General features: G+C 36.5%; 8 protein-coding genes across 14 annotated transcripts in view; 6 read left to right on the top strand and 2 right to left on the bottom strand.

The window, feature by feature from the left end:
• LOC136217096 (C-terminal binding protein AN) overlaps nt 1-14,543 on the top strand; it is a 17,603-nt gene extending 3,060 nt beyond the window's left edge. The window contains exons 3-9 of the mRNA XM_066003679.1: nt 8,781-9,375; nt 10,048-10,216; nt 10,306-10,436; nt 11,513-12,310; nt 12,429-12,476; nt 13,005-13,118; nt 14,176-14,543. Coding sequence (XP_065859751.1) covers nt 8,781-9,375; nt 10,048-10,216; nt 10,306-10,436; nt 11,513-12,310; nt 12,429-12,476; nt 13,005-13,118; nt 14,176-14,250 — 1,930 coding nt within the window. The 3' untranslated portion in view covers nt 14,251-14,543. The remainder of the gene's footprint in view (nt 1-8,780; nt 9,376-10,047; nt 10,217-10,305; nt 10,437-11,512; nt 12,311-12,428; nt 12,477-13,004; nt 13,119-14,175) is intronic.
• Nucleotides 14,544-27,735: 13,192 nt separating this feature from the next.
• LOC136217093 (protein REVEILLE 3) lies at nt 27,736-32,219 on the top strand. 4 transcript variants are annotated; one of them, XM_066003676.1, is made up of 8 exons: nt 27,736-28,195; nt 28,924-28,981; nt 29,118-29,250; nt 29,370-29,546; nt 29,636-29,764; nt 30,471-30,580; nt 30,711-30,774; nt 31,658-32,219. In XM_066003676.1, coding segments are annotated over exons 1-8 (954 nt in total). In that variant the 5' UTR covers nt 27,736-27,914; the 3' UTR covers nt 31,660-32,219. The 4 variants fall into 4 exon arrangements, with proteins under 4 accessions (XP_065859748.1, XP_065859747.1, XP_065859746.1 ...); XM_066003675.1 differs by having other exon boundaries at nt 30,711-30,794; XM_066003674.1 differs by having other exon boundaries at nt 27,737-28,195; nt 29,118-29,241; nt 30,711-30,770.
• Nucleotides 32,220-76,503: 44,284 nt separating this feature from the next.
• LOC136217091 (uncharacterized) lies at nt 76,504-84,872 on the bottom strand. 3 transcript variants are annotated; one of them, XM_066003670.1, is made up of 10 exons: nt 83,831-84,872; nt 83,625-83,723; nt 83,304-83,497; nt 82,023-82,213; nt 81,708-81,816; nt 81,303-81,604; nt 80,577-80,987; nt 79,228-79,309; nt 77,319-79,127; nt 76,504-76,815 (listed from the first exon to the last, which is right to left on the bottom strand). In XM_066003670.1, exons 1-10 carry the CDS (start codon nt 83,896-83,898, stop codon nt 76,652-76,654), a joined length of 3,429 nt encoding a protein of 1,142 aa, XP_065859742.1. In that variant the 5' UTR covers nt 83,899-84,872; the 3' UTR covers nt 76,504-76,651. The 3 variants fall into 3 exon arrangements, with proteins under 3 accessions (XP_065859742.1, XP_065859743.1, XP_065859744.1); XM_066003671.1 differs by having other exon boundaries at nt 83,625-83,720; nt 83,831-84,871; XM_066003672.1 differs by lacking the exon at nt 80,577-80,987 and having other exon boundaries at nt 83,831-84,871.
• A 10,317-nt stretch (nt 84,873-95,189) lies between these two features.
• Nucleotides 95,190-97,626, top strand: LOC136217090 (large ribosomal subunit protein uL5c-like). Its single transcript, XM_066003669.1, has 3 exons — nt 95,190-95,503; nt 96,119-96,319; nt 97,143-97,626. The coding sequence occupies exons 1-3, from the start codon at nt 95,243-95,245 to the stop codon at nt 97,479-97,481; spliced, it is 801 nt and encodes a 266-aa protein (XP_065859741.1). The 5' UTR covers nt 95,190-95,242; the 3' UTR covers nt 97,482-97,626.
• A 1,320-nt stretch (nt 97,627-98,946) lies between these two features.
• Nucleotides 98,947-102,299, top strand: LOC136217089 (large ribosomal subunit protein uL5c-like). The gene is made up of 3 exons (XM_066003668.1): nt 98,947-99,172; nt 99,907-100,128; nt 101,733-102,299. The coding sequence occupies exons 1-3, from the start codon at nt 99,089-99,091 to the stop codon at nt 102,027-102,029; spliced, it is 603 nt and encodes a 200-aa protein (XP_065859740.1). The 5' UTR covers nt 98,947-99,088; the 3' UTR covers nt 102,030-102,299.
• Nucleotides 102,300-109,167: 6,868 nt separating this feature from the next.
• LOC136217088 (sphingoid long-chain bases kinase 2, mitochondrial) lies at nt 109,168-113,706 on the top strand. Of its 2 annotated transcripts, XM_066003667.1 has the most exons (13): nt 109,423-109,452; nt 109,582-109,658; nt 109,841-109,986; nt 110,604-110,657; nt 110,757-110,816; nt 111,055-111,132; nt 111,292-111,338; nt 111,445-111,485; nt 111,638-111,725; nt 111,821-111,935; nt 112,267-112,389; nt 112,473-112,573; nt 113,166-113,706. In XM_066003667.1, exons 3-13 carry the CDS (start codon nt 109,936-109,938, stop codon nt 113,293-113,295), a joined length of 888 nt encoding a protein of 295 aa, XP_065859739.1. In that variant the 5' UTR covers nt 109,423-109,452; nt 109,582-109,658; nt 109,841-109,935; the 3' UTR covers nt 113,296-113,706. The 2 variants fall into 2 exon arrangements, with proteins under 2 accessions (XP_065859738.1, XP_065859739.1); XM_066003666.1 differs by lacking the exon at nt 109,841-109,986 and having other exon boundaries at nt 109,168-109,452.
• A 465-nt stretch (nt 113,707-114,171) lies between these two features.
• On the top strand, nt 114,172-116,370 carry LOC136217086 (uncharacterized). The gene is made up of 5 exons (XM_066003665.1): nt 114,172-114,580; nt 114,747-114,901; nt 115,134-115,200; nt 115,919-115,970; nt 116,072-116,370. Exons 1-5 carry the CDS (start codon nt 114,223-114,225, stop codon nt 116,169-116,171), a joined length of 732 nt encoding a protein of 243 aa, XP_065859737.1. The 5' UTR covers nt 114,172-114,222; the 3' UTR covers nt 116,172-116,370.
• A 550-nt stretch (nt 116,371-116,920) lies between these two features.
• Nucleotides 116,921-119,471, bottom strand: LOC136217085 (probable WRKY transcription factor 46). The gene is made up of 3 exons (XM_066003664.1): nt 118,933-119,471; nt 118,711-118,839; nt 116,921-117,721 (listed from the first exon to the last, which is right to left on the bottom strand). Exons 1-3 carry the CDS (start codon nt 119,199-119,201, stop codon nt 117,139-117,141), a joined length of 981 nt encoding a protein of 326 aa, XP_065859736.1. The 5' UTR covers nt 119,202-119,471; the 3' UTR covers nt 116,921-117,138.
• Between the last annotated feature and the right edge of the window lie 24,708 nt (nt 119,472-144,179).

The following is a 144,179-nucleotide window of genomic DNA, read 5'->3' as shown; positions in this document are numbered from 1 at the left end:
ATATGAGAACGGATGCGGCGGGATACAACAAATTGTGAAGGAAGAACGTGAAGGAATCAGCTGGAGTCGATCGCAGTTGAAGAGTAGATGAAGGAATCGAATCGATAGCAGATTAAAAACAGACCGTGGAATTGATCGCACAAAGAAAAGAAGAAGGAAAGAAGAGAAACCAGAAAAATAATCGCGCGGGAAAGCAAAGAAGAGAGAATCTTTTATTTTATTTTTTTTAAAAACCCTAAATTTACCTAATTATATCAATAAGGCGTGTCCCGTCGTGTCCAACTTTGTAAAAAAAAAAAAAAACCCCGCAAAGGACACGTTTTTGCCGTATCGAGTGCGAATCTGGTTATGTCCTCGCGAGTCCGACGCGACCCCAAAAGAGTCGGTGTGACCCCAAAAGAGTCGGTGTTTCATAGGAAGGAGCAATTACACACTCATGCACATCTCTATCTCCACCCATGGTTAACCTTTTTCTTTTCTTCTTAAACTAGTTTCTCCTTCTTCAACTATATATCGGGGGTGCAAATTGCATTACATCACATGAAATTGTTGGACTGAGACAAGACGGAACCACCTTTCTCATGGATTGGTTCTAATGGCATGGAAGTGCGATGATACATTTGCATCAAGCTCTGAACTTACATCCAGCTCTCCTTCCATCTTCTGATATATTTATGCTTCCGATGTGATATTGCCTCTGATACCTGTGCACTTAATTTTTAAGTTTTGAACAAATTTTTGCTATTGAACTATTTAACTTCTCTGGTTGTTTTCTATCTTAAAAAAATTAGTAGCTCAACCCATATGGGAGAGTATTCAGAAGTAGAGTAAGTTCACGAATTTTGGGAGAATAAGTTAAATTTATTCATTCTCTGATTTTTTTTGTCACATCCAAAAATGGGGAGATTGCTGAAACACAATTTCCATAGAGTTTTTGCTCTGACAAAAATAATTATTAGGAATTAGATCCCCAAAATATTTAATTTCAAGAATTAAATTAAGTTGTTTTATGCTAATGGGTTTGTTAAATATTGATTATAACTTAAGCATAAATCAACGACAACTTAAAAGGGCTTTAGAATGATTAAAGGCCCAAGCCTTAATTCTGGCCCATAATTCAGAATCCCGGAAGCTAGAACCAGAACCAAGAGAGCGTTGACATTGCATCAAATCAAGTCGTTCCCAAATAGGCAACAAGGACAAATGATAGAAGTCTTGTCCCTCCAACATCTCTCTTTATTATCCAAAAATGGAAAGAATGCAAACTACAAGTCTGCAACACTAGAAGTCAGAAGAACGCATGACTCAAGAGCTAGAAGCCTGACTTTGATAATGGTAACCTTTTGGATAACTGGCACAAAAGTTAGAAGCAGACGGTGATAGAAGCTGTTTCCCTCCAAACGACTAGTTTGAATTTCAAACAAATCCTTTCCCAAAACTTCTACTATAAAAGTCAAGTCCAAGCTCATTTCACAACTGATTATTAACGCGAAAAAGAGATAAAATCTTCAAGTGAAATCTAGAGCAAAATTGTAATATACATTCATTTTCATACTTGTGCAAATCCAATAGAGAGAGTAGTTCAACTAAATTCTATATCAGAACCAATTTTATATTGTAATTTAGAAGCTTTGTTATTGTTTCGGTTATAAGTGAATAATTGGAGAGATAGATAGCTGAGTATGAGTGTAAAGGAATGTACTTTACAGAAGCTTTGTCTATTGTATAAAGATTTGCGCTCTACCTGTTAAAGAGTGCTTTAATTGATTAAAGCTCAAAAGAAGAAATTCTGAAGACTAGATGTAGGCGAGAGGCCGAACCAGTATAAATCTGCTGAGTAACTTATTTCTAACTCTGCCTTTATTTCTTCTGATTATATTTCTTGCTCTAATTTAATTATCTCACATAAGTTTTAATTGTTGCACATCAATTAAACTGTTATCAATCTTGAGAATAGTTAGAAGCTCTACTGAACGAGCTATCCTATGAGCGTATACGTTAAAAGCAGAATCAAGCTCAGTAGATTGATTAACTTAGTAAACTAAACTTGCCTATGATTCTGAATCTTGCCTCTGTTCTAGCCATTGAATGAGAAGTGAAAAAATTATAAAAAGTTAAAATTAACCAATAGTTCTATCCACCCCCCTCCCTTTGGAACTAATCTAACCTCACAAGAGACCAATAATGGATTTTCACTTATGGCTTCATCGAGCAATTTGAAATTTTCCTATATGAATTTGAGCCATGATGAGGAGGATGGTGTTACTATAGAGAACACACATTTTAATGCTAATCATTTGGATTTGCACTGGTGTTTATTTGGACGATCTTAACAGATAAGTTAGTGGATTTTAGGAGGCTACTGGTGAGAAGAATAAAGTTAAAAAGACCATCTAGAGAATGGTTTTAGGTCGAGTTCAAATATGAGAGAATTAAACCTTCTGTTTTATTTGTGGGTTGCTTGATCATACATAAATTACTTATTCTAAAGTGTATGAATCATAGAATAAGGAAGTTGCTAAATCATGTGGGGTTGGAATGATAGCACAGGTTAGTCGGAAGCAGGCAGCCGCAGGTGTAATGTGGCTGGTGAGTGATGTTGGTGTTAGGAGCGACGGTGGATTTCAGTAAATGTTGACTGACGGTTCATCGGGGTTGAATCATAACTCCTAATTTGGTAATGGCGTAATTAGTTGAGATCTTACTTTTGAATCAAGGAGAATAGTGGAGGTTACTCAAATGGTAGTTGATGAAATAAATGGGGGAATATTAAAAACAATAAGACAATTAACACTGTTTTAAATTAAGATGTTGTCACTTGACCCAAAATAGGGGAATCATTACAGGAAGAGATAGTTTTAGAAATTAAAAAAGAATTAGAAGTGGGCTAAACAAAGGTCAACGGCGAGCTTTACTAGACATGCCCGAATATCATCATGACTATCCTTGCTTGGAACTATCACAGGTTGGGCAACCCAACTATGTGAAATGCAATTATTTGCCTCGTGTTGGAGTAGCTCTGAGATCTAGAAAACACTTAGTTGATTAAAGAACAAGAGAGTTGATGAGTGTATTGTTGAGACAAATGTTAAAGTTGTGGTAACCGGTCTTGCTCAACTTTCTTTTCGATCTCCTTATGGTCTAGTTATGGTCTAGTGTTAGATGATTGTAGAAGATTTTTAGGTTATTTTAATGACGTTTATGTCAATTATATTAATCGTTCTATGAATAGAGTCGCTCATGATCTTGTTAAAGCTTCCTATTTTAAGTCAGAACTTACTGAGTGGTCTTCTAGACCTCCAAATTTTATTGTTCAAGTTTTATATTTTAATTCCGTTTAATATATGTTTTCCTTAAAAACAATAGCTAAATATATTCAATAGCATTTGTTTAATGTTTTTTCATATTCAATATGATTTATGTCACTAAAGAGAAGTTAGCATTTTTTTTTCAAAATTTCAAAGTTTTTTATGGTGGGTCCAGTAGTTGACCAACATATCTGCTAATCTCTGCCGCATGACGAAGGTGATATTCAATAGCATTTCTTTATTTTTTTATATTCAATATGATTTATTTTATTAAAAAGAAGTTACCATTTTTTTCAAATTTGAAAGCTGCTTATAGTGGATCCAGGAGTTGACTAATATACCTACTAATCTCTGCTTTCACACGCCACATGACAAAGGTGATAGTCACGCTCCATTCAAATGACACCGCGTAGAGTTTCCTTCCCTCCCTTCCAACTTGGTAGAATAAAAAAATTGCCAAAGTTAAAAAAAATCCTCCAAATATGATAGTATCATGAATGATGTCTTTTTTTTTTTTAGCAATTCTAGTGATTGTTGCATGTTTTAGGAGATAGTAAAAATGCTAATTGATCCTTAAAGGTTTGAAGTTGTAACAATATCAAGTTGTTGGTTGGAAAAGTGGTTGGGAATTTCTTCTCTTGAAAGTGTAACTTTAAGACAGAGGCTATGCTTACTTTGTTTTTGATAAAGTAAGCTTTACTTTGTGTGTTTATACCATTGATATTCGAAAATTATATAATAGACAAAAGTTGGGATACAAGTGGAAATACACAAAATAAAAAGGACAACTTGTAAAAAAGATGTTAAGAGAACAAGAAAGAAGGAAGATCCGGGTCGGGGCATTTCAACTTCTCCTACGGCTGTGGAGCCATTTGGCCAAAGAGGAAAATGAAAAAAAAGTTGAGCCATCTCGAATCAAACTTTGACGAGTCGACCCCGAACCTATATATTAACAAGCCGAGTCCGAACGAGGTTTAACTAAATTCACCAAAAATGTGTAGAATAAGTAGTGTAGGAGATAAGAAAAAATTCTTATAGCATACTCCACATGAGTTTAAAATATTAAAAAAAACAATCATATGTTATGTCTAAGATTCAAGAATAGTAGATATATATTATTCATGGTTAGACAGTTCAAACTCACATAAAACATTTAAAAATATGAAATATTAAAGTTTATAATGTATTTTGTTTTTTCAAAATCTAATTTTCTAGCTAAAGGTACAAACATCAAAAACCTTTTTTTATATCATTTTTTTGTATATAAATTTGCGCAATGCGCTTACATTAAAGAAAAAAGAAAAATCTCCACCAGACCCGGATGTGATTCGAACCCATGACCTCCCAAGACATAGGTAAGCTCCCAACCATTAGTTATGTGAATTGTGATAAAAAAACTAATACTAATTAATTAATAAAAGAAAAATTTTAAATAATAAAATATATATTACATATATATAATAAAAAATCAATGAAATATATTTAGTCATTAAAATATAATTGAGCCTGTTCACGAGCTTTCGAGTCGACTCTAAAAAAGCTCAGATTCGTTAGTGCTCGAACCGATTTCAAATTCAAGTCGAGCGGAGCTCGAATAGTTTATGAACTACCAAAGCTTATTTACACCCCCTAGACATATTGGACCCAAAATGAAATGTTTTAAAAACTTGTCCGGAAATCGAACCAAATTGACAATTGGATCGGGGATCAATGAGTTCAACTGGTTGATTCAGATTGGTTAAACTGAATGCATCATGAATACTATATATATATATATATATTAGTTTAATTTAAATTATAAAATTTACTAGACTTTTAAATTTTATTTTGTGCATATTTAAACTTTAAAATACTAAATATTTACATTGTAAAGATAAAATTAAATTTTAACAATATTTATCAATATATAAAAAATAAATACTAAATAATATATTAAATAAAAAAAAGAAAAAAATATATTAAATTTTAATATTTAAATATTTGTATAATATATAAATATATATTGTTGCTATTAGTCACAATTAGAAAACTAGCTCAGTGGTAAGGTGTGGGTAGTAATATTTGGTGTCCCAAGCTCGAATCTTATTTTCTATATATATATATATATATATATAAAATAAAATATGGTTGAAAACTAATCGGATCGAACCGTTCAACTAGAATGATTTGCGGTTAAACCGGCTGATTCAAGCGGTTCAATCTTGGAAGTGAGCTCAAAAAACGGGTAAAGATGGACCCTTTTGGGGGTTTATGAGTGTATTATCGATGCATATGTTGAAGTTGTGGATCTCCTTATGGGATGTAGGAGGTTTTTAGGTTAATTTAACGACGTTTATGTCAATTATGTTAATCGTTATACGAGTAGAATCGGTCATAATGTTGCTAGAGTTTCCTATTATAGGTCAGAGTTTATGGAGTGATTTTCTAGACCTCTAAATTTTATTGTTTAAGTTTTATATTCTAATTCCGTTTAGTACATAGTTTTTTTTTTTTAAAAAAAACAACTAGTAAACATATTCAATAGCATTTATTTAATGTTTTTTTTATATTCAATATGATTTATGTTATTAAAGAGAAGTAACCGTTTCCTTTTCAAAATTTAAAGTTGTTTATGGTGGGTCTAAGAGTTGACCAATATATCTGCTAATCTTTGCTTTTACACGCCACATGACGAAAGTGATAGTCACGTTTAAACCAAATGAAACCGTGTAGCTACACGAGTTTTCTTCCCTCCCTTCCAACTTGGTAGAATAAAAAGTTGCCAAAATTAAAAAAAAAATCCTCCAAATATAGTATCATGATTGATGTATTTTTTTTTGTGGATTGCTATTCGTCACCCCTATTTTCCTTACCGTCGCCTCCTGTTTGACATTTTTGCCCTTTTCATTTTTCATTCAAAAAAATGAAATTCTCTCAACCCCGAAGAACAAAACGAAGAAAAATCATGCCTCCAAAACAATGAAAAATACTTGAACATCTAAGTTTCGTATTAACCAATAATCTGAAATTTAACGAATTTAACTTGAAACGAACTTTTTTTTTGGTTGAATTTACTCTAAACGGGTAGCCTATACGGTCCGGCCCATGGACCGACCGTATGAACTACCAGTTTTGCCTAGGCAAAATCGGGTAGCCTACCCCGTTTTACCCAGGCAAAACGGGTAGGCTACCCGGTTTTTTTTTAATTATAATAAATATTAAAAATAGATAAATTATGTATTGATTTGATAGAAAAAACGTATAGATAAATTATTGATCGGAAATAAAAAATACGGTATTGAAGTGTCCAATTAATTTTTATTTGGTAAATTATATTTATTTACCTTTTAGAACGTAAATTCAATTATTGATAAATTATGTATTGATTGGATAAAAAACGTATAGATAAGTTGGAAATAAAAAATACGTATTGAGGCGTCCAATTAATTTTTAATATTTATTATAATTAAAAAAAAATAAATCCGTTTTTCCTAGGTAAAACGGGTAGCCTACCAGTTTTGCCTAGGCAAAATCGGGTAGCCTACCCCGTTTTACCTAGGCAAAACGGGTAGGCTAATCGGGTAGCCTACCCGTTTTGCCTAGGTAAAACGGGGTAGGCTACCCGATTTTGCCTAGGCAAAACTGGTAGTTCATACGGTCGGTCCATGGACCGGACCGTATGGGCTACCCGTTTAGAGTAAATTCAACCAAAAAAAATTTCGTTTTAAGTTAAATTCGTTAAATTTCAGATTATTGGTTAATACGAAACTTAGATGTTCAAGTATTTTTCATTGTTTTGGAGGCATGATTTTTCTTCGTTTTGTTCTTCGGGTTGAGAGAATTTCATTTTTTTGAATGATAAATGAAAAGGGCAAAAATGTCAAACAGGAGGCGACGGTAAGGAAAATAGGGGCGACGAATAGCATTACCTTTTTTTTTAAGCATTTCTAATGATTGTTGCATGTTTTTGAAGATAGCAAAAATGCTAATTGCTCCTTAAAGGCTTGATGTTATAACAATACCAAGTTGTTGTGGTTAGGAGTTTCTTCTCTTTAAAAAAGTGTAACTTTAATAACGGGTAAATTGACCATTGAACTTTACACATTTTAATATTATGATCAATAAATTTTAATTGGATAAATTACACCCATGGCCACTAAATTATATCTATTTTAACATTGTGTCCACTAAATTTCAATTCTTCTCCGTATAACCATAATTCAAATATATTAACTGAAAATATTTTTCAAGAGAAAAAAATACCAAAGTAATTAATTAATCAATTAAACTCTAACCTGGATTAAACGAGGAAGAGGGCATTGAGGTCCTTTAGCGGCATGAGTACCAAGCCAAGGTGTATGCCGCCACACGGTCTTCCCATCACTACCGGCGACGAGTTCAAGAGACTGGTTTGAGAGAGAGACCAATTTTAGAAAGAGAAGGGTAAAATGAGTATTTTAGGTTTTAGAAGGAAGGAAGGAAAGAGAAAACAAGTGAAAACGAGAGTCATAGGTAAAAAAAAGGTCAACGGTCACAGTGGACACCGGTGTAACAAAGTGTAAAATTCAATGGCCATATCAGAAAAAATTTGAAGTTCAATGACCACAATGTTAAAATGGGTATAATTCAGTGGGCATGAGTGTAATTTACCCAATTTTAATTCTTAACGGTAGGTCATTAAACTTTACAATTTTTAACACCAATGACCACTCAACTTTAACTAACTCCTTAAAATAACCGTTAACGATCTCAAAATGAAAATATTCAAGAATTAAAATTGTTCAGAACGATATTTACCATAAATCTAAATTTTTATTTTCCCAAATCACATTTTTTTAGAATTTTCTCTCACTAAAAATTCACTATCTCTCCTAACCAAACAACACATAAATGACCTTAAAACGAAATTTTTGAAGAATTAAAATTCTGTAGAATATCATTAATTCTTCGAATTGTTTATTTTGAGACTGTTAATGGTAATTTTGAGGCATTGAGTGGTCATAAATGTTAAAATGTGTAAAGTTCAGTGATCACAATATTAAAATAGATAAAGTTAACTGGCCATGTGTATAATTTACCCCTTTAATAAGTTCAAATATTGTATATTGCGAAAATAGTTTATACCGTTGATATTCGAATATTGTACAGTAGACAGAAGTTGGGACACAAGTGGAAATAGACAAAATGAAAAGGGCAACTTGTGGAAAAGATGTTAAGAGAGAGAACAAGAAAGAAGGAAGACCCGGGTCGGGGCATTTCAACTTCTCCTACAGCTGTGGAGCCATTTGGCCAAAGAGGAAAAAAGGAAAAAAAGCGATCATGTCACGAACGAAAGCCTGTGAAACTTCAGATGCGCTCTTTTATTCATTTCGTAGGTTACACTAAAACCCCGGTAGAAAATGCCCAATTTTACAACAGTAAACCCTAACCACCACAACCACCGGCGTCACCTCTGCACTAACTCTATTCACAGAAGAAGAGGAAGGTTATGAGCATCGGTCATATCAGATCATCTGCCGCAATGTCCAACCGTAGCACTCCTGTACAAGTACAACCTCTTCCTACAATTGTCACTCTCAACTGTATCGAAGATTGCGCCATCGAGCAAGACTCTCTTACCGGCGTCGCTACCGTTGAGCACGTTCCTCTCAGCCGCTTAGCTGATGGCAAGATTGAATCAGCTGCCGCTGTACTTGTTCACTCTCTCGCTTACCTCCCTCGTGCCGCCCAACGACGCCTCCGTCCCTATCAGCTCATCCTATGCCTTGGCTCTGCTGACCGTGCTGTCGACTCAGCTCTCGCTGCCGATCTGGGACTCCGGTTAGTTCATGTTGATACTTCGCGGGCTGAAGAGATCGCGGACACTGTGATGGCTCTGTTTCTTGGTTTGCTTCGCCGGACTCACTTACTTTCCCGCCATGCGCTTTCGGCTTCGGGATGGCTTGGCTCTGTTCAACCGTTATGCCGAGGAATGAGAAGGTGTAGAGGGCTGGTTTTGGGGATTGTTGGTAGATCTGCATCAGCCAAGTCTCTGGCGAATAGGAGCTTGGCGTTCAAGATGAGCGTGTTGTATTTTGATGTCCACGAGGTATGCGATTGAGTTTTACAATGCAGAGTGATTTCTATGAATAGTTTAGTTGCTGAACAACTTGTACTTAAAGCCAAAAACTGCGATCTTGTATGTGCTTTGCTTTGTATAGGATTGGGGAAACTTTGATTTTTTTTAAATTAGCTGAGAAGAAAGTTTGTCTAAAGCTGAGAATGTTGACAATGTCCTACTGTATAGTACAAGAACCACTCGCATTTTGAGAAATTTTGATAGCTGAAAAATGTTTGAGGCTCAAGATATATTTGATAAAGAATACGTGATTTTTGTCCACCATGGTGTGCAGATCAGCAATTCAGTGTCAAAATACATTGATACGAATTTGTTTTGAGGTTGTCCAAAATGTACTGATGTCTATTAGATTATGCTAGGGCATCATCTTAAGTCTTTTGTGGGTAAGGAGCCTGGTTGTTTTGTTAAAAAAAATTGATAAGCTACTTGGATATGATGTGCATTATTGCTTTATTTTACTTGATATTTCGTGAGCTTGATATGTGATTGTCATTGTGTAGAAAACATGTAGAATCTTAAATTTCAATCTGGCACAATTGTTGTTCTCTTGAGTTTCCAATTATTTAGTATGGGTATACTTATTTTCTCATCCATTCTGGACTTGCTTGTGATACCTTTGGGCCCAAACTGTGTTTTACTCAGGAAGATGGGAAAGTAAGCAGGCCATCCCTAAGATTTCCACCTGCAGCCCGAAGAATGGATACTCTTAATGATTTACTTGCTGCAAGTGACCTTATATCACTTCATTGTGCCCTTACTAATGAAACGGTTCAGATTCTCAGTGCTGAAAGTTTGCAGAATATAAAGCCAGGTATAATTCTTTTGTCATAGTTTGTGAACTTGATAGAAAATCTTAGAATCCTGTTTTCAATTAAATTGGAGGCCTTTATGTCTATGTAGGGGCGTTTCTTGTGAATACGGGCAGCAGTCAGCTTCTGGATGACTGTGCGTTGAAGCAGCTTCTGATTGATGGTACCTTGGCTGGCTGTGCTTTGGATGGTGCTGAAGGGCCACAGTGGATGGAAGCATGGGTATGTTTTGACTTTTGGTCTTGGAATCATTTTCATCTGGAATTTTGATTATCCTTTTTTAATGTGTAATGATTAATACCTTTGTGTCTATGTGCATGCAGTATCTTCTTTTATGTGTACCAGATTCCTTTCAATCTAATCGTCCATTTATGCTGCTTCTTCTGCCAACCTTTTTTTTTTTCCATAAAGAAGCATAAAAAATTGGCGCAACGGTAAAAACGTTGTTGTCGTGTGACCAGAGGTCACGGGTTCGAGTCTTAGGGGCAGCCTCTTGTCAATTAAATTGGCAAGGGAAGGCTTGCCCCCAATACACCCTTGTGGTGGGACCCCTCCCCGGACCCTCGCTCAGCGGGGACGCGTAATGCGACCGGGCCGCCCTTTAAAGAAGCATAAAAAATGCGGATATGATTAAAATGCTCATGTTTCATTGCCTTCTTGAACTGGAATTGAGTATCACATTTAGCAATAAGTCAATCAACACATCTCTCTATTTGAAATCCATTTGCTAATTTAAGCACCAAATATCTAGCCTTCTTTTTGTCTATAAAGGTACTAAAAAAATCTCTTTTTATATTCCATTAAAGCAAAAGCAATGATAACAAAATGTATTTAGCAGGTATGGAGTTTTATCTTCACATAATAAAACTACTAGTTATAATAAGTATTTGTTTATTTTTTCAAGGCTTTTTTGGAAAACATGCCTTGTGTTATCTATCTAAAATATGTTTCTTCCATCAAGATAGCCAGAAGGGGATACAGAAGGTGTTTTCAGCAGCAACCAATACGATCCTTTCTTATTTTGATTTATAAGTTTGAAAATTGATTATGAACTAAAACAATAATAAATTTATTTCAATTCTAGAGGGGACAAGCTCCTAGCACCTGATGTTCTTTCATAGAAGCCACATGGTGCCTGGATGACCTGTTTAGGCTTTACAAGCAAATGTCTTGATTTATTTATGCAAAGAATGATTGTGCTTTAGTTGAGATTTTGATGTAAGTGCTATGTACCTGAGTGTACAGTCTTTTATGGTCTTACTAGTTACTAATTGGTGATTAATTTATCTTTGCTTCAGGTGAAAGAGATGCCAAATGTCTTGATACTTCCACGAAGTGCAGATTATAGTGAAGAAGTGTGGATGGAGATAAGAGAGAAAGCTCTCTCTTTATTGCAGTCTTTCTTCTTTGATGGGATCATTCCAAAGGATTTCATATCTGATGAGGAGGAAAGTGAAGTAGGGGATGAAAACGAACAATTCCACAAACAAGACAAAAAGAGTTCTCAGCTGGCTTCTGTTGATGAGCAGTTGACAGATGATATTCAGGTAACTCCTGAAACCTCCCATAGAAGAAGTATTAATAAATCAACAGAAACTACTTCAAGCCAGGCTCAGGGTACTGGCTTAACTCAAAATTCAACTATAAGGTCTGAAGGAAGACGCAGTAGATCAGGTAAGAAGGCCAAAAAAAGACATGGCCGGCAAAAACCTCCACAGAAATCAGACGATCCTTCTTTAGTGGAAAAAGAAAGCACTTCACATCGAGAGGATGACACTGCTATGAGTGGCACTGATCAAGTGCTAAGTTCTGGTTCTCGATTTGCTTCCCCTGAAGACTCAAGAAATAGGAAAATGCCAATAGAACCAATGCTAGAGTCAACTTCTGACCAACTTTCAAGATTAAACAAGAAGCTCATTGGAAAATCTGGTGAACTGTTGAAAGATGGATATGTAATTGCACTGTATGCTAGAGACCGTCCTGCACTCCATGTCTCAAGACAGAGAGTTAAAGGTGGTGGTTGGTTCCTGGATGCTATGTCTAATGTCAGAAAAAGAGACCCTGCAGCTCAGTTCCTTGTCGTTTTCAGAAGCAAGGTTTTTCTTTTCTCTTTTTTTTTTTCCTTCTCTTCTGTAGTTTGTTTCTTGTCTGTGGCAAAATTCCAATAGGTTGCTTAATTTAATTAATGTGTTTATGTGGACTTGTTTTCTGTAGGACACGATTGGATTGCGCTCTTTTGCTGCTGGTGGAAAGTTATTGCAGGTACTTAATATTCTCAAAGGATCAAATTTTTAGAGCTTGCACTTCCAGTGCTACTCTTACCTTCTCTCTACTAGTCACTTTTATTTTTTTTATTTTATAATAGGTATTTAGGTAACTAGCTTGCAAGATACTGTTTTATGGTCACCCTTCTTTACCTTGGTAATATTCAAATTTTTAAATATCCAAGGCATGCTGTAATCTCCTAGTGGTAAACACGAGACCTATTTATATTACTGGTTTAGTTTACGATAGTATGAACTGCAGAGAATGTGACTTTGGCTAGGTATTGCCTGTGGGGCATTTTCAAGGCAAAAGCTGCATGCTTCTAATCGTTATATCTGGTTAAGACATCTTTGTGGAATTCATTGAGTTGTAACTTGGGCTAAAGAGCATATGCATTGAGACTGTTAATGGATCAATTGAAATACCAAGCATACATTAGTCCAATATATTGGTACCTGCTATATCGTAATTAAGACGAAGTTTCGCAGTGTTGGATTAAGGTGAACTTCTATCTTGAAATTGCAGATCAACAGAAGAATGGAATTTGTATTTGCTAGTCACAGCTTTGATGTCTGGGAAAGTTGGATGCTGGAAGGTTCATTGGAGGATTGTAGGCTGGTCAACTGTAGAAATCCTCTGGTAAGTAGTTATCCTGTTCAGAAACCTGGAATTATATTTGTCATTTATATTTCAGTTGTCTGTTATTTATGCATTATAAAGGAACTCTGTGGGTAAATTACATTAATAGCCCTAGAACTATAGGCTACTAACAGTATGGCACCCGAAACTTCAACTTTTGACAAAAAAAATCCTTGAACTTTACATGCCTAGCACTAATGTCCAAATCAGCAAAAGTTCATGAAAGAATTAATGAAATGATGAGGGTAAAATGTTGCACGGAAACGGATACGGATACGGAAACTGAAACGGAAACGATACTGGGAAACGTAATTTCTGAAAAACATAGGAAACGGAAACGTGTAAATATTAAAAATATAGGGCCATATTTATAAATATTAAAAATATAATAATACATTAAATAAAAACAAGATTGAAGAACAAGATGAAAAAAGTCCAAACTCAATCAAGATTCAAGAGACAATGATTATAGGAGAAAGAAATATGGATGAGTTCTTTAAATTGAAGTATACAAGGAAGTAATTATCTCTCAAATACAAGTTTCAATTTTCCTAATCTTAGATTAAACAAGAACTGCAAAATAGAAAGTTTGAATTTCCAGAATTTTAATCGAAATAGGTGGGGAAACCGTTTAAAAACTGAGAGACGCGTTTCATATTTTTGGTAATTACGGAAACGTTTCATATCAGTTTCCGAGAGTTTCCGTTTCCCACATCTGCCGGAAACGGGGAAACGCTTGTCATGAAGAGTTTCTGTGCATTATAAAATAGATATTTGACCTTAATTTTCGGTAACGTGGATAAAAAAAGTCAATTATGAAGTCAAACTTATTCAGCTCATCATTTTGTTAATTTTTTTTTATGTCAAGAAATGAGTTTAGGGGTTATTAATGTTAGTAGCTCTATAGTTCAAGAGTCATAAATTGATTTTACCCGGAACTCTGATTTTAATGACTCTAAATCTAAACTACACATGACCCTGTTCTCTTGAAATCTCCCCTTGTCCTCGCTTGTTCTCTCTGTTTAATTGCTTTTGTAATTGCGGTGGTAAAATGCAGGCTATATTGGATGTACGCATTGAGATTGTGGCGACAGTAGGCGAAGATGATGGAATTACCCGTTGGCTAGATTAGGTTGTGAAGATAACCTAAGTTTCTTGCTACCATATATTGTCATTCTTCCGAGGCTTATAATTCCTCGAAACAATTTGTAAATCATTCTTTTCCTCATCTTTTCATTTTCCTGCTAGTCATTTTTTTTAACTAGTTAGTATTTATTTTTCATTTTTCTCTTCTTTTTTGGGGACAAGAAAGCAGTTTTTTTTAGGTGTTCAGTGTTGCGCGTTATTTAGCCTCTTGATAAATCGATGTACTTTGTAATGTATGAAAAAAATTTCCCTTACTGATTTCCGAGTGGATTTCCATCAGTTTTGAAGCTAAAGTTGTACTATTGTTTATCACAAATTTAAAATTGGTCGAAAATGCTTTTGTTGCTGATTTTCTCAAGTGCCTGTGCAATTAGATCATTATTACTATCATTGCTAGTCGAACACCATATAATATCACTTAATTAGACATTTAAATTATATAATATGGTATGTTATGTTATAAAAATAATTGTAGTATTTTAATTTTGAAACTTGTTCTTTCATAAAAAAAATATATATATATATTTTTAAGGTAAATTCTTCCTCTAATCTAAAACTTTTGAAACTTGTTTTAAAGCTGCTAAGAATGAGCCAACCAATCAATTGTAAGAAATGTACCTGAGTTCATTCTCAGTTATTCATTTTCTTACTTGATATGAATTACTTTACGTTTTTCTCAGTAAACTGATTATGAATTAACCAAACAGTTGTTCATTTTCTTACTTGATATGAGTTACTTTACGTTTTTCTCAATTATGAGGGTAAATTACATACGTGGTGTACAATCTTTACCCTAAATCGCACTTTGGTGTACAACCAAAATTTTGTCACACTAAACTGTACGAGTTTCAGGTGACTTCCTACTAAAGTGTACATCCGATTTTTATGACTGGTCAACGTTGTCATGTCATCAATTTGACTATTCTAAAAGTCAAAAATTGACATACCTATTGTGAAATTAATTACTAAATGTCCCCATCCCCGTCCCCTTCCTCTCTCCCTCACTCTTCTCTCTCTACCATTTCTCTCCAACTCCCCTCTCTACCATTAATGAGCACAATCAAAATAACTCAAATCAACAGGCACAATCAAAACTTTTATACCAATTCCACACCATCGTAATCAATCACATTCGACAAGCACAAGAAGAACAACTTCAATTTAACTTAAATTACAAAACTTACAAAATTGATAAAGCGGAAATCGACAACTTCAAAACTTACAATTGTAAAACTTCATTGTTCCTTCTCTTCAATCCGAAGAAATCGACAGGCTTGAACAAGAGCTTAATGATCGGAAACATTCTGAACTCGAAATGGGTAGAATGAAGGAAGATCTTGATCGTAGAATCCACGACCAGAAAGTCACGCGCGAAATTTTGAGAATATGAGCCAAAACGCAGCAGAGCTAAGGCATTAATTGAAGGACTTAATGCTGCTCTTGCGCTGGAAATTAAGATTTTGATCGGAAACATTATAAAAGTTTTGATTGTGCCTTAGCTCTGCTGCGTTTTGGCTCATATTCTCAAAATTTCGCGCGTGACTTCCTGGTCGTGGATTCTACAATTAAGATCTTCCTTCATTCTACCCATTTCGAGTTCAGAATGTTTCCGATCATTAAGCTCTTGTTCAAGCCTGTCGATTTCTTCGGATTGAAGAGAAGGAACAATGAAGCTTTGCAATTGTAAGTTTTGAAGTTGTCAATTTCCGCTTTATCAATTTGTAAGTTTTGTAATTTAAGTTAAATTGAAGTTGTTCTTCTTGTGCTTGTCGAATGTGATTGATTACGATGGCGTGGAGTTGGTATAAAAGTTTTGATTGTGCCTGTTGATTTGAGTTATTTTGATTGTACTCATTAATGGTAGAGAGAGGAGTTAGAGAGAAATGGTAGAGAGAGAGGAGTGAGAGAGAGAGGAAAGGGGATGAGGACATTTTAGTAATTTCACAATAGGTATGTCAATTTTTGACTTTTAGAATAGTCAAATTGATGACGTGGCAACGTTGACTGGTCATAAAAACCGGCCGTACACTTTAATGGAAGGTCACATGAAGCTCGTACGATTTAGTGTGATAAAATTTTGGTTGTACAAAGTGTGATTGAGGGTAAATGTTGTGTAATTTACCCCTAATTATGAATTAACCAAACAGTAAGAGCAAAATATACTATCCATTCATAGAGTAATTAAGAACCCAAAGTGTTGCACATCGAAAATTCATGAACAGGGAGAGAAGAGATATGAAAAAATTAGGCATAAGCTTTCAATTAAACACATTTAAAGATGATTAACTAACTAAAAGAATAAGCAGTGAGTAGTGACCTCATACCTAATCTCCATCATTAAACATTTCAGCCTTCCAGTTTGTTGGAATATCTCCCCAGTGGAAAAATTTGGGATTTTCAAGGGGTGTTTTCTTATAAATAGACTTTAGACATTTTAGCTAAATTGGAGTAGCAATTTCAAGGCTAGTTACTAGAGGGAGTTTAACTTGGATTTTGAATTTGTTAGCATGAGAAGATTTTTTACAGTTTTGTCCGTTTAAAAATTCATGAACACAAACAGAAAATATATTTTTTTTTCCAAGAAGAAGACGTCTAACAAGAAAAAGCCCTAAATTTGGATTTTCGGTTTTTAAACTTTTGTAAGTCTCACATTCTCTCTTGTATTGCATAATGAATCATATTCAACAATAAATATATATATATATATATATATATGGGAAGGATCAAGTGAGAACCTCCTCTTAGGTGAGGACACTTTCTTAGGTGAGAACCACTAAAACTACGTAGTTTTGAGTCTAAAAATTAAACAAAAAACGCTGTATATATATATATGGGAAGGATCAAGTGAGAACCTCCTCTTAGGTGAGGACACTTTCTTAGGTGAGAACCACTAAAACTACGTAGTTTTGAGTCTAAAAATTAAACAAAAAACGCTGCTGCCATAAGGGTTCAAACCTTGGACCATTTGTTTACACTCCAAATTATTTACCACTGAGCTAATTACTTTCCTTGTGAAATATGTGCCGCGCTGATTAATATACCATCGCACTGTAGCTTTCATTGTTTAATATTTGACGCATGCACTTATTAATATTGATTAAATATGCATAATAATGAATTATTAATAGAAAAAAAAAGAAATGTGCATAATAATGAATTATTAATAGAAAAAAATGTGCATAATAATGAATTATTAATAGAAAAAATTCAAGAACATGCTCCAATTTCTTATTTATTTAATTCCTTTATATTTTGTAATTTATGTTATATAAGAAAATATATTTTTTTAAACATACGTTATAACATATAATTTAACTTTTTTTTTGAAACAACATATATTTTAACTTTTAAAACGCGAACTATGAAGTTTAGAACGTATGACATATTTTTTAGAACATACGTTATGTTTTTTAGAACATGTGTTATGTTTTTTCGAACATGAGTTATAAATTATATTTTTGGAAAAAATGAAAAAACGATCCAAATATCTACTGATTTTTTTAGAACATTATACTTAATTTTTGGAACACAAACTACAAACTTTAGAACATACGTTATGTTTTTTAGAACATGTGTTATGTTTTTTCGAACATGAGTTATAAATTATATTTTTGGAACAAATGAAAAAACAATCCAGATATCTACTGATTTTTTTAGAACATTATATTTAATTTTTGGAGCACAAACTATAAACTTTAGAACATACGTTATGTTATTTAGAATATGAGTTATAAATTATATTATAGAACAAATGCAAAAATGGTCCATATATTTACTGTTTTTTTAAACAATAATTGTTTTCCTTATCTATTATGGAGCGCGCTGATTAATATATCATTATCCATGTAGCTTCTATTGTATAATATTAGACATATGCACTTATTAAATATCGATTAAATGTGCATAATAATAAATTATTAATAGAAAAAAAAAGAAATGTGCATAATAACGAATTATTAATAGAACAAAAAAAATCCAAAAACATGCTCTAATTATTTATTTATTTAATTCCTCTATATTTTTTGTAATTTATGTTTTTAAATGTTAAGGACGATGTTCTAAATAATGTTACATAATTCTAAACTTTATAATTTATGTTCTCCAAATTAAGTATAATGTTTAAAAAAATCAGTAAATATCTCGATCATTTTTGCATTTGTTCTATAATATAATTTATAACTCATGTTCGAAAAAACGTAACGCATGTTCTAAAAAACATAACACAAAAGTTTATAGTTTATGTTCCAAAAATTAAGTATAATGTTTTTAAAAAATCAGTAGATATCTGGATCGTTTTTTCATTTGTTTTATAATATAATTTATAACTCATGTTCGAAAAAACATAACACATGTTCTAAAAAAACATGACGTATGTTCTAAAAAATATATCGTACGTTCTAAACTTTATAGTTCGTGTTTGTTCTATAATATAATTTATAACTCATGTTCGAAAAAACATAACGTATATTTTCTTATATAACATAAATTACAAAAATATAGAGGAATTAAATAAAAAATTAGAGCATGTTCTTGTATTTTTTTCTATTAATAATTCATTATTATGCATATTTCTTTTTTTTTTCTATTAATAATTCATTATTATGCATATTTAATCGATACTAATAAGTGCAAGTTGTTGGACTATTTGTTGTAAGTTGCAAACAAAATTGGTATGTTGGTGCAAAGAAGATGAAAGTTGTATAAGCTCTACTCCAAAGTTAGATTAGGAGGGGTTTGGTTGTTTCTTTTTATATTCATTTTTACGTCTTTATTTCAGAACGGAGAGTTTTAGCTGTTTGTTTAAGACATCCTTGTTTGATAAGCCACTTAATGACTTAAATTAAAATATTAAACATTTATTTAATTTAAGTGCGTTTGATAAAAATTATTTTTCCACCACTTAAATTAATAAATTAAGTTGAAAAATATTTATTTTGACAAGTCAAAATATTTAACTTAACATTTTAAGTTAAACATTATCGACTAATATTTTTATAATAATTATATCATTCAATATTTTCAGCATTTATAATATTCAGCACTTAATTTTCGGTATTTATTTTTTCAGCACTTAATTTTCAGTTTTATCAAACAACACCTAACTATTTACTAAAGTAAAGAATCTCTGCTTTTCCAAAAAAAAATATTAGTTTTTTTCCAAAAGCAAACAGCAATTGCGTAGATAAAATAAACAACCCTTAAAATTCACATTCTTTATGACTTCACAAATGCTGCACTAAAAGCCCCACTTCTTCCTTCATGTGAGAGGAATGCCACACGTTAGTGTAAAAACCTTTTTCACGTTTATCATTTCTCTAATTCTCCATATATTCTCATTATTGATGGATGTTGAATTATGATCTACGATTCGCTAATTTGTGTTTGTGACTTATTTGTGTTAAATTAATATTTTTTAGATGTTTTTAAAAAAATAGATAAACTAAAAAAAAATTATGTATTTTCACTTTTGTTAAACAAGTGTTTCTGTTTTTTTTTTTTGTCCAAACAGGGATTAATGTTTTTTTTTTTTTTGCGATCATAAAATGATTGGAGTTTTTTTGCTTGGTTAAAAACAAGGACCTCAAAAATAAAATGAACATTAACGATCTCAAAATTGAAAATTTTAAATATTTCATGATATTCTAAACAACTTTAACTTTTCAACTTTTCCATTTTGAGATCATTTGGTTGTTGTTCGATGATGAGAGAGAAAGTGAATGTTTTAGAGAAAGAAAGCTCCACAAAAATGATGATTTTGGAAAATAAAAAATATACTTCCATAATAAATGTGATACTAAACAAGTTTAATTCTTAGAGTTTTCCATTTTAAGGCCATTAACGGTCATTTTTACAATGTCAAACTAAACAGTCCTCGTTTTAGCTAAACGAAAACCTCAGTCTCTGTTAAGACAATTTTTTCCAGATAACCAGTTTCATAAAAAGTGAAAACACAAGAGTAATTTTTGGACTTTAACCAAAAAATTAAAGCTCCACACACACTTTCTATTGAATTTTTTTTTACGTTTTTTGACGACCAATGAGTGCTCAAACCCCCTAAACTCTCCGGTGTATCTGTCCCTAACATTTGGATGGTTTATTGAAAATTTTAAGTGTTTCCTCTTTATTACTTGTGGACCTAGTATACTTTCTAGTGTCACCCTTATGGAGCAAGCAACACATAGTATATCGGATTGGGGATGCGTACACATAGAGACGTGGTGACCCAAAGTTTGAGCAAACAACGGAATGGGTGATAATGCCTTTATAGTTTACGAGGCAGATTTCGAGACTAGCTTCGGAGTTCCCTTATTGCCCTTTCTTTGAGAAGTCTTGTAGACTTCAGTTAGAAACAAGCCAAATTGGGCCTATTGCATTGAGCAAATGGTAGCATTTTATCAATTCCATCGTTGAAAAGGACGTAGACAGTAATTTTTTGCAAAAATTCTTAACACCAGCTGTAGAAAGCTATGCCGCATTGAAATTTCATCAATGGGTGAAGAGGACCGATGACAACCCGACTGTTTTAGGTGTAGAGTCAATTCTCAGAATTTACTACCATAAAAGAAATTGAATTAGAAAAAAAAAAATTAAATTGGTTAAAATAAATAGGGCTGGGCACAGTTCGGTCCAAGTCGGGGATTCATGAATCTCCAGTATTGGATTGAAATTCGGAGATTAATAAAATGAAATCTCCAGAATTGGATTGAAAGAATAAATCTCCAGAATTGAATTGCCCCAAAATTTCAGTCCAGTCCAGTTCGGGGATTCGGAGATTCGGTTCCGGTCCAATCCAATATAATTTTTCGGTGATTCGGATAAATATCTAATAGTTTAAGTCCTAAAAAATAAATTAAAAATTTAATTTACAAAATAATAAAATATAAAATTTTATTATCTTACATAACTTGAAATAAATGATATTTTTTTAGGAAGTAAACAACATTCATTAAAAGTTACAGTAGACAACAAGGCTAAAAAAACCGACAAAATCAAAGTATTAAAAGTTACGGTAGACAACAAGGCTAAAAAAACCCACAAAATCAAAGTTACAAAATAACAAATCCATAAAAACAAACAACCTTTAATTCAAAAAAGACAACACTTCATTAGCAAAATCTCCATAATCATCATCCCAATTTGTAATTGAATCTTCTTAACGCAACAAATTCCTTGTTTTCCAAAGCAAATGCAGTAAAAGTCAAACATCAACCTAAACATATAAAATTTACCATATTAGTGAATCAACAAATGTTAAATTAATTAGCTTTCACTTCAATAAAATTAATCAACACACTAGCAAAAAGTAAAAGGAAAAAAATATGCTTACCAAAATGCATTTGATTCGGTTAAAAAAACCTTAGATATCCAATTGAAATATGGATAAAAGAGATGATGCAATTTCAGGATCAGAACTAATTTCTACAAATTAAATAACATTTATATAGTTAGTATTCATAAACATTTAATTAAAATAAAACTATGAAATATAATTGCTAAGTAAATATTACATTCTTCAATTGCTTCAAGATCTTCAACTTCTTCTTCATGCTTGAAAGCTTGAGTTGAAGTTTTCAACCAATCTTGACAACAAATTAAAACCGCAGTTGTAGCAGGAGTTAAAAAACTCCTAAATTGATCTAAAGTTTTACCACTTGTGCTAAACATAGATTCAGAAGCCACAGTTGAGCATTGAATTGCAAAAACATCTTTTACAACTTTGGATAAAGCAGGATATCGCATAACATTAACCTTCCACCACAATAGATATGATAAAAGAGAAGCATAAGACGACAAGATTCACTTAAAGAATCATATACAGAATAAACACAAAATTAATTCGGCAAACACAAAATTACAATGCGATTCAAGGTCAATCATGATTCACCAAACAATTAACATGATTTGAGACCATAATATGCAAATTTTTCCCAAGAGAATAAACAGGCGTTCCAAATTAAGACAGTTCATACTGCGAAATGGACTAAAAAAAGTAAATAACACAAAACATGTTCAATTGTTCATATGAATTTCCACTATAAATTATTGGAGATTTATGAAGAAATAGTCCGAAGAGTGATTCTGTATTCACGAGCCAAACATTCTTCAAGTGACTGATATCTCCCTTCTCTTATATGCATAATTTCACGAAGATTTCCTCCATTTTTTTGTAGCTTTATAGGTCCCTTATATTGATGTTTATATTAGAAAGTGTAGGTAATATTTGAAGTTTATTGCTTAGCTATAAGACCCCATAATACCCGATTGAACAAGAGGTGATGAGATGGGAAAGGTGGGAGTGGCCGTTTAGAAAATTTTCCATGGCTGAAAAACCAGGTGAAGAAAATTTTCCTAATTGATTTTCCGTGAGAGGAAGCTTCTGTGAATTAATTAAGAACTATATCTAATACCCTAACATATAAAACTTCAAATATAACGCAGAACATATAAAACTTCAAATCTACACAATGTACGCAACACAGAGTTTAGAAATTGAAATATAAAAGTTCAGAGTTTAGAAAACTTACCAGACTTTAGATCGGTAAAAGGTGGAGGTGGCGGTGTGCAAGGTGGAGGTGACGGCATGTGAGGTGGTAGCAGCGATGGAGTGCAATGGAGGAGATAGAACCATAGAAAAAAATCGAAGCAGAGAGAATGGGGTAAAGAAGCACGAGATTCTATTTTATAAAATGTTTACAAATTTTAATATTTAAAACTTCTAATATTTGTTACTTAATTAAATGGTTAATAAGAAGTAGAATTGGTTTAGATGGTTAAGGCGATTAACAATAATAATGTTATACCTTATTAATAAATTATAAATTTATATTATTGTAATTAGTTTACCAAACCTTACAAAAATATATAACTATATATTATATAATATTTCTCTTTATATAAAGTTAATGTATGAAATATAAATTTATTATTGCTAAACTTTCGGTTATTTCAGTTCGGTCCAATCCAATCCAATCCAATCCAATCCGGTTATCGGTCCGGTCCTGGATAAATTTCGGTCCAGTTCGGTCCAGTTCTTTGACGAAAAGTCAACGGTCCAATCCAGTTCGGTTCTTCAAAAAAAGTTAACGGTCCGGTCCAATTCTGGAGTTTTTTCCTCGGATATTCGGTCCGGTCCAGTATCTCCGGGATCCGTGCCCAGCCCTAATAAATAGTTCAGTTTTCCCGACCGATTTCCGTTTAGGCCTGCAAAGGTAAGTTCCGAACCCTTAGAAGCCACAGGACTCGCCCGGAGCAAACAAATCCAAGTTCCCAAAATTTAGTTCTGGACCATGCTAGACGTCTAGAAACTACGAGCACAATCGTTTTCGGTGTATCTTAAGAAGGGTAAAGAAGTAAATTCATGTTCAATGTACACGTAGCATCATCTGAACAGTCTTCCAGTGCTGATTTTTCTCTTCCCTCGTTCCCACAAATATTTATTTCCCTCATTCCCACAAATATTTATTAACAGACCTTGTTGATTGAAATACTAGGCTTAATACACACCTAGTCCTCTAAACTTGTAACTTTTTTCACCTGGCCCCCTTAACTTAGGGGACAACCTCTCAATCCCCTTAACTCTCCAAAAACATCACATACAACCCTTTAAACTTGTAACTTTTTTTCACATGGCCCCCTCAACTTAGGGGACAACCTCTCAACCCCCTTAACTCTTCAAAAACATCACATACAGCCCTTTACACCCCTATATCCGTTCAAAATATTGACCCGTGTAGAAAACGCGCTCGACTGTTGACCATACCAATGCCACGTGTCATTTTTTTCTTAAATTTTTCCACGTAAATCCAGTAAATTACCCCATAATTTGGGCATCCGTAGATTCTTCTTCCTTGATTTGCACGTTTCCACGAAACCTTAAGTACAACATATTCATCCCAAAAACATGATTCATGACTACCCACCATGAAATCGATTTCAAGAACAATACAAGCCCTAACCTAATTGACAAAAAAAAAAGAATTATCTCAAAAGAAGAAAGAGGCAAACCAGAAGAAGAAGAAGGAGAAGAATAAAAAGAAGAAGGTAGAGGAGGAATGAAGGAGATGAATACTTACTGTTGAACTTGAATCGGAGACCGATCGGAGACAGAAAAGAGGTGAATCGAAGGAATCGGAAAAGAGGAAGGAAGGATTTCTGAGGAGAAGAACGTTAGGGATTTAAGAAGAAAAGAGATTTTTTTACCGTTTAAGTTTCTAAAGCCAACCTTCACGCGCTTTCTAATGAGTGCAATCCCAACTTATTCCATGTCAGAGCCACGTAGGCGTTAAGGGGCTATATGTGATGTTTTTAGAGAGTTGAAGAGGTTGAGAGGTTGTCCTCTAAGTTGAGGGGGTCAGGTGAAAAAAAGTTGCAAGTTTAAGAGGTTGTATGTGATGTTTTGGGAGAGTTAAGGGGGTTGAGAGGTTGTCCCCTAAGTTGAAGGGGCCAGGTGAAAAAAAATTACAAGTTTAAGGGGCTGGATGCCTATTAAGCCGAAATACTAAAATATTAGTTCTAGTATTTGCCGTCCCAATAATTAATGAAAAATACAATAGACCGTAAAACTCCCAATTGAGTTAAATAATTTTAGAAAGATAAGGGATGTTTGGTTGTTCATTTTCATGTTTTGGGTTGTCTTTAGACTTTCAAATAAAAAGTTTTTGGTTGATCATTTTCATAGATAAAGGCTATGCTTACTTTGTTTTTAACAAAGTAAGTCTTACTTTATGTGTTTTCACCATTGGATTAATTTTATACTCTATCATCCAATGGTGAAAACACATCAAGTAATGATACTTTGTCAAAAACAAAGTAACCATAGAAGGCACCCATTTTTATATCACTGTTTGCGTTTTACTTCAAAATGGAGTTCTACATGTTTAGTTAATGACCTCCTATTTGCCTTTTACACCTGAAAAGTAGCATTTTGCAAAAGTAGAAAATCCTACTTTTTGAAAAATCAGTTTTTTCAATAATAAACCATGACAGTAAACAATAGGTAATACAAATGGGCTCTTAAGTGTTTGGTTAGTGACTTATTGTTTACCTTTTACATTTGAAAAGTAGTATTTTATGAAAACAGTGAATCCATGCTTTTTGAAAAAAAATTCCAACAGCAAATAGTAAACCATAACAACAAAGAGCAACAACAAATAATAGATAAAACAAATGGACTCTAAGAAATAACACACCAGAGTATGTCGCAAATTCAAAGCTTGAATCACTTTATTGTTAAAAGTACTTGTTAATAACTCATCCGAACTACTAATATAAATCCGTTGGATTTATGGATAGCAGTTCTTAATCCACTGCAATCTTCGGATCCGTTTGTTTTACGTACTGTTTGCTGTTACAGTTTATTATTTGCTGTTACTGTGTTTGTTGTTGTTGTTTGCTGTTGCTGTTACAGTTTGCTGCTGGAAAAAAGGCTGCTTTTCCAAAAAGCAAAAATTATTTGTTTTTATAAAAGGCTGCTTTTCGGGTGTATACGATAAACAGAAGGTCACTAAAAGGCAAATAGAAAGTCACTAGCCAAATACCTAAAGTATCCATTTTCATGAGCAACCAAGCACCTCTTTCTGATTAAACATTTTCTGATTAAACATAACACCGTACATATTACACTTTAAAAATGCATATTCAAGGTTAATTATATGAATATATTTAATTATAAAAAGTGACAAGTAGTATAAGTAGCTTTCTACTTTTAAAGTATAAAGATGTAAAATAAGTGGGTACAAAAATAGTTCTTTTTGAATAACACACTTATATTTTTAATGCGTGAATTAATTAACTAATCATATATTTAATTATAAAAAAGTGCCAAGTAGTAAAAGTTATTTTTAAACCTAATGATAATACAAAATAACTGTGGATCAGGTTAGTACTTTCTTATTTTTTAACTATATTTTTGGAAAAAAAGTTAATGCGTGAATTAACTAATCATAGTGTTACTAAAATATTTTCATAAATATATCTTCAATGTAAAATACTTTATTAATTTTATTACTATAATCAATAATTAGATAGTGCAAATGACAAAAAGGTGAATATTTTTATTTGTGGAAGGACAATGAAGCATTAAAATTCGGCTGTAAATACATGGATGATTAAAATTTTAAGATAAAATAAGTAATAAGGTGTAAAAATATTTAATAATTTTATTTTTAAAATCTAAAATAATATAAATTTATTTCTAATGTTGGCAATCAAGAGTAATTTTACCTATAACATTGTGAAAATAGGTTAATTTGAGAAATAATCTATCAAGCTATCTTTTCGGTCATGAATCTTGTCATCTACACTTCACATATGAGTCATTTTATCACTCATTAGTAACATATTGTAAACATATGATTACACGTGAAAAAAATTTAAAAATTATACCGTGTAATGGAGATGTGGGGCAGCGGTAGGTCTTCGCGATCAGACGTCGTCTTTGTGCAGGGAACGGTCCTCGAAAACACTCTGACGCTTAAGTTAGTCTCTGAATAGATAGAGAGATAAAGTAGTAATAATAGAGAGAAAGTGAGCAGACCTCATTTAATAGTTAGTGAGCTCCTTTTATAGATGAGGTGCAACCTCTTGGTGGGCCTTATGCTTCTAGTTTGGTTGATTTGGATTGGGCTTGTCCCATATCTATTATCACTATGTAATGTACAAGGCGGATAAAAAAAGGGATAAGATAGTAAAGTAGGTCTATGGTTTTTGGAAAAGTATCAATTTAGGCTTCACATATAAAATAACACAAATATATGTTTAACGTTTAAAAAATAATACAAATTTAGGTCTCGATAACAGAACGAGACACGTCATTGATATTATTCCGTTAAGTTATGTCAATTGTACATGGAGGGAGAAATCAAAACTTAACGGAGCAATACGAATGACGTGTCCAATCCGTTATCGATGTCTAAATTGATACCATTTTTTAAACGTTAAGTCTATATTGATGCTATTTTGTACGTAGAGTCTAAATTGATACTTTTCTAAAAAATCATTGACCTATTTTGATACCTTATTAATATGAAATCATAGGAAATATGAACTTTATTTTTTAACAAACTAATATGTAATTGATGCAGAATAAAAAAAACAAAACATATATGTTTTATAATAATATCTAAAAGTGACCAAATTTATTAATATTAGAGGTAAAATTACTCCTCACTGTTAATTTTAAAAATAAAATTGTAAAATTTTAAACGTTAAAAATAAAATGATTTTTCACGTATTTTTTTTTTTTTTTTTTTTTTTTGACCTTATCCTGTAAAATAATAAAAAATACTATGGATTTGTTAATAAATACCCAAAAATTTCTCCTGAAAAGTTGACTTAACCATGAAACTAAAGATTGGCAGTTTCACAACAGAACATTGCCACGTGTAAACACTAGTAAGGTCAGTTTCGTCCCAACCCTCACCACCACCAATTCAGCCACTAATCTCCTTTCTCTCTATAAATGTAATAAAATAATTCTCTACTCATTTGAGCCACAATCCTTTCTTCACAGTTACTTGTCAGACTTAACCGATAACCACCGATACATCGTCGCCGGCGCGATACGATACGATAATTAAACGCTCAATTAGATATACCGGAGCCGCCAATTTCAACGGTATCATCTTTAACCAGTAGCTATTAGCTAAGCTTATGGTGTCTTTGAACCCCAACCCATCTCCGGGGTTTTACTTCTTCGATCCCATGTCTATGGGACTTCCTGGTCTCAATTCTCTGCCGATGCAGCAGATGACTTCTTCTACTACTACTCCTGTTAATTCTACCGGCGGTAATTCTGCGAGTAGTTCTGGTGCTAATGCGACGGCGTTTTCCGATGACCCGAATAAGAAGATTCGGAAGCCTTATACTATTACTAAGTCTAGAGAGAGCTGGACGGAACAGGAACACGATAAGTTTCTTGAGGCTCTTCAACTGTAAGTTGAGTAGGTTTTAATTTTTGTTTTTACGATTGATTCTGTGTTTGTTGAAATTGTGGCTTGAGTTTGTTCTTTGGTTTGTGAGAAATTTGGGGACGAAAATTGAAATGACGGAGAGCCAAGAGATTTTTGTATTGATGTTATCGGATTGGGAGAATTTGAGTTTTTATTTTTTGGTTAGCTACCAAATGGGGGATTAGGGTTTATAATTAGGAATTGGTAATTAGCATGACTAATCGGGTTGTTGAGTTTGTGATTGCTCATTCGTACATAGTGTTTCAGATTGGGAAATGTTTAGAAAGTTAATTTAGATATTTGCAGTAGTTCATCATTTTGTACAAAGATAACATCAGCTTAGTTAATTGAACTTCATTTTGTGTGTCGTCAAGTACCAATTAAGGGTCCAGTCATTAATTACTGTCGAACTTACCATATTTAGTGTATTATTGGTTAATTCCTTAGCCATAAAATATTGAATTACTGAGGCGTTCTTGCATACACCCCAAGTATGGAATTAAGGTTGACACTGAGATGACATCTTTTCTTTTCTTTTTTAAAAAAAAAAAAAATATGGTGGGTACACTAAGTAAGCTGCATTTCATCTGCACTACTGTGATATTGTTAGGACATCCAAAAGCATGCTAACTAGTTTCTGTTCATTCTGTTTTTAATAGTTCACTAGATACTAATTTGAATAGCTTTTTTTATTTTGTGCCTGATTACAGGTTTGACCGTGATTGGAAGAAAATTGAAGCATTTGTTGGATCAAAGACAGTCATCCAGGTATTTTATGAATGATGAAACCATTAAATGATTAGTAAAACGTGTTTTGACCACTTCTACTATTATTTCATTACCTTCACCAAAAGGCGCCCATGGGAAATAAAGATACAGAACTCAAACATTATGTTTTTGGCAGATACGTAGCCATGCACAGAAGTATTTTCTTAAGGTTCAGAAGAATGGAACCAGTGAACATGTACCTCCTCCTCGGCCAAAGAGAAAAGCAGCTCATCCATACCCTCAGAAGGCACCTAAAAATAGTCAGTGTGGTTGGCCTTTGCTCTGTTCTTTACTTCGTATCTTTTCTTTCTTTTCTCTTTACAGCCTTGTTAGGTGCTACTTGTCAAATAATGCTGATTTTCAACTGACCCTTTTGCGTATTTTTCAGCTCCACTTGTACCTCAAGTGACTGCTCCATTTCAAGCTCCATCTGCTTCACTTGATCCGGCGCAGGTTTATAGATCAGATTCATCATCGGTTATTGGGAACCCATTGACTGGTGGAACTTTGACATCATGGAGTTATAACTCCATGGCACCAGTTACTGTGTCTCAAGCGACAAAAGGTATAGTGTTTTTCTCAACTTTTTCTTTTCTTGTCCCTTCTTGTTTCTGGACTTCTGTTAAACTAATGTTGTTTTGATCTCTTTTTTAGAGGATGTGGGATTGGCGGTCTCTAAAGTTGGAAATAATTGTTGCTATAGTAGCAGCAATGAAAGCACCCCAAAGACTAGGCAAACTTGTGAAATAACCGACCTCGATGAACAGGGCAAACCAATGAGAGGTTAGCATCATTTATCTGATTTCAACTTCCATACATGTACCTTAAAATGAAATGAACTATAATTACATGATGCCTTCATGTAATTAAAAAAGCTATTTTCTAATATATACAATCAATATAGAAATTAAGGCTTAGTTGGGTACTTCCTCTGCGGCCTTCCTCTCTTGCTTTCTTCTCAAACAAAATTATTTGATCCAAGAAGATATTAGCCGAGTTGATACTATCAATGCCTCCTTGGCCGTTATACTAAGTTAGTTTGGTGTTATCTTATGAATTATCTGGTCTTTGAATACAGTGTTGCCAGTGTTCCACAGATTTGTCTCGGAGGAGCTTAGGCATGCAACTAGAGATGTAAAACTTGAAACAAAAAACAATCTCTTTTCACTTTCTCATCTTATCCTTAACTACTTATATTATGTTTTAAATTCTGCCTTACTTTTTCCACTCATCAAAGTACTCATGGAGATGGTCATGCTTTATGTTGTCGATGAGCACTTGGACATATTGTTCTCAATGTGAAATTTCAAGTGCTTCTTGCATGCATTGTACAGCTTTCTGGGCATTTAACTTCATCTTCGTTTTCTGCATTCCCTTCTGATTGTAGTAGATGTTAGTTATCATATGAGCAGACACTTGCATTAAACTTCAAATCTTCCTTTATTCCTAATTTTCTACACTTGACTATTTCATGCTTTCCAAAATGCAGTTATGCCAGATTTTGCTCAGGTGTACAGCTTCATTGGGAGCGTCTTTGACCCGCATTCTGGTGACCATTTGCAGAGGTTAAAGCAGATGGACCCAATAAATTTGGAAACTGTAAGCTTCCTTAAATTTTTCTTGCAACTTATTGTTACTAGGGCCATATCATTTTAAGATTTTGTGGTTTTGTTTCAACCATTCAGAAGATATTCTGTCACTCAACGGAACTTTATTGGCTGTTTCACAGGTATTGTTGTTGATGAGAAACCTCTCGGTTAATTTGACAAGTCCCAAGTTTGAAGACCACGTATGTGCGAATGCTTCATCATGAGTTTGATTTCCTTCTTCTCTTCCTCTGTTAATTTGTGTTTGGCTTTCTTTGATTCACTGCAATTATAATCTGCTCAAGCAAAATTATATTCATCTGCTTGATGCGCCGGTTAGGAGAACCGAAGAGTGGCAAAGGGATGTAGTGGTGAGGGGTAGGGGAAGACCTAAGCAAACTTGGAGGAGGGTGATCGAGAGTGATATGAGTTTATTGGGAATTGAGGAAAATATGGTAGTGGATAGGACGGAGTGGAGGGAGCGAATCTGTGTCGCTGACACGACTTGATTTTCACGGTTTTATATGATGGTTCATGTTAGCCGACCCCGAAACATTTCGGGACTAAGGCTTTGTTGTTGTTGTTTGCTGATCACCCATCTCTTTCTCTCTCCCGCTATCTATCCGTGTGTATATATATATTTATGTGTCTCTGTTTGCATGTATAGAAGTGTTCTTTCATGGACGCTCGATTTCAGAAACCTTAATATTTATGGTTAAACTATTTGGAGACTTTTGAAGCACCAACCTTTTGCTCTTTGAACAACACTTAAACCTTTAGTCAGCCACTGGCGTATGTGTATGTTTTTCATTTTTAAATGATTAAAAAAAAAATCCGGATTATTCATTCTTTTTGTGATATGGCAATTAATTAACAACTTTACTGCATATGTCCTAAGCTTATAGCATTATACTTAACGAATTTGCAATGTAGCAACCACCCATAGCAGAATGTAATCTGTAATTACTTATTGAACTGTTCATATAAATATATAACTCTCATTGATATACTCTTTCCATAACACCTAAATGGTGTGGTAGTAGATATGAATTCACACTTCTTTGCTCAACTTTGTCTAAAACTTATGCAGAGACAGTTGCTAGCGTCTTATGATGTGGAGACTGAGAAGCCGAAATCTGATTGCCATACCAGTGCTGCTGAAACCCGACTTTCTCTCCAGCTCCAACTGAAGTGAGGGGTTGAAAAATTCATTCCGATTCCCTTATGACAGGCAGACTAAAATCTCGATAGCTGTCTTACAATGGATCCACGCCTCCACGTAGTAAGTAATTCAATGGGTGAAGGAAAATGCCAGCAAGACCAAGTTTTAAAAGAGGACTCTGCTGTATATGGATTGTGTAATATAGAATAGTATGTTCTCCTATTTGAGTTATTTTGTAGTATGTATATGTATACAAGGTTGAAGGTAGTAGCATAGCTCTTTTTCTTTTTCTTTTTTCGGTCGATGTTGTGACCTGGAGGCTATCTTGTATAGTGTTGAGTGAGGTTTGTTACTGTAAATTGCTGTAAAATGTGATTTTGGGGGGTTCTGGAGTAGGAATAAGAATAATCGATCTAGGAGTTGAATAATATGTGTTGTGTATGATGTTAGAGATTTGGTGCAATAAAACACTATCAGAAACTTTTGTTTCCGTATTGGTTAAAGAGATCTTATTATGTGCAAAAACATAGGGTAAATTATATATATGACTGTTGAATTTTATCTATTTTAATATTGTGGCCATTGAAATTTACACTTTTTAACACTGATGGCCTACTAACTCCTAAAAAATGATCGTTTTTTTAGACAAAACATAAGTTTTTCAATTAATAATCAGAATGTTGCAGTACATCAGATAAAACCAATGATTGAATACAGGGAGGTAAAATCCAAGAATGAGGGGCTTGGAAGTGCAAAGGAGAGTTTTGCAAGCGCATAAGCGACTCTGTTAGCAGACCACGGGATGTACCAAAGCCGGAAATAGATGTAGTTTGCTGCAAGAAGTCGACAATCCGATAGAATTCGTCCAAATTTTGAAATGTCCCGACCTTTGGCGAAAAAGCCGTCGACCACCCTTTTCGTGTCTGTTTCGACAGCAATGCTGGAAATGCCCGTAGAACTGATCCATCGTAATGCCTCTTTCAGTCCAATTGCTTCAGCCAGTAGCGAAGACCAGTTCCCACAAAACACAAGAGACCGACAGATCACAGTTCTTCCCAGAGAATCTCGGCCGATATGATCCAAGCCCACCCTGCAGTCCGCTCTGTCAACAGCTACTCAATATTGAATTTTACCCAACCCACTGCCGGGAGAGTCCATCTGCCAGAAACCCGCTGTCGAAGATCAGAAATACGCGACTGGCGAAGTGCAGCAGCAGAGTTGCAAGGTCTGATCCATGTTGATGGGGGCCGGTATAATCTTGTTATTCCAAACCAAATTATTTCGTTGCGCCTAGATCGCCCATAAGGCCAAACATAGTCTCTCCCGAGGCACTACAGAACCTGCATTGGAAATAAATAGGGATAACCAGTTAGGGAAACTTGGTTCCTGTAGATTGTCCAAGCCGATACTCAGATGGTCCCAGCAAGCAATCGCATATGGGCATTCCAGGAAGAGGTGAACAATGTGTTCCCCAGTGACTCCACAGACAGCACAAGTGTTAGGCCACATTAACTCCGTGCAGGAAAAGCTTCTCCCGTGTTGGTAAGAAATCATTGCATGCTCGCCAGATAAAGATTTTCACTTTCGGGGGGATATTTAATTTCCACATAATGGTCCAGTCCCCCGCCCTTTCCAAAACACTATCACCAAAGAGTTTGCTTGAAGGCTATTTGATACCCTGACCGTACGGAATAGAGATCACATTTCTCAAAGCGCCACACAAGAAGGCCCGTATTAAAGTGAATGAGGTAAGAAATATTAAATTCTTGTATTTCTCATTAAAAGAAAGATAATGCTAACTATTACATTTATACTCTAATGTAGGTGTGCTATTCAAGTAAACTTAATGAGCAAGGAATTAGGACAAGTGGCTTAATCATAGCCATTCATCGTGATCATTGTGATGAATGATGGTGATGATTTAAAGGAATGCTTAAGTGTGGTTGATCCTATGATGGGCAGGTGGAGCTCTTCTAGAATCTACTATTGTTGTGATAAGACGAAATTGCTCTTGAGTCTTTGTGCAAAGACTAAAATAACCCTTGGACAATTATTAAGTGTTGGGAGCTGTTTGTACTTTGATTGATCTCTTACTTATTCGAGAAGCTCTCAAGGAAAGCCAAAGGTCTCCTCTTCTTCTCCTCCATTTCGTCTTCCATCAACATGCAAACACTGGAACTTCATCTTCTCATCTCTGTCAAGAACTTCTCTCTGTTTTCATTACTGTAATAGCCCGTGTCATCTACATTACACATGGGGAGAGTTAAAATACTGCTCACGTCCCGCTCGTCAAATATTGCGGTCAGAAGGTCAACATCCCACGAATATGTATCTGCAAGCCTCAAGTCACTAACCCGCATATGCTTCCAGCCGGCAAGAGGATGGTTAAGGGGTTTAAACTTCGCCAAATTCGGAATCCAAGGGCTATCCCAGATCCGTATCAATTCGCCCGAACCGATCCTCCACCTACAGCCTTAAACAAGCATTGATTTAGACTTAAGAATACTCCTCCAAACTAGGCTTGGGTGACTACCCAAATCAGCCGACCAGAATGATCAACCTCAAAATAAAAATATTCAAAAATTAAAGTTGGTTAGAACGATATTTATTATGAAACTACATTTTTTATTTTTCAAAATCATTTTTTCTGGAGTTTTCTCTCTTTAAAAATTAAATTTCTCCTAACCAAACACCTAAATGATCTAAAAACGAAAATTTTCAAGAATTAAAGTTCCTTAGTATATCATTAACTTTTCGAATTTTTTATTTTGAGGCGTTGAGTTTCCACCGGTATTAAAAAAGTGTAAAATTCAGTAGCCATAAGAATTGAAGTTTAGTGGCCACAATGTTAAAATAGATAAAGTTCAGTGGCTATGCTGTAATTTACGCCAAAAACATACGTTTATGTCATCACATGTCACACTTAAATGTATTTCACTAAGTTTATGTCGCGTGTTATAATTATATATTTTTCATTCAACTTATACATGTCATACTAATCTTATTAATTTTAATTGCGCCCAGTACATCATCAGCTCCATGAACTCGTCCATAAAAATAGATTGGCTTTCTAAACTTTATTAGTATCTCACCAGCTTTCTAAATTTGCTTATCTTATATCATAAGTTCCCTAAACTTGTTCATAAAAGTAGATTAGCTCCCTAGACTTTGCAAGTGTCTCACAAGCTTCATAAACTTGCTTATTCCATAACAACTAAATACAAAAACTTATTAAACTTAAATTCTAAAAATACATCATCTATTCGAGATGTAATTTTTTCTCATCTCTTACCTTTCAACCTATTATAAGAATTAGTGTTGCAGGTTTGAGAGATTAAATATACGAGGATCGAGAATTAGTATTATGCTTTTTGTATTTAGTTGTTACAGAATAAGCAAGTTAAGAAAGCTAGTGAGACACTTGCAAAGTTCATAGAGCTAATCTACTTTTATGGACAAGTTTAGTGAGCTGGTGATACAAAATAAGCAAGTTTAGAGAGTTGGTGAGACACTAACAAAGTTCAGGGAGTCGATCTACTTCTATGGACAAGTTCAAGAAGTTGGTGAAGTATTAGGCCTTTTAGTTATTTTTATTAAGTTTGTGATAATTATATATTTCATTCCATTATATAAGTCATTTTAGGTTATTTCATACAAATTAAGAAATGCAATTAAAATAGTGTTAAATTAATGAATTTATATTGGTTAATTAAAAAAAAATCTCTCATGTAATGGTTGGAGAATAAGTCTTGAAATGTTAGAAAAAAACACATGAATCAAAACAAAAATTTAATGTTTTGACTAAAAAAACTAAATTAAAAGGTTTTTGAAAAACTAGAATAACTTATATATAGTAAAAAACATAACTTTAAGAATGACTTGTAAAAAAGAAGCGGAAGAAAAGAATGGAGGGAATATCTTCTATTCAATTTATAACATGTGTGATACTAATCTTATTAATTTTAGTTATTTTTAACTTTAACTTTTATTAAGTTCTATTAAAGTAGGATAAATGTGCAGTACTCATATGGACCTTAATGACCAAATAAAATTGACCATATTCACAGTTAGATCTAAGCTGATTAAATTTAAGTCTAAGAATGTTTTGAATTTTTTCCATAGAATTCTAATAAACCTACATCTAACAATGAATAACCAAATATTACAATGGTCATTAAAATCTATGTGATCAAAACCAGATAAATGTGATACGCATCATAAATTTAGAGACACATATGAATAGAGAATTGCGGAGAAGAGTTTTTTAGTTGATTTGTATGTTATTTACCGCTCGCTTTATACCACGAAATGCCATTAAGATTATATAAATTACTATGAGGTAACACTAAAGTTATATTTAATTTATTAATATAAGTGGAAATAATATAAAGGAGTGAAAATATTTTTATAGCACAAAAAACACATTATTATGAAAATCTTTCAATTTTGAGTTTTAAAACCTTTACATAAAAAAAACAATTAAAATATTATCTGTAATGAGTTTATAAGAAAAAAAATATTTTGATTTAAGTGGCTTCAATCTGTTGGTAATGATTTTAGCAATGATTTTATATAAAACATTGCAAAAAGAACTTAGACGGAAATCCATCATTGTTACGGGATATTCCTTCTTAGAAATGAGAACAATATTTGTAGTATTTAAATCTTGAGACAAAATGCCAGTAACAAAAAAAAACTCTATAAACGTGCTGCCTCGATAAAAGGCCAAAAAGTCTGATAAAAAAATGGGATTCGTCCCATTCGGTCCCGGAACTTTATCAAAATGCATATTGAAAATAGCAACCGAAAAGGAAGAATCATAACATTAATGGTACTGCTTCCCTCAAGATTTATATGAGCAAGGCTTATGATCGTTTGGAGTGGGGTATGTGCGAGATATGCTTTCTAAATTTGGTTTCACTTCTCATTCAGTTAATTTGAGAGTCATGAAATTAGTCAATTATGCCTTAGAGAGGAGTGAGGCAATGTGATCCATTATCTTCTTACCTTTTTATTATTTGTGCGGAAGATTTGAGTACTCTTACCAAGCAAAAAGAGAGTCAAAACCTTTGGAAAGGTTATAGAGTAGCGGTCGGAGTTTCTTATGTTAGTCACTTATTTTTCGACGATGATTGTTATTTGTTTTTCCAAACTTCGGCAGTTGCAACATATATTGTTTAGGAGGTTCTTAATGAGTATGAATTGGCATCCGGACAAATTGTAAATTTTAATAAATATGCTATTATGTTTAGTAGAAATGTGCCTACCGCAGTTCGAGACGATGCTTGCAGTATTCTGAGAGTTATTGAAATGAATAATTAGGGAAAGTATTTAGGCCTTCCTTTACTTGTGGGTGTTGGTCCCGTGTGATTAGTTCCAAGGGAGGGGGGGTTAGGAACTAATATAACTTTTTCAATTTAATTAAGCTGACTTAATATATTTTCTTGAGTTTGTTAACTCAGCTTTGGTCACCACGACCGATTATAGTGTAAGACAGCTTTAGTCAGATGTTGATTAGAACTATTTTACGTATGAGTTGGGAATTGACACTATTGTGGTCAGCTTCCAACTCAGCACTCTTATTTACTCAGTGTCAGTTTAAACAATTTATATGCTGAGTAAATATGACAAACAACACATACAGATATATATATATATATATATATATATATATATATATATATTGAGAGAGAGTTAGAGATTACTCAGTACGACTTATCCTGGTTCGGCCTCTCTGCCTACGTCCAGTCCCCAGAGTCCCTCCGGGCTTTTTAAATCCAGTACTGAGCTCTTTAAAGGTAGAGCACAAACTATTTACAAGGCAGTTGAATATGCAAGAGTACCTTCCTCTATTCGTCTACTCAACTCCTACTAAGTGCTATAACCAAACACCTAGATTTCTCTACCACTAAGCACTCAACACTGAGTACTCAGCACAACACTCTCAATTTTACAATTGATACAAATTGTTCTTTTCGAATGAAGAACACTTTAGATGATTACAGAAAATCAATCTAGCTTTTACACAATAATAGAAATTTGGTGTAAGATCTCTTTTGGCTTTTGTGTGCTTTGTATGTATACTCTTTTTGTTCTTGTTGTGATCGGCATATGATTCAAGAATGATCATGTCCTTATATAGTTGAGGTCTGAAGCAGAAATGGTTTGAACTTTGGATTTGTCCATTGATCCAAACGGCTCCTTTTTGAGACAAGTTCTGGTCAGCTTCAGTCTTGCAGGCCAATCCTGTCGTCTGAATTTCCAGTCGTCAGATTTGTCTTCTTCTCGCAGATTTCGTCTTCTTGTGCCAGTTTGTCTTTTAGCAAAAGAACAGTTGACCCATACATCTCGAAATTGGCTTTTGCGTATTTCCAAGGTTCTGGATTGGTGCAGACAGTTGTCAGATCTTGTCTTTTAGCAAATGGATCATTCATGCTGTCCTAAAGATCACTCAACTTGACTTTAATGGTCGTTATCTTTGATTGTTGCCAATTCAGATACTGAGTTTTCTTTTACTCAGCTTCCATGGTCAGCTTCGTTCTGCAAGACATAGTTCTCAAGAAGACTTTTCTACTTTTGATACTTAGTTCCGTTCCACTCAGCTTCTTGATCTTTAAGCTTCTGTTCTGAAGATGACTTATCTTCTGTCATGCTGAGTTCCACTTTACTCAGCTTGTGCTGTGATCTTATGCTGACTTCGTCCTGTCTTACTTTTTATTTCTATTTGTATTTATATTTACACTCAACATTGAACAAACATATTAGTACAATTAAATCAAAGCACTTAAATTTAATTGTCCCTTAATCATGGATTAACTTTTGTCAAATCAAAATCATGTAAAAAGGTGTTTCAACAAACTCCCCCATTTTGATGTTGGCAAAATATTTAATTGATGGAACTCAGCATTGAGATTCCCCATGATTGAAATTCTTTTTAAGCTTCTGAAATTACTCCCCAGTAAGGGTTGCATCTATTTACTTGACTTAACTCTAAACCTTCTAAGATTTAATTGAGTAAAGTTAAGGCATGCTTATGCTGACTTAGTTTAGTTCTAGACCGTCCAAGATCTAATTCAGATGAGCCTAGGTCAGCTTTCAGAAAAGGTCAATATGTGAAATATGTTTTGACTCAGTTTTGATACATGGTTAGTTTGATATTAGAGTTATGTGAAACCTTTTTCAGAGCAAATGTATCAAGTCTAATGTAAACTGAGTATATTCCTTTTTCTTTTGTTTGTTTGTTCAATTAAGACAGATCAGCATAAAGCACAATACGTAAGTAAGCATCACATAAAATCAATCAATTTGGAATAAAAGATGCATGATTTTATAGATAGTCAGCAAGACAAAATACACAAAACAGATACAAGTCAAGAATGAAAGCTAGCAAACTAGCCAAACTATTTCTTCCTATTGACTTGGACATGGGCAGTATTGATTTTGCCTTTTCCTTTTTGTTGCTGCTGACTACCAGATGCTTCTCCTGCGTGCTGAGTTCTATCAGCATGTTCTTTCTCCCCTGTTTTGCCACCATCGGGCGGAGGAGGAATGAAAGTGTCGTTGAGAGCAGCACGAGTTAATCTGACTGAATACGCCGTGAGTCTTTTCGTGCTTTCCCTTAGACCATCAAAAACTGGAATACCATCGTCCAAGGTATCACGGGGAATTCGGATGGAGGCACTAAACATACTCAATATATATTCTTGAGATTTTCCTACCCATGTGATAGTGTCAGTCAGCATAGCATAAGCTTGATGATACATTTTAAGCAAAGCCGAATCATAAAAATGACGTTGAGCATTGATGTGGCGCACATGTTTGTAGGTGGCTTGAGAGTATTGCAACAGTTCGTTCGTTTTGAGTTGGTCAGTTTCCATTTCCTCCTTACTCAAGTTTAGTAGACGGACAGCTTCGCTAATTTGTTCGACCGAACATTGAGAAGTTGAGGAGATTAGCTCGCGAGTGCTGGTCAGCTCAGAGTTCAACTTGGTAAAGGGTTGATTCAACTCAGCAGAGGTAGCATAGCCCGTGTTGACTGCAGAAAGAGCATTAATTTGGCCTTGAAGGGAATCCATGTGATTCACCATCATTAACTGCAGTTCGGCCAGCTTGACGATGGATTCTTGCTTGGTTTGCTGTGTTTGGACCGTTGCCATTACACTTACCAGATCTTTGAGACCCTTGATCTCATTGAGGAGCTGAGTGATAGATGAGATTTGTGGTGACTCAACATTTGCAGACCCAGCAGCATCGGTGTGAGAAGTATTCAAATCCTGAAGAATAGTTTGAGCAGAGTCAATAATGCGACGCACGGACTCAGTAGCATGAAGATAGCCATATGTTGCCTCAGGAATTGGCTCTGCTGCCGGAATTCGAGTGGAACCAGAGGGGCTAGCATGGTCAACAGCTGGGCTTTTATTTAGGTCAGCTGCAGGAACTAACTTCTCAACATTCTGCGATATTGGAGTGGAAGGAGGTGGATCAGCAGAAATATTGGCCTGCTCAGTGTTAGTTTGAGTTGGTGCAGGAGGAGTCTTGGCTTGTTCCTCAGGATGAGTAACAGAGGCTTGATTTTTCTGAAGTTCTACTGGAGTAGGCTCAGTAGGATTGGAGAAGAATTGGAACTGCATGTCCGATAGATCAGTAATGGGATCCCGCAGAGGAGAATCACCCAAAAGATCAATAACTGACGACTTTTGAGCCTTTTTCTTAAGTCTTCTCAATTTCTTAGCCTTTGGAGGAGAGGGGTCAGCTCGAATAGAATCAAGAGATTCAGAAGGTGAATTTACCCCTAGGTCAGCATGTTCCTTTGCTGTTGGCTCAGCTTGTTCTTCAGCCAGCTCAGTGTTAACTGCCTCAACATTTGTTGTCTCCTCAGCATCAAACTGACCTCCGAGATGACCCAATTCTTCTTCATCTTGGTCAGCAGGGATTTTCTCAAGATCAATTTCTTGACTTTTGGCGAAATGCGAATCATCGGAGATCACGAAATCAAGAGGAGCAGCATTTATAGGACTTAACTTCGAAGATTTCTTTTTTTTTCTGCAATGGTTGCTCTGGAGTTTCCTCACTCTCTTCTTCAGGCTCAACTTGCCTTTTTCTTTTCTCTGCTGACTTAGGTGTGTCCTGAGTTTGTCCAGCATCAACTTTCTTCCCCTTTGATACAACCCGGATTTTCTTTGGGGCAGCATTAACATCTTTTGAACAGGTTTGAATGGCTTTCCTCTTCTTCTCTTGCTTAGCTTGGTCAGCAGGTTCAGTCACGGCGTTCTTCCCTTCATTGGGTTGCACATCCTGTACATCATCAACTTCTTCCTCATTTTCCCCGATGACCTCTTTTCCCTTCTTAGACTTGAGGGGTTGATCGTATACTAACCCGAACAGCAGAGCCGCTGTGATTTCAATTCCGCAAGACTCAGTCTCATTAATCAAGTCTATTTGATGATCTTCAAGGATTCTGGTAATGAGGGACCCCAACCTGAGTTTTCCAGTACTTCGTTGAAGTGCACCAATAAGAAATACGGGCATGTTGAGTGGTTGATAGGCCAGCATGTGCTAGATGAAGCACTACTCGAAGTTTGAAGCTGATGATGCTGAGTTAATTTTTGGGAAGATAAAGTTAGTTAGGAGGTAGTGAGCCATCTTTTGATTCTGACCCATGCATGTACTCGCTATTTCCCCTTTGTGGTCCGCCGACTTACAAAACGTCACTGTGTGGTCAAGTTTCTCTTTAGTAGTCCTGAATTCTTTCCCTTTGGCTGACAAGTTTAGCAAGGTTGCTAGATAAGATGGGGTAATCGTTATTTTCTGGCTTTTGACATAGGTTACCAGATGGTCAGCATCTTCTTCGTCAACACAGAGGTTGGAGTAGAATTCCCTCACTAACCTAGGGTAGGCTTTACCAGGAAGGGAGAAGAGTCCAGCCCATTCGTTTTTTGAGATCCACTCACAGAACGGTTGCTCAGCCGTTACGAAGCTCGGAGAGAACCACCTAGAGCGAAGTACCTCATGGTTCTTAACACTTTTATAAACTTTAAGGAATACCTTTTCCTTGGGCTGCTTGTCCTTCTTTTTCTTCTTCTTTTTCAAAGAGGTTGCGAGGTCAGCTTGATGGCTCGTGCTTGGAGTTTGGTCAAGCTGACCTTGTCCTTTGGTGGGTGTCTCGCTAAACTCCTACTGAGGAAGAGACTTAGGGTTTTCATCGGAGTGATTCTTGTCGTAATCACCACCGGAGAGATTTTGTGAATCCGACATGATTAGAGATTCTTTGAGAGGTTTTGGGATTTGGAGAGTGAGAGAGATGACAATCTATTTGCCAAGGGTTTTGAGTGTAAAGAGTGATAAGTGGGAATTCTTCCACTATTTATAGACGTTCGAATGATCCAAAATGTTTGAACTAGCCGTTTTACCTCGAAATAATCAATCGACAAAGATCCTGGCATTTATGACATGTTCGGCGCGTTCTTTTTCTTCATTATTATGATTACGTCACCCTAGGTGGCTATTTATGGCACGTGTGCTAGCATTAATTGGGCAAGTGAGTTTTACTCAGTTTGTTAGAATACTGAACGTTTTTGAGGTACTGAGTGCACAGTTTTACGTAGAGGGTTTTCATACCATTTTAGTAACTCATCTTAAGATAATCACTCAGCATGTATGTCTTACTTAGCATAGGGTGATTTTCTATAACACATATTAAGCTTAGCATGTAGAAGTTACTAATTTAGCACAAGTTACTCAACATGGTAATCACTCAACATTCAATTAAGCACATAGTATTATTGAAGAGGATTAGACATACCGATAGCTTCCCTTAATATGCTGAATTGCTCACGAGCCAGGGGCTTAGTGAAGATATCCGCAAGCTGTTCATCTGTTGGTACATAGGTCAACTTGATCTTACCCTTGAGTACATGATCTCGAATGAAGTGATGCCTTATGCTAACATGCTTCATCCTACTGTGTTGGATTAGATTTTTGGATAGGTCAATAGCGCTTTTGTTATCGCATTTGACTTGAATTGTTTCTGTTTTGACTCCATAATCCTCAAGCTGTTGCTTAATCCATAGGACTTGAGCCACACAGCCTCCAGCAGCAATGTACTCAGCTTTAGTTGTAGACAGGGCAACTGATGACTGCTTCTTGCTGAACCAAGATACTAGACAGCTTCCAAGGAAGTGACTGTTGAAACACCTTTCCACAAGATTTTGATTTGACAAAATCATTTAAGTTTAATCCATAATTAAGAAACAATTAAATTTAAGTGCTTTGATTTAATTGTACTAATCCGTTTGTTCAATATTGAGTATAAATATAAATGCAAAAGGAAATAAAATTAAGACAGGACAAAGTCAACATGAAGAAAACACAAGCTGAGCACAAGAGAAGATAAGTCATCTTCAAAACAACAGCTGATCAAATAAGCTGAGTGGAATGAAGCTCAGCATAAAAGAAGTCTGCTTCAGAACTAGATCTTGCAGAACGAAGCTGACCATGGAAGCTGAGTAAAAAAGAACTCAGTATGAGATTTGGTGATAATCAAAGACAATGACTATCGAAGTAAAGCTGAGTGATCTTCAGGACAGCATGAATGATCCGTTAGCTAAAAGACAAATCCAACAACTGTCTGCACCAATAATTGAAGCCTTAGAATTACGCAAAAGCCAAATTCCGAGATACATGGGTCAACTGTTCGTTGCTATAAGACAAACTGCCGTAAGAAGACAAAGCCTGTAGGAAGAAGACAAGCCTGACATCTGAAGAAATCAGAAAACATGATTGGCCTGCACATCTGAAGCTGACCAGAAGTTTGTCCCCCAAAAGAGCCGTTTTGGATTCAACGGACAAATCAAGTTCAAATCATTTGATCCTCAAAATACAACTATAAAAGGACAAGCAATCCTCTTGGATCATTGCCGAATCACAGAGTATACAAGAGAGAAAAATATAAGTTCAAAGCACTCAAAAACAAGAAAGAAATCTTACACCAACTTTCTATTCCTGTGTAAATGCTAGATTGATTATTTTGTAATCATCTAAAGTGTTCTTTAGCTGAAAAAGAGCAAATTGTATCAATTAAGAATTGAGAGTGTTGTGCTGAGTATTTGGTTGTAAATACTCAGTGGTAGAGAAATATAGGTGCTGGATTGTAGCACTTAGTAGGAGTTGAGTAGACGAATAGAGGAAGGTACTCTTGCATATTCAACTGCCTTGTAACCGGTTTGTGCTCTACCTTTAAAGAGCTCAGTATTGGATTCTAAAATCCCGGAGGAGTCTGGGGATTGGACGTAAGCGGAGAGGCCGAACCAGGATAAGTGATACTGAGTAATTTCTAACTCTCTCAAAAAATATATATATGTGCGTGTGTTGCTTGTAATATTTACTCAGCATATAAACTGTTTAAAGCTGACACTGAGTAAATTAGAGTGCTGAGTTGGAAGCTGACCACAAAAGTGTCAATTCCCAACTCACAAGTGAAACAGTCTTAGTCAACATCTGACTAAAGCTGTCTTACATTAAGATCGGCCAAGCTGACCAAAGCTAAGTCAATAAACTCATCAAAATTATCAAGTCAGCAAGATTAATTAGCAAAAAGTTACATTAGTTCCTAACCCCCCCCCCCCTTGGAACTAATCACACGGGACCAACAAGTGGTATCAGAGCCTAAGCTCATTACTCAAAGATATAACTATCTTGAGCTGATCCCGATAAATGGCTGAGAACAACACTCGTTTCCTTCCCGGGAACCAAACAACACAGATGCTCCCTGAGGGATTATCAATTAGTCGGCCTCCCCTATTCTTTGGATCTAATTATACATTCTGGAAGAATAGGATGAAGAACTTTATTCAAGCCACAAACATGAGTGCATGGCTTGCAATAGTTCAAGGCCCATACGTGCCATATAAAACTGTTAACAATGAGAAAGTTGTTAAAAGTGAAACTGAGTGGTCAGAAGATGACCTTAGAAAACTTCAAAACAATGTTTCGGCTATCAATATGCTTCACTGTGCTTTAGATGCTGCAGAATACAATAAGATTTCAGGTTGCGAGTCGGCACAGGAGATTTGGAAAAAGCTTGAAGTAACCTACGAAGGCACAAGCAAGGTCAAGGAATCAAAAGTAAATCAGCATATGAGCTTATACGAGTTATTTGAGATGAATGATAATGAGGACATCTCGGGAATGAACGCTAGATTTACCAACATTATAAATGAGCTAAAAAGACTTGGAAAGAACTTCACCGAGGAAGAACAGGTGAAGAAGATCTTGAGAAGTCTTCCCAAAAGCTGGCAGGCCAAAAAGACTGCAGTGGAGGAAGCTCAGGACCTGACTACGTATAAGTACGATGAGCTGATCGGATCGTTGCTGACTCATGAGATATCAATGAAAAACTTTGAAGAAAAAGAGAAGTCAGAAGACAAGAAACAAAAATCACTTGTCATGAAAGCTGACTCCACCGAAGCTGACTCATCTGATGATAAGGAAATGGCAATGTTCACCAGGAAAATGAAGAAGCTGTTTAGGAAGAATGATAGGAACAGCAAAAGGTCATTCAGAAGAAATGACAAATACAAAGCTGAGCCCATCGACAACAAATATAAGAAGGACAGCTCAAAGCCTGTCACATGTTTCGAGTGCCACCAAACTGAGCACATCAAGTCAAGCTGTCCCATGCTGAAGAAAGACAAGAAGCGCAGCAGAAAGGCTATGGTAGCCATATGGAGTGATAGTGATAAGTCAACCTCATCAGAAGCTGACGTAAATGAAACAGCAAATATATGCTTCATGGCCGATGATGCTGACCACACTTATTCTGAGCAAGCTGACCTCTCTGATGAAACTGACCATGAGGAACACAATAATGAGGTAACATCCTTACTTTTGCTTAGAAATGAGATGATAAACGCCCTGAGTGATTTATATGCGCTAACTAAAAAGTGCAATAAGAAAGTAAATGCACTCAGCAGGCGGTGTGATGAGATTGAAGAGGTCAAGCTGAGTGACCTCTGATATCTTCTCCAAGACAACTCAACTTTGCACAGTAACATAGAACTTATGCATAAGTTTGTCTCGGAGGTCCAATCAGATTCAAAGAAACAGAAAAATGATGTCACTACCCTACAGAGCCAAATAAGAGGCTCAAATAAAAATAAATCCCATGTTGAGTACTCAAGTACTAGTCAGCATAAACAGTTCACACAGTGTGACTGTTGCAGGAAAAAAAGGCACACAAGAGAAGTTGTTGGTCCCGTGTGATTAGTTCCAAGGGGGGGGGGGGGGGTTAGGAACTTGATGCGCCTTCCGTAAAGAAGACTCACTAAGGGATAAGTGTACCCCGTCGTTATCAAGTAATAAAATTCTGGAAAGTCCAGGTATCGTCCACAGGATTTATTTCTGCAAGTATCGAGTTACTTGGTTTCAGGTGTTATCTAGGCTTAGAGGATTTTGAGTTGGTTTTTCTTAAGTTAATCTACTCCTAGGTTGGATTATACTACTCCTAGCTAAGTTATCTGATTCTAACTAAGTTATTCTACGCCTAATTAAGTTACTCTACCCCTAATTAAGTTAAACTACTCCTAAGTGATCTTTTACCAATGCAATTATCCGAAGGAACATGAAGGGATACGATGATAATGAAAATAGATTGTTTAAGAAATTGAATTAAAACCTAAGTCACTTGTGTCCGAGGCGATTAACCCGACCTATCCTCCTAAAGTCCCTAGTTCGTGATTCCCTTGTAAGGCCGAAACTAGCTCTAAGGCTCAGCAATTTGGGCTTAATCTTCTATAGGGTCGTCAATCCTATAGGCACTGACTAGGTCAGATTCAGCTCGCAATATGTGCCAACTTAATTTTGGGATTATCGAATGAGTTAAACCAATCAGACAAAGCGTAAGACAAAGATTGAAGCAATAAAACAATTGAAGAAACAAAACTATAATATATATCAAAGATGAAAAGTATTGTCACGAAGTTACAATGAGCCTAGGATTCATAACATGTATCAGAGGCTAGACAAAATGTAAAAGAAGAAAAATCCCTTTCAGGGAACCTGTCTACCAATGCAGGCGTCTTCCTAGGACTTAAGGATGGAGCTTGAGCAATCCTCGGTGAGCGAAGCTTCGGAGGTGTCTTCAATGGAGGTTTGAAGGATATGGAGGAGGTGGAGAGGATTTCTCAAGATGAAAAGCTAAGAAAATTACAAAGATAAAAGATATCTAATTACATTGGAAAAATCCTATTTATAGGCGTGGCTCGGGCCCTTTTATTGACCTATTTTCGTGTCCTTATGCAGGTAGGAAATCGTGGGGTCCATCGTGGCGTCGTGGGGCGGAATTGGTCTTTTTGACCAATTCCCGCAGGTCTGCTCGCCGAGCAGGGCGAGCTGCTGGGCGAGCAGGCACTGCTCGTCACGAGCAGGCACAGCTTGCTCAGCGAGCAGCCTCTGAGGGCCTGATCGGTGACCAGGACTCTGAGGGCCTGCTCGGCGAGCAGGCATTGCCTGCTCGCGACGAGCAGGCCCCTGAGGGCCAGCTCGGCGAGCTGGCCGCGCCAGCCTGCTCGGCGAGCTGGCCTAAAATAGGCCAGTTCGTCGAGCAATCTAGCCCGATGCGCCCCCGCGTGGTCGCCGAATGCCAATAACGTGTTTTTCGCCCGAACTTATCCCTACGCATGCACAAAAACTCCAGATAACATTAGTCCAAAGGCTAAATTGACCCGCCAATCGCTTATTTGAGCAAGCGCTTCGTTTGGTGCGACTTTTGACGGATCAATTAGCTTCAAAAGATAACGGAATTATAATATGCATGCCGTTTTGGCCGTATTTGCCTAAATTGATCATAAAACGAGCCTAAATAACGAAAAGTAAATGCGAGAATTGCTCGCTTATTAACTAAATAACGCTAAAACCCGTCCTAAAACCGTACCCAAAGATAGGGTTTTTTGACCCCTATCAAACCTCCTCGCACTTAAAACTTTACTTGTCCCCAAGTAAACTAAAAAACTAAACCCGCAATCACAAGCAAGCTAGAAAACCTCCCGGTTTGACTAGGTGCTTGACACAATTTCGAGCATCTGTAATTACATGCATTCGGAAATACAAAGTAGAGACACGATATCCAAAAGCCGCATTTCAATTATCATAGGTCATATGTTTTAAGACAAAGGACACATGTTCAATTAAACGAGCTTGAGGGGATCGCTAAGTAAAACACCTCACCATAGGTAGTTCACTCATTTCACACAATTTTGGTGGCTAAAGTGTTTACTCTCGGCTTATGTTCTTGTTTAGGATTACGTTGATTTTGCATGTTCATCCGAGTTCAACAGACAACACATGCACATATATATATATATATATATATATATATATATATATATATATATATATATATATATATATATATATATATATATATATATATATTGAGAGGGTTAGAAATTACTCAGTATGACTTATCCGGGTTCGGCCTCTCCGCCTACGTCCAGTCCCCAGAGTCCTCCGGGCTTTTAGAATCCAATACTGAGCTCTTTAAAGGTAGAGCACAAACCGTTTACAAGGCAGTTGAATATGCAAGAGTACCGTCCTCTATTCTTCTACTCAACTCCTACTAAGCACCACAACCCAGTACTTAGATTTCTCTACCACTGAATGTTTACAACCAAACACTCAGCACAACACTCTCAATATCACGATTGATACAAGTTGTTCTTTTTCAAATGAAGAACACTTTAGATGATTACAAACAATCAGTCTAGCATTTACACAGGAATATAAAATGGGTGTAAGATCTCTTTCTTGTTTTTGAGTGCTTTTAACTTGTATTTTCTCTCTTGTATTTTTCTTTCTGTACTTCGGCAATGATCCAAGGAGTTTGATTGTCTTTATGTAGATGAAGACCTGGAGGAGGATCATTTGAAATGATTTAGCCGTTAAGTGCAAAACGGCTCTTTTAGGAGACAACGTCTGGTCAGCTTCAGGTTTTGCAGGCCAATCCTATCCTCTGTTTTCTTCAGACGTCAGGCTTGTCTTCTTCCTGCAGTCGTTGTCTTTTTGTGGCAGTTGTCTTTTAGCAATAATCTGTTGGCCCATGTATCTCGGAATGTGTCTTCTGCGTAATTCCGAGGATTCAATTATTGGTGCAGAAGGTTTGCAAAACTTGTCTTCTAGTGAACGGATCTCTCATGTTGTCCTGAAGATTTGCTCAGCTTCTACTTTATTCGTTGTCTTTGTTTGTTGTCAACTTCTATGCTGAGTTCTCTTTTAGTCAGTTTTGTTTTGCACGACAACTAGTGAGAGGACTTCGGATGCTGAGTTCCATTCCTACTTAGCTTGGTTGAACTTCAGGCTTCTATTCTTTGATACTGAGTTCAATTCTACTCATTTTGTTCTTTGATTTCATGCTGGCCTCGTCCTATCTTACTTTCTGTATCTTTTGTATTTAAGTTTATACTCAACATTGAACAAACGGATTAGTACAATTAAATCAAAGCACTTAAATTTAATTCTCTCTTAATCATGGATGATTTTGTCAAATCAAAATCTTGTGGAAAGGTGTTTCAACATAAGTGTGTTGGTACAATAAGCGGATTGTCCAATGTGACTTCTGCGGAAAGAAAGGACATATCACTAAGCTATGTTGGCATGCTCAGCACAATAATGCTGACCACACTCAACATCACCCTCAAAGGGAAATTCACTGTGACTTCTGTGGCAAAAATGGCCACACTATAAAAGTATGTCGTCATAAATTAAAATATGACTTTGCACCTGTTTATGCTAACAAACGAGGACCCAAAAAGAATTGGGCACCTAAAGATGAATAGTCTAAAATGCAGGTGAGCCTGAGATGCGTGGAGAAATCAAAACTGTGGTATATAGACAGCGCATGCTCGAGGCACATAACTGGTGATGAAACTCAGTTCATCACACTAGAGCTTAAACGAGGTGGAAGTGTAAGCTTTGGAGACAATAAGAAGGGTAAGATAGTCGGCTCAGGTACTATTGGAGGTAACCCTACTATTGAGTCAGTCTCCTTAGTTAAAGGTCTCAAATACAATCTGCTGAGTGTAGCTTAGCTTTGCAAGAGCAGCAGAAAGGTCGTATTTGATGATACTCAGTGTCAAATACTCGAGGGAAAAACAAACGAATTGATTTTAACTGCCCCTCGTGTAGACAATGTATACATGTTGAGTTTAGAAAAACAGTTTTCTAAAAATATATGCTTAGTGTCTAAAGAGGATAACTCCTGGCTATGGCATAGAAGACTTAGTCATGTAAGCATGGACCTTCTTGCCAAATTAGCTAGAAAGCAACTAGTTGAGGGATTGCCCAAACTTAAATTTGAAAAAGATCAATTGTGTAATGCTTGTCAGCAAGGTAAACAAACTAAGAAGTCATTTCAAAGTAAAAATATTGTCTCAACCAAGAGACCATTGGAATTACTACACTTGGATCTTTTCGGACCTGTCCAACCACTCAGCTTGGGAGGTAAGAAATTTTCCTTAGTCATTGTAGATGATTTCTCTCGGTACACTTGGATCATCTTGCTGAGTAGCAAGGATGAAACATTTGAGATGTTCACAATATTGATTAAGAAACTTGAAAATGACAAAGACCTAAGAGTAGCTCATATTAGAAGCGACAATGGTGGAGAATTAAAAAACCAACAGTTTGATGAATTCTGTGAAACTAGTGGTATTGACCACAATTTCTCTGCTCCTAGAACACCTCAATAAAATGGGGTTGTTGAAAGGAAGAACAGAACAATTATCGAAATAGCTAGGACGATGCTGAGTGAAAATAGGCTTCCAAAGTATTTCTGGGGTAAAGCTGTCCACACAGCATGCTACATTCTCAATAGGGCTTTAGTTAGACCTATTCTTAAGAAAACCCCATATGAACTTTGGAAAGGACGAAAGCCCAACATTTGCTACTTTCGTGCCTTTGGTTGTAAATGTTTTATACTCAACACAAAAGATAATCTTGCAAAATTTGATGCTAAATCTGACGAAGCGATCTTTTTAGGGTACTCAACTAACAGTAAAGCATATAGGGTGTATAATAAACAAACTCAGGTTGTAGAAGAGTCTGTCCATATTGAGTTCGATGAAGCTGACCCTGCAGGAAAGTCAACTCAGCTCGATGAAGATGAACCAAGCTCAGCTTCCGCTGATCAAAATGGAGCCTCTGAGTCATCAATACAAGGGCTGACCAAAGGTAAGCAAGAAATTGAAATAACCTTTGCTGACCAATCTATTCCTGCAGAGATTGTAGAAACACCTGTTCCAAACAACTCAACATTGCCCAAAGAAATAAAAATTCCAAGAGGACATTCGGAGAAGTCCATTCTTGATGCTGCTGACAACAAGATGATGACAAGAGATCAGCTTAGGAAGTACCTCAGCAATGTTGCCTTCGTCTCAATACATGAGCCAAAGAATTTCGTTGATGCTGAGCACGATGAATATTGGATCAACGCTATGCAAGAAGAGCTTGATCAATTCACAAGAAACGAGGTATGGGATTTAGTACCTAAACCTAGGAATAAAAAGACCATAGGAACTAAGTGGGTCTTTAGAAATAAATTAGATGAGCAAGGCAACGTAGTCAGAAATAAAGCCCGACTTGTAGCCCAAGGCTATAGTCAGCAAGAGGGCATTGACTACGGTGAAACCTTTGCACCCGTTGCTAGGTTAGAGGCTATACGTATACTGTTTGCATATGCTAGCTATATGAATTTTAAATTATATCAAATGGATGTTAAGAGTGCATTTCTTAATGGCTTTATAAACGAAGAGGTATATGTTAGTCAGGGTTTGAAGATCCAAAATTTCCAAACCACGTTTATAAACTCAAAAAGGCCCTATATGGCCTAAAGCAAGCTCCAAGAGCTTGGTATGAGAGGTTGACCAACTTCCTACTGACCAGGAATTATGTCAGAGGCAAAGCTGAGACACAACCTTGTTCATTAAGAAAAAGGGTAAAAATACCCTACTTGCACAAATTTACGTAGATGACATAATTTTTGGTGCTACTGACGATTCTATGTGCAAAGAGTTTAGTAAACAGATGCAAACTGAGTTCGAAATGTCTATGATGGGCGAACTCAACTTCTTTCTTGGACTTCAGATCAAGCAAGGTAAGAATGGCATCTTCATTAGTCAGTCTAAGTACGCCAAAGAAATGCTAAAGAAGTTTGATATGGAAGAATGTAAACCCATATCAACCCCAATGGGTACTGATACTGTCCTCTGTGCTGACGAGAAAGGTAAGTCAGTAGACAGCAGGTTATATCAAGGTATGATAGGCTCTTTACTCTATCTTACTGCCAGTAGACCTGATATTCAGTACTCAGTATGTTATTGCGCTAGGTATCAAGCTGACCCCAGGGAATCTCACTTAATAACTGTAAAAAGAATTTTCAGATATTTGCAGAGCTCAATTAATGCAGGTTTATGGTATCCAAATACAAGTGACTTCACACTGATTGGATATATTGATGCTGACTATGGACAAGATAAGCTAGAACGAAAAAGCATTTCAAGAGGATGTCAATTCCTAGGAAGCTGTCTAGTTTCGTGGTTTAGTAAGAAGCAGTCATCAGTAGCCTTGTCTACAACTAAAGCTGAGTATGTTGCTGCTGGAAGTTGTGTGGCCCAAGTCCTATGGATTAAGCAACAACTTGAGTATTATGGTGTCAAAATCGAAACAATAGAGGTCAAATGTGACAACAAGAGTGCCATAGACTTATCTAAGAATCCAATCCAACACAACAGGATGAAGCATGTCAGCATAAGGCATCACTTCATCAGAGACCATGTACTCAAGGGTGAGATCAAGCTGACCTACGTATCAACAAATGAATAGCTTGCGGATATCTTTACGAAGCCCTTGGCTCATGAGCAATTTAACATATTAAGGGAAGCTATCGGTATGTCTAATCCTCTTCAATAATTCTATGTGCTTAATTGAAAATTGAGCGATTACCATGCTATGTGATTTGTGATAAATTAGTAACTGTTGCATGCTGAGTTAAAAAAAATGACATGAAATCACCCTATGCTGAGTCGATATACATGCTGAGTGATTATCCTAAGCTAGGTTACTAGTCCCACAAACAACTATCCTACGTAAAACCGACTACTCAGAATCTCAAATGTTTGATATTCTTAATGCTGAGTAAAACCCATTTAAGACATTAAATGCTAGCACACGTATCAAAAGCTACCTAGGATAACGTAAGCAATAATTAGAAAAACCCATGCGCCGAACGTGTCATAAATGCCAGAATCTCTGTCGGTTGATCATCTCGAGGTAAAACGGCTAGTTCAACGGATAAGATCAATCCGAACCTCTATAAATAGTGAAAGAGTTCCCATTTCATACTCTTTATGCTCAAAAATCTCTAGCATTCTATTTTCAACTGTTAAAAATCCCAGATCCTTCAAAAACTCTTAAGAAAATGTCTGACTCCCAAAACCTCTCCGGAGCTAAGTACGATCAAAATCACTCCGATGAAAACCCTTCATATTCTACTCAGGAGGAGTATGAAGAAACATCCACAGAATCCCAAGAGGGTGGTCAGCCTGACCAAACTTAGGTCAGCACCGTCGCCAAAAACCCCAAAGCTGACCAAGCTGGTTCATCGAAAAAGATTCAGAAGGAGAAAGGCAAGAAACCTAGAACCTACTCACTAGTATACAACCACGTTAAGGGGGATAATATCGATCATTCATGTTGGTTCTCAAAAGGGTTTGTGGAAGCAGAGAAACCCTTCTGCGAATGGATATCTAAGAACGGCTGGGAAGGGCTCTTCTCCATTCGTGAGACTACCTATCCTGAACTGGTGAAGGAGTTCTACACCAACCTGAAAGTAGCCAACGATAATAGGGATTACTTGGTCACTGAGTTCCAGGGAAAGGAGATCTTCATCAATCCCCCCTATCTGGCTAAGTTGTTGAAGCTGAAGAACAAAGGGACAGAACTTCGAACCACAAACGACCATGGTAAGATTAAATTCCCAGTTGAATTCTGTAGACCTCCCGGTTACGTAGGAGAAGTATCTAGTACTTGCATGGGTCGAGACCAAAAGATGGCCCATTACATCCTAACCAATTTTATCTTTCCAAAATTCAACTGCGCCTCCTCAACGACAAATTTCGAGCAGTGCTTCATCTAGCACATGCTGACCTACCAGCCTCTGAACATGCCCATCTTTCTCATTGGTGGATTTCTGCGAAGTTCTGGTACGCTAAGGTTAGGATCCCTCATCACCAAAATTCTCAAGGATTATCAAGTCAGCTTGGTTGAAAAGATCAAAGTTTGGGGAACTGAGATCACTGCTGGTATCCTGTTTGGTTTGGCTTTTGACCAACCAACAAAGTCGAAAAAGGGAAAGAAGGTAGCAGGTGAAGCTGAGGAAAACAAGGGTATGCTGACTAGGAAGGGAAAGCAAGTGAAAAAGGCTGATGCTGACCGAAAAAGGAAAGCTCTCCAAACCAGCTCAAAAGATGTTGATGCTGTTCCGAAGAAAATCCGGATCGTCTCAAAAGGGAAGAAAGTTGATGCTGAGCAGGATAAGTCAGCAGAGAAAAGAAAGAGGCAAGATGAGCCTGAGGAACCAGAAAGTGAGGAAAACCCCTCTGAAGAAGAAGAAGAGAACTTCTGATCTGAATCCAGTTGATGTTGTCCCTCTTGGCTTTGCAGTTCCTGATGATTCCCACTTCATAAGAAGCCAAAAGATTGACCTTGAGCAAATTCCTGTTGATCAAGAAGCAGAAGAACTCAGCAACAATGAAGGTCAACATGATAATGATGAGGATGTTGAGCAACATCAAGAAGCTCATGCTGAGCAAGAACAAACAGGGAATATTGAGCAAGTTGAAAGTCCAGTTGAGCTCACAGAGTAAGAAATGGTGATGGAAGGCCTCAACACTGATCTCGGGGTAGAATCATCTCTTGATTCCATTCCTACTGACCCTTCTCCTCCAAAGACCAAAAAGTTGAAAAGGCTTAAGAAGAAAGCCTACAAATCTCCAGTCATTGACCTCCTAGATGATTCGCCTCTGAGGGATCAAATCACTGACCTCACAGATACTCAATTTAAGTTCTTTTCAACGCATCCTGAGCCCTCTACACAGGAAAAACAAGCCTCTGTTACTCATACTGAGCAACACGCCAAGACTCCAGAAAATCCAAACCAAGCCGAGCAAGAACTCGAAGTCCTAGCTGCTCAAGGAGACATGCAAGCTAAGGAAAATCCTGCTCAATCTGACGTGCCTCTTCCTGCCTCTTATGCTGACATGCTTCATCCTACTGTGTTGGATTGGATTTTTGGATAGGTCAATAGCGCTTTTGTTATCGCATTTGACTTCAATTGTTTCTGTTTTGACTCCATAATCCTCAAACTGTTGCTTAATCCATAGGACTTGAGCCACACAGCTTCCAGCAGCAATGTACTCAGCTTTAGTTGTAGACAGGGCAACTGATGACTGCTTCTTGCTGAACCAAGATACTAGACAGCTTCCAAGGAAGTGACTGTTGAAACACATTTCCACAAGATTTTGATTTAACAAAATCATTTAAGTTTAATCCATGATTAAGAAACAATTAAATTTAACTGCTTTGATTTAATTGTACTAATCCGTTTGTTCAATATTGAGTATAAATATAAATGCAAAAGGAAATAAAATTAAGACAGGAAAAAGTCAGCATGAAGAAAACACAAGTTGAGCACAAGAGAAGATAAGTCATCTTCAAAACAACAGCTGATCAAATAAGCTGAGTGGAACGAAGCTCAACATAAAAGAAGTCTGCTTCAGAACTAGATCTTGCAGAACGAAGCCGACCATGGAAGCTGAGTGAAAAAGAACTCAGTATGAGATTTAGTGACAATCAAAGACAATGACTATCGAAGTAAAGCTGAGTGATCTTCAGGACAGCATGAATGATCCGTTAGCTAAAAGACAAATCCAACAACTGTCTGCACCAATAATTGAAGCCTTGGAATTACGCAAAAGCCAAATTCCGAGATACATGGGTCAACTGTTCGTTGCTATAAGATAAAATTCCATAAGAAGACAAAGCCTGTAGGAAGAAGACAAGCCTGACATCTGAAGAAATCAGAAAACATGATTGGCCTGCACATCTGAAGCTGACCTGAAGTTTGTCCCCCAAAAGAGCCGTTTTGGATTCAACGGACAAATCAAATTCAAATCATTTGATCCTCAAAATACAACTATAAAAGGACAAGCAATCCTCTTGGATCATTGCCGAATCACAGAGTATACAAGAGAGAAAAATACAAGTTCAAAGCACTAAAAAATAAGAAAGAAATCTTACACCAACTTTCTATTCCTGTGTAAATGCTAGATTGATTGTTTTGTAATCATCTAAAGTGTTCTTTAGCTGAAAAAGAGCAAATTGTATCAATTAAGAATTGAGAGTGTTGTGCTGAGTATTTGGTTGTAAATACTCAGTGGTAGAGAAATCTAGGTGCTGGATTGTAGCACTTAGTAGGAGTTGAGTAGACGAATAGAGGAAGGTACTCTTGCATATTCAACTGCCTTGTAACCGGTTTGTGCTCTACCTTTAAAGAGCTCAGTATTGGATTCTAAAAGCCCGGATGAGTCTGGGGACTGGACGTAGGCGGAGAGGCCGAACCAGGATAAGTGATACTGAGTAATTTCTAACTCTCTCAAAATATATATATGTGCGTGTGTTGCTTGTAATATTTACTCAGCATATAAACTGTTTAAAGTTGACACTGAGTAAATTAGAGTGCTGAGTTGGAAGCTGACCACAAAAGTGTCAATTCCCAACTCACAAGTGAAACAGTCTTAGTCAACATCTGACTAAAGCTGTCTTACATTAAGATCGGCCAAGCTGACCAAAGCTGAGTCAATAAACTCATCAAAATTATCAAGTCATCAAGATTAATTAGCAAAAAGTTACATTAGTTCCTAACCCCCCCCCCTTGGAACTAATCACACGGGACCAACAGTGACATCCTCCCAAAGTGCTCTTACGCTCTAGCTTATCTCATCCATAGTCAGCAACAGTGTATCCAATGAGTGTGAAGTCATTTGAATTTGGATACCATAAACCTGCATTAACTGAGCTCTGTAAATATCTAAAAAATCATTTTACAGGTACAAGGTGAGATTCCCTGGGGTCATCTTGATATCTAGCGCAATAGCATACTGAGTACTGAATATCAGGTCTACTAGCAGTAAGATAGAGTAGAGAGCCAATCATACCTCGATATAGCTTGCTATCTACAGACTTACCTTTCTCATCCGTGCATAGGACATTGTCAGTACCCATTGTGGTTGATATGGGTTTACAATCTTCCATCTCGAACTTTTTGAGCATTTCCTTGGCGTACTTGGACTGACTAATAAAGATCCCATTCTTACCTTGCTTGATTTGTAGTCCAAGGAAGAAGTTGAGTTCGCCCATCATAGACATCTCGAACTCAGTTTGCATATTTTTACTAAATTCTTTGCACATAGATTCATCAGTAGCACCAAAGATTATATCATCTACGTAAATTTGTGCTAGCAATATATTTTTACCCTTTTTCTTAATGAACAAGGTTGTGTCAGCTTTGCCTCTGACATAATTCCTGGTCAGCAGGAAGTTGGTCAACCTCTCATACCAAGCACGTGGTGCTTGCTTTAGGCCATACAGGGCCTTCTTGAGTTTATAAACGTGGTTTGGAAATTTTGGATCTCCAAACCCTGGAGGCTAACTAACATATACCTCTTCGTTTATAAAGCCATTAAGAAAAGCACTTTTAACATCCATTTGATATAGTTTAAAATTCATATAGCTAGCATATGCCCACAATATACGTATAGCCTCTAACCTAGCAACAGGAGCAAAGGTCTCACCATAGTCAATGCCCTCTTGATGACTATAGCCTTGGGCTACAAGTCGGGCTTTGTTTCTAACTACGTTGCCTTGCTCATCTAGTTTATTTCTAAAGACCCACTTAGTTCCTATGGTCTTTTGATTCCTAGGTTTTGGTACTAAATCCCATACCTCATTTCTTATGAATTGATCAAGCTCTTCTTGCATAGCATTGATCCAATATTCATCGTGCTCAGCATCGGCGAAGTTCTTTGGCTCATTTACTAAGACGAATGCAACATTTCCGAGATACTTTCTAAGCTGATCTCTTGTCATCAGCTTGTTGTCAGCGGCATCAAGAATGGACTTCTCCGAATGTCCTCTTGGAATTTTTATTTCTTTAGGTAATGTTGAGTTGTCTGGAATAGGTGTTTCTACAATATCTGCAGGAATAGATTGGTCAGCAAAGATAATTTCGGGTTTGTGTTTACCTTTGTTCAGTCCTTGTACTGATGACTCAATAGCTCCTGTTTGGTTAGCGATAGCTGAGCTTGGTTCATCTTCGGCGGACTGAATTGTCTTTCCTGCAGGGTCAGTTTCATCGAACTCTATATGGACAGACTCTTCAACAACTTGAGTTCGTTTGTTATACACTCTATATGCTTTACTGTTAGTTGAGTACCCTAAAAAGATCGCTTTGTCAGCTTTAGCATCAAATTTAGCAAGGTTATCTTTTGTATTGAGTATAAAACATTTACACCCAAAGGCACGAAAGTAGCCAATGTTGGGCTTTCGTCCTTTCCAAAGTTCGTATGGGGTTTTCTTAAGAATAGGTCTAACTAAAGCCCTATTGAGTATGTAGCATGCTGTGTGGACAACTTCACCCCAGAAATACTTTGGAAGCCTATTTTCACTCAGCATTGTCCTAGCAATTTCGACAATTGTTCTGTTCTTCCTTTCAACCACCCCATTTTTTTGGGGCATTCTAGGAGCAGAGAAATTATGGTCAATACCACCAGCTTCACAGAATTCGTCAAACTGTTGGTTTTTTAATTCTCCACCATTGTCACTTCTAATATGAGCTACTTTTAGGTCTTTGTCATTTTCAAGCTTTTTAATCAACGTGGTGAACATCTCAAATGTTTCATCCTTGCTACTCAGCAAGATGATCCAAGTATACCGAGAGAAATCATCTACAATGACTAAGGAGAATTTCTTATCGCCCAAGCTGAGTGGCTAGACAGGTCCGAAAAGGTCCAAATGTAGTAATTCCAATGGTCTTTTGGTTGAGACAATGTTTTTACTTTGAAAAGACTTTTTCGTTTGTTTACCTTGCTGACAAGCATTACACAATTGATCTTTTTCAAATTTCAATTTGGGCAATCCCTCAACTAATTGCTTTCTAGCTAATTTGGCAAGGAGGTCCATGCTTACATGACCAAGTCTCCTATGCCATAGCCAGGTGTTATCCTCTTTAGATACTAAGTATATATTTTTGGAAAACTGTTTTTCTAAACTCAACATATATATGTACATTGTCAACACGAGGGGCAGTTAAAATCAAGTTATTTGTTTTTCCCTCGAGTATCCGACACTGGGTAGCATCAAATATAACCTGTCTACCGCTATCACAAAGCTGAGCTACGCTCAATAGGTTATATTTGAGACCCTTAACTAAGGAGACTGACTCAATGATGGGATTACCTCCGATAGTACATGATCCTACTATCTTACCCTTCTTATTGTCTCCAAAGCTTACGTTGCCACCTTGTTTAAGCTCAAGTGTGATGAACTGAGTTTCATCACCAGTCATATGCCTCGAGCATGCGCTGTCAATATACCAAAGCTTTGACTTCTCCACGCATCTCAGGCTCACCTGTATTTTAAATCATTCAAATTTAGGTACCCAATTCTTTTTGGGTCCTCGTTTATTAGCATAAGCAGGTGCTATGTCATGTTTTAACTTGTGACGACATATATTTATGGTGTGGCCTTGTTTACCACAGAAGTCATAATGAGTTACCCTTTTTGGGTGACTCTGTTTTTGGTCAGCACCATTGTGCTGAGCATGCCAACATACCTTAGTGGTATGCCCTTTCTTTCCGCGGAAGTCACATTGGACAATCCGCTTGTTATACCAACACACATATCTTGTGTGTCCCCTTTTCCCACAACAGTCACATTGAGTGAACTGTCTATGCTGACTAGTACCTGAGTACTCAGCATGGGATTTATTTTTGTTTGAGCCTTTAGTTTGGCTCTGTAGATATGTGACATCCTTTTTCAGTTTCTTTGAATCTGACTGGACTTTCGAGATAAACTTATGCATAATTTCCATGTTACTATGCAATGTTGAGTTGTCTTGGAGAAGATATCGAAGGTCACTGAGCTTGACCTCTTCAATCTCGTCACACCGCCTACTGAGTGCTTTTATTTTCTTATTACACTTTTTAGTCAGTGTATATAAATCACTCAGGGCGTTAATCATTTCATTTCTAAGCAAGTGTAAGGATGTTACCTCATTTGAGTATTCCTCCTGTTCAGATTCTTCAGAGAGGTCAGCTTGCTCAGATCGAGTGTGGTCAGCAGCGTCATCGGCCATGAAGCATATGTTTGCTGACTCGGTGGCATCAGCTTCTGACGATGTTGAGTCATCGCTGTCACTCCATGTGACCACCATTGCCTTTTTGCTTCCCTTCTTGTCTTTCTTTAGATTAGGGCAGCTTGACTTAATGAGCCCAGTTTGATGGCACTCAAAGCACGTGACAGGCTTGGAGCTGTCCTTTTTGTATTTGTCACTAGACTCAGCTTTGTACCTATCACCTCTTCTGAATGGCCTCTTGATGTTCGTTTCATTCTTTCTGAATAGCTTCTTCATCTTCCTTGTGAACATGGCCATTTCCTCATCATCAGATGAGTCAGCTTCGGTTGAGTTAGCTTTCATGACAAGTGATTTTTGTTTCTTGTCTTCTGACTTTTCTTTTGCTTCAAAATTTTTCATAGAGATCTCATGGGTCAGCAGAGATCCGATCAGCTTCGCGTATTTATATGTGGTCAAGTCTTGAGCTTCCTCCACGGCAGTTTTCTTAGCTTTCCAGCTCTTGGGTAAGCTTCTCAGGATTTTTTTCACCTGCTCTTCTTCAGTGAAGTTCTTGCCGAGCCTCTTTAGCTCATTTATGATGTTGGTGAATCTAGCGTTCATTCCAGAGATGTCCTCATTGTCGTTCATCTCGAACAGCTCGTACAATCTCATATGTTGGTTCACCTTTGATTCATTGACCTTGCTTGTACCTTCATAGGTGACTTCAAGCTTTTTCCAAATCTCCTGTGCTGACTCGCAACCTGAAATCTTATTGTATTCTGCAGCATCTAACGCACAATGAAGCATATTGATAGCCGAAGCATTGTTTTGTAATTTTTTAAGGCCATCCTCTGACCACTCAGTTTCACTCTTAACAATTTTCTCATTGTCAACAGTTTTATAAGGCACATATGGGCCTTGAACTATTGCAAGCCATGCACTCATATTTGTGGCTTGAATAAAGTTCTTCATCCTATTCTTCCAGAATGTATAATTGGATCCAAAGAATAGGGAAGGCCGACTAATTGATAATCCCTCTAGGAGTATCTGTGTTGTTTGGTTCCCTGGAAGGAAACGAGTGTTGTTCTCAGCCATTTATTGGGATCAGCTCAAGATTGTTAAATCTTAGAATAGTGAGCTTTTAAGCTCTGATACCACTTGTTGGTCCCGTGCGATTAGTTCCAGGAGGGTTAGGAACTAATATAACTTTTTCAATTTAATTAAGCTGACTTAATATATTTTCTTGAGTTTGTTAACTCATCTTTGGTCAGCACGGCCGATTATAGTGTAAGACAGCTTTAGTCAGATGTTGACTAGAACTATTTTACGTATGAGTTGGGAATGGACACTATTGTGGTCAGCTTCCAACTTAGCACTCTTATTTACTCAGTGTCAGTTTAAACAATTTATATGCTGAGTAAATGTGACAAGCAACACATACAAATATATATATATATATATATATTGAGAGAGAGTTAGAGATTACTCAGTACGACTTATCCTGGTTCGGCCTCTCTGCCTACGTCCAGTCCCTAGAGTCCCTCCGGGCTTTTGAAATCCAATACTGAGCTCTTTAAAGGTAGAGCACAAACCGTTTACAAGGCAGTTGAATATGCAAGAGTACCTTCCTTTATTCGTCTACTCAACTCCTACTAAGTGCTATAACCAAACACCTAGATTTCTCTACCACTAAGCACTCAACACCGAGTACTCAGCACAACACTCTCAATTTTACAATTGATACGAATTGTTCTTTTCGAATGAAGAACACTTTAGATGATTACAGAAAATCAATCTAGCTTTTACACAATAATAGAAATTTGGTGTAAGATCTCTTTTGGCTTTTGTGTGCTTTGTATGTATACTCTTTTTGTTCTTGTTGTGATCGGCATATGATCCAAGAATGATCATGTCCTTATATAGTTGAGGTCTGAAGCAGAAATGGTTTGAACTTTGGATTTGTCCATTGATCCAAACGGCTCCTTTTTGAGACAAGTTCTGGTCAGCTTCAGTCTTGCAGGCCAATCCTGTCGTCCGAATTTCCAGTCGTCAAATTTGTCTTTTTCTCACAGATTTCGTCTTCTTGTGCCAGTTTGTCTTTTAGCAAAAGAACAGTTGACCCATACATCTCAAAATTGGCTTTTGCGTATTTCCAAGGTTCTGGATTGGTGCAGACAGTTGTCGGATCTTGTCTTTTAGCAAACGGATCATTCATGATGTCCTGAAGATCGCTCAGCTTGACTTTAATGGCCGTTGTCTTTGATTGTTGCCAATTCAGATACTGAGTTCTCTTTTACTCAGCTTCCATGGTCAGCTTCGTTCTGCAAGACATAGTTCTCAAGAAGACTTTTCTACTTTTGATACTTAGTTTCGTTCCACTCAGCTTCTTGATCTTTAAGCTTCTGTTCTGAAGATGACTTATCTTCTGTCATGTTGAGTTCCACTCTACTCAGCTTGTGCTGTGATCTTATGCTGACTTCGTCATGTCTTACTTTTTATTTCTATTTGTATTTATATTTATACTCAACATTGAACAAACATATTAGTACAATTAAATCAAAGCACTTAAATTTAATTGTCCCTTAATTATGGATTAACTTAAATAATTTTGTCAAATCAAAATCATGTAAAAAGGTGTTTCAACAGTGGGTAGAAGTAAAAGAGAGATGTTAAGTTTTAAAAGAGAGATGTTAAGTCGCTTAGGACGGCTTATGAATAATTGCGTCGTTTGGGACGGCTTATTAATGATTGCGTCGCTTAGGACGGCTTATGAATAATTGCGTCGCTTGGGAAGGCTTATTAATGAGAATTGCATCGCTTGAGACAACGTATTAATGAGAATTGTGTCGCTTGAGACGGCTTATTAATGAGAATTGCATCGCTTGAGACACCGTATTAATGAGAATTGCGTCGCTTGAGACGGCTTATGAATAATAATAGCGTCGTTTGGGATGACTTATGAATAATTGCGTCGTTTAGGACGGCTTATGAATAATTGCGTCGCTTAGGACGGCTTATGAATAATTGCATCGCTTGGGACGGCTTATTAATGAGAATTGCGTCGCTTGAGACGGCTTATGAATAATTACGTCGTTTAGGACGGCTTATGAATAATTGCGTCGTTTAGGAAGGCTTATGAATAATTGCGTCGTTTAGGACGGCTTATGAATAATTGCGTCACTTAGGAAGGCTTATGAATAATTACGTCGTTTAGGACGGCTTATGAATAATTACGTCATTTAGGACGGCTTATGAATAATTGCATCGCTTGGGACACTCTTCGATGAGTAGATGAATATATACACATCTGAAGACAACCTTCAAGAATAACTGAAATAGTATAACGTCCGGAGACGACTGCCGACAATAAATGAAATAAGTATGCGCGTCTAGAGACGACCTTTGACAATAACTGAAATAAATATACACGTCTGGAGACGGCCTTTGAGAAATAAATGAAATAAATATACACGTCCGGAGACGGCCTTCGAGAATAGATGAATATATACACGTCCAGAGACGGCCTTCGAGAATAAATGGAATAAATATACACGTCCGGAGACGGCCTTCGAGAATAAATGGAATAAATATACACGTCCGGAGACGGCCTTCGAGAATAAATGGAATAATATACACGTCTGGAGACGGCTTTCGAGAATTAAATGGAATAAATATACACATCCGGAGACGGCCTTCGAGAATAAATGGAATAAATATACACGTCCGGAGACGGCCTTCGAGAATAAATGGAATAAATATACACGTCCGGAGACGGCCTTCGAGAATAAATGGAATAAATATACACGTCCGGAGACGGTCTTCGAGAATAAATGAAATAAATATACACGTCCGGAGATGACCTTCGATAAATAAGTGATTGTTACCCGTCATTTAGATGGTCTTCTCGACGGGTCTAGATGATTTTCCGATGATGGGAGCGATCAATTAGGACCAGCCCAATGAAGGAAACTCGAGTATTTGCCTCAATATATTTTGAAAATATCATGAGGAATAAAAATGAATGAATAGTATGCGCTTGTTCCAAATTAGGAAAAAAGTTGTATCTACATGTTTCAGAAGTGTCATGCTTTTGTTGAAAAAGTATTAGCACTTGTATCCTTGAAAAATGTAAGTAATTCTAAATAATTTGTGTAGTTTGGTCATGAGAAGACATGTGTCCCAAATTGCCTATCACTCAAACACGTGTCATCGCAGAAAATCCACTAATAGCAAGTGGATAGCATTCATAGCAAAAAAAAGAAGAGTTAAATTGGGTACCTTTTTAATTGCCTTATGTACTTTAAGCCCTCTCGTTTGTACTGCTTTATCATTTCCTCTTGCTACCCAATTATGCCCTGCTTTTTACGGGTAGATTTGTGCAAACTAACAGCTATCGATATGGAAGGAGCAGTCGGACATGGATATATTTAGACTGTGCAAGCCGATACCGAGAGCCGACGTGCTCGATAATTGGATAGGATTGAATCGGGCAACCATGCTCTTGTAGAAAGATCGGATCTTCATGTCCGGAGATCGACGATCAAAACCAAAAAACTCGGGGACCCGTGGATCGAATTGAATTTGTTTGGCTCGTTAGCAACATTTGGCTAACTTGATAGTACTTAGATTGAGATCGAGCCCTCACTTGCTGAGTGAACCTCCTCTTACTCTCCTTCGCTTGCAACCCAACCCGTTATAAATTGAAAAGACGAGGTCCGTGTTGAGAAAATTAACTATTAATTTAAAACAATTAAATAAAAAAAGAGAATTGTTGTGAAGTTCTAATTAATGAAGGACTATTTTTGTAATTTGTAATAATTGAGGATTGTTCATGTAATTTGTAATTTAAAAAAAATGACCACCAAATTCGGTGGTCAAAGGAAGAATTAATTATGTCAGTAAAATGCTGGCACAATTAATTAGAGGAAGAAAGGAAGCTTCTTCCTTGGTTATAAAAGCCAAGGATGCCATTTAGTTTGGGTATAGTGGAAAAAGAGAAAAGGGGAGTTAATAGAGAGAGGAACAATATAGAGTGAGAGAGGCACAATTGTGCCTCGTGAGTTTTGAGAGTTTATTTTAGAAGGTAGTCTAATTATTTTGGGGAGAGATAAAAATAGTAAAGATAATTATTTGGGGTATTTTTGGGAAACACCCGAGTGCTACTATTTTTGTTTTATCTCATTATAACCCTAGAAAGTTTCTAGAAACACCTATTGTAAACCTCATAAATTCAATAAAATTGTATTATTGCTTCCGCTAAATTATCGCAATCCAGAAAAATTCTCAACAGTCCGACCATGAGAGCTCGCAAGCTTGCAACCCATAAAGATCAGATACCAAGTGCAAGATGGTGGGATCGATTCGGATAGAGAGCATCGAAAGTGGATTCCGATTTCAAGAATATTGGCGAGCATCCTTCGATTTGAAGAATGAGTTTCAGTTTATGAACATCGACTCTAAAATTTTGCAAATGTGATAAACATGATGTTGGTATGTTAATTTGTTGAACTTTGTTTGAGCCAATGATGATATGAATCCAGTGTTATGTTGGATTTTAGCTTCAATATATGCAGTGTTCAGATTCTCTACGACACCTTATAGAGGTGACCTTCGACTTCGGCCTTCACGAAGGATCAATTTGGCTTCGACATTCTGCTATGAGAAGGCTCGATTTGATTTCGACTGGTTCCGAACTGATCGGAGGGTGTCTGATGTAGTTTTCTGAATAGATCGAAGCGCGTCCGATCTAGAAGATATGAGAAGGATATCTCGTCATCTTGCAATTTCTCTTTAAAGCACGTGCGGCTCGATTCGGTACTCATTCGAACAAGATGCCAAGAGAAACCATAATGATAAATATATCTGATGAGTATACTAAATCATGGTAATCAGATGATATGTCTGAATGCACGTATAGTGGCTTGTTTAAGTGCACATATCATTATAATTTCATTTGAATATTTGGCCATGTGATTAGTTTGTTGTGTGATAGACTAGAAAATTATCTAGTGGAAACATACTATTTAGTACCTGCTCTTTGGTGTATAAATTCTAATACTCACCACTACACTATCATTTCACTTATGTCTATTATTAACTATTTAAGAATAAATAATAATATTATAAGTTAAATAATTAAAATATGATTTAGTATTATTTTTTTGGGATAATTACTAATCTAGCCCAATGAAGAACCCCACTTTACATATCTAACCCACCTTCCTTTCATTTTACCAAATTAGACAAATAAACCCATTTTGGACAAAACTACCCTTATTCTCATATAACAACCATCTCCTCTTTCCCTTTCATTTACTTTCACATTCTCACAGAAAAATTTATCAACTCAACCCAAGATCTAAAGATATCCATACCCCATTCAAGTTCATGTAAGTATCATTCCCTCATTTTTCATACATATTACTAGAAATACACAGTTGGTTTTCGAATACATTTGTTTGAATCTTGACATTTTCCGATTCCGCCATTGTCTCCCGATCTGTCGCATTCGGTGGTCAAATGCGACACAGATAATAAAATGCGACAAGGACTAATATATAGCTTGTCGCATTTATATCCATGTCGCATTTGCGGTCGCATTTGGCGGTCGCATTTGATGTACCATGTCGCATTTGGCAGTCGCATTTTGGTATAGCTTGTCGCATTTGAGTCGCATTTTGGTGTATCATGTCGCATTTGAGCTTCATTTACATATGAATTGGCTTTATTATGTTTTGATCACGTGTCCATTTTACTAAATGTAGAAGTATGTCAACCAAAGAGAGGTGTACGTGTTTTTTATCTTGGAACGGACAGTGGACTACAGAAGGAAAAGTGATGACATACGTGGGTGGTAAAGCGAAGTTGTTGGTTTTGCCAATAGATATTGACTTGTAAAAGTTGAAAGAGAAAGTTTATGGTGCACTCCGCGTTGACTCAACCTCGTATGATCTCCAAATGTCAATGTAGGCGACATATGGTCCAAATAAACTGTGTGGTGGGATAGCAGATATTGATGACGATGGAGATGTCATGGGATTCATAGAGTACTGCCGAATGAATCCGAACGATTTGATTCCAGTGTATGCTACTCTAAACATGCGAACAATACAAGCTTCAACATTGCGACCTAACAAGGATGGACATGTTGGTCAAAGCAAACCAACGGAAGTAGTAAGTAATGATCCCACCATCGAACTGGATGCTCCTATACATGGTAAGGATGACAACGAGTGTGGAAATGGCATCGATGATTATATGAATAATGATAATCACGATCATTATGATGAGCATTATGATAATGATTATTGTTACGATAATGGTGATAATGTGGAGAATGAAGATACCACTCAGAATGAAATTCCTGTTAAAAGTGTTCACGAAACAGTTAAGCAATCTAAATGCGTCCAACGTATCCCATATGAGGATGGCGATGAAGATAGAATGAAAAGGATGACTGATCCATTTCGATGGTGTCCAAAGCCATGCGATGCGCCCGTGAATATGATTGCACCTAAACAATCAAACAGAGATACTGCTTTGAGGGTCAATGATATATTTTCAAACAAAGTTGAATTGCAAGATTCACTTGGAAAATATGCAATTGAAAATAAGTTTGAATGGAAGGCTTACAAATCAAACAAGTCTTTGTTTGAGGTGAAATGTAAGGATGTGGGCAAATGCAATTGGAGGGCTAGAGGGATCGTCATTCCAGGTTCCAATTTGTTCAGGCTTTCAAGAATAGATGGTATGGACATGCATGCTTGTGGGAGAGATCAGATATGTCCGCACCATAGGCAAGCGGGGAAACGTGTTGCAGGGATACTACTCCGAAGTAGGTTTGATTTGGAAAATCGGGTGCATCGACCAAAGGATATTGTTTTTGATTTTGAACGAGATTTTTCTGTCAATCTTTCTAATATGCAAGCTTGGAGAGCAAGACACTAGGCATTGGAAGCACAAAGTGGTTCCCCGGAGGAATCGTTCATGTTGTTGCCGGACTACTGTGAGATGTTGAAAAGTACAAATCCGGGTACCGTGACACATATCGAGACAGATGATGATGATCAATTTAGATTTTTCTTTATGGCTATGGGTGCATCATTGAGAGGTTTTAAACTACATATTTGACCTGTCATTGTCGTTGATGGAACGTTTCTAAAAGGTAAATATCCCGGCATATTATACATTGCAGTTGGTGTTGATGCGAACAAAATGATCTTTCCTGTTGCATTTGGAGTTGGACCGAAAGAAAGTAATGAATCATGGCTCTGGTTTTTCAACAAATTGAAAGAGTGTCTGAATGATGTTGAAGATCTAGCCATTATATCAGATCGGAGCCAAAGCATTATACATGCAGTTAGTTTGGTTTTTCCTAATGTTGTTCACGGGGCGTGCGCACGTCATCTGCAACAAAATGTTAAGGCCAAATTTCGTGGAATTCGTAAGATAGATGAGGCATTTTGGAAATGTGCAAAATCCTATCGGGTATCTGATTTTGAGGAATCCTTTGCAACACTTCGTTCACTACATTCCGGTGCTGCCGAATATTTACTACAAGCTGGAAAAGAGAAATGGTCCCGTGCATTCTTCTGTGGTCGTCGATATAACATTATCACGACGAATGTGGCAGAATCATTCAACGCGTTAATGGTGGAGGCTAGACGTCTACCAATCACAATGTTGGTTGAGTTCATACGCATGACACTACAAAAATGGTTTTACGAGAGACGTACAGAAGCAGGTTATAAACGTGTATTCTATTTTATTTTATTTTATTTAGACATACGTAATTATTTACGAGATTAATATGTTTCTGCAGAAGAACGTGTGGGCTATTTGGCAAGGAAGCCGGAAGAAAGGATGATAAAGCGTGTAGAGACAGCGATACGTTGTTCATATTTCCCTGTGGATAATCACACCTTTCAAATCGGTGATCGGGTTAAGGGGGGACTTGTTGATTTAAATGCAGGAACATGTACGTGCAGGAAATGGCAACTAGCACAATTTCCATGTGAACACGTATGCAAAATTGCTTCCAAACATAGGATGGATAACGCCTATAGGTGGGTACATCGCTACTACACCAACGAGTCAGTTAAGTTGGCATGGGGTGAGTCGATATATCCACTTGGTCATCAATTAGAATGGAAAGTGAACGAGAATCCTATGAAAGTGCTTCCTCCTAAGAAGGAGGGACGGTCTGCTGGTCGACCAAAAGGTCAAAAAAGAAGGCCATCTGTGGGTGAAGATGTAATTCGCACAAGGTGTAGCAGATGCGGAAGCATCGGTCATAATCATTTGAATTGTCCATCCATGCTTCCAAACACTAGTCGGCTTCCTAGTGTAATCTCAAGTTCAGCAAGTTGTTCTAACACTACTACCTCGAAGCATTTATGATCATTTGTCTTTATCATGTGCTTGTATGATTCTATTGGGGACAAACAAATTTATATTGTATAATACTTTATCTTGTTATCTTGTACAAATTGTGAATACTTCACGTCACATTTGAGCGCATTCCACTCAAATGCGACAGGGTTTATAAGAATCCTAGTCGCATTTGTGCGTTGAATGCGCTCAAATGCGACTCAGGAAATTCATTGTGAATGCTTCGCGTCGCATTTGAGCGCATTCCATTCAAATGCGACAGGGTTTAGAAGAATCCTAGTCGCATTTGTGCGTTGAATGCGCTCAAATGCGACTCAGGATTCTTCTAAACCATGTCGCATTTGAATGGAATGCGCTCAAATGCGACGCGAAGCATTCACAATGAGCGACTCAGGAAATTCATTATGAATACTTGACGTCGCATTTGAGCGCATTCCTTTCAAATGCGACAGGGTTTATAACAAATTGTGCATAAATATTACATATATAACAACATCATGAATCAGAGTACAATATCATTTGAAGTCTAACAAACGTCCATGAAACAACTCAACCGTAAGTCGTAAACGAAAGAAAGCGCCATCCGTAGAATTGTATGGATATACATAAGAGTCGTCATGCGGGAGATCATGTAATCCACTTAAGAATTGTGCGTTTATGCAAGTCCAAACGCCACAGTCATTTGAGCCGGACATTTGTTGTGGCACCCCTGTAACTCTGCTCCAAGTGATCATCCGTCGCACATTTTCCCGTCCATCTACGAAATAGCCACTCAATTCCATTACTCTAACAATGACTTGCAAGGGTGTTTGGAGAACCGCATCCAAAGGTTGCTCCGACATGTTTGATACAAGACTGACATATATATATAAGTGCATATTCCCCAACTCGAACACTCCTAGGATCCAGTGCTCTTGCTTGTAATTTATCGGAATAAACACTCTTTTCACTGTGTGCCAAGGGCGTACAAAATTATCTGCATCACCTTTTACTCTTCGTACGAAATAGTCTTCACTATCCCACCCCGGTTCATTGAACCCCTTCACAAACATGGCTTGGCACATACATCCAACAAAGTCAGTATCAACAGTGGTCCATTCTGCAGCCACATCAGTTTGTACTGACTGTCGTCTAAGTAAATACAGCCAACCATTGATATGCTACAATAAGATTATGCAAACATTTAATACAGTAAAAGTCACATACTTACAAATGAATATGATATAAGATTAAGGTTACCTCATTCCAGATATACGTCCCCACATCCCGAAGTGTATTGAAAATTTTTGCATCCAAACTGTATATTTCTAAACCTTTCAAACGTATTCCCTGAGTTGATTCAGGCCCGTTGATCCACGATTCCAGCTCTTCTATCAAACATGCATCTATTTGGTGGCGCTGATCATCAACATTACAAATGACTGGTCTTTCCTCAAATCCGGACTTGATATGGCCACCATATAATGCTACTGGATCGGTGTACTTTAATGGATCGGTCCACGGCGAATTCAAATACTTGCTAACCTTAGCAACCCATTTACCTTTTCCACGTACTACTTTTGTTCCACGTCCTACTCCTTTTCCACGTCCTGCTCCTTTACCTCTAACTGTGCCTCCACCTCGGGTTGGAACTATACCTCCTCGAGTATTTTCCTTAACTTCATCTTTTCCGGTCCCTCGACCTTTATCTTCTTTTGGATCAACCACCTACAAAAACATGGTAATGAATAATTCATACGTGAAAGCTGTAATTCAACATCTTGTCGCATTGGAGATGAATGCGCTCTAATGCGACAAGCCATAGTGCAACATCTTGTCGCATTGGAGATGAATGCGCTCTAATGCGACAAGCCATAGTGCAACATCTTGTCGCATTGGAGATGAATGCGCTCTAATGCGACAAGCCATAGTGCAAAATCTTATCGCATTCAAGCGCATTCCACTACAGAATGCGACACAGAGATACGATATGTATAAATTCAACCAACTTATACCTCTTGCTGCAACTTTGGTGTCACTTCCTCAGGCACAGAATCATCAAGATGGACAATCTCATCTAATTGCGCAACTTCCTCCTGCACAGAATCGTCTGGTACCACAATAACATTCTGAACCTCCTCATCTTGAACCATATCTGCCTCTTGTTCCTTTCCATCTTTCATCGGCTCCTCTTGAACCATACCTGCCTCTTGTTCCTTTCCATCTTTCATCCGCCCCTCTTCGACCACTGGCTCCTCCCGAATTTTACTGGCCTCAGCCTCCTCATTCTCCACATTAGCATTGGGTCGACCCATCGCCTTTAATTCTTTTATATCTCCCTCAATCAATGATACCCGTTCATCTAGGTTGTCTAACCTACTGGCGACCTTACTAAATTGTCCCTTGCACCACGTATGATGCCTCTCAAGCACATCCGTTAGAACTTTTTGAAGTTGTTTTATCTCGGTCGTTTGTGACCGTGATGCAATGATATATCTATCAACTTCATCCCCTTCCTCACCACCCTCTTCATCATCACCTCCATCACCTCCATCATCACCCTCCTCTTCATCACCTTCCTCCTCATCACCTTCCTCCTCATCACTTTCCTCCTCCCCATCACCTTCCTCTTCCTCAGCTTCAACCTTCTCCTTACCTTTCATTATTGGGGCAAATATAGCATTTATATCAACTTCCCGTCCTTCAACATGGTCCACCAAATACGTGTACCAATCGAACTCTTTCTCTCTATCCTCAACCACAAGACACGCGTCTGGAGGATCAGCAACCTTACATTGAAAAAAAAAATAGCAATGTATTGGTAAACAAATACAAAGTAAAGAGAAACACACGAATCTCATTCCACTTACAGAAAACGTTTCTTTGATTGCTTTGTTTGAGGGGACTATTCTCTGGGACCATCTAAACAAGCGTGGAAGTGGGCTACCACTTCTCATTGTGTAATATGCATGAGTCACATTCCACAACTCAATAATCCAAGTCTGCAAATAAGAGGTATCCATTGATAAGAATTATAACATTGTCGCATTCCATTTGAATGCGCTCGAATGCGACATGGTTATAACCTAATCATGTCGCATTCCAATTTCAATGCGCTCGAATGCGACACGGTTTATAACCTAATCATGTCGCATTCCATTTTCAATGCGCTCGACTGCGACACGGTTATAACTCAATCATGTCGCATTTGAGCGCATTCCATTATAAATGCGACACAGATGGAAATTGGGCGCATTCAAACACTAAACATATATAGACAAATCATACACAAATTATACACAAATCATACCTGGAATACGTGTGCAAATCCAATAAGTTGATATGGCACACGTTTCCTATTTTCCGCTGCATTTGCCTCTAATTGCTTCAGTCTTTTGCTAATGGCCCAATCCAAGAACCTATACGTCTCCTCCCAAGCCAACGTCCCCCATGGAAACTCATTAAACAGGCTTGGATAATCTGCAAGATCCAAAACCCAATCCTTTGCATGCCTCTCGTTAGCATTATCCAATACATTGCCATGCACAAAGTACAACATGGCAATCATCACAGCATCTTGGTTAAATCGGTCGGTCACATCCTTCTTCTTCCATTGTACACTTTTCAAAACTTCAAAGAAGTGAATTGTCGTTATTGTCTCGTATTTCTTGAAGTACTTATTTCGCAACCTATGCGGCATCTCTAATTCATACATTCTTTCCATGAATTCCCCAATGTTTACCCCAAACCTTAAACCACTTATCAGGCCAAACTCCCAATCTCCAAACCGCATATCAACTCCCCTCACCCTGAACCACATCTCCCTGTGCTTACTTTCTTTATGTTTAATCTCCCGTGATAGGACATGATGCACTATTCCAGCAGAGAAACTAGCAACTTTCATATCCAAATATTGACCAAAACATGTTTTCCTATACATTTCTAGCTGCTTTTCACTCAAATACTTCTTTATCATGACCCCAGAATCCATATTAAACCTGACTGTTACTTGAGCATCCGAATTAACCGCCTTGGGATATTTGAAAATGGAACTATGTTTTCTCTTTTTAGATTCACTGGGATCATGCTGTAACAATTTTAAACATACACACATTAAATTCTCTAACAAAACTGACATATTCTATGTATAAGGCTTACAATCATGTCGCATTCGTCTGTGAATGCGCTCAAATACGACAATGTTTCATGGTGTATAATGTCGCATTTGAGCGCATTTAGGTAATAAATGCGACAGTTTAATAGAATGGCTCGTCGCATGTGTCGCATTTAGGTAACAAATGCGACACTATGTTCGCCTATTATACCTTGTCGCATTTGAGCGCATTTAGGTAACAAATGCGACCATATCTACATACAGTTAACATACGAGCGCATTTAATCCATTAATGGCGGTAACAGGGAAGAAGATGATGCATGCTTACCTTATGCTTTGTCCGTCCTTCCTCTTCGCTTGCCGCCGCCGCCGTCGCCGTCGCCTTCCGTTTTCTTGCCATCACAGTCGCGCTTCGCAGGGAAGAAAGAAACCGGAGATGAAAATGTCGAGGTAGGAGAAAATGAAAATGAAAATGTAGAGAAGAACAACCCGGATTATATATAGTGATGAGTTCAAAACGTAAAATGCAGTTGAAACGAACTGAAAATGAAGAAGATGAACCACAATGAAGTTGAATGGGAAAGGTCAGGTGAGGAAGTGGAAGTGGAAGGAGCGGGAGGTAGGAGATGAACCTTCAAACTAAAATAAGGGTAGTTTTGTCCAAAATGGGTTTATTTGTCTAATTTGGTAAAATGAAAGGAAGGTGGGTTAGATATGTAAAGTGGGGTTCTTCATTGGGCTAGATTAGTAATTATCCCTATTTTTTTCAATTTAGATAAATATCATTAAAAATTATTATATTTTTAGGTTAAAAAAATTATTATATTTTCTCAATATTAATACAGTTTAATTAGCATTTGATTTTAAATATATACAAATAAATTTTAAAAATCTAATAAATTTAAATTTAAGTTGAATTATAAAATACATATCCTATTAACATATTTACATGTTAGTTATTTTTTTAGTTATTAATAAAAAATAATCATTACTAATTTTAAAAGTATATATTTTCTTTAATTTTTATATTTATTTATCATGTTAAATTTATTAATTTGATATCATGTTTTGATACTAAATAAATGTTATTATATTAGTATAATTTTTATGAATATAGTTGATATTATATTATGTTATAAGATTAAATATGAATAAAAATATAATTTGCACATGATTTTTTAATACCGGTTGAACCTCGGTTGGATCCCGATTAAACCTCAAACCCTTGGCCCTTTGTCTTTTCCGATTATTTGACCGGTCCGGTTTTGACAACCATGGCAGAATGCTTGATTCACAGTGAAGACTCTAGGAGTGCTCTTTGGTCTAAACCTCCCCTTGGTGTGTTCAAAATATACACAGATGTTTCCAAACTCAAAGGTTTGGGTGGTATGAATATGGAATCAATGCGTTGTCAGTAGTGGAGCATATCCATTGAGCATTCTTTCGTTCTTCTTATAGTTCATTTAATAGAAGGTTGTAAAAATCTTATTTCTAATATTAATGACATTTCTGTCAGATTTATAAATCATTCTGCGAGTAAAGTGACTCATACTTTAACTAGATATTCTCATTTCTTGTCAGAACTTATCGAGTATTCTCATTTTTTGTCAAAACTTATCGAGTAAGTCTACTATCCCTCTAGACTTTATTTTACATTCCTTATATGCCGATTCCGTTTAGTGAAGCTTATTTTATTTGTTTAAAAAAAAAAAAAACCCTTTACACATATACTTTAATTCATCAACTTAATAAGAGATATATCCATCACATTACTTATTTCTGTTTATTAATTATTTGGTTTGTGAAAGTATTTACAATCTATCCATTGTAGAAAGAATTTCTACCATACTCTTGAAGAAAATACATGTTTAACCATATCAGTTTTTACTGCTAAATCAATTAGTCCAATTCTGCTGTAGAAGGAAGAAAAACAAAGGTGTTCTACTGTATGTTCAATTTGGTGACATTTGACATTTGACCCATTTTGGATGAAAAAAATGTCCGATACAATTTTTAACATGTAACATGTACACGTGCCAATTGTTTTATTTTATTTTTTTTCATACACACTTTAATATATGGATAAATAAGGAATTAATTTTTTTTCTTATTTATCCATATATAAAGTCCATATGGAAAAAAAAAAATTAAAACAACTGTCATGTATACATATCACGTGTCAAAAAGTGTGTCATGTAAGAAGAATTAACAAATCGGATAATTTTTTGGCTTAATAGACACCCAACACCCTAAACTTGTAACTTTTTTTCACCTGGCCCCCTCAACTTAGGGGACAACCTCTCAACCCCTCAACTCTCCAAAAACATCACATACAGCCTCTTACATCCTTATGTTGGGTCAAAATATTGACCCGTGTAGAAAACGCGCTTGACTGTTGACCACACCAATGCCACGTGTCATTTTTTTATTAAATTTTTCCAAGTGATTATTGTATGCGAGGTGTTGTCGCTGTTTGTCGTCGCTGCCTTATCGAGGTGCTGAGGTTGGCGATAGTGGTCGTCGAGATGAAATCACTTGGAAAAATTTAATAAAAAAATGACACGTGGAATTGGTGTGATCAACAGTCAAGCGCGTTTTCTACACGAGTCAATATTTTGACCCAACATAGGAGTGTAAGGGGTTGTATGTAATGTTTTTGGAGAGTGGAAGGGGTTGAGAGGTTGTCCCCTAAGTTGAGGGGGCCAAGTGAAAAAAAGTTACAAGTTTAGGGAGTTAAGTGCCTATTAAGCCTAATTTTTTTTATCCAAAATGTTACCAAATGATAGTACATGAGGCAAATGGCAAAATTTTGGAAACCATAGGGGCCAAATAAGACTATATGCCTTTCAAATATTATGCTAAATAAAAGTGAAGTTTCAATTGAACACCAATTTTTCTCAAGTACAAAGCCATTAATCACATCGCCCCTTAAACCTGGATAGTAGCTGGGAGCAAGAGATCATAAATGGCCCCATATACACAACCGTGGCTACAATTTCTACTATCTAAATTCGAAACCCATGTCTAGTAGCTCATTACCATAAACTCCCCGATTATGGCCGGCTGTGGAAAAAGGGTGTATCTGCTTAGCATTTGACCGTAGTTCCATCTCTATAAGCCTTTGTAGTGCCTCCGGATGATGACCTCCACCTCCCACATCACCACCTGAAGAAGATAACAAGCATAAAAACAATCATTTAGAGATATAGCCCGTTCTATTGGCGACAACAAAGGTGAAATCCACAATTCTTACACATGCTATAGAAAACTAGGAGGTGTCTTAAGTGAATTAAGTTCACAACCTAATCCCCACTGCACAAGGATGGGGACTATTTTCCCCATTTTGTAAATGGGGATGGAGAGTCCCCTTCTATACGGGGACAGGGAAGCAATCCTCATCCGCATCCCGTCCCATTTGCAACCCTACTTGGAAGGCACAACAGGTCAAATAATATCAAAAAAGATTTAAGCTTTTTTCTGGGATCAAATAAAACCCACCACATTCCAAGTCTATTATGAGACAGGATATGCAAACAGTCAGGATAATAAAACCCAGAAATACAAAGGACTCCTTTGTTAAATGAAAACATAAATTTTCAAGTATCCTAGGAAGACGAAAATAAAGTAACTAACACGAACAAGACAAAACATATTGGCAAGTGCTTTACCTTGAGGTGGAATTCCAGGGCCACCAAAGCTAGGTGGCTTTTGACCAAAAGGGAACCCTTGCATCAGGTTGGGTTCTTGCATAAAATTGGTGGCCTGATTGTTAGGATGTGGAGACATAGATGCTCCCCTAGGAAATCCACGTAAAAGGTGAGGGGGGAAATTGCCAGGTATATGCATTTGTTGCAACATTGGATTATGTGGGTTAGGATCTAATCCAGTCATTCCAGTATTAGGATGGTGGAAAGAAGGGCGAACCATATTTGCAGGGAATTGATGATTTGGAGGATCATGGTGAATAATGTTCTCTGGGGCCATGAATTTCATTTGAGCATTGCTATTAGCGGGATGAGAATCTAGTGGATGAAACCTGGGCCCGCCATGATTCAACTGAGAAGGACGCAGCTGTGGAGATGATGACTGGCCATGAATCTTATGATACTGAACATCAGGTTCCCTCATATCATAAGGACCGCGGAAGATGCCCGGACCTTCTTGACCGCTATGATACTGAACATCAGGTTCCCTCATATCATAAGGACCACGGAAGATGGCTGGACCTTCTTGACCGCCTATCATAGTTCTCTCATCCTGGTAAACAGAATTCAAAGCTGCTAGTTTTTCTGCAACGCCTACTGCTCTTTCAGGTCTCGATAGTAACTCTGCTTTCGCCAAGTTCCTGCCAGACATAAAGTTTTGAAGATTCAGAGAATCATTAGCTGCAATCAGGGAATCCTCTTCAGGAAGTCGACTTCCAGCAGATCCATCAAAGCCACCAAGCTTAGATCTGAATTCAGTTCGAAGTTCAGATGGATCTACTTTGCTTTGAATATCAAACCCTAAAAGTCGCTGACCAATTGTCTCTGGTGTCGCATGTGGTCTCTGGTTTGATGCCAGAACACTATTCCCACGACCCGGGATGCTGGATGCAATATCAGCTGTTGAACCAAGGATATTATCCACCATAGGAAAAGAAGATTCTGAGTTATCAACTCTGAGTGATTCACTCGGGCCTCTTTGGGCAGAAGTTGGCGCTCCAACTGACTTCAGCTCTTTCATAAAGGCAGTTCCAAAAAGTGTTTCAAGAGTCAAGGGCTTTCCCGCATTGGAAATGTTTTCAGTCTCCATGGAATCATGAAATGTAGTGCCGAGATTCTCTACTTCAATATTTTGTCTGTCTGAAGATACAATTCCTAAACCGGAGAACGGCTCAGCTCCCTTCTGTAACAGGGAAAGGAGGTGCTGTGATGCATGATTATCAACCCCAGCTTTCTTCTGCTCTGCGTCAGCAACCAAACCATTCCAGCCCTCCACATGTGGCTGCAACACGGGGGCAATTTCTGTAATTTCAGACATTATTGACTGTTCAAGGTCTTCACATGTCAGTACAGCTGGAACTGCCTCTAGCTTATCTATAGTTTCAACATTTCCAAGCATTGAATTGGGCATCACATGCCCATCTGCAATTCCAGACAATTGCAAAGGAAAGCTTGGAAGAATGTTCTCGGTTGCTCTATCATCAAAAACCTGGGAGCCACTTTTTTCGCTGACATCAATTAATGATCCACTTTTCTCACCACCAACAATCAACGTTTCGCCATTCTCACCACCAACAATCAATGATCCGCTCTTCTCACCACCAACAATTAGTGATAGCAAATCGCTGGACCTGCCGGATGAGAGATCATCAATTGATTTAGTGGTCCTGAAAAAGGAGGGCTCGTCAACTGGTTTATTAGGCCTGCCAGGAAAGAAATCGTCAGCTGGTTCGTTGGGCCAGCTAGATGAGAGATCATCAATTGGTTTCTTCTCTGCAATAACAGGATGTAGACAATAAATAAAGATTAGAAATTAAGCTTAAGCTCGGCAAACGCTATTAATTGTGAACACTAAGAAATCAATTTCAAATACCTTCTTCAAGGAACCATTGAGCGAACTTGGAAGACTGAACCATGTGAGGGCTCCACGAGTCATCAACCTTAACATCATTACGCTGCAGGATGAATAAAGGATATTAAAACACATTATGGAACTTCATACTCAAAACTCTCTACTGTAACACATCTCTGCTTCCAAATTGTCAAGTGCAGCAACCAACAAACATATTCATTTGTTTTGAGAACACCACAAATATCAGCTGGATGTGAAACTACACAAATTAAGCAAAGGTGGAATTCATTCACACAACTGCTCCCACGTGTCTTCTTTTGAAAAGCATTCTGATAATTCAAACCCATAAAAATGATAATAATTTTACTTGGTTAACCATTAGAATATCCAACAGGCTGAAAATTACTTCAATCAAATAGTCTACAGGCAAAAAGATATTATCATGTTGGTTAGCAGGCTCTTCTTGTGTTCGACTATATTAATCTTTGTGGACCATGGACGGCCAGGACAGCGGACATATCTTTCCCAAGATGACTCGTAACTGTTATATAGATGAAACTAAGAAATTTGCATCATCAGTGGCACAGTTTTTGCAATAGATCTAGAGAACAATCAGCAATTAAACAACTATCAGATATCATGATGGTGGCAGTGAGGAAGGTTTTCATTCTGTCAATTAATAATAATGATTTTAGGGGAAGAAACTGGAAATTGACATCCAATAACAAGCACAGCAATATGTAGGATTTGCATGGTCTAAGGGTCCAAAGAACTATACATAAATAGGGCTGTAAATGAGCCGAGCCGCTCATGAGCGGCTCGATGTTCGGCTCGATAAAAGCTCGATTGTGTTCGGATCGATAAAAGATCGATCGTGTTCGGCTCGATTAATACGACCCAAGCTTGAGCACGGTGAAGCGCGGCTCGAAAGCTCATGCGCAACCTCCATTATAGGGTCATGAACAAGCTCATGAGCAAGCTCGATTATAATGTTCACGAACACGCTCGTGAGTAAGCTTGATTTGATTATCTTTTAAAAATAACATTTCTATAAAGGTGAAAATGTAAAACAACATAGTTTTGTGTAAAATTTAGTTTTATAGGTTTCAAAAGTATGTAGTTTTGTGTTAAAGAAAGTTCAAATCAATATAATTAATGAACATAATTAATGAGTTTTTCGTGAGCGAAGTTCATGAACTGAATTAACGAGCTGCTCGCAAGCAAAGCTCGTTAACAAGCTCGCAAATAGCTTGTGAGCAGCTCACGAACAAAATGTTGAGCTCGAGTTCGTCAATTTTCTAGCGAGCCGAGCCTAAGTTGGCCAAAGCTCGGCTCGATTACAGCCCTATACATAAAGAGAACAAGTTTACCTCGGTGATACTGGAGGGGCCAACACCATTTAGTGTCAAAGCACTGCCAAAGAGCTTGTCAAGGATTGAGGTTGAATGGGCTGGTCTAGATTCACCAACAATTTTACTACCCAGCACATCATTAGCATCATGCTCCATGATTTCAGTACTCTCTGTACCCTCTAAAGGTTCTAAAACTTTAGACTGATTATCCTTGTTAACTGGATATTTTGAAATATCTGCACCCAATGAAGGATTCAGTATCTTTTCACTCCGTTTATTAACAGAAAACCGAATGCTTGGACCACCTAACAGCTCCCCTCTAGAATCAATTTCTTCTAAAGATAGTTTCTCTTCCTGATTATTAGAATCCCCACTTAATAAGCTATTTCCTTTGGCGTGAAAAAGCCTACCATCCGATTCATTGCCAATCTACACATGTAATTAATAAAATATCGTTCAATAAATGATGGTTTACTCAGTAATAATAATATTAATAGTCAATCAGAGCATTCTAAATTATATTATACTAACCACTTAAACGAAGGTAACAGTTTTCATAGCTAACAGAAGGAGAAATATATTCAAGAAGACCATATATCTTTGCTGCTCTGTTCGTTTTGTCTCATTAGTTAAAGACAAATGGACATGGAAGTTTAGACATGTATTGATAAAGGGTCTCTGGCTATCCATACGACTTCTCAATTGAATCAGATAAAGAAAAGAAAAATAATGCAAAAGAACTACCTCCAATGGTTGAGGATGGGTCAATGATTTATTTCCAATATTCTTCTCCACAATAGGACTTGAAAAACCAGGGGGCACAAGAGGTCTAGATATAGGAGCTGCTGAAGGAACTGAAGACTTATCCGAATCATTATTTGAAGTCACTGGCTCATCTGATTCATTTCTTTTATTCAGGAATTTCTTATTGTCTTTTGGATCATCCACCAATTCACTAAAATCGAAGCTATCTTTCCTCTTTTCTGGATTCTTCTGCTTTTCTTGAAAGCTTTTATGCTGTTCCTTCCTCATCAGCTCAAATGAAGCTGAATGGAAAATTGTCACATAAAAAATTAACATGATTTGACAATAAATCAACGCCACATAACGGCAACATAGAACATACTCTTGTACAATAGGAACCATTACCTCTTCTCTTTCTTTCCTCTTCTGCTCTATCCTCACTTGTGTACTCAGAAGAACCAAATGTTTCGTCATTGAGTGAGTCATTAATTTCCCTACGTGAATGAGGTACAGCCTGAAAATTACAGGGCAATTAAATTGATTCCAATGGGAGATTCAGATGACATTTTCTGCCAATGCAAATTCCTAATTCAGTTGCTTTGTTTGAATTATGGATCAAAAAGTATCCATACTCTCAAGTCAAGAACCAATTATGCCTCATATTAAGAAAATCCAGCTTGTAATGTAATAATAATACCAACAAAAAAGAAAGGGTTTCACCTTATAAGGGCGAGGTGGGTGATATGGCTCATTGCTCCTGTTAAGTGGGTATTGATCATTAGCTCGAGTCTTTGGAACTGATGTCCCGGTAACATATCCAGCTGGTCTTGGAAAAGAACCGCTCCCAAGAAGTCCATCATGCTCAGGAACTTGCCAAGCACGCCGAGATTGGTTCCCACGCTTTGCAGAATCTATGCATTAATGTTAGTTTTCAACCAGTCACAACACATGTTTCTATACAGTAACAAACAGAGACACGTCAAGATTACAAAAAGTGGATCACAACAATCCAATTAACAGCAAAAGTTTAAAGACCAACAAACTGAATTGGAAAAATTCATCGAGCGAACACATTGGACACACTTATCACTTTCACTTTTCTAATCCAGTCAGCTAGTATGGGACGAATCAACAATAAGTTGGGCGTTATTTCTTTAACATCTCTAAAACTTGACACACAGTGCGCACTTCATGTGTATTCTTAGGTACGTCTACACCTTCGTTCATCATGCATCTAAAGGAGTCTGTTACATTGATTTCTAAAGAGAATTTTTAGAAATAGATTAGACCAATCTGAAGCAAGTACAGTCTTAACATGTTTTCCATGGGAAACTTTTTTGTGTCTCTTGATACCTAAGAATTCCACAATTAAGGATAGAAGTAATGAGGAACATGAAACCAGGCCTCGAATAAAAAGTGCTAACTCCTAATTTCCAATCAAGCAAAACCCTATATTCCCCAAAATCTCATAAAAAACCTAATCAGCTGTTAAATTCTAGAATGTGTTAGTGTAATAATTCAATAGATCAACTTGTATCTGAAATTATGAATCACGTGTACCCTTATTGAAGAAAATAAAAAGAGAGGAGAGGGCAGAGGGAGAAATTTCATTCTCCTCAAAGAAAAATGTCAGTTTTCTATGGAATGAAACATAGGCCTCCTCATGCCACAGAGTATGCACGCTTAAGCATCTTAAGAATTGCCAGCTTCCCTATTCTTGCTTCATGATGGGGGGGAATTTAGAAAGCTAGAGATTATTTAACAAATTTGCTCATATTTTTTTTAAAAAACCTCATTTTAAAAAAGATTAATCAATGCAATCAGTTGATTATTAAAAGACCACGGGAATCATTCCTAAATATACCCTTCACTTCAGAAGGTCAGGAGTTACTTCCAAATAAAACACACAAAAGTAGAAATTTAAAATATTGTTCTAGGGATCAATCCCCACAACTGAAACATATTTAGGTTAGGAAAGACCAGTAATATGGTAAGGCTGACCTGAGTCCAAATCAGATTGTGAATCACTATCACGATCACTCCTTCCAGAGGAACGACTATCCCATCTTCCATGAATACTCCGAGATCCATCTCCTCTTGTAGGTGGGGATGAACTATAATCATTGCGTCTGTAACTTTGGGATGTCAAGCCGCCAGAAATTCTGAATCGATCCTGTGAAGCATCCTCAAATTCGCTGGTGGACAGAGAGACACAGAAGAAGTGAAATTAGCTTGAAAGCATCACAAGAGGAAAGCAATAGTTTCAAACTAAGCAACTGAAACTGTCATCTGTATCTTCAAATTCGTACAAGTGTAGCTGACCTCAAAATCGATTCGTCAAAACCACTGGGTAACTTTTTGCAAACATCCAAGCCACTCAACGATAGTAGAAAGTCTCTTGTATATGAAATTGTGAACCTACTGGATCATTTAACCTCATTAAATAAGTAATCTCAAGAAAAGCAATAATAGAAAGAAGATTCAGGTCGATATGGAAATCAGAAAATGTAAATATACAAGCGAATTACTTTTGTGATTCCTGTCTTGCTTCAGCATGCGCATTCAGTTCATATTGCTCCTGATTCTCTAAGTTCATCTTGCTAGTACTTAAATTTCACAAAAAGCAAATAACACTGGATCACTATTGTTCTCTTGAATACAAGAGTCAATAGTCACCACCTATCAACTAGAACATGCAATCCGGCATCCGATAAGCAATACCATACATCCGCACCCAACTACTCCTATCTCCACCTTCGGAAACTATCTGTACAACACTGCTAACTAATCTAGATCGAAGAGTCAAATGATAAATTTATCTCTATTTCAGGAGGAGAAGTCAATAGATTATTGCTCACTCAACACCCAGAAATTCCATCCAATCAGATTCAAAAACCGCATCCGGTATGAAAGAAAGAACAAAAAGCCAAACACCAGCAACTGTCAAGCTAAATCCACCTTCTGAGTTCACGCCGTTCTATATCTCTAAGAAGGATGCCCTAACCATCCAACAGCTACACCAGCACAATCCCCGATAAAACTCACAAGCTATCAATATCCCTAAAACCTCTTCAATTAAAAGTCTGTGAAAACAAAACGCGATCACTGCCACGAAACAGCTGCAAGAAACACCATCATATACAAAGAATCGCTAAATTCTTCCAATCAAGACTCGACTTAGCACCCCCCTACACCATCTCTATGATTGTAAAAAACGATTACCGAACTCACGAAATCAGCAGCTTCCAATGAGATGAAATGAAACAAATTATAGGGTTTTGTTACAATTTATGGAGCTAAAAAAACTAGGGTTTTGTTACAATTTAAAGAGATCGGAGGGTCCAGAAGACAGGTAGAAAGCCAAAGGAGATTAAAATCAGTCAAAGCGAAATTAATCTACAAATCTGTAACCAGTATCTTGGATCGGAGACTTTGTGCATTACACAGAGAGGATTGAGAAAGAACTTGTGGAACAGATTTGCAGAAATGAGGTTATTCGCATTCTCAACTGTTAGGGAGAAAATAGAAGAAAATTGTAGTATTGCAGAAAGAAAAAATGTAAGTTGCGTTATCCCACGCGCCTTCGCTTGCGTGAACTCTTAATTTTCGTGAGCCGGCCGCCAAATAAAGCAATTGCTGCACGGACTGTATTGACGTTTCTATTTATTGGCTCCAAAGGCGCGTGTGCGAAAACCCACCCCATACTTTTAAAGGCCAAATATACCATTAACAGCCTAATCTTGTATGTTTTTATTAATTTTTGAATGTAAAATTAAATATAATTCAAATTAAGTACTTCAATTTAAGTCTATTTTGTTTCAAAGTAAATAATTTAGTAATCTCACTATCAAAAAACATAATAATAATTTAGTAATCTCAGCCTATATGCCCTGACCCTTATATTTAAGGGGGCGTTTGGTTCACAATGGGTAAGGGAAAATGAATCAAGAAAGAGAAACTAAAGGGAAGGAAAGGAATAAGCATTCATACCTCTATGTGTTTGGATATGCTTAGGAAAGGAAATGCAATTCCACTCCATTCCCTTTGTGGATGTTTGGTTCAAATAGGGAATCAAAACTTTTTTTTTTAACTTCATATATAATAAAAAAAAAATTCAACTCTTTTACTATAGTTTTCATAAAATGTGAAATAACTTCATATATAATCTCAAACAATCCAAAACGTCACTCACTTGCTACCCTTATTGATAATAATATAAAGTTCATAAAAGTTAAAATTTAAACTTAACAAAGTTCATACAAATCAAAATTATTTTTCAGGGTAAAAAGGTAAAAATAAATAAGTATAAGGATCAAAAGTGAAATTAATCTAGTGATAAAAATATAAATAAATAAATATAAGGATTAAACAAAAATAAAAAAAAGTAAAATTTAGTCAAAAATATTTTTTGAGTAAAAAAATTAAAAATATATAACGAAAATGAAATTAATCCAAACATAAAGAAATGTAAAAATAAAAAATATAGAGACCAAAATAAAAATAAAAAAATAAAATAGAGAGTAAAGTAGAATTTTATAAGGAGCGTAGAAGTTTAAATTAGAAAGAGAGGGGAAAGGGAATAGAAAACCTTAGGGGGAAGTGGGTAATGGGTTAGAGGAGTTAGGGGTAAACACAAAACTAAAAAGGGGCAAAGGGAATCATTGAATTAGCAAAACAAACACCAACAAATGGAATGAAACCTCCCCTTTCCCTTACCCTTTCCTGAAACCCTCAAACCAAACGCCCCCTAATATTAGTATATCGGAGGTCACTTGACCCCGCCCCTACTAGGGGTGGATCTTGCCTAGAGTTTGGAGAGTTTCGGCCCCCGGTCGTCGTCTCCACCCCTTCGTAGATGTGATTTTGGCATTATCGTTCTTCTCTAATTTTGATTTATATTCGTATATTTATAATACTATTTTAACGTTTTAAAATGATTGAGTTGGTTTAAGACGTATGTTTTAATGTAAAAAGTTATGGGTTCAAAATATTGTGAGGCTATTTTCTTATAAAGCTTTTATTTATAAGTACAATCCAAGAAAACATGTGCTTTCATGTTTTGTCAAACTCCGCTGGTAAAAAAAATTGTCCAAATAGTGACTGAGGTTTTCGTTTACAACCAGAAGATGACCTCAAAATTGAAAAATTCATAGACTTTATGATATTTTAAGCAATTTTAATTTTTCAACTTTTTAATTTTCAGATCATTTAGGTATTGTTTTGTGAAGAGGGAGAAAATGGATGTTTAAAAAGAGAGCTCTGTAAATGATGATTTTGAAAAATAAAAAAATTTGTTTCCATAGTAAATGTGGCATTAAATAACTTTAATTTTAGAATTTTTTATTTTGAAATCGTCAACGGTCATTTTTATAGTGTCAAATTAAACGATCCTTGTTTTTTTTAGCAAAACGAAAAACATCAATCCCTATTTCAATAAAAAAAATTACATGTACTAGTTCGATAAAAGAAAATGAAAGCACATTGTTTTTTTAGACTTTACCTTTTATTATTTAAATTTTATTTTTGTAAATAACTATATTACTATTATTTTCATGCACTTTTTATATTTTTAACCTTTTAAACTAAAATAAATCACAATAATTTTCATTATGCTCATCGTGATTGATTCTAAGATATGAATCATCCAAGGCACATTAGCATAGCATATGTTTGATCGGGGTTTGAACCAAACTTCTTCTTAGGAGGATAGATGGCGCGATTCGGGTGGGAACCAATGTAGATCTAACTTTCTATTCACTTGCGAAACTCAAATAACTTAATTTTTAAATTAAATTTTAATTTATAAAAATTATAACTAGAAATAAAAAAGATAAAAGTTGTATAATTTTTAAAAAATTAACGTTGGACTTTTAAAATATTAAAGATGTTTAGTCTTTTTAGGTTGAGCACCTTTAATTTTTTTGGGATGGGAGGAGGGATTGTCTGGCCTTAACGGGCTGAACTTTAGAAAATTACCCCTAACTCCATGCATCTAACTCAGACATTGCCCACAATGCTAACATGGTCCCTCAAATGTAGATTCTTGGCCTTGCCACTATTCCTACTGACCCGTACATGGTCCCTTAGCTTGGCCAAAAAAAATGATGGTCCTTGAACTTTGTATCTCGTTAGCTCATAAATTTGCTTAAATTAACGTATTGGCTCTTTGAATTTGTTTAAAATGACCTATTAGTCTGTTGAAATTACTTTAATGACACCGCCTCATAAAATTGCTTAAAGTGATATACATTTCAATTAGTCCAAATTCTCTATTGTTCTACCACATGAATTTAAGGGGTTAATCATGCCACTTTAAGCAATTTTATGACTAATAAGACACAAAATTAGGAAGTTAATCCAAATTTTTAGGTCAAGTTGAAGGGCTCGTGATGTACTAAACATTAATATTATATATCTAAATGTGATAGTTAACTTTTCTTTACTACATTGTACCACTCAACTCATTATCCAACTTAATTTTATAACAAAATTAAAGGTTAAGTGCAAAAATACCCCTAACGTTTTGGGTCAGGAGCAATTATACCCCTAACGTCTAAAATGGTGCAATTTTATCCCTAATGTTTGTAGCCAAGAGCAATTTTACCCCCTAACGTTGATAAATTGGATCAATTTCAGACACTATTATAAAATATAGTCATTTTTTTTCTCTATTTTGCATCAATTGCATATCAATTTGTTCTAAAAAAGGATATAATATTTTTTGTAATTTAATAATAAAATTGGAGATTAATATTTATAAATTCGGCGAATTTTTTGAGTTTTTTTTGTATAATTTGTATAAAAGACAGTATATTTTTAATTTTTTTTTCACATCCCAACATATGTTTGTGATTTGTTACTGATAAAATAACGCATGTTTGAAGTGTAGTTGACAAGATTCATGACCGAGAAGACAGCTTGATGAATTATTTTTCAAATTGACCCAATTTATCAACGTTAGGGGTAAAACTGCTATTGGCTTCCAACATTAAGGATAAAATTGCACCATTTTAGACGTTAGGAGTAAAATTGCTCCTGACCCAAAATGTTAGGGGTATTTTTGCACCTTAATTCCAAAATTAAAATTAAGGGATGATATGTTTACTAGTTGCAATTATATTAATGGAAAAGTATTTTTTATAATGAAATTCGTTTAATTTAGATTTAATAATCTAATCATGGGATGTATAGGAATGGTTGATTACCATATTATAGTTGATGAAGAAAAATTTGGTTTATCATTCCCTTTAGAAGGATTCGTCAAGGAGATCCGTTGTCTCCTTATTTGTTCATCATTTGTGCTGCGGGCCTTAGTGTGTATATACGGACAAAAGAGTCTCAAAACTTGTGGCATGGTTGTAAGATTTCCAGGGATGCTCCGTCTATCAGCCACCTATTTTTTTGCCGATGATTGCTTCTTCTTTTTTCAAGCTAAGGTAGGCGAAAATGAGGTGGTTCGACAAGTGCTTTAAGAACATGAATTGGGATCCAGTCAAGTGGTAAATCTATAGAAATCGGGGTTTTTTTTCAGCCAGAACATATGGGTTGATACTCGACATTAGATATGTCATAGGTTGGGGGTTCGGGAAACTCAAAATCAATGAAATTATTTGGGTTGCCATCAATGGTTTATCAGAATAAACGAGAGATCTTAAATTTTATTAAGGATAGAACTTGGAATCGTCTTGAGTGTTGGCATTCCAAAATCCTATCTCGTGCAGGTAAGGAAATATTGTTGAAAATTATTGTCCGGACGATTCCAATTTATGCGATGAATGTTTTCTTACTACCATTGAGTTTGTCAGGATCTTGAACGTATGTTCAACGCTTTTTGGTGATGTAATAGGGGTCGGGGTATTTGTTGGTTGCGTTGGGATTATTTAAGCATACCTAAATTTGCTGGCGGTTTGGAGTTCAAAAAACTTAGAGAGTTTAACTTGGCTATGCTCGGGAAACAGGTTTGGTAGTTTATCACCACACCAAATTCTCTGGTTTCTCGCATATTTAAAGCTAGATACTTTAAGCATGAGTTTTTCTAGAAGCCACAAGAGGTCATAATGCAAGTTTTGTTTGGAGTAGTATTATTGAGGCAAATGACATCTTTCTTCAAGGTTGTCACATAAGAATTGGTAATGGTAATAACTTGCGTATCAGACATGATCCTTGGCTGATAGGAGCTCATTTTGGAGTCCCAACTTCTATGTTGCAAGATCCTATCGATGATGCTCCTGTCAGTTCTCTCTTTATTTTGGATGAGAGGCGATGAGATATAGATATGTTCGTGATATTTTCAATTCGGATGATCAAAATTATATATTTAGTATTCCTATTTCTCAAAATCTATTGCAGAATGATTGGTTTTGGTGTTTCGAACATGATGGAAACTATTATGTCTGGAGTGCTTATAAGAGGCTTTACAATATTCCAGTTGGTAATGTGAGTAGTTTGTGGAAGAAAATTTGGCAGCTCAAAGTTCCCTCGAAAGTGAGAAATCTTATTTGGAGAGTTTGTCATAATGTTGTCCCATCTAATAACTTAATTAAGAGACATGTAGATTTAAGTCTCACATGTTCATTATGTGGTTCGGTTGAAGGGAGTTTTATACATGTTTTATGTGGATGAACATTTCCATTCGAGTTTGGCAAATTGCCGAAATAGAAAAAAAATCTAAACTGGAGAGGTCACTTATTCAAGGAGTGGGTGAGCTTTATTTTCAATACACTGTTTGTTGACTCTATTTGTGTGTGGGTCATGGTCATCTGGGATATTTGGACATGTAGAAACAATTACATTTGGAACAATGTTAAAATGTCTTCAAGAGTGGTTTTCCAAATGACTTGTCTGGGTTTGAAGGAATAGCAGGATTCACAAACCTTGCATCACGATAGAAATGGTTTGACACAAAATTCATTAGCACATAAATGGTGCAGACCTCTTCCCTAGGTTCACAAGTTAAATATTGATGCTTCCCTGATTCCGAGTTCTGGTTTCTTAGGGGTTGGGGTTATGCTTCGTAATAGGGAAAGTCAGTTATGTGGTGCGTTTTCTAAGCTTCTCCCAGGCAACTATCAAGTCATAGATGGAGAAGAAGTGGGTATAAAGGAAGTGCTTAGTTGGTTAAAAAAATAAAAGTTTGGAAAGATCTGAAATTGAATTGGATACTGTTACGGTAGTTAATCACCGTAGGCAATGACCTTTTAGGTCTGCTTATGAGTTTATATATTAGAAAAGTGCAAATCTATGTTAAGTTCTTTAAATGACATTAGTATTAATTTCGTTAGTCGTTCTGTAAATAGTATAACTCACGAGTTTCCCCGAACTATCTATTCTATATTAAGACTGATGGAATGGTCTTTAAAATCTACTGATTTTATTTGTACTATAGTTTGTATTTCCAACTCATAGATAATTTCAATAGTTTTTTTTTAAATATTTTATAATTTAGTTTGAATTCTTTATATATAGGAGAAGGCTCTTGTGAGAACCATTTTTTAGGTGGGGACACTTTCTTATGGTGAGAACACTCAAAACTATGTCGTTTTGAGTAGGGAAATTAAAAAAAAAGCTCGAATAAGTTATCTACTTGTTATAGCATGTTAGGCATACTCCTAAATCTCCATTACTATGTATCATGTCACTTGGCTTGTTATGCTTATGGAAATGTGTTTAACATGGTGATGAAGTTGTATGATTCTAACAACACAAGTTTATGACTAAGCTTGTGGTGACAGTATCATACACTTCATCACCATGCTAACTTCATCATGAACTGTACAATCCAAGTGGCAGGTACATAGTGGTGGCTTTATGATGTTATGAGAACAAGTTTTAGACATGCACAAATAAGTTGTCTATTTCTTATAACATGTTAGGCATACTCTTAAAGCTGAAAATGTTATGAAACCATTCAGGATGGTGATGAGATAAGTTTACAATATACCTTCCACTTGGCTTGTTATCTGATTGAAACCATGAAGAATGTTGATGGGTTTTCGATGCTATCAGTATAAGTTATGAACTTGGTACTATTTTAACATGAGTTATGCTGATGAGACATATGTTTCATGTAAATTTAGCATGCTATGTGTTATGTGTCTATGCATGAAGCATGTTGGCTTGTTTTATGTTCTATTTATGAAGTAACTGATTCAGGAATAGACATATGTTTCATATCAATTTAGCATGTTATGTGTTAGGAAGTATAACTAATTCAATTTAATAGACATAAACGAATAAGTTGACTACTTTATTATAGCATGTTATGATCCACTTGAATATACATATATATGTCTACTTGAATAAGTTGTCTACTTTGTATTGCCTATAAAAAAGGATAGCATGCAAGGGGGGCATTATGATGTGACGTGCGAATAGCGTACAAGGGGGGGCGTGATGCGCGATTAGAAAGGAGATTTTGATGCTAGAGAAACACTGGAGCTGGATGGATGGAGTGGAGTACTGGAGGGGCGTGGAGCCAACATTGAAGATCAGATTGATTACCAAGTACATTTGTAATCAGTAATCATTCTGTCCTTCAAGAATGGCTATATGCCCATCCAGTAGTCCACACCATCCAGCTCAGTGTTTCTTTGGCATCCAAATCTCCTTTCTTCAAGAATGTGCAGATGGTAAACAAGGATATCGGGATGATGGGGAACCATTAGAGTTAAATGGTGTCGAATACTGGAGGGGCATGGAGCCAACATTGAAGATCAGATTGATTACCAAGTACATTTGTAATCAGTAATCATTATGTTCTTCAAGATTGGCTCTATGCCCATCCAGTAGTCCACACCATCTAATTCAATAGTTGCCCAGCATCCAAATTTCCTTGCTATTCGCACATCACGCCCCCCCCCTTGTACGCTATTCTCAGGTCACATCATAATGTCCCCCTTGCTTGCTATTTGCACATCATATATCCACTGCATGCTCTTCAGTCCATCTCCTGGAAGTTGCTACGTAACCTGCCCTGTTGCTGATGTATCGTTCAACAATTCGCTCTCAGTCAGGAAATGGCCCCTCAATGAAGGGCTCTATCAGCAGTCCATTAATATTCCACAGAAGCTATAAAATGCATAGATAAATTAAATTAGACCCCAAACATGATTAAATAAACTAGACTCCAAACATGAATAGATAAATTTACGGGTAAAAAATACATAGATTTACATCTTACCGTGGCAATACTATGGGCAGGGCGATCAAGTAGCTGGGGCATAGAAACAAAACTTACCCAATCAATGTAAAAACACCAGGTGCACATCTCTTAATAATACATACATAAATTTACGGGTAAAAAATACAAAGATCCGTCCCCAGCCGCACGGGCGGCGCCCGCGAGAACCCTGCCGATGCACCATCCATGCCCACGAGATCCCTACCGACGCCCCTGGATTCCCCTGCCTCCACCCCGCCAAGCGCCCCGCCCCGATCTACACCAGGTGCACGCTCGACGCCAACAAAACTTGCCTCACCCTTCTCGCCCCAAACCACCAGGCCACCGCCCCCTTCTTGCATGTTTTTAGATTTTTTGTCTATTAATAATTCATTATTAATAGACAAAAAATCTAAAAACACCAGGTGCACGCTCGCCGCCAACAAAACTTACCCAATCACATCATGCAGGCTTGTAAGCTTCCGGATCCTGTGCTTAATGATCTTGACAAGATTAACCGTAGGTTCCTGTGGGGGGAAGCTGCGGAGGGCAGGAAGATCCATCTTGTGCCTTGGAGTGAGGTTTGCCAGCCTAAAGATTCTGGGGGTCTGGGTATTAGGAAAGCAAAGGACAATAATAAAGTTTTATTAATGAAACTCCTTTGGCGTATGTGGCAAAACCCCTCCTCTCTTTAGGTTCGCCTCCTTTGTGGTAAGTATCGGAAAGACAAAATCTTCGGGGGCCCGAAAGAGAGAGTTGCTAATTGTTCCTTCCTCTGGAAAGGACTTAGTGCTGTGTTTGATGAGTTCTGCTTGGGAGTTGGCCTGGAGGTGGAGAATGGTAAGTCCATTAGTTTCTGGTTTGATAACTGGATTGGGGATAAACCGTTAATTGAGGTGTGTTCTTCCCCCCCCCCCGCCTAGTGATATACGCAACTGGAGGATTGCCGATGTGGTTGACTCGGAAGGGGACTGGATCTGGTCAAAGTTTGATACTTTCTTTAGCCTTGAGACTCTCCTTAGAATGCGGGGAGTGAAGGTGAGTAATCAAGAGGAAGACTTGGATAGGCACTGTTGGGCGCTGACTAACAATGGAGTTTATTCTTGCAAATCGGCCTTTGAAGCTTTCTCTCTCTTTAGATCTGATCCTCCCTCGGATGTGTGGAAGTCGATTTGGACCCTTAAAGTTCCTTTCCGTATTAGGAGTTTCCTGTGGCTGGGCGTTAAGGACAGGCTTCTTACTAATTCGGATAGGCACAGAAGGCACTTGGCTGATTCTGGAGCTTGCAGTAGATGCAGAGGCCATATTGAGACTTTGTGCCATGCTCTTAGAGATTGCTCTAATAGTAAAGAGGTTTGGAGGAAAATTCTCCCACACCATATTTTCTCTTCCTTCATGGCACATTCTGAGGTCGACTGGTTCTCTGATGGTGTTAGAGGAAAGTTGCTTCCATACATGGAGCATGGTGACATTTTCTTTGCTATTATCTGTCACCAAGTTTGGAAATGGAGAAACGAGGAGATTTTTGGAGATAAAACTGTTTTTATGACAAACTTAGCTGATTTCTTCTCGAAAAAACTTTTCTCTATTATCGATAGTTTCAAAGGAGAGTCCCTTGCCAGAGCCTCTCAGTGTTGTGATGTCCATCTCGTGGGATGGAGCAGGTCAAGAGAGGGGGTTGTGAAGCTGAATACTGATGGTTCCTGCCTCAGTAACGGTAAGATTGCGGCTGGAGGTGTGCTTAGAGATGTAGGGGGCGTCTGGCTTTCTGGGTTCTCCCAGAATTTAGGGTTGGGTTCTTCCTTTTCTGCGGAGCTCTGGGCTATTCTTACTGGAATCAATCTTGCTAAAAGGCTGGGTGTTAAGAGGCTCTCTGTGGAGTCTGATAATTTGGAAGCAATCAAAATGATTTCTGAGAATCATTCTATGGGTCTTAACAGTCGCAACCTCATCAAAGCTATTATAAGGCTTTGCTCCTCCTTTGAGTTCGTAGAGTTCAGACACATTTTTAGAGAGCAGAATCGTGTTGCTGATCGCTTGGCGGCGGCGGGCCATGAAGGGACGTTAGGCGTTACTACCCTTCCTGTTTCCCCTAATTTCATCTCTCATCTTCTCTTAGAAGATAGGATTGGGGTTAGCTTCCCTAGGCTAATTCCTGGGTAGTTTGTTGTTATTCGTTTTTCTTTTCCTTTTCTACCAAAAAAAAAAATAAAATAATAGAAGCTACTAGGTCAATGGTATATTAAACAGCGCGCGTGATATAATACACAAGAGAAGCAATTGTTTCAGTGGTAAGTAGAGTGAAGTGTAAATGAAAGTGTCTAGGTTCGACTCTCACTATGAGTATATATATATATATATATATATATATATATATATATATATATATATATATATACTTATTACTATATAGAAGCATAGTTTCTAAAGATGAGACTTAAAATTTGTATAACAAATAACGTTTGGAAAATTATTCCTATTTATAACGTTTTACTGTATATCATATTCTAACTTACATTAATGAACTTAAAAAAACTTAGAAAGTTCCAAATTATGGAATAATGCTTCTTTTGATCTTATCCTGTATCAATTTTCCATGCCGAACCAGAACGGTAAATATTCGCCCCGTGATATTCTTGAAAATTACGGAATTACCTACCACACCAAAAATCGTAGGGCAAATTGGTAAAATTCTCTAATTCGTCGGCCATTTAACAACAGGGATAAAGTTCCTCCAAATGAAGCTGTAAACGCACCACAAGTTCTAACAAACTCAGCTTCAATGGCGTCTACTCCGTTATTACAGTCCGCAGCGGCATCGTTTCGCGGCCAATTTCCGATTATATCACCTCAATTTTCATTAAGAGTGTCTGACCGTAACCCTAAAAACATTAGTAATGGGGTATTATCAGTGAAGGCCACCACAGATATTGTGCTGGTGGAGAAATCAGAATCGGAAAAGACCAATCGTTTGAAGACCACTTACCTCGAGAAAATTGTTCCTTTACTTATGGAAGAGTTCTCCTACACGAACATTCTCCAGGTAAACAGTTTAATCTTGGTTTTACTTATTTCCCCCTCAATTTCGTTCTACATTCTTTGATTTTACATGTGCATTGCGGATTTTTTGAGGTTTGAATTGATAATGAGGTTTGCAAGTGAAAATTGTTTGTGTTGCGCTACAAATTTTGATAGTTAATAGATTATGGCTACTGGATAAGGTTGCTGGCTTGCTTCAATTGGATGAGTTTGTTTGGTCGCGGAGTTCAGGAAAATACTGAGATTTTGTGATTTTATATCAATTTTGGCAGATTCTTTAAGAAAACTTACTGGATTTAGATTAAAATTACATGCCACAGCCTAGAGGGCGCATTCTAATTTCTGTTTCATGTGAGGTATAGGTTCAATGTTAATTTTTTGTATGATGTTTTGTATTAGAGATCAGATAATTGAAATCTTTAACCAATTTAGCAGCATATATCCTTCTTTCTACAGAGAAAGATGAAGTATTTTGTTGGATAAATGTAGGGGAGTGATGAACAAGCTCTACATATGCTGATTTTCTTTTGATTAGGTTTATGCATTTTCTATCATGTGCATTCTATGCTCACCTTTGACAATTTTATTTCATTTATTTTCGTGACATTGGATTCCGTAGGTTCCGAAAGTTGAAAAGATTGTGGTGAACTGTGGTATTGGAGAAGCTGCTCAGAATGCCAAGGGTTTGGAAGCTGCAATGAATGATTTGGCTCTAATTACAGGACAGAGGCCTATCAAAACAAGAGCAAGGAACTCAATTGCCACCTTCAAGATCAGAGAAGGCCAACCCCTCGGCATTGCTGTTACGCTCAGAGGAAATGTGAGCATGTTTTACTCTTTAATGGTTTCCTATTTGTTACATGCTTTAAGTTTGAGTCTCTAACTACATAACTACATGTCTTTCAGCATTCATTCCTGGCATTAGATAAAAAGTATAAATGCAAGCTGGTGCGGAATTCTGATTTTGTGCTGTTTTAAAATACTTTTGACATCACCACAACTCAGCACTTCTAACATTTTGGATATAATTTAGTATATTTGAAGACTTGTCACTGTTATTTAGAAATATTTATGTTCCTTTTCCTTGCTTACAGCATAATCTATTTCCGTGGTCAAAATAAGATTGAAGTCTAATCTAGCCATAGTTTTATTTCATTTCATATTTACGTACTGAAAGATGTTAAAGTGCAATTATATGATGACAAATCATGGTTTCTTGTTGACGAATATTTCAGAGATTTTGTGGATACTTTTGAGATGATATATTTTAGGGACAAATGGAGCCATTTGCATGTCAGAAAAAAGTTGCTCCTAAGCTCAAAGAATATATTCTTGAGTATCTTTGTTCTGCTGGTAAGCATTTGACTGTGAAGAGGCATTTTGGATATGTTTGCATACTTTTCTTGATGCCTCTGCCCACTTCTTGCTTGTCTGCCGAATTTCTCCCAACTGTATACATTACAGCACATACGGAAACCGCGTTTCTACATACTGTCGAGCTCAACTGTGATGAACAATGTATTGCTACTATTGTATATCTGTAGTTTTGTGAATTCTGAAATGAACGAGTTCATGTTATTTCACTTTGTGGAGCCAAAAGAAATCGGCATTTATATATTATGCTCACGGATTATGCATTACAGGTGATGTATTCATTCTTAGACCGGCTTATTAATCTGGGGCTTCCAAGAACAAGGGATTTCCAAGGCGTAAGCCCAAGCAGCTTCGATGGGCACGGGAACTACAGTGTCGGAATTCGTGAGCAGGGTGTGTTCCCTGAGCTTAGGTATGACGCACTTGGTAAGCCAAGGGGAATGGATGTTTGCATTGCAACCACTGCTAAGACTGACCAAGAAGGTCAGAAGCTCTTGGCTCTTATGGGTATGCCGTTAAAAGAAACTAGCGCTTCCGCTGGTAATGTAGTGCGGAAGAAGAAGTTGAAGAAGCATCATTTTGATTCGAGAAGGGGAGGCCGGCGATAAAGGTTTTCCTTATTTGTGCTCTGCAACATATGCACCCTTTCCGTGTATTTTAACCTGTAATCCAATGTAACAATACATTGTTACGCTTCAAAGTTGTTTCCTCTTAAATTGCGGATGCATCTATAAATAGACTTGAGTTGAGAAACTGCTGAGACTGGAGCGTGCGGTGTGACATGGCTGGCTTGTGACAGATACGGGATTCACTGGCTGTGAAGGTGTTCCTGTACAATACCAATGGTTTTTTTTCCTCTAAAAAATTAAAGTTCCGTACACAAGTCCAATGAAAATTTTGGAGACTAATGGATGTTTAAGTCCACTCCCGACTTTCCTAAATCCGTCCTTACGTCTGGCCAACTTGCATAACGACTCGGCATCTTAATAGAATGCACCCATACAATAAACAAAACCTACTTCAAATCCAATGATCTAGGCTTCAGCAATTCAAATGCTGGTTTGCATCAGCATTGTTGCTTAACATACCCGTTGAAACTTGGAACCACAAGTTTAAATTCATATATTCTGTGTTTTCTTAAGTGAAATAATATCATTGGGCAAAGTATCATATACAAAAAAATCTTTGCCTTATTCGCAAATAGATGTATGGGGTATGTTTTTTTTTTTTAATAAAACAGAGTATTTAAAATTACACAGTTAAGTTCCGATGACAATGAAGGGTATTTTTATTTTTTTTTAAATTACATTTATATATCGACAAAAAACAGATCCTAAAGTCAAATTGCAACTGTGTAAAATGAATTTAAATATCAATTTAGTTCATAAAATGTCAAATTAGTAAAAAACATAAAATGTCCACCATATGATTTTTTGTTTCGATTTAGGGAGTTGTTTTTTGGGAGTGTTGTGTTTTGTCGATAGGTAAGAATAAATTTTTTAAGATAAAAATGCATTTGATTGTCATGAGAACTTTGTAAATAAAACACAACACGAACTTCTATTTACAAATTTTAAAATCACAAAAGTCTGCTTGTAAATTAGACAAACCACATATATTTTTTTTCCGTACTTTTTCCAATATTATTCTTTTACATAATTACCATAAAGTGACTCCTATAAATCTATAGGTTGTGGTTGAATTGGCAATTTATATTGAATTTGTTGGAGTAAATTTCAAATTTGATTTCTATTAGAGGAGAACGGGAAGCCTCAATTGTAAGTAAAAATTCCAAATTAGATTGAAATTATGGACACGTTTGATTTACCTACTACTGTTTCCTGAATTTTTTCGGGTGTGGAGTGGTTTAAAGCAACTTCATGTGTCAGCATATATTCACTTAATTTTTTTTTTTATATATAATGAAATTGAATTATTATTATTTTTTATTTTATCTATATTCTGAATAGATTTGCATAACTAAAAATTTACAAATTTTTTATTGTAATTATAATTTATTTATTTATTTATTTTATTTTGAGATGTTAATAAGATTATCAACCATGCCGATCTAATTTAAAGAGTCTTGAACATTAGACCCCCAAGACCCGAGTTGAACCCACCCACAGAATGCTACGGAAACCCTAAGCACTGGAATCCGGCAGTGAGTGAGGGCTAGTGAAATATCGCGCTGTTAGAAAATTGAGAATCGGAAATGAGCTTTCGCCTCAAGACCATATACAATGAACAGATCGTTCCTTTACTTATGCAGAAGTTCGTCTATGCCAACATCGACCAGGTGATCACTTTATTCTTGCTGTTTCTGATATTTTCCCTTGATTTGTTACCGTGTTCATCTCTTATTTAGCATTGCCAATTTCGATTTGAGGTTCGAATTGATAATGAGACGTGAAGTTGGAATTACAATTGTTTTAGTTTATTGCCTTGCAAATTGCACTTTTCTATGATTGAAGAGAATATTACACTGGTATAATATGGTTGGTGTCTTTCAAAGTGTTGCGTTTGTTTTGATGCTTATTGAAAGAAAATCTTGAGTTATTGTGATTTATATATATAGCTTGAAATAATTATCTAAAGTAGAAGATCATTGGTTCAAGGAGTTCTAAATCAGCAGAATAATTTAATAAATCTGCATAATGCATATAATAGATTAATTTTTCATCCTTCATACTCAGTGATAGATATGATTGGAGTGCCTATTTTCATTAGAATCAAGGGCAAGCCATCTACTCTAATATTTTATAACAGAGATTGAAAAACTTATCACATTCTTTTCCATCAAGAACATTTCATGGAACTCTTGGACTACCGTCTTTGGAGTATCTTACTTTCACCCAATTCACTGGGTTCAACAAGCATTCGATATTTCACGATCAAGTGTGTAGTACTCTTTGTAGTAAATAATTGAAAGAAGTGATATGTTTATTTCGTATTGATTAGCTTTCTGCAGTTTAATTATTTGCACTGTATACTCAAGTCTTGTTTTTGGTATGGTGACCCTGGCTTCATTAGGTGCCTAAGCTTGAAAAGATCGTGGTGAAATGCTGTGTTACAGAGCTTGCTCAGAATGCCAAGGGTATGGAAGTTGCAATGAATGATTTGGCTCTCATTACAGGACAGAAACCTAACAAGACAGGGCAGATAGCTGTCAAGGCAAGAGCTAGGCACTCTATGGCCAACTACAGGATGCATGACGGTCAACGGCTGGGACTTATCGTCACGCTCAGAGGAAACGTAAGCATAGCTTGATTGATTCTTATTTGTAGTCTGCTTTATGTTTGAGTCTCCAACTATTGCTGTCTTTCAATGCTCGTACTGTTGGTTTAGATTTTAATGCACTCTGATCTTAACTACTGCATTTTCATGCCGTGTTTGAACTTTTGAAATAGCTACTGCTTGATTCTTCTAACATTTTTGGGTTACCATAATTGTAATACCTATTCTTCTTTATTGGAAATATCCATCTTTGTTTCCTCTCTGTCGTGGAATATGTATTTCCTAGTTCAAAATTAGAGACTGAAGTCTTATATGCGTTTGTTTCTTTGTATAATAATGTTTTGCTTCATCTTTTACGTGTTTGAAAGATGTCATTGTAATTGTGCGAGGCAATTTTTTTGCTTGTCATGTTTTTTGAGTAGTTTGAAGATTTTGTTAAAACCTTTGAGGTGATAGTTCATCTGACGATGTCAATTTCAATTTGTGCATTTTGGAAATGTTTGATATGGGAAGAAATAGTGCATCGGCATTGGCCTTTTCCTTCTATAGTGACTTTATTGATTATTGCAATTACTCCAATGTGTAAAATGTCACCTTCCTATAGATCAAGGAATACATTGTCGACTATCTCTTTACGTCTCCTTCAGGTGGAAACTTTTTCATGTAGAGGCATTTATGATATATTAGCTTGCTTTTTAAAGTTCATGAACTTTTTCATGCAGAGTTATTTATGATATATTAGCTTGCCTTTTAAAGTTCATGAACTTTTTCATGCAGAGGCATTTATGATATATTAGCTTGCTTTTAAAGTTCATGAACTTTTTCATGTAGAGGCAGTTTTGATATATTAGCTTTACTTTTTAAACTTCATGAACTCCCTTGTGATTTCTTAGCTCACTTTGGGGTAAAATGCATCGATGGTCACTCAAGTTTGGGGTCTATTTTACATAGGTTACTTAACTTCATTTCAATAAAATCTCTGAATTTCACATTTAATTTCAATAAATTCATTCCAGTCATCAAGTTTGGGGTCTATTTTACAAAGGTTACTTAACTTCATTTCAATAAAATCTCTGAATTTCACATTTAATTTCAATAAATTCATTCCAGTCAATTTGAATACAAAAACTCACTGGAATATTGACACGACCCTGACAGAAGAAAGTGGACTACGTGCCAACTAAGTGCCATGCTGGATATGTTTGACTTGCTGACGCGGCAGACACTGTGCACCATGTGGCACATTCCAGGACAAAAAAAGTGGCACTTAGTTGACATATAGACAGCTGTCTTCGCCTGTTGAGCCACGTCAACATTCCAGTGAGTTTTTATACTCAAATTAGTTGGAATGACTTTATTGAAATCAAATATGTAGTTTAGTGATTTTTGTAGGAAAATGAAGCTTTGTGACCTTTGTGAAACAAACCCTAAACTTCAGTGACTTTCAGTATGATTTACCTCACTTTTCAGCAAGTGTATGCACTACTGCACACCATATGTTATGTAGAATATTGCCAGTATTTTATGTACTGTTCAGTGAAATGGATGTTTATGTTACTTAACTGCTGTAATTTTTCTTTAATCATTTCCACTGCTCTATGCTTATTGATTATGGTTTACAGGTGATGTATTCATTCTTAGATCGGCTTATTAATCTAGGGCTTCCAAGGACATTCGATCTCCAAGGTGTAACTCCAAGCAGCTTTGATGGGCATGGGAATTACAGAATTAGGATCCATGAACAGAGCATGTTCCCAGAGGATAGGTACGATGCAATTGGTAAGTTAAAGGGAGTGAATGTTTCAATCACAACCTCTGCTAAAACTAATGAAGAAACCCAGAATCTTTTGGCTTTCGTGGGGATGCCATTTGGAGATAATACTTCCATGGAAGAAGAAGTTGAAGAATCATTATCTTGATTCTAAAACAGTCTAGAATTACAGTATCGTTGTTCTGTTATTTTTTCTGTTGTTAAAATATTCTTTCCTTTGTTATGGAAAGTAAAGATGTGACACTCTGGAGTTTTTCCATCTGATACGTGCATTAGATGCGTCGCTCATGCCTGCATTTTTTGTTCCTGGAAAAGAATTACTGATTTGATAGGAATGCGGTTGCATAATTAAGTTTATATGAGAAAACCCAACGGTTGTAAATTAAGTTTTTTCCAATAAAGTAATTTTTGCCTTTTACATGCATCCTCTTGCTATTATACAAGTGTGGATATGAGGTAAATTTCTTCTATTAACCCTAAAAAAAAAAATCCCAATTCAATTCTTATTCAGTGTATTTCAGAAGAGTCAATTTCTTTCCCCGGCATGTTTCAAAATACTTATCAGATATATCTATTATTTGAAGTATAATAATAATAATAGCTATAAAAACGAGTAATTTTATTATTAATATTATAAATAGTAAAATTGAGGGTTTAATGTTGTTAAATTTGACCCTTTCATATATTATTGAAGAACTCAAATGTTTTTTTTTTTGTGTTTTATACTAGTTGTGTGCCAATTGCTTTTAGAACTATTCAGAATTTTGGTTTTTTTTTTTATTATTATTATTTTTTTATCTCTGTTCTTTTATATTTATACCTGTCAAAATTCAATTCGTGAAAGTACTAATATAGATGGTTAACAGTCCTAAAACTGTTCAGCTTGACATAATACATGTAGCAATATTCAGACAATAATTTAACACATAAACAGAATGTGTAATAATTTAATTTATTAAAAAAAAAAAAATTTAACACACCTAACAAAAATCTGATTTCTTAAAAAAAAGAATTCTGATCCATAGACCGTTAAGGCAAGTGTTAAAAATTAATAGAACATAATTTATCAAGCATATTCGGTGGGATTTCATCAATTTTAATAAGTCATATATAATAAAGAAGTACAAGCACATAGAGTCATATATAATAAAGAAGTACAAGCACATAGGAATAAAACTTGACTTTGCACCTATACAAGCTATAACATCCATAAAGAAGAAGAAAAAAAAAAAAGACTACAAAAAACAATAAACCATAAAGTGTAAGGGTAATTAATTTATTAGTAATAAAACACATTGTTTAGTCCCTGTATTTTAAAAAACACACGGTAAGATCCCTAACATTTTTCTCGATGAACTGTTTAGTCTCTAATGTTTTTCCCGGTGAATTGTTTAGTCCCTGCCATTAGACTCTCATGAAGATTCTGTTAGTCAATTTGGATTTGAGTCAAAATCTATTTAAAATAAAAATGTAATGCCCTTTATCACAAAATCAAATATATAAGACCATTATCTTCATTGTTTTTCATCCCTAGGTTATTCTTTTCCTTTATTTTCCTTTCTTTTAGACTCTAATGCATTTGAAATCAACTTTGAGTGTTCTTCTTCTTTATTTTCTTCTTAAGCGTTCAAATTCGTAAGCATTGGGTCTGAGTGAGCATGAGTGATTCGATTATGGGTTAGGGATTCAATCATTTCTCTATTTTTTTTTTGTGAGCGCGAGTTGTGAGAGAAAGACATAGATGTGTGAATTGCTTTTGACTGATAAATAGTAAAGGTAATTTAGTCATTTCCGAATTCATAAACGGTAAAAAATCTAATAAACAGATGGAATAACTAAACAGTTCACCAAGAAAAAGGTTAGGGACCTTACCGTATGCTTTTTAAAACACAGGGATTAAACAACGTGTTTTCTCAAAATATAGGGACTAATAAATTAATCATCCCAAAATGTATAACTAACACAATAAAGATATAAGATTCTGTACTTTCTTACTGAAATTAAGTAAACTGAACTGAATATGTTACTGAACTGATTGCTATTGAACTGAAATGATAAATTTTATATATAAATAATTATAGTTATAATAAATAATGATAAATTATATATATATAATAAATTATAAATTATATATAAATAATTATAAGTATAATAAATAATGATGAATTATATATAAAGAATGTTAAATTATAAATAATAATAATAAATTATGTATAAATAATTATAATGATAAATTATATATATAATAAACTATAAAGTATATATAAATAATTATAATAAATAATGATGAATTATATATAAAGAATCTAAATTATAAATAATATATAATATATAAAATATATAAATAATAATAATATATAAATAATTATAATTACAATTATAATAAATAATTATAATTATAATAAATAATTACAAATTATATATAAACAATGTTAAATTATAAATTATAATAAATTATATATAAATAATGATAAATTACTGAACTGAACTGAATGCTACTGAACTGAACTGAAATTATTGATACTGAAATTAAGTAAGAAAGAATATAGTCTAAATCATATATTTCTCATAAGTCGAATCCCAATAAAAAAAAATATCGTTGTAATCAATTCTTCATCATTTAGGTTGTTCTGGACTTTCAGATGTAAGTTTTTTTTTTTTTTTGGCAATCGCACATATTTATAGACTTACGGACAAGATGAATCTTTTCCGCTCTTATTAACACTGGAGAAAGTATAAATGAAAAAAAGTATAGCTAATATATATATATAAATATATATAGATCTGATGAAAAAGAAAATTTAATAAGGTATATGGAATTCAAACTAAAAAAAATACAAATGTAAAGCTGAAAAAACTAAATTTAAAACATAGATACGATGAGGAATAAAAACACATTTAAGTGAACATGATTAGAGCATCTCCAATAGAGGGTATCTAAAAAAGTGGCAGCTGATGTGGTATAAGGTTTGTCAACTTTTAAAGGGTGCTCATTATTAGAGTAATTGTGGGTGCTAAGGAAAGTTGCCAATTTTTCGCAACCTTGTTTATTATTTTTTAATATAAAATTCGTGGTTCCTCTTCTAGAAATAATAAAATATGGAGCCTTTTATTTTTAATATTTATAATAAAATAATAATTTATAGGATTATAATGACAACTTTTCAAGCAATCTCTATTGGATCATTTTTAAGTAAAAGTTACCAAAAGTGATGTAAATAAAAGAGATAATAAAATATTATGTTTTAAGATTATGTGTTAAGTTTTGGAATACTTTTTAGACACCTTCTGTTAGAGATGCTCTTAGCTAGAAGGGAGGAAAACAAGGAAAAAATAGAAAATGAATAAAGTGGTGGCCGCCGCCTAGTGAAGGAGCTGCTCAGCTATGAGAAAAGAAAAGGAAGGAAGAAAGAAAATGGAGCATCTCTTTACTGAGATTTATAAGGGTGTTGTTAAACCCAGCCCCAATTTCCCACCCCTAGCTCTGTGAAATGACAAAATTACCCTTTCATGGGTTTTGGGGTGGAAAAAGCTATTTTTTTTGCTCTCTCGATACACGGACGTATGGACATCACGCCTCACCTCTTGGTGGGGCGTGTGAACATCACACCTCACCGTGTGGTAGGGCGTAATAGCCCCACGCCACACCGTGTGGTAGGACGTGGGACTATCACGTCCGACCACACGGTGAGGCGTGGGGCTATCACGCCCGACCACACGGTGAGGCGTGATGTTCACACGCCCGTGTATCGAGAGAGCAAAAAAATAGCTTCTGTATCCCGTAAATAGGCCGTTAAACCCGTAAATAGTCCGTTAAGCCCGTAACTACATAAATGTACTTAACAAATAAAATTTAAAAACATAAAAATTAAAATAAACATTAATAAACATAAACATTTATAAACGTAAAAGAGTAAATTTAATATCTACAACAAAAAGTGTTTAAATGTATGAATGTCTACAACAAAAAATCAGCTCGCCCGACGCCACGCATCCATAAACTCATCCATCTCCCTCTTAATGCGTGGAACATCCTCGTCCACGCCACAACCAGCTAACCCACTGCAAAAAAAAAAAAAAGTAACAAATAAATATTAAAAATTAAACACATATAAACTAATACTAAATAATAATAAACTTACAAATTCGCTGTTGGCGCGAGCATGCTGTACCGGTCCAGCCTGTGGTGCATGAAGGAGATGGGGATGCGAATATCGCCTATACCAATCCATATAAGCAGGATCACAGGCAGTGGGATCGTATCCAACTGGTCGGCATCTCCTCCGATCAATGTCCCGAGCCGATGGAAATCTCCGCCAGGTGTCCTCAACTGTGACTAAGGAATGCGTGAGCCTGTACGATAACGACTTCCATGGTCGTACTGCTTTATCAGGTCTAATACGCTCAGCTGGGATAGGCTGAGTATATCCGACTTGTCGCAGCGCTCGATCGGGCATATACGGCTCGACGCACCATATCATCATCGGCGACAGGACCATAAGGCAACCACGTAACCTAAAAAAAAGTAATACTCAATAAAAAATAATAATATACTATAAATAATACTCAAATTAATTCTAAAATTTATTAAAATACCTCTGCCGCCGTCATACGGTCCAGCTGCCCGCGTATGGTATCTAGTCGGGTGGTCGTCTTGCCTGGTACCCCGACCTCCCATCTCAGTGCACGGGCATGGTCAGCTGGGATCAAGTGAGCTCCTCTATGCGGCCGGAAAACCGGAAAATACTCATATATCCATGCCTGCAGTAGGGTCAAACATCCGCATATACCTGAACAGTCTCCTCTGCTCGCTATCCCCAGCTGCCGGTACAACATGGCTAGTGTAGCAGACCCCTATGATAGTCCAGCTGCCCCACTGACACCGCTGTAAACCTCAGCAAGATGGGTCGGCCTAATCCTATCTCCACTCTTGTCAACAAACAGAGTGGATCCAAGCATCAGCCACATCCACGCTGTGGCCCGAGTAGCGTCATCCATACCCTCAGCGAGAAGCCCATGTACAACCCCAACAAATACACTTCCACCACCCCATAAATGTCGGGTCGGCAACAGAAGCTCAGCCTGACTCACCCCAAACATCATCATGCACATGGCATGAAGCGAGTCAGTAGGGGGAGACTCGGACACCATCGGACCGTCGATCGGGATCCGAAGAATCTGCCACACATCATGCAGATGGATAGTCATCTCCCCGAACGGCATGTGGAAGGAGTTCGTATCAGGCTGCCACCGCTCCACGAACGCAGTCAACAGCGGAGTGTCGAGGTTCCTGAACATGGCATGTGGAAGGTGAGACAAACCAGTCCTCTCGATCATCTCCCTCAGCTGTAAAATGACACATATACAATTTATACAATTACTGAATGTTTTTTATGTTTATAGTTAAAAATACAAATTACAATAAATGTTGACACACTATATTATTCTTACCTCGGCTAACGCACCAGAAAACCACTGACACAAATCTCGGCATGTTGCTGATCTGTTATAGCATGTCAGAAACGACCGAATCTCTCCTCCCAACATCCGTGAGGCAACATGTCCTAGAAAACTAGGAATCACGGAACCATCAACGGGACCACCATCAACCGGTGCAGTAACTACCCAGCTCTCGTCCTCACTAGCTTTGGGACGTTTGCTTGTCCCTGAAAATTATAAAATTATACTAAATTATACTAAAAAAATATTAAAAAATTATACTAAATTATACTAAAATTATACTAAAAAATACTAAATTATACTAGATTATACTAAAATTATACTAGATTATACTAAAAATACTAAATTATACTAAAATTATACTAAATAATATTAAAAAATACTAAAAAAAATACTAAAATACCTGTACTCGCAAAACGACCTCATACGCGCTGGGTTGGCTGTCTCCCCGGGATCGGCTGCTCATCGCTCTCCTCAACCTCGCGATCATGTGCAACAGCGGACTGTCGCACTGCCCGGGCTGCCACATCCAGGTAGTCCTAAAAAGAATCGCTATCGGGCTCTCTGTCATCAAAATCAGTCGCCCCCACTGATCCATGAATATCGGCCTGATCCGCAATCGGCCCCCTCCTCACCTGCTCCGTCGCAGCCCCTCTCCGCCTACGACCAGATATATCTATACCACGCAATCTCGTATGCCGTGGTGTATCATCCTCGTCGTCCATATCTAGACGACGAGCAGATGACGGGATGGATTTCCCACCCCTAGTAGGCCGCTCCGTCTACAAAAAAAAATTACACTAAATTAATAAAATTATAAATAATGTAAATTATACTAAATTTATAAAATTATGCTAAAATACTACTAAATTAATAAAATTATAATAAATTACACTAAATTATACTCAATTTATACTAAATTATACTAAAATTACACTAAATTATACTCAATTTATACTAAATTATACTAAAATTACACTAAATTACTAAAATGTTTACAAAAATTAAACTAAAATTACACTAAATTACTAAAATTTTAAAAAATATTAATTTTTATACTAAAATTATACTAAATGTTTACTAAAATTAAACTAAAATTACACTAAATTACTAAAATTTTTAAAAATATTAATTTTTATAAAAAAAAACGTTGGCGTAAGGGAATCACGCCCGAACCATTGGTCGGGCGTATGAGTATCACGCCCGACCAGTGGTTAGGGCGTATGCGTATCACGCCCTACCAGTGGTTCGGGCATGTGGCTATCACGCCCGCACCACTGGTCGGGCGTGATACTCATACGCCCGAACCGCAGATCGGGCGTGATGTTCATACGCCCGACTGCGATTCCGGCCGAATTTTTAAAAACCACAACAGATTCAATTCGATTCAAAAATCAACGAAATAAAGCGGTAAATCTTACCATTTTAGCTTTTCCTTTACGGTTTCTATCACCATCCATGATTCGGTTCACTAATTTGTCCGGATTTGAGCAAAAATCGTTTCGGCTTCTTGAGAGGTTTTGGGTTTTTTGAAATTTAGTGCAAAGGGTATTTCGGTCTATTGACGGGGCTAGAAGTATAAATTTAGAGCTGGATTTAGTAAATCACATTTATAATTATACTATTTATAAAATTGTTCATAGCTAACAACCATAACAGTAATTTTTCCTTTTTTTACATTATTTCTAGAAACAAATAATAAAAAATTTCGGATTTTTGGGGGTAATTAATCTGATAAAAGAATATTAATTTTTTTTCAAGAAAAAAAAAAAAGAATATTAATTTAATCAAGTATAGAAATACGTGGAGGGGGCGAGAAATGTCAAATGAGGTGTGCGAAAATTTCACAGTCTATCTGATATTTTCTCTGTATGGGCGCGTAACTCAGTACCATTCCGAAAACAACACTTCATCATAACGATTAACGATGGCAGCAATTTATTATCAGATAGCATTGGGAGGACGAATGCTATCTTCACCTCTTCAACCTTGCCTGCTTAAAGCTCACCATCCTATGGCTTCTGATCTCTCTCTCAATCCCTCCATCTTTCACAGCGGCGCCGCCACCTCTCCTTCCCGTCGCGATCTTGTATTCGTCGTCAATCCCAAAGGTCTTTTTCTTTTGAATCTCTCTATCATGTTTTGCTTTTCTGTTCTGAGGAAATCAGGGAAATAGAAGTATTAGGACTTTTGAGTTTGCTTCAGCTCAGTTACAATCTCAGAATTAATGATTGGATCAGGTTCCAATGGGAAAACTGGCAAGGAATGGAAGAAATTGCTTCCGTATCTCAGGTCTCGCCTAGACAAAGACTGCAATGTGAGGTTTCTCTTTATTAATGCTGCTTCTGCATTTATGTTCCTGCCTATTTGGTAGCTTAGTTCTCTAGTTCAAGTCAATCTATCCTAAAGCTAGCTATCTAGGTTAGCTTATGATTGAATTATGAGTTTCAATTCTTTTCAAATTGCTGCATTGCATTTGATCTCCCCCTTGGTTATCAGATGGTGATTATTCAGGTTTCTTCATAAGTTTACATGGCGATGCGTTTCACGCATTCTAGTACTTATTTTTCTTCCTAAAAGCATACACAAATTTCATGCTGGAGATTATTATGGGAAACGACAATGAAATTGAGTATAATTGGGAGGTACTGTTTATCTTGTAATAAGGAATTGTTTGACAAACAACAGTATGTACGATAGATCCTAGAAATTATACTGGCATTCACCAACTCTAATTGATAAGTTCTATGATTTTGTTTCTTTACAGCAATTGTTACAAAATATGGTAGCATTGTGATTACGTTGTTGCTTTGTTTATTTATTTGTTTTGCGTTTCATCAATACAGGCATCAAATGTAAAATATACTTGGTGATTTGTCTTGCTAAATTATGCTCCATCATTTGAACGATGTACAATTGGATAAAGCAAGTTACATCTTGATTTGAAATTTTTGCAGCTTAAATTTAATGCTTCCGCTAAATAATAAAATCTAATTTTTTTCTATTGCTTTACTTTGAATTTAGAATAACATTCAACTTGTAGGGTAGTGAGCTTGTTGAATAATGGTGCGAACTTGAAGTTTATCATTCTCATTTTGACCTTATTAATTTGAATTGAAAGAATTTGTCTGACTGTTGCTCCCATCATCTGTGGGATATGTATAATGATTATGCAATTGGCGTTTGGTCTTTATTGCTGACTGCATGCGATTTGGCATATTAGTTCTCTAATCAAATGGCGTTTTTGCTTCTTTCTTGGCAGATATATGAATCTTTGACTTCAGGTCCTCACCATGCCATTGATATAACTAGAGAGGTGTGAATTAATATTTCTTGATCTTTGGACTTGGTTGAGGCTCTTTGCAATAAGGCTTGTAAATATTAACTACAATTAAAAAAATTGGAGGATGTGCAGGCAATAAGGGAAGGGGCAGATGCTGTGATTGCAGTTGGAGGTGATGGCACTCTTCATGAGGTGCAGCTTGCTTTCATTTGCTACTCACCTATTTCATGTGTTTAGCTTTATGTCAACTCTTCTGTTTAAGTAAAGGATATTAAGAAGCTACGACATATGAATGAGATCAAGCTTCATAATTATTGCTCCATGCAATATGGATCCTTATCATATATCCAGAGAGAAAATCCAATACCATCACAAACCCTCCATTCAATTGATGGATTATTATTCATTGACTTTGGTTTTTCCTAAGCAGGTTGTTAATGGATTCTTTTGGGCTGGAAAGCCTGTTACCTATCACAATAAAGAGGTTGCTCATCCTACTGCCCTAGGTGTAAGTGACCGTTGTTACCTGGTATTTATGTGGTATTCCTTTATCATCTATGCTTACTGCAATGATAAGCTGTTAATTGGATGTCTGTTATACATGAATTACATGGTATGAATTTTCTCAAGGCAGATATGATTCTGTAATTATGATACCTTTCTACAGCTCATTCCCCTAGGAACTGGGTCTGACTTTGCCAGAACGTGGGGCTGGTTAGTTGGTTCTCTTTCCATCTGGTTTAATGTTGTTCAAAATTATTTTATGATATATTATTTGCTCTTGATCTTGACAGATGTTTATTGCCTTGCTTTTTATTAGGAAACTGGATCCTTATGAAGCTGTGGATCGCATTGTCAGAGGTAGTTATCTTTCAGTTTTCCTTGTTATGTACTGTTCTAGTCAATCTAAAGCTGGAATTGTTTTACTTTATATTATCATTATGCTGTAAAACTTGTTTGCTTGTTTGCATTTTCTTTTTCATTTATAAATTTTCAATGAAGCTGCTCTGCAGGGGTGAGATCACAGGTAGATGTTGGTGTAATTACTGGTGAAAAAAGCGAAGAATCTCATTACTACATAAATGTTGCTGATGTTCATTTGTAAGCTTGACTTGTAAACTAGAAAAAAGGATATCATCTTCAGAGGAATTATTGGTGATTTTAAAAGTCTTATTGTTATTGGTGGAATTTGGCAGGAGTGCCAAGGCTGGTTACTATGCGTCAAGATATAAGAGATTTGGAAATCTATGCTATGTTATTGGTGCCCTACAAGGCTTTTGGGGGCACAGGAATCATGACCTCAGGATCAAGGTTAGTCTATCTGCAGTAATGTGATATTTTCACTGATAAGGCTTTTGAGGGCGAGCCTTGGCGCAACGGTAAAACGTTGTTGCCGTGTGACCAGAGGTCACGGGTTCGAGTCTTAGGAGCGGCCTCTTGCCAATTAAATTGGCAAGGGAAGGCTTGCCCCCAATACACCCTTGTGGTGGGACCCCTCCCCGGACCCTCGCTCAGCGGGGACGCGTAATGCGACCGGGCCGCCCTTTTATACTATAAAGCAGATCTGTGTTCCTCGTGATACTCACTATATTGTAGAAGTGTTAATGGATCTTATATAACTTCTAGGATGTTCTGGATTTAGGTCAATGAAGGTGAATGGGAACTATGTCCTCAAGTAACAGCTCTTTGCATTGGAAATGCAAAGTTCTTTGGTGGAGGCATGAAAATCACTCCAAATGCTGATCCTTGCAGTGGAAACTTGGAGGTGAAGTGCTCCTCTGTTCGTATTGTCACTGAGCAATGACATGTCTACTATGCTTGACTTTTCTATTCTGAGTTCTCTTGCAGGTGGTAATTCTTCAGGACTTCAAATGGCATGACTTCATTCTGAAGCTACATACACTATATAATGGGACCCATTTATCAGTGAAAAATGTATCTTCAAGAAGGTAGGATTCCTCCTAATAGAAGCGATTTTGCATTATTATTTTTTCCATGCTGTTCTTTCTTTCATTTCTGAATGCTCTCGTTATTTTAACCTCATTCAACAATACAAGGAAAGAATTATGATAGTTTCAGAAATGATCCCGAAAATCTTCTTTCGGATTCTAATGTTTCTGCATAAAACATTGAGAGCAACGGTTTGTTTGGGCGTTTGGAGGTTAATGGAGGTTAGAGTTAAAGAGGTAATGGAAAGGAAATGGAAGTGATGGAAATGAAAATTAAAAATTAACCTTGGAGTTTATAGAATGTAAATGAGTTGGGAGTTCAAATATGAAGGGGAAAGAAAGTTAAAATTTATTATGCAGAGACAAAATTTAATGAAATTTCCGTTACTCAAGATTAACCTGCATTTACTCTCCCAAAAAAACTCAAAATGTTATATTTTACATTTCATTACTCTCATTTACCTCCATTAACTTCCTCCAAAATAGCAGTCTAATAAATTCATTTCACTTGTAGTTTACCAGTGTTATGCTTAAATTTAATGCTTGTTCAAAGCTGTGGACCCTGTTTAATGATTCTTATTTCCCTTTGCAGCGCTCATTCGATTGAAGTGGAAGATATTTCTGGCGCTGGCAGCATTTTTGTCCAGTCTGATGGTGAACATTTAGGGTTTCTTCCTAGGAAGTTTTCTATTTTACCTTCTGCTATTGCAATGATATGCTGAATGAAACTAATATATGCTGCTGGCATCCGGTGATCTCCGAGAAACCGATGCATCTCTTTTTATACAAAGTTCGTTGTTAGCAATTCGAGGAAAAGTAGCCAATGAGAAACAAATATAAGAAACAACCTTGAAGTTTCCAACAGCGGTGGTAGGAAGCAGACAGCGCTTGAGATTTTAAAATGGGTTTGCTTGCCTCGTCTGTTAGAAGTGCTATATGATTGCTTTGATTTGTCATTTGATGTATTTAATCTAGCCATTGCATTTGATGCAGGCAAGAGCGGAACTTTTCTTATTCAATAGTTGAGAAATCACATGTATACTTGTACTTCCATTTTGAAAATTGATCTGAACAGAGAACTGAAATCCATGTTTAGACATCAATGAGTTAGATTAAGCTTCAATTATTGCTTATTCATTCCTGTTCTCTCTTTTTTAGCACAGAGAAATTAGAAGTATCAAAATGAGTTATTATATTGTGTCATATTGTGATTTATATATGATATAGATGCAGGACAATAATAATCATGTCAAACGGTTCGTATCAGGCAAACTGTTTCTATAAATGGTGTTTTTTTTTTTTTTTTTTTATCGTATAAGACTGGTTGTTTCTATAAATGATGTTCGTATCAAACAATTGACAGTCCTTATTGATAGTCCAAGGAGAATCAAAATGAATTTGAGTTTTTTTTTTCCCTATTTTAAAAAGTTGGCATAGGTTATGAGGGATATAATAAGCAGTGAAATTAAGTCCCTTTTCTTTACCTAAACATGAGGCGGTGAAAAATAAGTAGACAAAATTAATCCGTGGCCTTTTTGTAAACTGAGAACAAGAACATTTTATTTGTTTCCTCAGTAAAATTATCTGTGGCCACCGTTTTTTTGGAGTTGAGATATTTAAAAGGAACGGCGGGAATTTTCTCTCTCATAATGGCGAATTTACTCTCCTACACTTCCATCACTCCTCGTTTCAAATCCCACCATAACAACAATGTATTCTCACCAAATTATAATCGGAAAGGCAACAAAATTCGTTGTAATGGGGAAAACCCATCGAAAAATTCATCCACCGTCGGTCAAGGTTCTGAACCTGAAAATGCCTTGCTTAAAGTGGCTTGGTACGGGTCGGAGCTTCTTGGAATCGCTGCTTCTCTTTTGCGTTCACCATCAAGTGCACAAGGTCCCCAAAGTAATTTAGAGCTTGCTGTTAATGAGTTTGGAGGAATAGATCGTACTGAGGTCGTGGAAACCATTAAAGAGGACTTCCAAAGATCATATTTCGTCACAGGTATTCCGAAATCGACCTTAAAAATTTACTCCATTATTTTCTGATTCCGTCTTTGTTTCAGACAAAATTATCAATCGTGGTAGAAATTGGGAACTGCTTTAGCTTTATCCAGGCTGAGTTTTGAGTTGTTAAATTGTAACTCCGTCATCTGCTTTTTTCATGGCAGGGAATCTCACTCTGAATGCATATGAAGAAGATTGTGAATTTGCTGATCCAGCCGGTTCTTTTAAAGGTCTCCAACGTTTCAAAAGAAACTGCACAAACTTTGGATTACTCATTGACAAATCAAACATGAAGCTTATGAAATGGGAAGATTTTGAGGTGAGCTAAACTAGTGCTGTCATAATCGCGTTTCAAGATCTATATATCTGACATGATTATGTATGATATAAATGCAACAAAAATCATAATTGTGTCAAGCGGTTATCATCGTATTAGAAATTAACAGTCCTAAGCTGAACTCAATGAATTAGTATCTATGTAAGCTGTTAGTTGCCTTCTATCTAAAGGATAAAGTCGTCTGAAGAGTATAATTTGTTTATTTTGGCTTCAGGATAAGGGAATTGGACACTGGCGATTTAGCTGTAAAATGACATTTCCTTGGAAGCCCATACTCTCTGGTATGTTTCATGAAATTGTAATTAATGTTATTGCTTTGCAAGTAAACCAGTTTTGTCATAGATTGTTTCTTATATTAAAAAATGCCAAGATGGAAGTGTGGTTTCTGGTCTTCTAATGTAAGGAACCTGCATTTAGAGGTGTGAGAATGGTTATAGTGTCATAATTGTGTTATGAATCTATGCATTTCGTATGATTATATTTGATATGAATGCAACAAAAATGATGGTCGTGTCAAGTGGATAGTATGGAAGTATAGAGAGTGTACAGATCCCTTATGGACTGTGCGAAAATACTTAGGACCTAGACGGGATATGCAAGTCTCACTGTCAGAGGTATCTAGGTGTACTCATATTAATATCTGACACCCCCCACGCACGAATGCCTACTGGGCTTGAAGCGTGCACAACATAGACCCATATTAGCATGTCCTGATAGTTAAAGGTCTATTTCATATTAATATCCGACATTCTCACCGTTCCACAATCGATATGGGAAACCAACAGGATCCTCTCTCTTACTATAAAATCTGTTAACATATAATATTAATGTCATGTCAAAAGAGTTAAAAGAGATAATTAAACAATAGGAAAGGCGGTGTATGTATATATTAATAGCATGGTACAATTATTATGACACCATCCTTGCTTCAGTCCTAACAGCCAATGAATTTGAGAAGCTCATTATGATTAGCTTTAAACTCCGTTATGCAAATTGCAGCCACTGGATATACGGAGTACTATTTTGATGAGCAGTCTGGAAGAGTATGCAGGTAACATCAATAGGATTATGAGGGATTGATTCTTTCTAGCTATGTTTTCAATTCAACATATTTTTGTTTCAATTCATCCAGTTCTTGGACTATTTCTTCAGGCACATTGAACACTGGAATGTTCCCAAAATGGCACTTCTGAAACAGATTCTAAAACCGAGCCAAGGATTTTGGCTTTTTGGTAGGAGAACAGCCTCATGAAGAATGTATAAACATTAAACAGTAATCACTTAAGACTCTCACGAAATAGAATATATCATATGATAATAATCCTTCTTATAGAAATTATAATTTGTTAAATGTTCGAAACTAAGCTTTCGATGTGGGTATATGTCTGCGCGCTTGTACAACATTTTTAGTAAATCTGATTCTTGAATGAGTAAATATGAACCTCAAAGCATTTAAAGGGTTGAAAATGCCATGACAGAACTGATTTCTGTGATTTAGAGTTAATTGCTAGGAAATACTTATGTTGTTAAAAGGGTATGATATTCCAAAGTCAAACTGTATGTGATGTCAGTACCTGACGGAATGAACAAACAGTTAGAGAGGGGCTGGAGTCCGACATCCCTTCTCCGATGCTTAAGGCAGTAAGATACTTAGAGAAAGTAGGGAGACTTGAAAGCAAAGTGTTTGAATACATGGTTACGTACCTTGTGATATCTCAAGATTGGCTACTTATAGATTACCGAACATACCTGTCATTGAGTAACCTTTCCACATGTAGTAGTTGATTGGTTCATGTTCCGTGCACCTTTCCCTTTTCCGTATTTTACGGCGTTATACCGGGATTAAGACTGGCTCTTTTTGATACACATGTCCAAGCCCAAGCCTTAATTTTATATGATAATGGTTTCTTATATGTTGGAAAATTATCCTCATTTCCATTATGCTTGTGTTTTTCTATATTCTACTCTGTAATTTCTGCTGTTGCTCTAGCAAAATAATGATACGAAACACTGATTGTGGAGACTAATTTAATTTAATTATTTGCCATACAAATTACAGAAAGAATATGATAAAATTGTGGAGGGAAAATTAACAGAAAACTGAACTAATTTTGCCTTGGCCAGGCGTTGTAGGAGACCTATAAACATATTACATGCTTGAACTTTGATCTCTTTTCCTGCTGCCTATGGATCAACTAACCTGATTAACCCTACTAACATTAAGCATATAATTCCGGCTCTTCCAACGGGAAATTCGCCTCGAAATCCGTAAAATCTACGGAGATATCCCATTCTCCAATCGGCGAATTGTTAACTGAAGCTGGATTCGAATCAGACTCGGGCGGCGGTGTTGTTACATTGTAGTCTAACCCAAAACTGTACATTTGGCACGGTGATGCCGAGAAATCAGACGTAGCCGGAGATATAAATGCCGGAGAAAAACCTCCCAGTAGATTATTTTCCATCATGAAGATATTATTTTCAACATTCCCATCTTCTACATTAGGGAAAGAAAATGATGGAAAAATGTTGTCCACAACAGGTTCCAGTTCCTGCATTTTAATCCCATCTCTGTAGTTGAAAGATAATTGTTTTAGTTTAATTGGCTTTGGTTTTGATTTTGTCTTTGGCTTTGGCTTTGGCTTCTCTTCAAATTGATCAAAAGTATCCTTGTTTGAGTGGAAACATGTGTGTCTTCCTTTGTAGGTTACTTCAAAAGTTGTAGGGTCTTGATCTGATCGTTGCACTTGTTTTGTCGCTAAACAACCTTGTGAGTGACGATGACTACATCTGTAATAACCTCTGTAAATGGAAATTAATGTTGTTAATTATTTGTATAATTTTAGTCAAAACTGGCATGCAGAAGTAGTGATTTATTTTATTTTGGCATATAGCTCATACTAGCTCCTAAACTATACTTTGAAATTCAATTAGCTTCCCAAACTACTAAAATCACCAATCAAACCCATAACATATATAGAAATCAACAATTCTCACCCTCTTATCTAATGATATTAAGAATTAATAGTAATCTAACCATAATATAACAATTAAACACATAACTAATATTGTATAGGGTATAAAATATATTCATCTCAAGACTCGAAAAGGACCCAAAATCAAAAAGAGTTTGAAAAAGAAAATGAAGTTAGAAATTTTATTAAGAAGGTAGAGATCTCCGACTTTTGTTAATGGAAAATAGGAAGTAAAATCCAAGATGAAGTGAAAAGGTAGAAATCGTAAAAAAAAATATGTTAATTATGTATTTAATTGTTGGATTAGAATTAAATTACTATTATTTCTTAAGATCATTAGAATAGATGGTGTGAATTGTTGATTTCTAAATAAGTTAAGGGTTTAATTGGTGATTTTAATAGTTTAGAGACCTAATTGATTTTTAAGCTATAGTTTAAGGACCAATATGAGTCTTATGCCTTTTATTTTTATTTTCTTAAGATGCAAAATAAATAAATATAAATGGGTTAACTTTGAAACTGCTACTTGTCAAATCATAATAACTAAAAGATGCAGATACTTAAATAGCAACTACAAGATGCAGATAACATTATTATTATAGTGTACTATATGATAATAAAGCTCAAATAAGATAAGTTCAACTTGGCAATTCTGAGTTGTCATAGTACTATAATTATATTATTCAATGTATTTATATATTTCATTCAATAAATGTAATTTTACGTATTTAATATTGTTGTCACTGAACTTCAATTCTAAACGGTACGATTATATTTAAGAAAATGACGAGACAAAAAATCAAGAATTATGCTGACCTTGGAAATTTTGCTTTAAGAATATCTTTTTGGCCATATTTTCTCCAATTATAACCATCATCAAGTGGTCCTTCAAGACTAGTCCCCAAACCAACCTTCACTTGTTCACTCCATCTGGCTTCCCCCTTCCTGCAAATGCAAAACACTATTCCCATCAATTCCCCCGACATGAACAATACGATTTACAGAAACAATTCGTTCCACAATTTATCTATTAAGTACCTCTTCTTGGAAACATTTTTGGGAGAATTATCCACCCATTCACTACTCGGACATGGACTACTATTGCCACAAGAAAGTGGTGAATCTAAAATTGGATTATGGACAGCAGAAACTCCCCAATTTAGCAAGGAAAGTGCTTTCTCGTAGGAAGATACTATTTTCTCAACAAGGAGTCGCCGTTCTTCAGGCGATGATATATAGCTAAGCTGCTCTGCTAACTCCTTGCCTTGACTCAGCTCATTGAAGAGAATATTGTGCTCCATATCCATCAGAAATGTGTTTTTTTTTAGTGGGAAATGTGTGCAAAAAGCATGGAACTTTATGAATGTTTGAGGTGAAATGAGAAATGGGTAGTGACAGATTTGAAGTTATTTGAAGTGGGAAAGAAAAAGAATGGATTTTTTTTTTTTTTTTCTGTGGGTTGTGAAGGTGAGAGGAAGATGGGGGTTAATATAGGGGGAGAAAAAGAGAGAAATTTGACTAGAAAAAGAAATTAAAAATTAATGTGTAGAGAGAAATGTTTATGCTGACCATTTCAAATGTGATCCCACACTTAGGACCAAAAAAAAAAAAAAGTGATCCCACACGACCCATCAATGCTACTGAAAATGTGTTTAAGCTATAGTATTTATTTATGGTGAATTTGAGTGAGTGTCTACGCGGAACAAGGGTTGAAGATTCTTGCTGCTGCATCTATGTCTGACTTTTCACACCTCAGAATTTAGATAATATTTATATTATGCTTTTTTAAATGGATTGGTGTTATGTGAATTTTATATAATTCACATGGATTGTATTAAAATAATTATATTATAAACCATGGGATGCAAATGGGATGGGGATGGGGATAATTTTGTCCCCCTGTGATGGGGATGGCAGGGGCGGAACCAGGGGGGTTGGGGGGCTCGAGCTCCGGCAGACCGCCGAAGAATTGAGAAAATAAAATAAAATTTAGTAATGGTGTCTAGTAATATTTTGAAGAGAATTATATTGACTCTATGTAGTATTATTTCAATGTTTAAAGGTAGATGAGATGCTTACTTCTATTGATAGGTCCCAATGTTCAACACCCTTCAACCTCATTTAAATGAACTCTTTATTTTTATTTTGATAACACTTTTGAATTCATTTTTAATATGTCTTTACCATTAAAAAAAGTAAACATATTTAATATTCATTTTTATTATGTCTTTACGATTAAAAAAAATAAACATGTTTAATTTTTTATTAGTTCAAAGTTAGTTTCTAAAAAAATGATAACATTTTTACAGTTTTAATGCATTGGAGACTAAAAAAATTTTGCCCAGCCCTAACGGGCTAGATTTTAAAAATTTACCGTCAACCGTATAGTTAATTTCGATTTTTTTACGTTTTGATTTTTTTTTACTGATATGTTTGAGTCGGGGGTCCTGGTTCCGCCACTGGGGATGTGGAAAGGTATCCAGCCCCGTTAATCCCCAATGGGGATCCGATTATTCCCTGTGATAATTGTTTTTTTGGATGATTTTAAGTACATTTTAGTTAAGTGATTGATTGTTTTCAATTTTTAGTTTTTTTTTATTTGAAAAATTTGAGAATGGTTGTTAATATTTGATCTTATTAGCCATTGTTTCTTAAACGTTTTTTTCTTTACTGATTTTTTAAATATAAACAGTGATTCCCTGCGATGAATAGGGAATGATGAATGTGAATAACGTTTTTGGAACATATGTAATCGGGGAATGAGGATCAATTTGTCCCTGTTTAGCTCATGGGGATGGGGATGATGAATCCTCGACTAGTCGGGGACGGAGATGGGAAATGCATTCCCCATCCCGCCCCGTTTACATCCCTAATTGTACTATAAACGGACAATCTAATTTTTTTGGAAGGGACAATTCTAATTTTTGGGAGTAATTGAAAAAATAGCAAATATAATAGTATGTTCTATTTATATTGGGGAGAGAAAAGAAAAGTATGTTGTGGCTACTCATCCTTTTATTTATTGATTAAGTTTTTAATGTTTTTTTCTAATGCAGATTAATAATTACTTTTTTTTTTTGGGTAAATTACACCCATGACCATTGAACTTTATCCATTTTAACATTGTGGTCAATGAACTTTAATTTTTCACGGTATGGCCACTCAATGCCTCAAAACAAGGGTAAATTACACTCATGGCCACTGATCTTTGCTCATTTAACATTATGGACATTGAACTTCAATTCTTAACAGTATGGTCACTGAACTTTACACTTTTTAACACCAGTGGTCACTCAACGCCTCAAAATGACCACTGACGGTCTGAAAATAAAAAATTCGAAGAGTTAATGATAATTTAAGGAGCTTTAATTCTTGAAAATTTTTGTTTTGAGGTCATTTAGGTGTAGTTTGGTTAGGAGAAAGAAAATGATTTTTTAGAGAGAGAAAGCTCCGAAAAAGATGATTTTGGAAAATAAAAAATGTAGTTTAATGGTAAATATTGTTTTGAACAACTTTAATTCTTGAATATTTTCATTTTGAGGTCGTTAACGGTCATTTTTTAGGATTTAGTTAAAGTTGAGTGACCACTAGTGTTAAAAAGTGTAAAGTCCAGTGATCATACTGTTAAGAATTAAAGTTTAATGACCGAAATGTTAAAATTGGTAAAGTTCAGTGGTCATGGATATAATTTACCTTCTTTTTTTTTTTTGCTGAAACGATCATTTCTAATTAATAATAGGGTAAATTTCAAATAAAACCCCGGTGGTTTCGCTAATTTTCAGATACTGTGATTTACTTTTTGTCAAAACAATGATTGAGGTTTCACACTTGGATTAATGCTATTAAAACCATCTTTAACGACCTGAAAATGAAAACTTTCAAGAATTAAAGTTGTTCAATGTCATATTTTTTATGGAACTACATTTTCGATTTTCGAAAATCATTTTTTTAGAACTTTCTCTCTCTAAACATTAACTTTCTCTCTCTTTACCATACATCATCTAAATAGTCTCAAAATAAAAAAAAGTTGAAGAATTAAAGTTGTTTAGAATATTAGTAGTTCTTAAAATATGTTATTTTTGAAGTCGTCAAGAGTGATTTTAATAGTATCACTCGAAAAAATCATTATTTTGATAAAGTTGAAAACTTCAATCCTCGTTTTGACAAAAATTAAATTACAGTCCTTTATCTGAAAATTAATGAAACCACATGAGTTTTATTATTTTGATGGGCCACCAATGTGGAAAGGCTATACACGTTCTCAGCTTTCATTGGTACCGAGTTAAACATTCGCTCTCATTTTTTCTCCTATTTTTGGTGGTTTTCTAATTTTATTATAGGATTCAATCCAAAATCTTGTCATTTGCGTGTATAATATTAGGTGATAATATTTACCTTTTTTTTTTTAAGCTAAATATTATTAATGAGCCAAAAGCCGGTAAAAGTTTAACACAGAAAGAAGAAATCCATTAGGGATAACATTAAAGTAACGCTGACTAGCAAATTGAGAGGTCACTCTAGCAAAAACATGAGCTAAACCGTTTGCTTGTCTTCTAATGAAACAGATATTGTAACCGTTTTGAGATGATAAAAGTGTGCGACATTGCCCAATAATATCACCAAACTCAGACTGATCCAAACTTCCTGAAGTAATAGCTTTAACAGTGGTCAATGAATTAGATTCAAATAGAATTTTACAGTAACCTGCCTCCACGGTCCATTCGAGTGCATGTAAGACCGCCCAAGCTTCCGCCTCCCTAACTTCCATAATTCCTTCCACCAGATTTGTCTGAGCCGAGATAAAAGCGCCCTGTGAATCTCTAAGTACAACACTACCTCCCGTTTTTCCAAGAATTGTAAATATGCTTGCATCTGTGCAACAGGAAACAACATCAGCCGGTGGTCGGTGCCATAATTTCAGACAGAAATCCTCTCTAGGTATCGCGGAAGGAATTATACTTCGCTCCCTAGCCGTTTTCTAGTCTGCTAGACAACGCATGCTCCTCCAAACGACTCCAACGACGGTTGTGGATTTTTGATTCCAAAAGTAGTCATTCCTCACCTCCCACCATGACCATAGCAGCATCATAAAAATCTCAGAATTCCTTGCATCAGCTAATCTGCAAAAATAGAAAAAGAAGCCATCAAAGTTATCTGCATCAAGGCTTGATTGTTCAATTAAATTAGCCAGACCCGCCTCTCTCCAAACTTCCAATACTTTTGGACATAGCACAAATAAATGCCAATTATCCTCCAAGTCCCGAGTACACATAACACAATCATCCTCCATGTTAATCCCCCGACTCCTAAGCCGGTGACGAGTTGGGATACAGTCACGAACAAGCCTCCAACAGAAATGTCTGACTTTAAATGGCACATTAGCTCTCCATATCTTTTGCCAATCCCCCTCAATTCTATAATGTGTACTACTTGGAATTTCCTCCATTCCAAGGCGGTATGCACTACGAACCGAATAACACCCACTACGGGAAGCATTCCATATAAATTGGTCTTTTCTTCCAGATACACGCGGAGTTGACCGGATGATGGCCATTACATCTTGTTCCGAGAATATTTCTTGTAATAGTTCAACATCCCATTCAATTGTTCTAGGGATAAAGAGATCGCTTACTTTTAAATTTTCCAACCCTTCAACCATTGTAGTAGAGATCGTCATAGAAGGTGAATCTCTTAACCATGGATCTTTCCATACATTGATAGACGTACCATCTCCAATTTTCCACCACCCCCCTTTTTGCAAAAATAACTAAGAACCCCAAATACTTCGCCAAATATAGCTTGGTGAGTGACCCAACCTAGCTTTTAGAAAATCCTCATTTGGATAGTATTTTGCTTTAAAAAATTTACTGACCAAAGACTCAGGGACTGACTGTAACCGCCAACCTTGTTTTCCCAGCATTGCTAAATTAAAGGCAGTGAAATCTCTGAATCCCAATCCACCATCATCTTTATGAATACATAATTTATCCCAAGCCAACCAATTTATCCCTCTTGACCCATCCCTCTTATTACCCCACCAAAATGAATTCAACATCTTTTAAAGTTCTTCAGCAGTTGAAATAGGAAGCATAAAAACACTCATAAAATAAACCGGCAAAGCCTGACCTGCTGCTCTGATTAGAGTATCTTTACCAGCTTTAGATAAAGGCTTAGATCTCCAAGATTGAATTTTCTTCCATAGTTTATCTTTTAAGAATGCAAATATTACCTTCTTCTTTCTTCCAACGAGTGAAGGTAGACCAAGATATCGACCTGTGTTGATAGGTTGAGAAACTTCCAAAATAGATGAGATCCCCTCTACCAGCATTGGATGTACATTATTACTACACAGTATGCCAGATTTAGAGAAATTGATAGCTTGTCCCGAAGCATGCTCATACAAATTTAGCAACTTTTTTAATTCCCTACACTCCTCAACATTAGCTTGAACAAACAGAAAAGCATCATCAGCAAACAATAAATGAGAGATTGAGAGTGCCCTTTTATTCACTTTAGCTCCATGAATAACCCCCCTACTTTCTGCATCCAACATCAAAGCAGACAACCCTTCAACACATAATAGAAATAAATAAGGTGATAGTGGGTCTCATTGTCTCAAACCTCTTCGGGGGGGGAAAAGGACCAACAATTTGATCATTAACTTTAATTGAATATTTAACTGATTTAACACAGAGCATTATATATCCAATCCACACCTCCGAGAATCCCAGCTTCATGAGAACTTTTGACAAATAATCTCAGCTCACTCTATCATATGCTTTGCTTATATCTATCTTAAGTGCAACCTCCCCCTTTTTCCTTCCAATATTTCTTTTCATACTATGAATTATTTCAAAAGCAATCAAAATATTATCATGAATAGATCTACCTTAATAAAGGCGGATTGAGATTCTGATATGAGATTAGGAAGCACTTCTTTTAATCGATTTGCAAGGACTTTTGAGATGATTTTATAAATCACATTGCATAAAGCAATGGGTCTTAAGTCCTTCATAGACAAAGGTTGTTCACATTTCGGGATGAGGGTAATAATTGAATCATTTAAAGTAGGAGGGAACTTACCCATCTCCAACCAAGTCTTACCTGCTTGAAAAATCGAAGGACCAATCAACAGCCAAAATCGTTGAAAGAAGCCAGCATTAAAACCATCCGGTCTGGGGGCCTTATCCGGGTGCATGTCAAAAAGCGCCACTCAGAACTCATCAAGGGTAAATGGTTCAGATAATTTATTATTATCAAGAGGTGTGACCTTTGTTTTGATTAAATTGCAAATGGATGACGAATCACTGCGCCTACCTGAATCATTCCCCATTACCTGCCCCATGCCAGCATCATCAAACAAATTATTAAAATACGAGATCGCCTCTTTACATAACTCATCTGTACTCGACGTCCAGCTCCCATCATCCCTTTGTAATTTCACAATTTTATTCCTCTTTTGTCTACCATTTGCATAAGGATGAAACAATTTCGTATTGGAATCGCCATCTCTAAACCAATCAATTTTTGCTCTCTGCCTCCAATGGTCTTCCCATTTTAGAAGTCTATCAATCAATTTAATTCTTACTGCTTCATATTCTTCAGCCGCTACCCCAGAGTCCGCCTCTCTTAATTGATCAAGTCTAGCTGAGCACTTACTCACCTCCTTACGCTCAGCACGAAGTAAACCCCTGCCCCAACGATCAAGTGAACTTGACATAGTATCTAATTTATCCAGCAACGGTATAAAATCGGCCTTATTCCAGCTCTCCTTCACCGTTTCCTCCAATGTTGCCTCTTTAAACCACTTCCTTTCAAACATAAATCTCTTGCACGGTCGACTCTCAATATCTGTAAGTGTGTTTACCAGAATCGGACTATGATCCGATAGGAGAGCCGTGATATTAAGCAAAAAGGCTTCAGGGAAAAGAAGTAGCCAGTCAGAATTGGCCATTGCCCTATCCAGCTTTTCTTGCACTTCATTCCATTTACCTCTATGTCTGATCCATGTAAATGGATAACCCCTCCAAGGTAAGTCTAGTAAACCACAATCACTTATCGCTTCTCTAAAGCCTTGAAAACACCAGTTAGGGTGATCGTGCTCACCTTTTTTTTATCATCTGGAGAAAGTAGATCATCAAAATCACAAATTATCGTCCATGGTAATGACGAAGCGAAGGCAATAGAGCGCAACAAATCGCAAGAAACTCTTCTTCCAACCCTCTCCGGGAATCCATAAAATCCAGTTAATCTCCAATTCCCTTTAACTGAATCCATAATTTCCATATCTATGTGATTATTAGAAAAAGATAAGAGTGAGCACTCCCCAGGCTCTCTCCATAAAATACACATCCCACCACTACGTCCTACACAGTCAACTACAAAGCAGCCAGCAAAATTAATTTTACCCTTAATAAATTCTATACGTGCTTTACACACCAAAGTCTCAGACAAAAACACCACATCCGGTTTATGAACTCTAACTAGCTCACAAACAACAGGAATTGCCCTGGCATGTCCCAAGCCACGGCAATTCCAACTCAAAATTTTCATATGGCTGGGCAGACCCCATCGATCGGGCCTGCCTGTGATCCGTTTTTTGGAACGATCTCCATATTAGTAATCTTCTTATTTTCTGTAATGTTTCTCTCATGTCCATCCTGTTCATCGCACGCCATCATACTATTTGATTTGTTTGCATAAACACTCAATGAATCTACATTTATTCCTACTGTTTCCACCCTCCTTTTTTTCCTTTCCTCTGGGATAATTAGCACCTCATCCATAATCATCGCATTAGAAGACGCAATCCCTTCCTCTCTCCTAGTTGCCGTAACACCAAAGTTATGGGCTAAGAAAGATACGTTACTAACTTGCGTGATTGTTTGCTCCATTCTTCCTTGAAAATCTGTACCATTCTCACATTCTTCTCTCAACCATCTTTCTCCCCCAATTACATTGAGGCGTCTATTAGGTGTCCAGATACTTGCATCCCAGTTTCTTACCATAGAATCCAACGGCTGCTCAAAAAACTTGACACAATGCCTATCGATATGTCCAATTATCCCACAAATGAAGCAAAAGCAAGGCAATTTTTCATATTTAAAGGTCGTTGTCAACCAATTGCCCCCAGCTCTCCTAACTTTCTTATCTTTTTTCAGAGGTAATCTAATATCAATTTTTACCCTTATTCTGAGAAACGTTCTCTCAACTGACCATTTATTTTTATTATCTGAGGCAATATATGTACCAATAAAATTTCCCAGCGCTTTCTCAACAGTTTCAGAAAATAAATCTGCATTCAAACCACTGCTCTTAATAAATATGTTTTTTATATGTAACATTTTACACTTTTTAAATAAAAAGATTAATTGATTTGCTAAATTTTTCCATGTAGTATAATTTTTACACGTGTCACATATATGTATGTGTGATATGATAATAATTTTTTTCTATATAAATTTATTAGGTGAATAAATAAAGATTTTTTTTATTTATCTTCATATTAAATCTATATATATATATATATATATATATATATAATATTAAAGCAATTACCATGTGTACATATTACGTGTCAAAATTATGTAATATGAGTTAACAAGTTAATTAAAAGCCACCTATTAAAAAATTTCAAAGGAACAAATCTTATCAAATGAAACTATAAAATTTTGGATACCACATGAACCAAATAGCTTTTAATGTTAAATAATTTGATTGTTTTATGAATTTTTGAACATATCTTTTTTTTTTTTTTGGAGGTAAAGCTCAAACTTTATTAATAACTGTCAGAGACGTCCCTAAGCAGGTTGTCCCTAATAATTACAGGATAAGAATAATGAATGAAAAAATTAGCATAGGACCGAGCATCTCTTGCTAGAGCATGGGCCACTTCATTCGCTAATCTTGAAACGAAAACTACTGAATAGCCTGGCCTAGAATTAAGAATGGATTTCACTTCTGCAATCACATTACCAAATTCAGCCAGATCTTTATTAGTGAAAACATTGAATCAACTACCGCCTTTCCATCAGATTCGAACATAATTTTATCATAGTTGAGATTGAGCCCAAATTAGACTATCCCGTAGGGCCAGTGCTTCCTCTAGTCTAGCTGAAACAGTACCTCCACTATGCTTACTTATACCGATCAGGAAATCACCAACACTGTTACAAAACACCGCTCTAGCGCCAAAAGATTCCATTTCACTCCAAATTGCGGCGTCAATATTACATTTTATATGATCATGGGGCGGTTTAGTCCATTTCCTTGTCGATTTTGTAGAAAGCCGAGAGCAAAAGTGGTCTCGGGTAGTACCTGCTGTAGTCTGTCGGTGAGAAGAAGATTCTCCATGTATGAAGGTGCAGATCCGTTGCGCATTGCTGGTGGGAAGTCGTCGAAGCTGCTGTTCCATCGGATCGGACGCCCCTGCTGTAACAGAGCCATGATTGCGGGCTTGATACAGCCCATCTGTAGGTTGTCGTCGTTGTGTTGATGCAGCTGCAGAAGCTTCAAAATTGCTGCTGTTTGAACCCACCTGGTGTGCTTGACCAGTTGCTATCTGCTCATCATCTAAAGTCGTATGGATGTGACTCTCTGAAGTGCGAGAGGCAACAGGGTGTTCGATGATAGTGCGCTCGACACCCGACCGACCACTCCCACCAAGAACTGCATCTACGCCGACCAACTATCCTTCATTCTCGACTTTATCAGCATCTACACCTACAAAAATAAAAGAAGAGAAAGTGGGGGTTAGTGACGCACTCTGCGTCTTCTCCTTCGCTCGCCTCTTCGCCTCCAACCACTCATTCACAAACAGCAAAGAAGATTTAACACATTCACTCGGGTTCCTGGATTGCTGATTCCAAAGCTTACTATTTCTCGCTTGCCATATCGACCAAAGAACAACAACACTTCTTTTAAATGCATCAGGATCCAATTTAGCACAAACTTGGTGGAACCAATCTTCAATATACTCCCATTCAGCTCCAGGAGGCTCAAGGCCCACAGCCTGCCAACACAACTACGCATAAGTACAACCAGAAAATAGGTGTCATCCATATTCCACATCATTTGGACACAACAAACACTCAATTGGTATTGCCAGATGCCGATTAGCCAACTTTGTTCTGAGAGGAAGTATGCTAGAAGCAAACTTCCATAGGAATAGCTTTAGTTTTGGAGGCAAATCCTGATCCCCACATCTGCACCCATCCCAAATTTTCACTTCCAGGATTTCGTCTAGCAGCCTGTAACCGGACTTGGATGAATAGACACCATTACCCGTGTAGTGCCAGATGAGCCTATCCGGTCTACCCGAGGTCGGAATAACCATCTTCCGGATCACTTCCACCACCTCACTAAAATGGCAGGTCAGCTTTCCTCTGTCCCAAATTCTAGTCCCCGGGATGAACAAGTCACGTACACGTGTGTTTGTACCACTCTCCTCAATGCCTCACCCGCCAATCAATCGGTCATAGCTCCAAATCCAAGTATCCCTGTGGATATCAACTTGATCCCCTATTCCCACACACCACCTCAACCCAGATCTAAGAATGTCAACTGAGCTCCACACACTCCTCCAAACAAAACTAGAATTAGTGCCCAATTTAGAAGAGAGGAAAGTCCCTTGAGGGAAGTATTTGGCTTTGAACATGCGGCTTACCAATGTGTGCGGCTCATCAATCATTTTCCACCCTTGTTTCCCTAGAAGCGCGATATTAAAGTCCCGGAGGTCCCTGAAACCCAGGCCCCCTCCGCCCTTATCCTTGCACAAACGATCCCAATTGAACCAGTGTATCCGTTTATTCCCATCTTCCTTCATACCCCACCAGAATGAATTCATCATCTTTTGTAGCTCATCATAAGTAATCTTAGGCAGAAGAAAGGTACTCATACAAAATGTCGGTCGAGCTTGAGCTACAGATTTTAAAAGGACCTCCTTCCCCGTGGCTGATAGGAACCTGAAAGTCCAATGTGTGGGGCGTTTAGTCAGCTTCTCCTTAAGAAAACCAAAGATAGATCGCTTAGACCTACCAATTAGTGAAGGGAGGCCCAAGTATCTACCAGTATCGAGGGGAGCATGGACTTCAAGAATATTGATGATAGCCTGGTGCAAATCAAGCTTCACATTCGAACTGAATAAGATACCTGACTTACTAAGGTTGACAGCCTAACCAGAAGCATGCCCATATTCCGTCAATAGTGCTTTCATCTGATTACATTCCTCTACAGTGGCGCTGAAGAAAAGGAAACTATCATCTGCAAAGAATAAGTGCGTGATGCTAGGTGCGTCAGGACAGATCTTGCACCCAGTTATAAGGCCCTCCTCATTCGCCTTCTCAATAAGTTTAGACAACACCTCTGCACACAGTATAAATAGGTACGGGGAAAGTGGATCTCCTTGCCGGAGACCACGCTTTGGCTTAAGTGGGCCAACATCAGAGTTGACAGCAAAAGAATATGAGACGGAACTAACACATAGCATAATCCAGTCAACCCTATCATAGGCCTTGCTAATGTCAATTTTCAAGGCCACTTCACCTTTAGCTCCTCTATTCTTCCTCTTCATAAAGTGTATTACCTCAAAGGCCACCTGCACACTATCAATTAGAGATCTACCAGGCACAAAGGCAGATTGGCTTTCAGAAATGACTAGGGGAAGTGCAGCTTTTAGCCTATTGGCAAGAACCTTAGCAATTATTTTGTACAAAACATTACACAGAGAGATAGGCCTACGTTCAGTCATTCTTCGAGGATTTTCACACTTAGGGATAAGTGTAACAAGGGTATTATTCAGATGCTCAGGAAAAACTCCCCTAGAGAACCAATCACAACAGGCTTGCATAATCTGTTGTATCCTGGGAGACGATCGTTAATAGCGATGAAATCTATCTTAAGGGAACTGCTAATACAAACCACATATTTGTCAAAACACTGTACTTTAATTTGATGTTTTTATTGTTCAAATAATTTTTGTGTTTGTTTCGCTTTTTGGTTAATCAAATCTAACATTCTTAAACAGAATAACAAGTTTTTCTATTTGGAAATAAATATAATTAATTGGTACGTGTCTTTCCAAGTGTTAATTAAATCAGAAATTGTCTTGAGATTTGATGTTGTTACATGCTTTAGAAAAGTCTAATAGAAATGTAATTAATATGTTATATATATATATATATATATATAGTAGGTGTTAGAGATAATATTCTAATTATCTCTGTAAATAGATTCCTATCTAGTTAGAGTTTTACTCTGTCTATATTCCTAGCTAGGTAGAGTTTTAATACGACTATACTTATGTATTGTATTCCTATACAAATTGTTATTGGCTCACTATAAATACAAGGCCTCTGAGCCAGAATCATTAAGCTGATTCAATTCAATATTGTGCCATTATTATTCTCTCTCTATCTCTATAATTCTCTCATCTATCTAACCCTAGATTCAACATGGTATCAGTAGTATCAACTTCCGCATCCTCTGAATCCTCTGATCATCCTCAATCCCCGACCTATTCACAATATAAAGCCGCCATTGCCGCAGCCGCCGCCGCCGCCAAATCTGCTGCCGCCACCCCGTCTGCCGCCGCAGACCCAATCGTATCCGGTGACTCCGTCGCACCAAGCTCAGGTTGGCGATTCACCTCTCCGTTTGTAACCGGTGAATCGTCGTTCCTCGTGGCAAACAATCCTCAGCCACAAACGTCGCAGCCACCTCCGACAACCGCGACAGACCTGCTGCCACAGGCGGTTCTTGACGCCCTAGCCACGCAACAGGCGCAACAACGCCAACGTGAATCGTAGCTGGCCCTCACAGTGGCTGCCGTTCACCGTGAGCCGTAACCAACGCAATCGCAACAGACCGTCGACGACCTCCTGCCACAGGCGGTCCACGATGCGCTAGCCGCGTTTCAGGCGGCAAGCCTTGGCGGCACGCAACAGCAGATCCCACAAGCCGTGATCCCCACAACTGATGTCAACGCGCAAGCCGCGTCTCGCGCTACTGCCGCTGTTAATGCGATCCCCGCTGCCGCAGCTGTCAACGCGCAAGCCACGCCTCTTGTGACTCCGACGAACTCCACAGCCGATGCAGCGGTGTTAGCTGCACTTGCGGCATACCAGGCAGCAGTTGCGCTGCCGCAAAATCAACCAATCCGGGTTCAGCAGCCATCTACTCAATTACAACAATCGGCGACAACGCCAACTCTATTTTCTCCATCAGTTCTTGCTGCCCTAGCAGCGTATCAGGTAGCCGAAACCAGTAACAGAAATCAGGTTATTCTGAATCTTACACTTCACCGTTTTGTTACAATACTCAAGTATCCCATGATCCCTCACCTTCTTTCTTCTCAAATTCGTTTAATAACACTGTTGATGCACCGTCAAACAATGTTAGACACAATTTTATTTCCTCATCCATCCCTAATACTAGAAACAATCCTGTCCCTCCAGAACCTATCTCCACTCATGTTGACCAACCAAGACAACCACCCACAAATATCAACATTAACATCAAATTAACACCAAACAACTACAAAGCATGGAGAATGTCCATGGAATCCACCCTACAAACCTATCATCTTCTTCCTCATATTCTTAGTTCAACACCACCTCCACCCAAATTTATTCCTAGAACAGGTTTTGTGACATCACCTACGGATTTAATCATAAATCCATCTTTTATGCAATGGGATGATATAGAAAATGTGGTTAGGACTTTGCTCCTAAATTCAATCACCGAAGAGGTGTTTTCTGAGATTGCATATCTCAAATATTCACATGACATTTGGCTAGCCTTAGAGGATGCCTACGGGCTAATCACAGGCAGCAAGCAATTTCAGATGGGAGTCGAACTGCATGAACTTGAGCAAGGAGGAATGTCTGTTACGGCATATATGCAAAAAGTGAAATCCATCCTAGATGATCTGGCTGCCTCAGGGAATCCTTATCCTCGGCATCTACTATCGTCAGTCCTTTACAAAGGTTTAGCAGAAGAGTATCGCTCCACTGTTCAGAATCTTGTAACTCCGTGAGGTACAAACATCAACTATCAAGAGATTTTGCATAGCTTGAAGATAGTTGAGGGCATGATTCAATCGACCAGGAAGACAATTCTGCTTCAGCCTGAGGCCAATGTATCCACCATGGAAGCAAATCAAGCAAAGAAGCAGAATCCAAAGAAAAGAAGAAGTGGCAAGTGCTACAATTGTGGTGATCCAAGCCACTGAGCTGACAAGTGCAAAAGACCAAAGAATAATTCAAGAGCACAATACAATCCTGGACCACAAGCGCACATGGCATGGCAACAACCACCAAATCCATTCATGGGTCCTAATCAGCCGTGGTACCCAGACACAGGAGCAACTAATCACATGACAGCAAATCCGGCTCAACTTCAACAAATACAACCATATCCAGGATATGATACAGTTCAATTTGGCAATGGTCAAGGTTTGCAAATTTCTCACTTTGGAAATTCAAATATCAATAATCTGAAAATTAATAATGCCCTACTTGTTCCCAAGCTTACCAAATCTTTACTATCTGTTCAAAAATTTACCCGTGACAACTCATGTTTCTTTGAATTTTGGCCTAACCATTTTCTTGTGAAGGACCAAACAACTGGGGAAATCCTGTTACGGGGCCCGAGTAAAGATGGATTATATGTGCTTACACCCACCCTGAAGGAGGCGCTAGTTGGAGAGAAGGTGTCTTTTGAAAGGTGGCATGCACGGCTTGGACATTGTCAGAATCAGACAGTCAGCTCAGTTCTCAAAGGAAACAATCTATCCTCTTCAAAACCAGTTAGCAAATGTTCTTTTTGTCCATTAGGCAAGCTTGCTAGGAGCTCTTTACCATCTATTAGTCGTTCTAGCACATTTACTTTTGAAAACTTACATCTGGATGTTTGGGGGCCAGCTCCAGTTGCTTCTTGTCTTGGCCACCGTTATTTTTTAATAATCATTGATGAATTCACCAGATTTGGATGGGTCTTTTGTTTAAAGAATAAGAGTGATGTTTTTTCAACCTTCTGTGATTTTTATGCCATGATCTCTAATCAGTATAGTGCAAGGGTTAAGAACATTTACTCTGATCTTGGGGGGGAGTTTCAAAAACTACAACCTTTTTTCAAACGCCATGGCATTATACACAAGATTGCATGCCCTCACACTCATGCACAAAATGGTATAGCTGAGAGGAAAATTAGACATGTTGTTGACACTTGCCTTACTTTGCTAGCCAATGCATCCTTACCTCCAAAATTTTGGAACTATGCCATGATACATAGCATTAGGCTAATTAACTACTTACCCACCAAAATCCTAAACAACAAGTCACCCTATTTCTTGTTCTACAAGAAACAACCTGCCTATAAGGCCTTACGCATTTTTGGCAGTGGCATTTATCCCCTTTTTCGTCCATACAATCAGCACAAATTTGATTTTCGCTCCAAGTTATGTGTCTACCTTGGTCCATCAGAAAATCATTCTGGGGATATCTGTCTTGAATATGCCACTGGATGCATATACATCTGCAAGTTTGTGCAGCACAATGAAGAAGTCTTTCCTGCATCAACAATCACTGCATCATCACCTTCATCTAGCAACTCAGGGGTAAGCACATCGTGTCAACTACCATCTCTACTCGGCCCGTATCCAGGTAATTTCTCTAATCCCAACCCTATAGTATCTTCTTCTAACCTGATTCCATACTGTGCACCCATCACACCTGGACCTAATCCTGGAACCCCAACTACTCCTCCTGACTCTGAAGCCACACACAGTGCTCCTTTAGTTCCACCTCAATATCTGTCACCAGTGGTCGCTGCTGCATCAACACCTGTTTCTCAGAATGATCCTAATGTTGAAGATAACAATCCAGTTGATGCTCCGGACATCATCACACCGGAAATACAGAATGCAATTCCTCATGAGGAGAACATCATGCCACAAACAGATTCTCCTCCTCCTGAAAGTGCACCACATGCTCCTATTCCACCTGAAAGGCCCAGGCCTCGCAATGCACCGCTGATTGGTCCACGACAACATTATATGCAACTTCGACAGTCATCTCTTCAGTCAAGAGGAAGGTTTGAGGGACTATTAGCTACACATCCAAATGGCACAGTGGATCCCACATGCTTCAGTAAAGCCAACAAACAAGCAGAATGGCGCACTGCAATGTCTGAAGAGATCCAAGCTCTTCTGGACAATGGAACATGGCAATTTGTACCAAGACCACATGATCAGCATGTCATCACCTCCAGGTGGCTCTTTCGTACAAAGAAGAAGTCTGATGGAACCATTGAGCGTCACAAGGCTCGCTTAGTAGCACGAGGATTCACTCAAAAAGCTGGGATTGACTACAAAGAAACATTCAGTCCAGTAATCAAAGCCACAACCATCAGGTCTGTATTTGCCATCGCAGCAGCAAACAACTGGTTCGTCAATCAACTAGATGTCTCCAATGCTTTTCTCCATGGAAACCTATCAGAAACCATATATATGGAACAACCGCAAGGGTTTCGGGATAGTGACCGACCCAATCATGTCTGCCTTCTCAAAAAGAGTCTCTATGGATTGAAGCAAGCACCGCGAGAATGGTTCACTCGCCTTCGAACATTCCTCCTCTCCCTAGGGTACAAAATGTCACAGGCTGACAACTCTTTGTTCATCAGACGCACCGATACTGAAAAAAGTTACATTCTGTGCTATGTTGATGATATACTCATAACAGGGAACCACCCTGCACACATCACAAATACTATTGCAGCCATAGAACGTGAGTTTCCCATCCGCAATCTTGGCAAAGCAGAATACTTTCTTGGAATAGAGATCCGATATGAGAAGGATGGCATTCACATGTGTCAAGCCAAGTATGTGGCTGACATCCTCGACAGAGTGAAGATGATTGACTCCAAGCCCACACTAACGCCCATGGCCACCACACCAACACTTTCAAAGGAGCTAGGCACCAGCTTAACCTCTGGAGATGAATATAGAAGCATTGTGGGGGCACTTCAGTACTTAACATTCACTCGACCTGACATTGCATTTGCAGTTAACAAATTATGTCAGTTTCTACACTGTCCAACTGATGAACACTGGAAAGGAGTCAAGAGGGTTTTACGCTATGTTCAGGGTACATCAGATTTTGGCATAGTCATGTCTGTCAAACCAATACAGCACATCCATTGCTACTCAGATAGTGATTGAGGAGGGTGTCCTGATGATCGACGATCCACGGGTGCCTTCTGTGTCTATCTTGGATCCAGCATTGTATCGTGGCAGACCCGCAAGCAACCCACAATAGCCAGATCCTCAACGGAGAGCGAATACAAAGCAGTAGCAAATGCCACTGCCGAATTGCTATGGCTCAAATCTCTTCTCTCGGACCTCAGCTTTCCATTACCCACCCCGGTTCAGTTATGGTGTGACAATGTTGGAGCGATCTATCTCACTTCAAATCCAGTGTTTCATGCTCGCACGAAACACATTGAGCTAGACTATCATTTTGTTCGTGAACAAGTTCACAGAGGATTTCTCAGTGTCAGATTTATTCCAACCGATGATCAGGTTGCAGACATACTCACCAAGCCACTAGCTCCGACTCGTTTCACGATGCTACGCTCCCGCCTCTTCGTTCGTGCCCGCCATCGGCTTGAGGGGGGGTGTTAGAGATAATATTCTAATTATCTCTGTAAATAGATTCCTATCTAGTTAGAGTTTTACTCTGTCTATATTCCTAGCTAGGTGGAGTTTTAATACGACTATACTTATGTATTGTATTCCTATACAAACTGTTATTGGCTCACTATAAATACAAGGCCTCTGAGCTAGAATCATTAAGCTGATTCAATTCAATATTGTGCCATTATTATTCTCTCTCTATCTCTATAATTCTCTCATCTATCTAACCCTAGATTCAACAGTAGGTTCTATAAGAAAACAAAGGTTGCATAATTATTGCATTGCATGTAAATTTCTTTAGTAGTGAGTGATTGCGATTGCTCAGGCACTCATCGTATTTCAAGCTGTCCAGAAGTTTCCTTTCAAAATTGAAAGTCTACGTCTCAATTAAGAATTCAAACGCTTTGAAAATCTAGATCCATATTGTTTTTTAAGTTTACACTTAATTTTCTAGTTGCATGCACGTGTTTATTAGAAAAATGATGAGTTCGAGTTCAACATTTTCTTCGTGAACTGTTCATAATTTATTTGCAAACTTATTAATGAGTTTGTTCACAGCTTCATTCGCAGGAGCGGATGTAGGGGATATTTGCCCCCCCCCCCAATTGAAAAAAAAAAAAAATTAAGTCCAAAAATAAGGGTTAAAGTACAAAAATACCCCTAATGTTTTGGGTCAGGAGCAATTTTATCCCTAACGTCTAAAATGGTACAATTTTATCTCTAATGTTGGAAGCGAAAAGCAATTTTACCTCTAATGTTGATAAATTGGGTCAATTTGAATTCATCAAACTGTCTCTCGGTCATGAATAATAGTGTCTGAAATTGATTCAATTTATCAACGTTAGAGGTAAAATTGGTACAAAATTACAAAATTGATATGCAATTGGTGCAAAATAAAGAAAAAAAAAATGACTATATTTTATAATAGTGTCTGAAATTGATCCAATTTATCAACGTTAGGGATAAAATTGCTCTTGGCTACAAACATTAGGGGTAAAATTGCACCATTTTAGATGTTAGGGGTAAAATTGCACCTGGCCCAAAATGTTAGGGATATTTGATGCGTAACAACCCGAGAATCCCGGAAATGGATGATTACGAGTCGGAAACATTATAATTTACGTTTTTTTATAAAAAAAAATCATGAAAATAATGCATGACAATTGAACAATTTTGCATTTTTCGTCACCAAAAATTGAACAATTTTGCATTTTTTGTCATAAAAAATTGAACAATTTTATATTTTTTGTCTAAATTTTTTTTACGTAGAATTTTACCCCCCGCTCCCTCAAATCCTGGATTCGCCACTGTTCGTTCGCGATCAGTTTGTTAATTCAGTTTATAAATTTCGATCGCGAACATATTATTAATTAATTTAATTTGAAATTTCTTTAATACAAAAATACATAGTTCTAAAATATACGAAATTAAAGTTTGCACAAAAATATATTGTTTTTCACTTCCTCCTTTATAGCAATATATTATTAAAAACAAATAAGCGAATCAAGCTTGTTGACAAGCGTGTTTATGAACATTATAATAGAGTTTGCTCATGAACCTATAATCAAACTTACTCACAAGCTTTTGAACGGTGTTTCGCTACATTCAAGCTCAGCTCGTTTATAAATCGAACCGAACATGATCGAACTTTTATCGAACTGAAGACCGAACCACTCAACTTATTTACAACCCTATTTAAAATGTAGGAAATAATAAAAATTTACTTGTAAGCAATATTAATTCTCTTACTTGATAGAAAATAAAAACATATATGTTTGACATTTATGACACCTATTCTTTTAGTTGCATCATACTGTATTTTTTTTAATCAAAACTGTTGACATCGGATCTAATATAATATGTATTCATCTAAATTGTTATTCTCTTCGTTTCATATTACATGTCGTTTTAGAGAGTTACATTGTTTCCTTTTATTTATTCATTCCACTATTTATTTATTTTATAATAAGTTCATTATTCTAATTAATTTTCATAAACCCATGTTTTATAATAGAAAAAAAGACGACTTAACTTAACGTGTACTGATCATATAAAATGATATGTATAATGAAACAAAAAAGAATCTCTAGAAAGACATGTAATATGAAACGGATGTAGTAAAATGCATCACGTAATAAACACATGAATTAGCAAAATAATTAAAATCCATAGTTGTAAAAACCGGATCCACCGGTTAAAAAGAAATATAATAAACAATAAATAATTAAAAGAAAACTGTTCATTAAATCTAAGTTTTAGGATATTTTGAGTTTCTACTTTGGAATTCTAATATGTATATTTGGTCATTTAGGATTCAGATAAACATATGTGTCTGTACCGTTAATAAAAAAAGGCCTAATACACAAATAACCCCCTGAACTTATCCAAATATTGCAACTGCCCCCTCCAACTTTCAATTGTAACAACTTACCCCTTAAACTTGTCCAATTGTAAAACATAACCCCAAATTGGAAATTTTTTACCCCGTACTTGAAGCAACCGTAAAAATGTTTTTCCGGATTCGTATCACGCCAAAGATCTGATTATCACACTCTACGAGCGTTACAGTTTTTGTATTTCACGTGTTTCTTCAATTGCAGTCCATTTCAGCAATTTGGGGTTATGTTTTACAATTGGACAAGTTTGAGGGGTAAGTTGTTACAATTGAAAGTTCGGGGGACAGTTGCAACATTTGGACAACTTCAGGAGGTTATTTGTATATTAGGTCTAAAAAAAATTAAAACTAATGAATTGATAGATGCAAATAGTAAATTTGATAATAATAGGCATAATACCCATTTAGATCCCTAAACTAAGGCATCAAAGTCAATTACGACCTCAAACTATCAAAATCATCAATCTGGTACATGAATTAACAAAAAAATCATCAATTGAATCCTCATTTTAAACAAAAATCTTCAAATTGAGGTCTCATCGAAAATCATTCGGTTGAACAGTTTTAGACTCTTTTCTCTAAAATCATTTTGAACCAACACCGAGATTATTACAGTCTATATCAAATAGTCACAATTTCTGATTTTAGGATATAATGAGAACTCAATTGATGATTTTTGCTTAGTTCAGAGATCTAATTGATGTTTTTGATAGTTTAGGGTTCAAATTTACTTTGAAATTTTAGTTTGGGGGGATACAAATGGGTGTAATGTCATCATAATAACAGCAATGGAAACGAAGATGAATGTGATGTGATGGAATGGAAGGACAATAGGAAGGAATTTACCCAAAAAGAAACAACAAAGAGATTTACATGAAAGTGAAAGCACCTATTTTATTATTATTATTATTATTTTTTGTTGTTTTGTTTGTAGAAATTTCTTGTGGGTAAAAAACGCGTGGCCCATTCATTGATTAAGATACTGCCTGCTTTTCTTTTGTTCATGTCTTTAATTTAAGGATCTCTTAATATCTTGCCCGCTCCCTTAAATTGTCCTGATATTTGAACTTAGATTTGTGACAACTAATCTTCTCAATTTGTTTATTTAGAATAAATAATTTCTCAAATTGTTCAATCGGAATAATTAACTCATCAAGTTACTTATTTAGAATAAAAAAATATTCAATATAATATTAAATCAGAAATAAAAGATTTCAAAATATCGGTTGTTACATTTAACTAATCTATTGACACATTAATTAAAGGGTAAAAAAAACTTCCAAAATAACCTATTTAAAGGGTTATTTGTTACAAATAAACAAGTTGATGGAGTTATTAGTTGTTACAAGTCTAAATTTTGGAAGTCGGTTGTAATATTAGGACAACTTAAGGAAGTGTTAAGCCTTTAAGGATTAATATGTAATTATTAATTAAGGCCAGGTCAAACATGCTTCCTATTCCTCACCCATCCCAGATTTCACGTTTAGGTGAGGTGAACACTATTTTTATTCTAGGGATGGGAAATAGGGGTGTGCAAAAACCGAACCGGACCGAAATAATCGACCGAACCGAAATATTTCTTCGGTTCGGCTTTTCGGTCTATTAGGTTCGGTTTCGGTTTTATTTTTTATAATAATTCGGTAAATTCGGTCGGTTCGGTTTTTAGATCAAATTTGTCGAATTAACCGAACCGACCAAATTAAATTAAATTTAATTAGAAATTAAATTTATTAATGATTGGTTAGTATAACTTAATTGTTCCTGATTATAATCAACTTTAGATTTAACAGTTAATAAGTAATAAATTGTTGAAACTGTTATATAGTATACTGATCCATGAGACTACACACAATATATATATTATATCAGTCTTAATCACATGCACCTTAATGAGCATGTAGAATTTGCTCATTCACCGTTAGATCTAGGCTTATTAGAATCATAAGGTGGAGATTCAAAACATCCTGAGGCTTAGATTTAATAAGCCTATATCTAATGGTAAATGAGCAAATTCACTTGCTCATTAAGGTGCATGTGATTAAGACTGATATAATATATATATTGTGTGTAGTCTCATGGATCAGTATACTATATAGTTGGAGCTGTGAATATATATATATATATATATATATATATATATATAATTGGACGAAAATCAAAATTTATTATTATTATTTATGATGATAACCTTTCTAGGTAATTATTGGTGGAGCTTGAATGACATATTTATTTTAAATTTAAATGAGATAAATAAAAAACAAAGTAAGAATATAGAGAATTATACGGGTTGAGTGGGTGGATTATTAAGATGGGTTATAATAAACCATAAAATATAAGATTTATAACTCATTCAATCCATCTAACTCATTGTAACCCACTTAACACTACTTTACATGGATTAGATGGGGTTGAAATTTGGTGGGTTATAATAACCCAACCAATTTTGAACACCCAATCTGCAACCATGAGAAATCATCCACGGGCACCAAAATTACTGCAATTCTATATGATATGATTTTCAGAGACACGATAATGATTATCTAAATTATGAGAAAGTATTTTTATGCTATAGGGTTTTATTGGAATTAACTATCAATTTAGTTTTGCTGGCTAGTAAGATCATTTCAGTTCAAAATTAAATTTTGACTTTTTAACATGACATCAAATTAATTCAAAATGATATGTTTCGGTATTAGAAAATTACATGTGTCAATTAATTACCAATATTAATACATGTTATTTTTTGAGCACATTTGACTCTAAAATCAATTTTAAGATTAAATTGATACTACTAACTAACTTTAAAACCAAATTGATCATACGACACTCTTAGAATTTTCAAGAGTGCTTTTGCCTTGAAGTCAAATGTCAGCTGAATGGAGAGAAAACTGTCTCTCCCATTGGAGAGAATAGAAAGGGATCCTCTAAAGGAGGAGTTTTTGTTTCAATTTCTTTGATATCACTTTCTTTGAAGGGTTGAGGATTATAAAGGGTTGAAGTATGACTTGGCGACTAGGCGACATATTCATTTATGTTTCAATTTCTGTTAGTGAAACCGTTAATTGCATTGTTTAATAAACGTTGAGACTGAAATTATATTATTTTGTAAGTGGATGTTAAATTAGCTCAATCCTAAAAACCTTGACACTATTTTGATACTTGTCACTTTCTTATATAATGACGTGGCACTAAAAAGGTAATTTCGTAGGTTGGAATGTTAAATGGATTATCATGTCACTTTCATAATCATCATCTTATTTGACCTATATATTTTAGGTGATTATATATGATATAAGTGAAATAAAAATGAGAATGGTATAATGTGTGTCAGTGTTTTTATATCACTTGATTTATAATTGTATGAATAAAAATATTTGACACGGGTCATATTAGACGAATTTATGTTATCATGTTAGAAAGCGACAACTAACAGTTACTATTTAGAGGTACTGTTAGCGATATTTTCGAAATATGCTAATTTCAACCTTGTCACGTGTGGTTAGGGTGCGGGCGTGCCAGAGAAATTATTTCTCAATTATGAAAGACGGTTAAGTTTGTGAAATTGTGCACCGAAAACATGAATTCTAATCGACGCAAGGATTGAAAAAGTCTCTTTTGGGTCCCTAGCGCCGTTATAAAAACTTTGCTAGATTAATTATTTTTATTTAAGCTAAGCGTATAAACTGAAGATGGGTAAAATAAAGAAATTAAAAGTGCGAAATTGACACGAGATTTGGTGAAAAAATTGGTATTTTATTGATTTGATCGAGGTTTGAGTACATATATTCAAAAAGCATGAAATTAAAAATGAATTACAATTGAAAAATTTCTATACTAAACATATAGACAATCAATTGAATTGGAGAAAACAAATCAATACAAGGAATTGAAATGCAATTAAAATAAAATTGAAATTCAACGACAAACTCGGAGCCACAATAGCTATCTCGGCTGGACGCTGAACTTTGATGTCGGCTTGAAATCCTCTGATGCACCACGGTCGGTTGGGCCCGTATGGAATACGATCTTGGCAATATCAAAACGTGTGGTAGGCAAATGGGCAGATTTAACCCTTGACTTCGGTGGACTCAATTGAGTGCTTAAAAACCCGGAATTGGATGAGTAAACATGCCAAATTTAACTTCGGGAGGTCAGGAACAAATTTCTATAAGGGATCTAAGGCTAAAACGGACTCTAAATGGGCGAAATTGAGCTTTGAAAACAACCGGACGAATCTGAAAAATTCTAGAAATAGAGTAGCTAAAAGAATTTGTGCTGTAAAGATTGGCTTGTAACTATAGTTTCTGAGCACATAATTGGAAAAATATACTAGATTGAACCTCAAGACATCAGGAACAACTTTGTTGAAGGGATTGAAAGCAAAAAATGACTTTAAATGGACGAAATCGGGCTTTGAAAATAATTGGACGAATCTGAAAAATTAATTTGGAAACAGAATTCTAACTAAGTATTGAGCAAACTAAAGGCTTAGGAATGCTAGATTGAATTGAAAAACTTGGAAAGAGGCTATTAGAACTTGAATTAAAGTTAAAGCTAAGAAAAATGAAGAACTCAAGAACTAAAAACTAAAAACTAAAAATAGAGAGCATTGGAAGGAACCTTAGGAAGAGGTTTTGGATGTGTTGAGTGTGTGTTTGAGTTGAGTGTGAGAGGGTCTATTTATAGTTTTTTGGAAGGGCATTTTGGGTAATTAATTATCAACTAACCCTTATTTTTCTCTCTAATTTTGACCACTAACTTGCCACCTCACTTACTTCCTCAACCTCCACCAACCACCACTAACTTCCTCCAACTTCCATGCCACATCACCCCACTAACTTGTGGTTAGAGAGACTTTTAAGGCTTGGGCCTGGGTGTGGGGATGGGCTAGGCTTCGTAGGTTAGCTCGTGGTTGTGTTCGGGTGCATTTAGAGAAGTCGGGTGGACCGAAACGGACTCCGGGCGAGGACTGACCTCTAGCTCGCCAAGCTGACTTCCAGCTCGCCGAGCTAGAGGTTATCATATTTTTTATTATTATTTTTTATTCTTCTTATTTTTATTTATAAAATTTGGAAACTACACTCTAAAATTAAATATAAGCTTTCTATATACATGAAAATAAAATTTATTTATTTTGGGCCAATAGGTACCAAAATAGATCTAAGGTTTTGGAAAAAAGTATCAATTTAGGCTTAAACG

Source organism: Euphorbia lathyris, chromosome 2 (assembly GCF_963576675.1).
Source record: "Euphorbia lathyris chromosome 2, ddEupLath1.1, whole genome shotgun sequence".
Lineage (NCBI taxonomy): Eukaryota > Viridiplantae > Streptophyta > Magnoliopsida > Malpighiales > Euphorbiaceae > Euphorbia > Euphorbia lathyris.
Note: the sequence above shows the minus strand (reverse complement) of the source record. Positions and strands in the feature narration are given on the sequence as shown.

Excerpts from the sequence above, each read along its gene's own strand:
- LOC136217093 (XM_066003673.1), top strand. The coding sequence starts at position 27,915 with ATGGTGTCTTTGAACCCCAACCCATCTCCGGGGTTTTACTTCTTCGAT. Across the intron at positions 28,196-28,923 it reads TTTCTTGAGGCTCTTCAACT|GTTTGACCGTGATTGGAAGA; the intron begins GTAAGTTGAGTA and ends GCCTGATTACAG. Across the intron at positions 28,982-29,117 it reads GATCAAAGACAGTCATCCAG|ATACGTAGCCATGCACAGAA; the intron begins GTATTTTATGAA and ends TGTTTTTGGCAG.
- LOC136217091 (XM_066003670.1), bottom strand. The coding sequence starts at position 83,898 with ATGAACTTAGAGAATCAGGAGCAATATGAACTGAATGCGCATGCTGAA. Across the intron at positions 83,724-83,830 it reads GCAAGACAGGAATCACAAAA|TAGGTTCACAATTTCATATA; the intron begins GTAATTCGCTTG and ends TAAATGATCCAG. Across the intron at positions 81,817-82,022 it reads ACCCACCTCGCCCTTATAAG|GCTGTACCTCATTCACGTAG; the intron begins GTGAAACCCTTT and ends TGTAATTTTCAG.
- LOC136217090 (XM_066003669.1), top strand. The coding sequence starts at position 95,243 with ATGGCGTCTACTCCGTTATTACAGTCCGCAGCGGCATCGTTTCGCGGC. Across the intron at positions 95,504-96,118 it reads CCTACACGAACATTCTCCAG|GTTCCGAAAGTTGAAAAGAT; the intron begins GTAAACAGTTTA and ends TGGATTCCGTAG. Across the intron at positions 96,320-97,142 it reads CTGTTACGCTCAGAGGAAAT|GTGATGTATTCATTCTTAGA; the intron begins GTGAGCATGTTT and ends TATGCATTACAG.
- LOC136217089 (XM_066003668.1), top strand. The coding sequence starts at position 99,089 with ATGAGCTTTCGCCTCAAGACCATATACAATGAACAGATCGTTCCTTTA. Across the intron at positions 99,173-99,906 it reads TCTATGCCAACATCGACCAG|GTGCCTAAGCTTGAAAAGAT; the intron begins GTGATCACTTTA and ends TGGCTTCATTAG. Across the intron at positions 100,129-101,732 it reads TCGTCACGCTCAGAGGAAAC|GTGATGTATTCATTCTTAGA; the intron begins GTAAGCATAGCT and ends TATGGTTTACAG.
- LOC136217088 (XM_066003666.1), top strand. The coding sequence starts at position 109,269 with ATGGCAGCAATTTATTATCAGATAGCATTGGGAGGACGAATGCTATCT. Across the intron at positions 109,659-110,603 it reads GCCTAGACAAAGACTGCAAT|ATATATGAATCTTTGACTTC; the intron begins GTGAGGTTTCTC and ends CTTTCTTGGCAG. Across the intron at positions 111,339-111,444 it reads TTTGCCAGAACGTGGGGCTG|GAAACTGGATCCTTATGAAG; the intron begins GTTAGTTGGTTC and ends GCTTTTTATTAG.
- LOC136217086 (XM_066003665.1), top strand. The coding sequence starts at position 114,223 with ATGGCGAATTTACTCTCCTACACTTCCATCACTCCTCGTTTCAAATCC. Across the intron at positions 114,902-115,133 it reads TGAAATGGGAAGATTTTGAG|GATAAGGGAATTGGACACTG; the intron begins GTGAGCTAAACT and ends TTTTGGCTTCAG. Across the intron at positions 115,971-116,071 it reads CAGTCTGGAAGAGTATGCAG|GCACATTGAACACTGGAATG; the intron begins GTAACATCAATA and ends CTATTTCTTCAG.
- LOC136217085 (XM_066003664.1), bottom strand. The coding sequence starts at position 119,201 with ATGGATATGGAGCACAATATTCTCTTCAATGAGCTGAGTCAAGGCAAG. Across the intron at positions 118,840-118,932 it reads AAAAATGTTTCCAAGAAGAG|GAAGGGGGAAGCCAGATGGA; the intron begins GTACTTAATAGA and ends TTGCATTTGCAG. Across the intron at positions 117,722-118,710 it reads CTTAAAGCAAAATTTCCAAG|AGGTTATTACAGATGTAGTC; the intron begins GTCAGCATAATT and ends TTCCATTTACAG.